Source organism: Alligator mississippiensis, chromosome 7 (assembly GCF_030867095.1).
Source record: "Alligator mississippiensis isolate rAllMis1 chromosome 7, rAllMis1, whole genome shotgun sequence".
NCBI lineage: Eukaryota > Metazoa > Chordata > Crocodylia > Alligatoridae > Alligator > Alligator mississippiensis.
The window spans coordinates 13,146,326-13,287,291 of NC_081830.1; the positions used below are offsets into that span (position 1 = coordinate 13,146,326).

The 140,966-nt window shown below is 47.9% G+C and overlaps 4 protein-coding genes and 3 long non-coding RNA genes across 11 annotated transcripts in view; 5 read left to right on the forward strand and 2 right to left on the reverse strand.

Annotated features, from left to right (window-relative positions):
• Positions 1–16,488: 16,488 nt before the first annotated feature.
• TGFA (transforming growth factor alpha) lies at positions 16,489–44,245 on the forward strand. Its single transcript, XM_006276192.4, has 6 exons — positions 16,489–16,583; positions 23,721–23,774; positions 33,880–33,997; positions 35,649–35,798; positions 37,957–38,066; positions 39,686–44,245. Exons 1-6 carry the CDS (start codon positions 16,544–16,546, stop codon positions 39,691–39,693), a joined length of 480 nt encoding a protein of 159 aa, XP_006276254.1. The 5' UTR covers positions 16,489–16,543; the 3' UTR covers positions 39,694–44,245.
• A 2,443-nt stretch (positions 44,246–46,688) lies between these two features.
• LOC106740297 (uncharacterized) lies at positions 46,689–89,710 on the forward strand. Of its 3 annotated transcripts, XR_009463337.1 has the most exons (5): positions 46,691–52,872; positions 63,438–63,506; positions 64,933–66,302; positions 87,442–87,885; positions 88,685–89,710. It is a non-coding gene; the product is annotated as an uncharacterized LOC106740297 (long non-coding RNA). The 3 variants fall into 3 exon arrangements; XR_001373772.3 differs by lacking the exons at positions 87,442–87,885; positions 88,685–89,710 and adding an exon at positions 67,521–67,859 and having other exon boundaries at positions 46,689–52,872; XR_009463338.1 differs by lacking the exon at positions 63,438–63,506 and having other exon boundaries at positions 46,692–52,872.
• Positions 89,711–99,999: 10,289 nt separating this feature from the next.
• On the forward strand, positions 100,000–103,389 carry FAM136A (family with sequence similarity 136 member A). Its single transcript, XM_006262573.4, has 3 exons — positions 100,000–100,129; positions 100,433–100,573; positions 101,734–103,389. Exons 1-3 carry the CDS (start codon positions 100,043–100,045, stop codon positions 101,920–101,922), a joined length of 417 nt encoding a protein of 138 aa, XP_006262635.3. The 5' UTR covers positions 100,000–100,042; the 3' UTR covers positions 101,923–103,389.
• A 3,681-nt stretch (positions 103,390–107,070) lies between these two features.
• Positions 107,071–116,308, forward strand: SNRPG (small nuclear ribonucleoprotein polypeptide G). Of its 3 annotated transcripts, none has more exons than XM_014609809.3 (5): positions 107,071–107,148; positions 107,926–108,014; positions 109,465–109,487; positions 110,115–110,239; positions 116,148–116,308. In XM_014609809.3, exons 2-5 carry the CDS (start codon positions 107,983–107,985, stop codon positions 116,196–116,198), a joined length of 231 nt encoding a protein of 76 aa, XP_014465295.1. In that variant the 5' UTR covers positions 107,071–107,148; positions 107,926–107,982; the 3' UTR covers positions 116,199–116,308. The 3 variants fall into 3 exon arrangements, with proteins under 3 accessions (XP_014465295.1, XP_014465292.1, XP_014465293.1); XM_014609806.3 differs by lacking the exon at positions 107,071–107,148 and adding an exon at positions 107,155–107,243; XM_014609807.2 differs by lacking the exon at positions 107,071–107,148 and adding an exon at positions 107,155–107,243 and having other exon boundaries at positions 107,929–108,014.
• Positions 111,387–113,972, reverse strand: LOC132251363 (uncharacterized). Its single transcript, XR_009463339.1, has 2 exons — positions 113,818–113,972; positions 111,387–113,542 (listed from the first exon to the last, which is right to left on the reverse strand). It is a non-coding gene; the product is annotated as an uncharacterized LOC132251363 (long non-coding RNA).
• A 4,365-nt stretch (positions 116,309–120,673) lies between the features above and the next one.
• On the reverse strand, positions 120,674–128,826 carry PCYOX1 (prenylcysteine oxidase 1). The gene is made up of 6 exons (XM_006268735.4): positions 128,709–128,826; positions 128,145–128,351; positions 127,702–127,876; positions 127,099–127,310; positions 126,538–126,690; positions 120,674–126,243 (listed from the first exon to the last, which is right to left on the reverse strand). The coding sequence occupies exons 1-6, from the start codon at positions 128,806–128,808 to the stop codon at positions 125,585–125,587; spliced, it is 1,506 nt and encodes a 501-aa protein (XP_006268797.2). The 5' UTR covers positions 128,809–128,826; the 3' UTR covers positions 120,674–125,584.
• A 6,196-nt stretch (positions 128,827–135,022) lies between these two features.
• The window catches only part of LOC132251660 (uncharacterized), a 7,944-nt gene continuing 2,000 nt past the window's right edge, over positions 135,023–140,966 (forward strand). The window contains exons 1-2 of the long non-coding RNA XR_009463636.1: positions 135,023–135,262; positions 138,226–138,329. This is a non-coding gene — a long non-coding RNA (uncharacterized LOC132251660). The remainder of the gene's footprint in view (positions 135,263–138,225; positions 138,330–140,966) is intronic.

Sequence of the window (140,966 nt, forward strand, 5' to 3'; positions counted from 1 at the left end):
GAGAGCTGCTCCTGCTCAGTGGGGGAGAGTAACCAATCAATAGCCTTTGTTGTGAGCACCCTGCCCTCTTGATTAAGCCTAAGAGAACCCAAAGTCCTGCAAGTTCACTAACTTACAGCTAGCTGCTACTTCAGTCTCTTGGTCCCCACGTACAGTTGGGGAAACTGAGGCACAAGAGAACTGGACTCCCCTGACCAAAAAAACTGTGTGGCAGAGATGGAAAAGCATTCCCTTTCTCTAACCACTTGACTCTGCTGCTGCCTGGATGTCAAAGAAATATAGTATCTAGATGAGCAGTACAGGCAAAAGGCTGAACATGAGAGCCCTCTGGCTGCTGATGCATCTTTTTTACTAGCTCTACTACCTTTCCCTGCCATACGCAGAATCCCTAGCCAAGTGGAGTAATGAATGCTGCATTGCTGGCCAGAATGATTAGTTGTTCCTGGAGTCAGGCACTTGCAAGCAGGGGCGATGTGTAGGGGGTGCACGCAGGTGCACGTGAACCCCCTGAGCATGGCAGTGTACCCCCTACAAAAGGGCACCGCTGGCTATGGGCGATAGGTGTTTGCCACCCCGTCGCCGGCAGTGCCAGCGGCATCTGCAGGCAGTCCTCAATCCCTGCCGGCTGCCACCGACACTGCTGGCAGTGGCTGCAGGTGGTCACCAACCCTTGGTTGGTGCTTGCCATCCACCTCCCCCCCCCGCCACCACCGCCAGTGCCCACGGCATCTGTGGGAGCTCCCCGCTCACCGCCGCTGAGCTCCCGCTGCCACTGCCGTGCTCCTGCCACCGCCGTGTCCCCACAGCTGCCGGGGCACTAGTCATTCATACTGGCAAGACTTTACAGTATATCGGAACCTCCTACTCCTCCGTGACTCTCTGGCCCAAATCTTATCAGTTCTGTTGTGGTAATTACTAAGTTGTGGATCATCGAAGTGGCATGACCCCGTGAATCTGTTATCTACCATGAACATCTGGCCAAGTAGCAGTATCAGGTGATTAACGCTATCCTATATTGTCCACCAAGATACTATGTCATAGCTGCCATACAAATGTGAAAGAACTGGGATTTATTTTGGGAAGGCTAAGAAACAGATCTCCATCAGGAATGTCCACAATAGCTCATGAAAGACACAACATAAAGGAAGTAAATAAAAAATTCCAGTAGCATTGAACTATTCCCCAAACTATATAGTAAAATCCTGTTAGATTCTTAACAGTTCTTGGTGCCTAGATGTTGCAGTTGAAATTCCAGAGCTAGCTATCTGGAGGGCTTAAGAGGAATCAAACATCCAAAGCCCCTAGGGATGTATTTGATAGCTGTGTTGGTTTGAGACAAAAAGAAATGCAAAACTCTACAACTCTTGGTTCAGAGATGATTCCTTTTATTAGACCAACCAAGAAATCACAAAAAAAGATCTTTCTTTGCAAGCTTTCAGGCACGTGCACCTTTCTTCAGGCCGAGGGAAAATTAAAGATGGTAAAAGTCCCCATAGGTAGAAAATAAAAAGCTCCTAGGTGCATTTGAAAATCTCCGCCCACTCCAGTTAGTTTAGTAAATAGGACAGGCAGACCCCTATGTCAGCACAGGATCCTTGGCTGGGTTATATATAGTGCTTTTATATATCCTGCCCACTTTTTAGTCTCTCAAGAAAAAGAACTTCCATCACCTCCTAGGATGCTTCTCGGTTGCAGTTCCTCTGATCCACAATGTGCATCACTCCATATGGAATCACCCACTTCACTCTCAGAGTAAACATGGATAGATGGACATCCATGGACATAAGCGCTGATAGATATGCAACCCCCCTCCCTCCCCCACTCCAGGAGTGGGGAAGGGATCGAGCCTGGCTGAAGGAGCCTGGGGAACCTGCCTGCAGCAGAAGAGCTGCCCCTCTCTCCCAGCCCCAAGCTCCAGCTTCTGCAGGAACAGAAGGGGGAGAGGGGAGAGGGAGTCAGCAAGGCCCAAGCTGAGTGATGGGGTAGGGGGGCTCCAATCCACCTGCCCCCACCGCCACCATCTCCACATCACGCTGGGCAAACCGTAGCCAGGAGCTTGCTTCCTCTCCCCTGTCCCCCCTCCCCTTCCTGCAGACAGCCATCAAACCACAAATTAACCCTAGGGAACACAAATTCCCCAAGATGGTCCAAAGTGGACCACCTTCATCTGATCCCTCATTTGATGAGTGCTAATTTGTTGCACGATCAGCTACTTTTAAAGCACTCTGCATCTATGCATATGTTTCACAGCATGGCTGTAGAGTGCTTTCAGGGGGGCGATCTTGTGACAAATGTAACTTCTGTCTATGCCCTGCCTTGGCCTCTCCTGCTCCAGTGGAGCATGGCTTTTCTGTGCTCCAGATAAGCAGAAGCTCAGCCAGCTCCCGATAATTTTTGCTGACAAAGATTATGTTGATTTTCAGAGAAGCCTGTGGAAATTAGACATCCAACTTGCATGGCATATCAATGGAAGTATGGCTTGCCAAGTGCCTTGTGCCTCAGTGAGCAAGATGGCCCAGCACGCCCTTGCTGTATCTAATTTTTACGAGTAATGAAATCTGTTACTTTTGGGAAGAAAGGGAAGCATATACCTGGAGCTTTACACAGGCTTCCCTTGTTTTGCCTAAAATATTGAACCATCCCATAGGTCTTGTTAAACAAGGTAATGCAGCAGGTACCTAAAAATATGAGCCACTGTAAAAACAGATCCATCATTCCCTCCCACCATCTCTTTGTGCAGTTACTGATATAGCTCCAATCCCAATAGTACCCACATTTTGTTTCTAGACATAACTGGTCCCTGTGGACCCAGAAGCATATCAGCACATGTTTAAGCTCCAGATAGTTCCATTGAAATTGGACTCTTGCCTAAAGGTAAGCATGTGCTTTAGTGGTCTGCTGGATCAGGCCTCTGAACATGTGGCCCCATGTCTTTCTTTTTGCCTTTCACACATGTATTGATTAGTCTGAACTAAGCGGAATATCTTCGGGTTCGAATCCTAGTATTTATTTGCCTCCGTCATAACCAGGACAAACATGGAACAAAAGACTACCTCTGCCTCCAAAATTCAAGTCAATCTTAGGCCCCTTTTGACTTTCTCTGGTTTAATTTCTGCAAGCACCCTCTTCTGAACGCTGATTCAGGAAAGCTGTTAGACACACACTTAACTTTGTGCGTGCATAAAAATGGGGACACGAACTGCTGCCGCAGCATGCACTTGGCAGCTATGAACACCTGTGCTCTGCATCTGAAAGCATTAGAAGATAACAGAAGTGGGAGCCTGTTTAAGACCCAAGATTTTCCCTTCCAAAGGAAGAGGTGGGTCAATCCCTGGAGGTTGCCTCTTGCAATGCCAGCAGCATTAGGATGTGTTCGGAACTTTGCAATTGAGCGTGCAGATAGACTTTCCGCTCGGCTCCAGCAAGCTCCCGTCTAGCTGGCAGCGTGCTGAATAGTTTACATAGCTATTCAAAGGCTCTTCTTGTTCTGTTCTCTGGCTCCTAGAGACCCGTGAAGAAGGGCCCCTTTTAGAACTGTACATTTCCTAGACAGAAATTGTCATTTTTCAAACACAGCTTCCCTTCTCTTGGCCCAGCACCTTTCACCTCCCAACGTATTGACGTCAGGCCTCTTTTGTGATGCTCTCTGCAGAGTTTTGTGCTCTGTTTTTTTTTCAGTGGTTTTAAAAGATGGCCTCCAACAAGGCAGCGAGCTGAGGCTGATGTCTATTGTCTGCCTATGGGCACTGTGCGTTCAAAAAGGAGAATGGTAAATTTTCACCTTCATCTGAGCAGAGCCATCAACTTGAGACAATTGTCTCCTTTATCCAAGGGCCACAGTAGGTGCAGTAAGATTGGAGACGCTGCCTCCTGTTGTTTGCCACCCCTTATTCAACTATCCTCTTCATATGGGTTAGTGCAATATCAGAGCTTCATATGGGCATGTCCATGCCCCAGTACTGTTCTACCCCAGGGAGATTCTCTTTTAACAATGGTAGTAACCTTTTTGGACTATGAACCGGAGCATCTGAATTCCATCCCAGCTTAACATGAAGTCCCCCGGAATCCACAGTGCGCAGGATAGCAATAGCCGTGAAGTCTACATTCAAGTATTTTACCTTAGTGAGGGAATGAGAGAAATGCAGCATTTCCTTTTCATTTGCATCTAAAAATACCTGCACTTTCACCTTCAAAGTCCTTTACAGATATCAGCTGTTAATCAGGTGAGGTGTACCCAGCACACCTGTTTGGAAGTGATAGTTTTACATATGAAACGGAGGCCTAGGGTCACAAAAAGTGTCAAGTCTAAAAGTCCTGGCTCCCAGGCACATCTTCAGGGCAATAAAAAATAAGCAGCATGAACAAGCAGAGACTACTGTTTTAATCATATATGTCATCCAGCTTTCTATTATCAGTATACCTGCCTGTCAATAATTACTTGTGCAAATTTTAGCAGTAGTGCTAGAGTTGTAAGCATCAGTCCCCTTCCCAAATTACAGCTGAATTAATACCATTCCCCCACCCAAATTCCCACTCTTACATGAAGTGAAGGTAACATTCTTCTTCACTTCCTGTCCTGAACTGCTGCCTAACATTTCAGCACAGTGTAAAATTGCCTGGCCCAGCCCAGAATGACAATGTTTCAGGGGTGACTTCAAACACTCAGGTGCCTGTGGGCACGTGTGTACCCACATGTATTTTCCTATCTGTCCATCTGTTGCAAAGAGCTTGCATTTGGTCTCTGTTCTACATTGCATGTACACACACACACACACACACACACACACACACACACACACAGATTTTAACAGTTACTCTTAATTTTGTCAAAACAGTTCTTTTTGAGCTGAAACTTTCCATGCTTGGGCACAGCCCAAGAGTGAATTTTGTTTTGAAACATGAAGTAAAATCAGTGCAGTGTTGTCATGTTATGTGAGCATACAAACAAAATGTAGTTTTTCCTGGTCGTTCCAACTGCAATGTTTGCTCTTGCATGTTATTCCCGACTCCTCTTGCTATGGCTCCAGCCTCTGACATCAAGCAGGTCAGACTATGATGTGCGTCTGCAAAACCCGCTGTGCTAGGAAAGTCTCACCATTGACTTGGTACGTATAATTGGGCAGGCTCCAGCTCCAAATAGGCTTCTCATTGATCTCAAGATGGCGTGCTCCCATCCATGACAAACAAAAGCCATTGCTGATCTCTTCTACTCCACAGTGCCACAATGTCTCTGTATCTGCTTCAGAAACTGAGGCATTCAGTAGAGCCTCAGTAGAAACAGCAAAATCGAAACGAAACAGATATGGTCAAAACAGCCTCGAAAAGGAATGAGGCAAGTTGAAATGTTTCGCTGTTTTGATGTTTCGCCCATAGGCTATAATGGGGAAGGTCAAAACAGACTATAAATTTGTCATTTCTGGACAGATTTGCAGAAATGGTAGCCCCTTCTGAGGGCATAAAGTGTGCCACATTTCAAAAGATAGGTGCAGGGGGTTCGGCGAAACTGGACCCCAAAATCTTGAGACCCAAACTTGTGTCATGTGTATGTGTTAAGCCACAGCAGGGTCAAAACTAAAGGAATGCTAGCCCCTGGTGAGGCCACAAAGTCTGCCACATTTGAAGGAGATAGGTGCAGGGGGTTCAGAGAAACTGCAGCCCAAATTCCTGAAAGCAAAACTCATGTCACGTGTACGTGTTAAGCCACAGCATCGTCAAAACTGCAGGTATCTTAGCTGCTGCTGAGGCCACGAAGCTTGCCAAGTTTCAAGGAGATAAGTACAGGGGTTTGGGGGAAACTGCACCTCAAGCTGCGGACAAGCAAAACTCGTGACATGGGTGACACTGTGTGTGTTAAGGCGTAGCAGGGTGAAAGCTGCAGGGATGGTGGCCACCGCTGCAGCCACAAAGCCTGCCAGCTGTCAAGGAGATCAGTGCAGGGGTTCTGGGTTCTGGGGCACTGCACCTCTGGCTGTTGACAGGCAAAACTCATGTCATGGGTGCTTGTGCAACTGTGTCTGTCTTGGGGCATGGGGGAGGGGAAACTACTGCAGGCCTGGCTGCTAGGTCCTGCTGCAGCCACTGAGCCTGGCAGCTGTCGAGGAGATAGGTGCAGGGGGGCTCGGGGGCCCTGCACCTCTGGCTGCTGACAGACAAAACTTGTGACATGGGTGCTTGTGCAACTGACTGTGTCTGTCTTGGGGCAGTTGATTGTCTGTATTGATTATTTCCTCTCCTTAGTCCTGGTTTTGTAGGTGTTAATACATGCTCGTTAAGTCATTATGTAGTAGCTAGGTACTGTATATTGAGCTGGTCCCTGAGTGAATCATGATTAATTGGTAACTGGTAACACAGTAGCTTAGCAGCCAGGCCTGCAGTAGTGTCCCCCCCTCCCAGGACAGACAGTTGCACAAGCACCCATGTCACAAGTTTTGCTTGTCTGCAGCTTGAGGTGCAGTTCCCCCCAAACCCATGCACTTATCTCCTTGAAACGTGGCAGGCTTTGTGGCCCTAGCAGGGTCTACTACCCCTGCAGTTTTCAGCCCGCTGCGCCTTAACACACACAGTGTCATCTGTATCACAAGTTTTGCCTGTCAGCAGCTTGAGATGCAGTTTCCCCCAAACCCCTGCACCTATCACCTTGAAATTTGGCAGGCTTTGTGGTATTACCAGGGGACTACCAATCCTGCAGTTTCAACCCCACTGTGGCTTAATACATACACGTGACATGAGCTTTGCTTTCAAGAATTTGGGGTGCAGTTTCCCCCAAACCCCTGTACCAATCTTCTTGAAACTTGGCAGGCTTTGTGGCCTCAGCAGGGGATAGTAATCCTGCAGTTTTGACCCTGCTGTGGCTTAACACATACATGTGACATGTTTTGCTCTCAAGATTTTGGGGTGCAGAGTCTCTGAACCCCTTGCACCTATCTTCTTGAAACTTGGCACACATCATGCCCTCAGAAGGGGCTACCATGTCTGCAAGTTTCATCCAAATTGAGCCAGAAATGACAAAGTTATAGCCTGTTTCATTCTTCCCCGTTATATCCTATGGGCGAAACATCAAAACAGAGTTGAAATGGCAAAATGTTTTGACAGAACGAAACAGAACAGCTGTTTCGACTTGAAACAAAAGTCAAAACAAAACAGTGTTCTTGCAAAATGTCAAAATGCTGGTCAAAACGAAACACTTCCATTTCACACAGCCCTAGTATTCAGGCCTGATTCACAGCGACATCATTCCAGCAATGGTCTTGTACCAGAGTATCAGTGTGGGGAATCAAGCTTTTGCTCCTAGTTTTTTTCCTGGACACCAGTGATAGGCAGTTCAGCCTTTTGGCTTCCTGTTGGAGTCTTGAGTCCTGTTCCTAGGTTTTTGGGGTAACTTTTTCCTCATGAGACTGGCTTCCCACATGCAGTTTGGCAGTAGCAAGTGCCAGGTTTGCTTCCCAGGGTTCCTGCAAACAAACTGGAGTGCAGTTGGCTTCATTCCTCACCTAGAAACCTGGGCAAGTTGAATTGCAACCTCTCATAGTATGTTCACAGCAAGGAAGTCTTCCTTCTTGCAAGCAGTGAGTCCCAGGGCAAACCACAAGAGGAGTTTGGTAACCAGGAAGGGAAAACACAGTTGAAATAAGAATTATTTTAGGAGAACCTGAGGGATAAATTAGGGCAGATGACTGCCAAAGTCTGGTGGCAGTAGCAAAGAGTCCATCGTGTTCCCACTGTAGTGTGGGTTTCCTTGGTTCATCATACCACAAGTCACTGTTCAGTGACTTGGTTTAGTGAGGTCCAAGTTGCAAGGCAAGCAGGTCTTTCACTCTGTAGGGGGTGCAGATTCTGGGGCTCACTACTGCTTTGGGGCTGGATAAAGAGGCCGTTCCTGGGCTTCTGCTCTGTGCTCAGCACCTTATCACTCCTTGCAGTTACACAAAATACTGCCAGGCCACAGCTCTGACTTGGGCTGTAAAAGCTATCACAAAGTGTGGAGTGAGAAAAGCCCATGGTATGATGTAAAGCTTGATCCTGCCCAGGGCTGAGCACCCTCCAGTCTCAAGTCAAGTCCAGGGGAGATGAGGGCACTCATTCCCCTGTAGCATCAGGTCCAAAGAAATAATGACACAATCACTGGGAAAAGAGGAGGAAGGGACATGTTTTCTCCTTACCTGAAAAGTTACTGCCTGTTTGAGCCAGGACGGAGAGGGCCAGTGGGGCTTCAAGCAAAGCCACGCTACTGTCAGTTATATCCTCCTTGACCAGCTTCGGCTCCCTCAGTCCCTGTCAGCTAGATTCAGATTTATGTGAGTTATGAGTGGGTAAAAATCTCCCAGTTTCTAGAGCTCTGCCTACATTTTTGCTATGCCAGAGAACAAACATGAGCACCCAGACCCAGCTCAGGCCTGCAATAAAGAGCAAGTTTGACCTGAACCCTCAGTGATTTGCTTCTTCTTGAAAAATCAGGTGCAGGGAACTCAGAGCATACTGAGAAGATTCCTTCTGGGGTCTTCCTCCCTCCCCCTCATCCAGCTAGACCTGTTGCACCCGTCTTGAGCTGGGACTCTTTCCCACACAGGAAATCATGCGCAGGTACAGCTGGAAGAATGAATGCCTAGCATGCCGAGGCCTCTTAGTCACCCCAGGTAGCCTCCCACCTCCAGGCTTGTCTCGGCACCTTATGATGTTTGTAATCATTTACCCTGCTCTGCAGAAGGTGGCTCTGGTGACTCATTTCTATGGGAGCAGGGTCAGCTAGAGCCTAGGAGAGTTTACCCCTGGGTGAAGCTGCGGCAGCTGGTGAGAAGCTGTGTTTTCTTTCCCACGTTCCTCAGCAGCATGTGGCGCACTTCCTTCCCTTGTGTCAACTCTGGTCATGTTTTCTTTGTATGCTTGAATGCAGCTGTGAGGGTGGGAGAGCTGTTCCACTGCTGCCTTCCGTCATACATACGTGGGGCATGAGGCTGCCACAGCCCCATTGACTTCCCTTTGAGGTTTCTTAGCACCATGCACGATGGGGCCATACAGGAACTGATCAAGCACCCTCACTATCCTTTAGCTGACTCAACTTTCTAAGAACTGGGTAGGCAGCATTAGCTGGAAGCAGAGGAAGGAGGCTGCCAGGCAGGCACAAAGCAAATGATAGAGAAACAAGCAGAACAAGGACAACTGAACAAAGCTCCAGTTTGTCCATGCATTGTGACCTGCAGCAGTTCCTTTCCTGAGTGCTTGGACTCACAGGCCCGGAGACTGAGCGCCTCTGTTCTGCCTCAGTACACCTCCGGGACTCATTTTCTTCTCTAGTCAGGTCCCTGGCTGGGTAGAATGAGTGGTGTGAGGGTCCTTGGTATAAAGGCGCCAGTCACAGTATAGGAACACAGTGCTCTGTGCTCCCCAGGCACGGGGCTCCTGCAGCATGATTCCACAACCTCACCAAAGGCCCATTTAGGCTGCGACCTCTGCAGCGTTGATCAGAACACCACCTGCTAGTGTGGCTTCTGCGGCAGCAGCATAAAACCTCACTTCATTTAGATTTGAGCTGGGGAACCTACAAATGGAAGTGTTTATTTTTGGGGTCTTGAGCAAGCCTCTGCACTGGGGAGAATAACACCCAGGGAGAACAGGCGCTCATCTGTTAAATACTGATTCTGAAGTGGCAGAGGTGATTTTTTTTTTGGTCTTCTGTGCATGGTATTGGCAAAGTCGATATTGGAATATTGCACCTGCATTTCTGAAAAAAAAGATGGTAAAAAAACTGAAAGGGGGGGCGGGGAATCAGAGCTACAGAAAAGACTCAGGGGTTGGAGAAAATGCCTTCCAGTGAGAAAGTTAAAAATGCAATAAGCCAAAAAGAAGATGAAGAGATGACTTTACTACCATGTACCTCCATGGGGAGAAGATACTTAGGGGTCTGTAAGCAAGTGGTGAAAGGCATGACAAGAAGAAAAGGTTATTATTTTGAGCTGAAAAAATTCAAGTGAGAAATAAAGCAGGCATTTTTAATGGTGAGAGAATTAGCAACTGTTGCAAGCTAGCCAGGTTGCTGGTGGGTTCTCCCTCTCTTGACGTTCAAGACAGGGTGTCTTTCTGACAGACACGTCAGAAATCAAACATGAATTATTTGACTCTATAAGGGTAGCTGAGTAAAAGTCCATGGTTTGTGCTATACAGATGGACAGACTATAGATGGTTTTAAAATCTGAATTGAGAATATGGGAGCTCCACTATGGAGACAGGTAAATTAAATGGATGTTCATTCAAAGCGGTTTGCAAAGGAATGGGAGAGCTCTTCTAGATGTTCCTATCCCAAATGCTCATCTGGCAGATATATGTTCAGAGAGTTGTTCTGTATTTTAATATCATAACCCTTGCTAATTTTATGACAATTACATAACTAAAACCCTTCCCAGCCTTTTGAGTCCCAAGAAAGACCATTAAATGGATGGGCCTGTGGGTTGAATACATGGACCCATAAATGGACAATGCAGCAACATAGCCAGTGCCCTGACCTTTGGCATAATATTTTGCTTAACTTAAAAAAATACATGAATAAAACCAAAACAAACAAGAGAACAACTCAGAATGCCATTGGTTGTTCTAGACTGATTGATTTTTATTCAAGGTGAAAGCCAAAAACATCTAGCCAGCTACAGTTTGTTTCTGTGCAAGAAGTAGAGGTGGGGGCAGAGTGAAAAACTTGGTCTTTTTGCTTTTCCTCATTTTCTCGTTTGTAATCCAAAATAAACACATGGCCTGAGTCTTTTATGTTGGACACAAACACACAGACCCCTTGTTAAGTGCTGCTTCAGGACAGGATATAGGTGGACTTTTTATTTTTTTATTTTTGTACTGCTACACCAGAATATTTTAAACACATTTGAAAAGAATCTCTGTCAGGAAAATGGGGCAGCAGATCATTTTTGGTGATGGACTCTGAAGGCTGAGGTTTGTCTTGGTGCAGAGAGCCAGCACAAAGCCAACATACCACTTAAAATACAGGAGCTTAAGTGGAATTTAAGTAGTTCTTATGTCTTGGCCTAGACCTCGCAGCCCACCAGCCTGAGCGAACACTGAACGTAGTTACTTAATATTTAGTTTGTGTCCTCTCACTCTTCCCGCCATTACAGACTATGTTTTTACCTCTTTGCAACTGAGGGCCAAGGAGATATAGCCTTCTCCTCGCTGGCAAAATAATTGCTAGAAGCACTTAAGCTCTTTTATGGAATCAGCCAGCTAAGCAAAAGCAACCACCAGTTCAAACATAGCCATACTTCACCACCCAAAACAGAGATGCATGCAAGTCACGTGGGCAGAGAAGTGCTTTGTTGGCTCTCGTTTTCTGAAGGCATTTATGTGAGAGAAGCAGGAGAAGACACCAGAGAAGCAACAGCAGGAAAGTTAAAGGTGGAGTTAGAAGGAACATGGCCTTGAACAAAGCTGAAAGCACAAGCTCTTGGGACAAGCACCTCACAGATGTACTTACTTTAACCCTAGCTGTGAGAGGGAGAAGTGCTCATGTCCCTTTCACAGTACATCACATCTAAAGTTGGAGGGACTAAAGGGAGTGTCCAATATTGCATAGAAGAGCAGTGGCATAGGAGGGAGCTGACCTTGAGTGTCCTTTGTCCTAGGCTGCTGCCTTAGGTCAGTCTTACTTTCACTGGATGATTCTTCCACACTTAACACTGTTTCCCATCTTTCCTGTTCTTATATAAACCTAGTATTTCATGGACCTGCCCCAACATTCAAAAAACAAGTCAGGACTTAAAAAGATAATTTGGGGCTTAAAAATGAGATTTTTTTTTAAATGACACAAACTGTTGCTCTGCCTGAACCTTTACTTTGCACTCGTTACCTGTTTCCAAGCTTTTCTCTGCATCTACAAAGACAAGAAACATACTTTTCTTTCATGAAGCTCTAAGTGTGCTGTTATCACTTGACTCCAGTAGCTGTGGTGAAAGCAAACCACTCAAGGAACTCAAAAGGGTTGGCTACACCCAGCCAGGAAGGAATGACCAGGAGAGTAGTTCAGCTTTGTCAGCTCCGACAGACAGCAAAGCTTTGAGCTAAGTAGGACTTGCCCATATCTTTTCAGTTACCTTTTAAAAAATAGCTACTTTACTTAGGAAAAGCAGCACAAATTACTAACAAAGATGTAACTATTTGGGGAGAAAGCTGAACTTGCTTCTAGCATTTCAGTTTTGACTTGCCAAGCCCTGGAAGAAACACTTAAATAATTGTGTGTGATTTCATAACAGTAGGAAATAGTTGAAATCCCAAATAAATGGAAGAATGGAAAGTCCAACTCAGGTAGTCAGCTACACAGCCACCGAAGTCTTGGTCGCTGGGAACTCAGGCTGGTAGGCAGCTAGCAGAAGGTCGTGCAAGGGTCCTGCATACAATAAACCAGGCAGTTCATCTCCATTCCTTGCAGGAATGTCTTCTTGTCATAAACATCACCTCTGGAATTGGCAGGCACAGTCAGAAACCAAGGACTTGCATGTACGCTGTGGAAATCAAGCTGCTCTTTGGAGAAGGAAGCAATAAATAGAGGGTTTCAAGGTTGTCATGTTGGCATTTTTTGTTACGTTGGCATTTTTTACCAGCCCCAGCTATATTGTGGGGAAGCATTTGGCACTAAACTAGGAATCAGGAGGCTTGGTCAGTGTTTGCTACTCTACCACTGCCCTGCTGTGTGACCTTGGCTTAGGCCCTTCACCTATGCATACCTCCGTTTCCTCATCTGTGAAATAGGGATATCTATAGCTGGTTCCAGTCTTTGTTATAAGGCTCAACCTCCTCCTCTGGCTTCGTAGCGAGATGCCTCAGCCACTCACTCCTCTTTGCTCCCTCATACTGACAAAAGCCAGGCACTTTGTTTTATTTGCCCAAAAATGCCATTTTGAGGGGGCTGAAACTTTCATAAATTTGCATTGAAAAGTAAATCTGGCAAAGTCAAAACATTTTTTAACGAATCATTTTGATTTTTCATTGCAAAACATTTTCAGTTTGAAAACTGCCAGCAATTGATTAAAAAAAGGGTTTAAGAAAGATCCCAAACCAAATGTTTGAACTGCAACAAAATTTTCCCCAATTTTTCTGTTCAGGCAGTGAACTGAGCAGCCAGTTATTCTGCACTATTTCAGTGCCCATCTCCAATGCTCCTAAGGCACTTTAAAAAGTGGGTACAGTGTGCTGTGTGAGAACGAAGGATTATTGTGATTTACAGAGAGAAAAAATGCAGCTGGCTTTACAAAATTCCCTACCCTATCACAACGCCATTCCAGCTCCCATTCCCTCCTCTGAGAGTGAGTCTTTCCTTACCGAGATCTCTCTTTGCTCTCCCACCAAACCATGCTGCTAATCTTGCCTGATTCACTTGCTATTGCCATAATTTTGTGGAGATGGCATCTGTCTCTGTGCATGAATCAGACCAGTAGTGGGAGGCTTATTGCAATGGAGAAAACTTTTATTTACAAATAAATATCATGGTAAGCAGCATGTGGGAGGGAGGAATGGAAATCAAGGGGGAAGTAACAATTGTGAACACAGAGTGGGTGAATGATGTTACCAGGACAGTCTCTGTTTTTGGATTGATGTTTTCAGCCAGCTTCTAGGGAACAGATGTTAGAAACAATGCAGCAGAGATGCTGTTTCTCATAGCAAAGCCAGGGAATTGTCTCCCACCTGTGCCTGCCATGTGCTTATCAAAGCAGCCCCCAGAATGTGACAGCAGAACTTTTAGTGCTGCTGAACCACGGCTTCTGGGTATCCCCAGTATCATCCCTAAGGGTCACATGGTACCTAACCTATCAAGGCTGCAGCAGGATTTCAGAACAGGAAGAAACAAGGAAGGGAAACACCCAGAAAAGGGGTGAGGGGCAAAAAACCCAGTCTCTTATCATTGGAAATAGTATTGCTAAATTCAAGCACCCCCAAATTGCGAGACTGGCTTAAATAATTTAAAAATCAGATATAAATTTTAATTTGCCTTCTGCTTCCTGGGATTCCAGGGTCTCCACGCTTTTTGTCATAGTCGTAGTTTTCCAAATGCTGACATTCTCTTGCAATTGCTTCATTCCAGGAGCTGAGGCTAGTACAGTGAGACCCTAACAAAACTTTTGGGAGGTCAGGGAGCCATGGAAGGGACATTTGTCACTGCAGTACATGAGATGCCAGATTCACAGTGTGGGACAGGCCTCTTTGGGGCTCCTGTCTCCCAGATAAAGATATAACAAGACTGAATGGCTGGATGCTGAAGCTAGATGCAATCTGACTAGAGTAAGGCAAAGATTTTAAGGCTGAGTGTAATGTACCTTCATAACTGTTTACCAAGGGCTGTAGGGGACTCTCCATCACTGGCAATTTTTTAATGAAGCCTGGATTATTTTTTCCCCTAAGAGATCTGCAAACAGGGGAGTCAAATGCAGCCTATATTCTGCAGGAGGGCAAACTGGATGATGATGACAACAGTTTCTTGTAGCCTTCTGTTCTATACATCACGTCTCTGCCAGCTTGCCCCACCTCACAGGAATGTAGCTGCTTTCCGCCCTACCCGGAGCTTCCAGGTGGCTTTCCCAGCTGGGCCCAGCTGCAGCCCATTGCATTGGGGGTGACAAAGGCATGGATCACCAAGGTAGGACCTGCATGGGAGAGGAAGGGGCGTAGTCTCTCAGCCAGCTGGAAATGAAAGAATGCTCTTGTGGTTGATGATGCAATCTGGGAGCTTGGGATCTGCAATGAGATAGATATGCAAAGGGAAGGGCAGTGCCCCAGCTTCATCTTGACTTCTGCCCCTCCATAAAACTACAGCCCAGATGGGTAAGCAAGTGTTCTCTGTGCTTATTGTTGTTTTCAAAACAGAACTTCATGTTGGAGGGCTCCGGCCTCCAGCTTTCTGGAAACCTGATCTGGACTTACAGGGCAGTGGATATCTTGTATTCAACAGACTCCACATCCAAAGCTACCCTTCACAATAGATGCATCTCCTTGTTCCAGACCTTGCAAGTCTCACTTTGACACATGGAGATACCTTAGCACGACACACTGAAAACTTAGCCTCATCCTTGTATTTGCATGAGTGGTGCCTAAAAACTCTCCCCAGGATCAAGGCAGCATTGTGGGAGCGGATGCACACACACAAAATTAGAGGCAGGCTCTGACCCAAAGACCGTAGGGTCTATACAGAGAAGTCAGGCAGCGGATGGGAGAGAGGATGGATTATTATTAGATGTGGAGCTGACGCACTGTGCAATGAAGGGCCAAAGGCTCACACAGGACTTTGCATCCTGATCCAGTGCTGCCACCATGTGATTCTGTTCACTCACTGGACGGCTTAGATCTTCATCCTTCCAAAATGAACTCTATCCAGGCAGTTGGAAGGGGACAGGGCTTAGGGGGAAGATCTCTCATCAGCTGACGCCCCATCTGTCCCCGAGGGTCTTTAAAGTCTGTGTGCCTGTTTCCCCTCCACTCCCATCTTATGCCAATGTGTTGTGCAGTGGCTGCTTGCCCGGAGAGGCTGAGTTTCATTGGCTCCTGGTGCAAATGGCTGATAAACAGGTTAGGACCATTTGGAGCCAGAGGCATTGCAGGAATCGGAGACGCTCTTAGGAGATCACTTACATCCAAACCGGTCATTTCTGAAACTATCATTCAATTGGCAATGAGCCCCCACCACAGCAAATGCATTACAACTATTTGGGGACCAGATTGCTCATGCCCGGATATGCCTGCTTGTGTTCTGTCCTTTGCAAGATATTTTGAGGAGGACGTATTGATTCTCTGACTCTGTGTTTCTGTGCTAATAAGCCAATCAATAGGAGAGGGGAGCCCTCTATTTTCACAGAGCCTGTGCTGTCTGCACCCATCCAAGCAGGTCAGACCTGTTATAGAGCTACAGGACTTGCCACTCACCAGGCCACACCAGGCTCAGGCTTTGGATACCTCACCCCAGTGGGGGCTGACTTTTTTGGCGGGTGTACCACAAATGAGCCCTCCCCCGCCCTGAATGCCACATGGACCCCTTCCCCTGACTGTTGCTCTGCTTTCTGCTCCCTGCCCAATCTGCTGCTCTGCTTCCCGCTCCCTCCCTGCCTGATTTGCTGCTCCGCTCCCAGTCCCTTGCCTGCTATGTTGCTCTGGTCTCTGCCCCCCCCTGCCTGATGTGCTGCTCTGCTTCCTGCTCCTTGCCCATGTTCCCCACTCCCATCTGCTGCTCTGCTCCCTGTCCTGTGCCTGATCTGCTGATCCATTCTCTGCTCCCGGCTTGATGTGCTGACCTGCTTTCTGCTCCCTGCCCCATCTGCTGCTCTGCTTCCCATCCCATGCCTGATCTGCACCCCAACCTGTGCACACCCTCTGCTTTGTGTCTGAGCTGCTGCTCCGCCCTCTGCTCCCCAACTTGTGCTCGATGCCCGGGGAGCCGGCTCGGGCAGGTCCCGGCAGCGGTAAGGTGAATCCTCCCCCATTTCCGCCGGCAGAGGCAGCGCAGCCCGCTGGAGCCCAGCCCAGCCCAGTCGGTGCCGGCGCGGCGCAGCGAGCGGACGCCGGCAGCATGGTCAGCGCGGCCGGGGAGCTGGCGCTCATCGCGCTGGGTACGTGCCGCTGCCCCTCGCCCCTGCTCCTGCTCCTGCTCCTGCTCGGGGAGCCGGGCACTGCTTTGGCCCGAGCTGGGAGGGAGCTGCCCTGGTCCAGGGGAGCACGGGGACCCGGTCCTGCCCAGCCCCTGCCCCTTGTCCTCTCTGCTGCACTGGGCCAGTGTCAGAGCTGCCTGAGGCTGTGCCCTGCCAGCAGGTGAAGCCGGGAGGCAGGCGGGCTGTGACTTGCTCTGTGTGGCCCCCAGCCCTCGGGGACCAGCCAGCCTCGGATGTCTGGGCGCCTGTGAGGTGCTGAAGCCCACCTCCCTGGAAGCAGAGCGTGGCATCCCTGAAGAGCGCCAGCCTCCCGTGCTTCCCAGGATCTCTTCGTTCTTAGAAAACCTACTTTGACCGAGTGCTGAAATAACTCTGGCTCCGGCAGCTGGAGAAGCGCTGCCTCACTGAGGCTGTAGCATCCTCTCCTGCTCTGAACAGCGCTGCCAAGATCTCTGCGCTTCCACCACTGCTTGGGAAGTTGGGCTGTACAGACCCCAAGACCTGCTCTGTTCCTCCGTCCTCCTGCAGCCATTGCAGACCTGTGCAGCTGTCCCCGCGGGGATGTTAGCATGAAGGCAGCTCTCTGTGCCCTTCTCCGTTGCCATATCTAGTTATGCCAGTGTTTTCTGTCTGTTGTCCCCAGGGCTGGCAAGCCCTGAACATATGGGCTTTGCCCTGAGCATTTGGCTGTGCATGCTTTGGCTTTGTGAGTTAGTTGAGAGTTAAAAGGGAGCTCCGTGTCCCACCTTGTCTCCGGTAAACTGTTCTAACAAGTGGTGGGCAGGGTGCTGATTTACAGAGGTATCAGGCAGAAGGAGCCAGGGCAGCTTGTTTCTGGACCCGGATGCCTGGGTAAGGGGGAGCAGTGAACTTGAAGCATGCTTGCTTAACGTTTTTGGTGAGATTTTGCTTTCTACTGAAACATCCCGTGTTGACTCTGTGGGCTCACTGGGTCTGCCAAACCTCAGGAACCAAGAAAGGGGTTGATTTGTTTCTTTGCAGATGAGGATGGTTGGCATCTCCATTTAATACCAGCGTGGGCTGCAGGTGCCCAGCACTTTTGAAAGCGTATGGCTGTCTGTCTTCACAAAAATATTTCCTTGGCCTTTCCATGCTCATAGATGCTTTGTGTAATGATAGAAGTTCCTAACTAGCTCCTAGGTAGTGTGTGGTAACCTTTCAGCTAGCAGAGCACTTAATAATTGCATTTTTAATGATGGGAGAGGAAGGAGTTGTGGTGGCTCTGCTGCTTTCTAGCAATGAAAACCTGGCGGGTCTGAGTTTTCTAGCAAGGGACACTCTAGCTTTTATTCCCCTTTAAGGAGAGGGAACTCATCTGTTTGAAGCAGATGAATCTGAGCCCAGAGAAGCAGAGAGTAAGATGCTGAAACGTGTGTGCCCCTGAATTGTACATGCCCCAGAGCAGGGTAACTTCTATCTTGATTAAATAAATAGGCAAACAGTCACAGCAAAAAGACTGAGGGGCACTGGTAGAATTTGTCTGCTACCTACTTTTCTCCTCATTGCAAATCAGACACTCTCTGCCTGCTAAATTTAATTAAGGCTTAATTCTGTGGGGTCGGTCCTGAGCTCCCTCAGCTCTCGCTGGCTTCAATAGGAAATTTTCGAGTGTTTTGAGTATCTTGCAGAGCCAAGTCCTGTGTCAGCTAGGAAAAGATGCACTGTTTCCAAAGGTAACCTGACCTGTTTGTTTATCGGACTATTATATGCAAAGTATTTGAATTCTTTGTGGAACTTCAGCCAGGCAGAACGTAATTCTTTGCATTACAGTCTGGCTATGCTGCTGGCTCAAACCCTCCTGCTCTTGTGGAAAGTTACGTTGGTTACTTTTGAAACCATTGTAACATGAGTTTTCATGCCTTTGAAATCGCAAATGTCCGTGCATGCGTAACTGGTCTTGCGCACAGGTCCGCTGCAATCTTTAGAGGAACTTATTTTTTCCTTACTGGAAGATGTTGATGTGTTGAAACAGGTCTGGTTTTGTGAACAGTTTTTTTGGTTTCTGACCCACTTCCTGACACAGGTTACTTGAAAGGGGATTAGCAGAAGGGGGTATACAATTGATGAACTATCCTATTTCAGCCCAAACGTCCAAATTGTCTGGATGTTTAATGACCGAGTTGTGCTGCAATTACAGGTTTTGATTGATCCCAATGAACACTTTTTCTCCAAGCTTGTTGGTTTTGGAAAGTTTTTTTGAGATGGATGTTTTTGACCTGTTTCTTGGTGGAGGGGAAAAAAGAAACCCTATCAGAATCTCAGCTTCTTTCTCTTCATGTCGGCATTTAGAATTGCAGCCCCCAATCCCTAGAATTTAATTCTTTTCTATAAGCAAAGCAGCCTCCAAGATGCTATGGTCAGTTATTTGAACAGTATTACCCAGGACTGCTGGGTTGATTTGTATTGCTGCTTTGCATCTTATGTTGTGTTTCAGTCGTCGTGTATACATATGTCAGTGTAATTCAAAACACATAAGGGCTTGTTTTTTCCTTTTAACTAAGGATCTGAGCTTTTCTGCACTAGTCTTGCCATATACAAAGAATGAGAGCGGGTGTACACACAATCATTTTCATGCACCAAATCTCCCTCTCTCCAACTGAGTTGCTCTACCGATTGCCTCTCCTAACTTTGCCTGAGTCTGCTGTATTCCTTCCTTGCATGTTCTTTGTGACGCCCTGTCATGTAATACTTATGGCAGGGAACAACTTGCTCTCTCAATAGTTATGCTATTTAATAATAAAGTGAGCGACTAAAATTATGTCATTTGCACACTGCCTGAACATCTGTAACTGGTTTCATTCCTAAGTGTGCTGGTTATGACTGCAAACCCCAAAGCTGAATTACTGAACAATATGTCTTCAATTGTGCAGGGCCTTTCTTTATGTTAATCTGTTAATCAATAGCTCCTTGCCTTTCAGTCCAGCTGACACTTGGCTTCCATCCGTTTGTAGGTTACTTGCTTCTTGTTCCAGGGAATAGTTTTTCATGAAGTGTTTAAGAAAAAAGACCCTGGAGTACAGAACAGCCACTGGGTGGCTTAATTAGCCAGAGTATGTTGTTTGATTATAATTAAAAGAGCAGGATGTTAATATTGTCCTTTACAGGGGAAATGAGTGAGGCTGTAATGTACTGAAATTGCACTGTTTGGAGACAGTAGCTCCATCTTGAGATCTGGTCTAGAACCTGTTTGGAGTGAGTTGAAAGACTTCTGCTGAACTAGGGTGTGAATCAGACTCAAAGGGTGCAATTCGCTCCTGAGCAGAATGTGGACGCAAGGTCAGTTAGCACCGAGGTTCAGAGAGACAGACTGATGAAATGCAAAGCCATGTTGCAACATTGCACTCTTGTTTAAAAAAATAACAGAGTATTGATCATGGTTTAATAGCAAAGGGTCAGTGAAACATAGGGAAAGAACACGTGGAGGTTTTTTCCTGTTGCTTGAGGCCCGTGGATGGGAGAGATGAAGTTGTTACTAATTTTTATTAGATGTAAGCCTCAAAGGTGTCTGCAGCCCTTAGCAGATTCTTTCCATACAGCACCACCAAAATACAGTCACTTTTGGGGCGGAACATGGCAGTTGTCTATCAGTGCTGTTCCATTTTGGAAAGAAAGCAAAGGACCCACAAAAAATCCTTCCGCGTGCAGGACAGTCAATAGCAAGTTTCCCAGAGGAAAAGCACAGGGCTCCAGAATGTATTGTGGCAGTTACTTAGTTAATTGCTTATTGATATAGGGCTGGTTCAGTTGTCAGTACTACTTGGTTTATTCACGGTCTCTCTCTTTCTGCTTGCCCTGTGATGAGTGTCCTCTCCTTGGGAGCCCACAGAAGGAGGAGGGTGTGTGATTCTTTAGTCAGAATCTCATGTACAGACTCATCCGTACTCAGTACAGGGAGAACCAGGTTGAAACTCCCTGCACATCATACCAATTGAGTTAAGTGATCTTCGGTTCCTTCTGGCCTGAGCTCCATGGAGTTTTGGATGACCGGTGCCAGCCAAGTCTTCATAATTGCGCAGGGTTCCCCCTTCCCTAAGAAGTAAACTCTTAAGAAGCTGGTCTGTTCTAGTTCAGTGGTGGGTTGTGATGCATATTCTCATGGACTCAGTATATGGCAGGGGATGGTCTCCTGTAGCCAGTAGCCATATGTGCCATCCCCTCCCTGCAGGTTATCAGTGAAGAATGTTACCTTTAGAGGCAGAAAAACCCAGCCCAATCCTTCTCATTATTGCAGTTGCTTCCTCGTCTCCAGGAGCAGACACATGGCTCTTCAGTGTGGATTCTGGGTTCAGTCTCAATGGGATAAGGATTTGCCGTGTACCCTCATGATGAAACCTTCCCAGGCCTTTGCCCATGGAAAGATGCAGATTTTAAAAGGAGCTGAGGGGAGTTAGGTGCCTGGATTCCATTCAACTGAATAGTTGGCTGAGCTTCTCTGACAATCATAGCCCTAGAGCTTCCTCTTCCAGCTTTGCTAGGTGTACCCACCAGGTAACACTCTCTTGAGCCCTGCATAGGCAATAGTGCCGATGCCATGGCAGCTTGCATTCCAGCTACCTCATTACACATGCCCCATGTTAAACCCCCACCAGGGCCAGGTGCTGAGTTGTTGCATTGATCAGACAACATTTGGGCTTAGGTAACCTAAAACCATATTTATTTAGCTGCCAGTCTTGGCTACTGTGAATCGGTGACCTCCAGCAGGGCGAGGGAACCTGGGAGGCATGCAGATGACAAACCATTTGGCTGCTGAGAGAAGGAAAACATAACTGGTGGGAAGACGATTCAGGTAGTCTCTTCAGTAAAACCAGGAGAATGAGCTTGTGGTTCAAGGCGGAGGATTCCCTGGCAGAGCTGCCCTTTGAAATCCTCACAGTTTTGTTCACATGCTCTATTTGCTATTTCCTCTTTCAGTTCCACATGGGTGATTTCTCACCATGGTACTGCCACAAAAGGGAGGGCACTAGGACAAGATCCAGGAAAGCACAGGCATAGTAGTAGTAAGTGCAGGCTTTGATCTCATTGACTTCAATGGTGCTTCAAGCAAGGGTTTATGTGGTGTCCTGAATTGGACTAAGACTGAGTTTGTATCGCCCCCATCTTTTCCCCCTCCACGTAGACCAGTTGCTGATCATAAGATAAGAGATAAGGTACTGGACTAGTTGGATCTTCATTCTGACCTGACTTGGCAATTCCTATCTCTCTATAATCACAGGGGACTAAAAACCCACAGAATAGTCTAATTAAAGAGCTGTCAAGAGTACTGTGTTCCAAGAAATGGCTGGAAGTTAGCTCAATATAAAGCATTTCCAGATGTGTGCATCATATTCAGCAGCCTGACAAATACCGCAAAGAGAAACCTCTGTGTGAACCAGGGTGGGATGGCAAATGGAGTAAGTTCAGACTCCTGATATAGCTAATGATTTTTGCCTGTCTATATTTGGTTACAGGAGCTGAGGCAGGGGCTCTTTTGGGAAAAAGAAACTATAGGCCAGCTTGTTTCATCTTGGGCAGGGCAATCAGAGAAGGGGCAACTGGAGGCATGTGGAAAGCATTCCTTTCTTAAGCCTGGATCTGCTGTTGGCATATTTATGTGTTGCAGCTTGGCTGCAAGAATATCTGGTGGTGATTTCTGGAGGTGTCAAGCTGTACGCAAGTAGTCAGGCTGTACGCAAGTAATACTCTAAGTTGAGCGAGTTGCACTAAGAGCAAATTTGGCTCACCCTGGGCATTTCCCAAAGCCAATGCCAGGAACCTAGTTTGTCCTGTGTGCTGTGACCAAGTAGGGATCAACTTATGGGAAAATAACAGCACTCCAAAACCCATATTCTTATACACAAGTGTCAAATCTGAGTGTGCAGCTACTTTGCACCTGTACTTGTTCTCAGCACCTCAGCTTCTGCTCTGGAGAATGCAGCTCAGTAAATCAAAATGATCATGAAGAGAGGCCCAGCTGAGTCCATGTGCCTCATCCGTGACTTGGTTATAAACCTTTAACTTGGGCAAGAGGCTCTGATTAACTTCTGGCTGTGATCTTGGTGGCTTGGACCCCAGATGAACAGCACTTTTTGCTCCAAATTTTGGGGTGGTTTGATCTGAAACTCACTCTTTCTGCAGTTCCAGAAAGCTTTCCAAATGCACTCTGCAGTTTTACTCTTGCTAGTCTGTCTTCTCCTGACTTAAAGCATGGGGAAAAAATTACCTTCAGAAAATACATATAGCTCATATAGGGCTCTTTTGCTTTAACTTTGTACAAAAACTAATTAGACTCTTTCTCTCTGGTTGGATGTGTATTACAGCAGAGACTTGTGAATAGACAGGGCTTACATTGTTACCACCACTTTGCATTTTTTGGTGCACAGCATTTTGTTCATCACAACCTTACATTCTCCACATCTTGTTCGTTCTTATGAACATCCATGAGTTACAAGTGGAAACAATGAGGAATTTGGTTAGATAAGTGGGCTTTCCAGTAAAGAAGGGCTATTTAATTTCAGACGGGGAATTTTCGGATAAGAAAGCTTAAGGTGCACAGAGTTCTGCGTTTGTGGATAACTAGTGATTGGAGCATGGGATGGGTTGGGAACTAGGATCCCTGGGTTCTCTTCGTCAGTTTTGAAACTTAATTGGCTGTTCCACTATGGTGGCTCCTAGTTGAAATGTCTTTGTTTTCTCTTCGCAAGCACTAGGCTAACTGGATATGGTACCTGGTAAGGCTGCTAAGGCTTTATGCTGATATAAAATGCTTTGAGATCCAGCACACTGAAAGTAACATCGCCACCCCTATTGTAGGCTCTGTTGCCCTGACAGACGGTTATGTTTCAGCTGATAGACCCCATATGTGTTACACTATATTTTTCTAAAGACACAGACTGCATGAACAGTCTTCCTCTACAGTTTATGAATGTATCCCAAAAGCTGCTGACTCCTTTTAAGCCTGAGGGGTCTCTTGCTTCTAGCAATGATTTCAGTTGAAAATGGAAAGGTCTTTTTGTGTGTGTGTGATTATTTGGGTGATTTAAATCTGCTCTTTGCTTATTGCTATTGCTTGTCTGACTCTTTTTTTTAATTTTCCCAAAGGTTTTTTATTACCTGTGTGTCATGCCTTGGAGAACACGACATCTGCCTTGAATGGTAAGTTTACTGACTTTGTGTACTGACATTAGACCTCACACACAACCCAAGTGGCTGTCTTCTGCATCTGTGGCCCAGTGCCAGCAGTTCTGAATGAAGTCTTCTTGGTTGGTTGTTGATTCAGAGCTGATTTAAAGGAAGTGAATGAAGAAGAAATTACTTCCCCTTCTCTTTCTATAGTATTGAATTTAAAGCCACTGGGAGAAAAATAATGGGCAGTTTGCATTAGATGGCCTGTTTCTTACCCAGCCCAAGAAGGGCTTAACTTGCAGCTGGGTTAACTTGCATAAAGCAGACAGAAGTAGGATATTCTTGCACCCTGGCTTATAAGCACACCCTACGTTGTACCTTCTGCATGTACACAACTCCTAGTCTTGAAGATCAAGACAGTGTTAGCTGTGGCCACCATCAAACCATACTATTGCTGGCCCTTCAGATCTGGTCACCCACCTGTCATAGGCCTCATACTGCTAATAGAGACTTTCTGTAGCTCAACCATTAGTAGCCTGTGGCTCAGTCCTGTATTGGATTTGTTGACCTACAATGCAAAGCACTTGGGAGCTGGTATCTTAGATCAGCAGAGGCTTTTGCTGTTCCATGGGCACGTGTCATCGTGGCTCTGGGGGGGTCTGGCCTGTAAAGCCCTTATCTGTGTCTGAATTTCTTCAGCGTTCCAGTGGAACGCTTGATGCAGTCTTGCAGTTAGATCTCAGGCTACGATTGCACAGCACGCGGGGATAGCAGATACATGACTAGAATGCCATGCACGAGGCATAGTCATACAGAACGGCAGTTGATGGAAGGTTGATAGTTTTGCAAGATCTACCTTATCACGCAAATACGCGCAGCATGGGTCAGCCAGAGACCAGGCCCTGCGTGAGATACTGTTGCTCAAGAGCAGACTTTCTAAATTCCCAGCTACTTCTCCATTCCTTTGTCTGTTTGGGATTCTTTCCCCTGAGAGGCATGGGAGCTAAAATTAGAAGACGGACCTGCCCTGTGAAAGCACACGTGTTACCTGCTCCCCATCTCCTGTGCCCAAGACACTAAGGCTTTCTTCTGTTCTGGCTTGCACTATTTCCTTGCTGGTGTGACTCCAGTTCTTTTTAATTTATACTGGCCTGGCCAGGTTCAACATGGCTGAAGTCATCTTTGCTTTCTTTCTTCTAGTGAAGTTGGAAAGAAGCATTTGAGGCTGGTGGGTTAAAGAAGTGCCTGCCTTCTTTCCACTGAGGCTGAATCACCCACTAGAAGAATTAATCAATGCACTTTGACCTTTATAGTAATGGCCAGTCAAGCTCCCCCAAAACGACCCTGTGTTTGCCAGATTCTAAGTATGAATGAAAAAAAGCTCCAGCCATTTCTCTGGTGTGCGTTTAAGTTGTGGCCAGATGTGGGGAGCAGAAGGAAGGAAAGAATTTAGCATTTACACAGGTTCATTGAGTCTACAACCATTTATGTTTACAGTATTTGCCTGTTGTCATACCCTAGTGACTCTGTATCCACTGAAGTTAAAGGCGGACTTTCCATTCAGCAATATTTTTGCCGAAGCCATTTTATGTTGCATGTGTGTGTGCAGGTCCCAGTGCAATGGGATGCTGCTTGGGGTATGTAGAAACAGGGTAAATAACTTGATATAGGTATTATAGGATTGAATTGCTATTCATAATCCCGGACTCAAGTCTGTCCTGTTGGGACCTTCTGCATTTCTTATTTCCTGCTCGTTTGGGGCTTTTCAAGGTTCTCATGTTGTGAGATGGATTGCTTTTCTGTTTCAGAGAGACCTTCCAGCTCTTGTGGGGTCTTTGTATTCTAATCAATGGGGAGTCTTAAGTGAGGTGCCAGTGCCTCTTTTTTTTCTTTTCTTTTCTTTTTTTTTTGGGAGGGGTGAGTGGGGAGGAGGGAAGGGAGCTCTGTTCAATGTATTGGTTAGCCTGAATTCCATAAAGGGATAGGAGAAGCTGTGAAACTGTGTGGGGTACATAATGGCCCAGAGATAAAAGCACAGATGGAGCTTGTCAGCAGTACTGTCCATGCTTAGATGTATCTGTCTAGTACTGCCCCAGGCCCGGTCCTTTCTAACAAAGTGTTTCATAGCTATTGGATGCTCAGCATTGGCACAGTTACAGTGCTATATGAGGCAAGTGGCCTTCCCATTAGCTTGTACCCTTGATCAGTTGATTTTCATGCATAATAAAGGCATGTGGAGTTGAGAGAAATGGCTTCAAAAGAGACCTTCCATGTTCAGAAGCACTTCTGTGATTAGCAGCTGACTCCAAAAATCACTAACAAGGCATGTGGAACAGGTGGAAGACTGTAGGACCATCTGCTTTACCTGCCTGCTACCATTGCCTTTTCTTATTAAAACAGTTAGGATCTTAACAAGCCTATCTGATCTTTTTTTTTTTTTTGCAGCTGACCTAATATGAGCCAACTGAACAGCCCAACCGGTTGATGAGACACGTAGTCATTTGCTAGTCAAATTCTCTTTTGTTTGTACTGACACAGTTCTGACACAGGGGAAAGTTGTTTGGTTTTAAATCAACATTTCCTCTTGAATGAAGGAAGTGTTTTTAGAAAGTTCGCTTCTGTTGAGTCTGTAAAAGGTTCAAGGATTTTTTTTCCCCCTTCCCAAAATTGCCAGTGCTTGCACGTCTTGGACAGTGATTGGACCTTCACTGTAATCCTGACCTCCTGATACTACTGCCACCAAAGAACAAAGGCGAGTAGCAACAGGGAGCTAATCTCCTGCTGGAACCTACTGGTAGCCAATACTTGTGGCTCAGCAGTGAGGATGCTGGCCGCTTCTTGAAGGGCCGATGGGAGTTATCTGTGTAATTACTGTTTTCCCCCACACCACAACCATTACCACAGGCACCCTTGACAGTGGTAGGTTATTGCTCCTGAATGTTATCTTTTAGGCAAGGATGTTTATTTGCATTTCAACAGATCAGTATACGTTGGATAAATCATTTCATTCATAAAACTGGCACAATAGGCATGGGATGCAAAACACTCCATCCTTCCTTCTGCTTTCCCCTGCTTCTGTTTTTAAAGTTCCTGTTTCACAGGGCCTGGAGTGGGTTTTATGAATGGAATGAATTGAAAGGAATAGAGGTTTTAAGGCTGCAGGCATGTTGGCGCTTTCTGTTTCTGCTGTCCTCTTTGGCTAAAGAAATGCAGCTTCCAGGGAGAGCACATGTGTCAGGGGCTTGTCTTGTATAATGATCCATTGCCCCAAATGATGGTACTTTAATGAGCCGGATGTCTTGTTTTTTCATGGTTACTTGTGTTCAAAGCAAAATAACTCTGGAGGGTTTGTGAAGGGCCAGTTGCTACATACCTGATTATTTGCTCAGCACCACGTTGAAAGACATTTGTGTCTCTTGGAAGTTGTATTTGTAAATACCGCTGCTGGCAGTGGAATAAAACCTCCTTTCTAGGTAGAGGAGATTGATGTCCCAGTGCAATAAAACCTGTGTGTAAAAGGAAAGCCTGTGCTTTCTGAGCAGAGAGGAGAACTCACTCTGAGTTAATGTAGCCTTGTAGTCAGACTTCTTTGCTTGGGGACAGACATGAGCAGTGTGAAAACTGAACCTCGTTAAGAAAAACAGTTTAAATTTAGAAAGAAGCATGAAACAAACCTCCTGACTTGTAGCCTCTCAAGTGCCCTGTGGTTTTGATCTCTGCAACTTGGGTCCTTTCTTTATGCATGTTAATCAAGAAGATCACTTTATTAAGGGGGAATAACCCTGCAGAGGTTTACATGGTAGAGAGTGAGGTGTTTCCTCTTAATCCTTGAGCGGTGAGATTCAAAGTATGTGTGAGGTGAGGGGAGAGGAGGGAATGGGTATAACTCTGGACTGGGGCTCTTGGTGATTCCTGTCCCTGCCACTGACTTGCTCTGTGATCCTGGGTACGTCACATAACCTCCGTGTTGCCGCAGTTACCATCTGGGGAAATGGTTTTTCTCTCCATGCCTTTGATCTTCCAGAGCTCTTCTGCATGTCCTGTAGGGTGCTTTGAAGCCTGTAGGCTGCTGTAATGCAAATGGGAGCTTTATTTCTTTGGCTTTCTGCACACAGTATTCACAAGAGCTCAAGTCTTGTTGAAAGTCAGGCCATAAGCACTTGGCAGCCAGGCCTCACTGGAAATCTGACCCAAATAGTATGCGAGGTATCAATAAGAGGTAAAACTTGCCAGACTTAATGCTTTATAGTAGTATTAGGGTGATATTGTTGCTGTGATTGTTTAGGAAAAATGCAAGAGGCAAGGGTCTTTGCAGGTAATAGCCTCTGTTGAACCACCTCTATAGTTAAGAGGGATATAGACAAACTTTCAAGTACCGAGTGTCCTTCCTCAGGTCTCTGAGAAAAAATCCGATGCCGTTTGAGTTGAATAGCAGATGGAACAAAAGCCTGTGCAATGCTCCTGATGTAAATAAAAACAGGGTATAAGAGACAATGATGTTAGGTGGCACCCTCCCAATTTGGGTCCTGTTTCTTGTAAAGGATTGTGAGACTTGGAAATCTGAGTCAGAGGCTTTCTAGGTAGTCCAGGCCCATTGATGTCAGCCCGCGCAGCTGCTTTTTGAGTGTGAGGAGTGTGTTGAACTCTAGGTGAAATCTGAAGTGCAAATTGACATATGGGTCACAATGTTTGTACATGCCTCTTATGAAACATCCCCCACCCCCCACCACCCACTCCATCTCCCTGGGTGATGTACGTGGATATACTTCAACTGAAGCCCTTAGGCCAGGGCCAATTTAGCAAGTTGAGGGTCCAGTCAAAGACAGTTTGAGATAATCGCTGTTTTACCAAAGACCTGAGGGATCGAAATGGCACCATTTCTTTGCCAGAATCTGTTGCACCTTAGAGAGAGAAACCAGAATAGCAAGGTTCCTTTTCTTGTAGGAAAAGCACTGTGCTCTTCTAAAGCGTCTTCCAGCAGCAGACTTGAAAGAGCTTTACACACATGAGCAGGTCAGTCCTCTCAACCACCCATCCTGAACCCTGTGAGTTTGTTAGACGCTCATTGTCAGGTAGGGAACTGAAGCACAGAGCTGACGTGGGATGAATCAGTGGCAGAGCCTCAACAAACCTGTCTGCTGGGAAAACCAGGCTGTGCGCCATGCAGATGCCTTGGGATGATAGAGGTGGAGAAATGGGGTTGTGTTCAGTGGCTGATTAAGATCTTGGAACAACAGTTTTCTCTCCACGCATGGCCCCTTGGAGTGCAGAAGACAGTGTGCTTCTTGTTTGCAGTGCCTTTGCAGTATGGAGCTGGTGACCTGTTTGTGGAACTTCCTAATAGGGAGAAAGCTGTGAAAAGGTCTTGAAGTTGCAGACAGGTAAATATCACTGCTGTAAGATGCATGGCAGCTGATAATGAGGACCACGGAAAAAACCCCACAGAGGGGAAAGGCTGCCATTCCCTGGTCGGGAAGTTGCTGGTTTGGAAGGGGAGGAAGAGTGTTCAGAGGTGGAGAATTTCCCTGGGTGTTTCCCTTGAAAATGGATGACTTGTTCTAAGGATGCTTGCCTTTGTCTGATCTGGTAAGGAGGATAGTGGGCTTTTATCAGCAGAGAGAAGGGAGCAATAAAAAGTCCTTTCTTTGGGCATGTGTTGAATTGGAGACAGTGGCAGGATACCCAAAAAGAAACATGGGAGCTGGGAATGAGAAGGGCCGCTCTGGGATCTGCCTATAAAGAGATGTGGGTATTGTGTGACAAGTTGACTCCTGGTTTTCACTGAACAAGCCCTAAAGTCTCACCACATCCATACAGCTTTCCAAAGCAGCTGACACAATGCCAGGTTTGGACAAAGCTCACAGTGTTTCATGGAGTGAAGCGGGCAAGAGGAAAAATGTGGGAGATATGTAAGGAGTAATCCCCAGAGGGTGAAATAAAGGCCAAAGGAAGATGGAGCCTTTCCATTAGCAATGTCTGTTCTGCATTGGCTTATGGACATGAGGTAGATACTCTGACAAGTTTCTGCCCCTCTAATTTATCCCTAATTGCTGCAGCAAGCACTTGGATGCTGGAAAGAGCTGAACAGCAGTGTAAAATGCCCAAATAAATGGCTCTGAAACCAAATTCTGACAGTAATAGAAACTTCATGCAATGAAGTCTTAACCCAACTGACATGTTTGTATGAGAATTGTGTGTTTGGGCAGCAAAACAGAAAATATTAGTTGCTTTGCAGATGCATCTGGCCCGTGTCCCAACTAGCTGCCTTTCTAGTCCAGAATTTTTTCAGGACACTAAGGAAATGAATAACCCAAATCCAATAGAAAGTCCGTGTGATCTGAGCAGCTGCGTTTCAGGTAGACACTCGGGTCAGGACTTCTGAAATAGTGGTTAAGGTTTCTTGGGCATGCCCCAAAAATCCCTTTGTGGCTTAAAAGGAAAAAATGTGGAGAACCAGAGTAAATGTAGTTGAGTGAGGTTCAGGTCTCATGCAACCAACCAAGAAGTTAAACATCCAAGCCACCAAGCCAGTTCTGGTTACTGCCAAGAGGGAAGGGGCTGAAATTTGATGATGGTAAAACAAAGGTGCTGAGTGGAGAACTGAGCCAATACAGTAGGGAGAGTAACGCAGGACCAAGCCTGGCTTGTTTAAAAGCGGTACACACAGTCTAAAACCATGGTCAGCAGCTGCTCTGCCTGTAAGCAGTGGGTGAGATGTGGCTCCAAGCACTTGCTGCTGGTGAAATCTAACTGGGAGGGAGTTCAGTCAGAGTGAGAGCACTGGGAATTTAGCACCTGGTTTTGAGTTTGCAAGTGCACGGGGATGGTTTCTGGGTCCCAAGAAAGGTTTTACCTACGTTCGTTCAGCACCAGTGCAACCAGTGCTACAAGACACAGCTGAGATAACTGTTTGGGGGCAAAGAAGGTGACAGCTAGCAAAGGTCTCAAGTAAAAAGTGTCTTTTGCTTTGTCTCCTACTTGAGGTCTCTGTAAACATCCTCTTGCAACTTTGCAAGACCTCGACAACATGTGCTTACTATAAAATAGGCACAGAGCTAATACGTTGAGTACATGTCCATGAAACGTGGATCTCTGTAGAAAAACATGTAATAGGCACTAAAAGGAAAGTGATATTACAGCCTTTTATGCCAGTCTGGTTCCTTGAGATAACTGATAGGAAACATTCCTCACACATAGAGGGTGTGTCTACATATGCACATTTAATGCACATTCGCCTGATTTAAAGTGCATTAAGGGTGCATGTCTATACGTACACACTTTAAATGTGCCTTAAAAGTTGCAATTTAAGGCTGTCGGAGCCTAAATTTAATACTTGCATAAAGCAGGTATCAAATTTATGCACAAATAGCTAAGTCACATTAGTGAACAAGTAGATGTGTTAATACACATTAATGCAGTGTGTGTCGATTGACTTGGGACTAACTCTGAGTCAGTCCATACATTTCATTGTGTATTAGCGCAGGCGCATGTAGTTGTGTGCCTAAATCACCTTGTAGGCTAATGCGCATTAATTTTAGGTGTACATAAAAGCACGTGTAGACACACCCAGATTGTCCCCACCCAGACTTAAAAACAGAGAAGAAATAATGTGGCTTGTTTTTTGGTTTATCTTTTAATTGGCAAAGATCAGCTCTTAGTGTTTTGGTTCTTGACAACAGTACACCTAATGGTATCTGACACTTTACTGTCTTGTCCAAATGTTCCCAGGCAGTTCTCTCAGCTTCTAGGAGTAACTTGGATGCTTTCCTTACTGCCCCAGCTTCATGGAGGGCTCTCCTACCATAGCCAGCATCCTGGCTGAAGCAGGCTCCAGTCAGAAGCCCATTCATGTTGCTCCTCCATGGATTTTTCCTTCTTGCAGTGCTCAATATGCTGAAGAACTGATAGAGACCAGGCCACTGCCAGCTTCACCCTCACCCTTTATTTGCTAATGCACCTTCCCTCTTGCGTTCTTCTGCTTGCCACTAAGGTGATGGCAGTGGTGATGCTTTTCTAAAATCCCTTGCCAATAATGAATCTTATTCCTAACCTGCATCTAATGCCTTTTTAAAAAGGCCCATTTGGGTCTGGCTGACCTTTTGTCTCAACCACAATTCAAGCTAAATATGCAGCTTGAGCTAAACACAAAGGTCAAATCTAGGCCTGAAGGCCTCTGGGTCCCAACAACCGAGTGTTCACTTAGTTCTGACTCCAAAACTAGGAAGCAGAGGTAGCTTCCTAGGTAGAGGTTGCAATTGACTCAAGCTTCATACAAGTCTTCCTGTCACTGTTCCCCAAAGAAAGTGTGTCCCATACTTTATTTTTCCATGCCTGCTTATACTGTGGGGAGGTGGGGGCAAAGAAATAGGCAGGGGTATCAGTCCCCAGGAGAACAGGTTGGGTTTTAGCTAGACAGTGGGGCTATGTATTGCCTAAAAGCTGGGCTGAGGTGAGTAGTTCTGCCTCTTGGCTCACATATCCCCAGGGCAGGAATTCCTAGGTAAAAAAAAATCAATGGTGTGAGATACACAGGAGAAGGTTGTAATAATCCCTTTTACCTTCAGGAAGGTACAAAAATCTTATAACCCGCTTAATGAGAGAACCCAGACTAGAAATCTGATCAGATCCTCCTACACAGCCATAACACTGGCTTCTGCACTGAATGATCATACCAGGTCTTTGTCATCTTTTCCTGCAAAAATAATTTTAACAAAGCCCTCTGTCTTGCTGTTCCCACTGATGAAAGCTCAAACCTTTTCAAAGATTATCTGTCTTGTTTTAATTCTCCCCAGGGACCCAGGCACATCCAAGAGATGTGGAACTAATTAACACCCTGCCCAGGCTGCCATAAATTCATGGAAACAGGAATTCGAGGGGGCTTTGAAACGATGGAGGTCGGATGTGCTTTATGCGAGGTCTAATCCAAAAGCAGGATATTTATTTTCTGTGTCAGCTGCAAATGATAATTTAAAACAGCACAGGACGTAATGGGAAACAGGGTAGGAATTAAACAGGGAGGCTTCATGCTCTCTGATGGCTTCTCTCCTGCTGCTTTGATCAGTCTTTACTGCCAGGATTGTGCTTTGCAGCACTTCATTCTCTTCAGCACTGAGCCCGACCCTTCCTTGAGGGCAACAGGTAGACCGAACATCTCATCGGACACCTGCTCTTATTGGTGGGACCTCGGTGTTGACTCCTTCTGGGAAGGCAGAAGGGATGATGCTGTGGGCCTGCCGGGGAAATCCTTAGAAGGGAGCTTTCCCCATAGGAGCCCTTTCCTGCTCTATTTCTCCCAGACTAAGAGTGTTAAGCATTAAGCTGTTTAGCAAATTCTTCAAGCGCCGCGTGAGTGGGCTCAAAGGTGACCTGTTGCAGACCCTTTTAAGTGAATATGCTGCTGTCTTATGTATTTTGTGGGCTTGAAAGGAAGACTTCAGACCTGGTTCAGTGGATAATCTCCTTTTTCTTTGTTGTGTCCTGTAGTGTCTCCTGTCGTGTTTCCCCACCTCTCTGTTCTGACAGATGAGAGGTTGAATTAAGGCTGGGTGGAAGCAGTTGTAACATCTTCTTGAGTTTTGTTTCAACCTGCTTTCCCCAAAACTCAAGCTAGCTGGTTGCCTTCCCCAGTACTTAACTCGCTCTAGGAATTAATCTGTAATGATTAAGGCTCGAAGGAATGTACCAACATGAGAGGAGCCCTGTAGAACTGATGGGGAGGAAGGTGGTGGTTACATAAGCTGCATAAAGGTGCCCGATTTTCTACTAAAATGAATGGGTGTCTGATACCTGACAAAAGCAATAGGTTTGACAGGAATTGCTCTAAACCTCTCTGGGGCCTCATAGAAGAGGTTGCCTCCACCACAGAGTTTTTGGCCTGTTCTGTAGACCTCTGTTCATAAGTTCTGCAGAATGATTAAAAAAAATAAAGAAAGAAAAAGCCGTGTGAAGAGCCTGCATCATCTCAAACTCTTTTCTCAGTGTTCTGCCTGGGTCAATAAAACTGCCTTTGTGGCCTGGGCTATTTAAACTTTTGCATCATGCAAAGCCTTAAATCAGAAGATGAACCCAGACTGGGCAAACACATGGAGCTGGAAACAGGTCTCAATATGATTTCTTTCCTCTGTTCCCTGTCTAGGTCCTCCAGTGGCGGCAGCAGTCAGATCCCATTTTAATGAGTGCCCCGATTCCCACAGTCAGTTCTGCTTCCATGGGACCTGCAGATTTTTGGTGCAAGAGGATAAGCCAGCATGCATGTAAGTATTGTGTCCGTTCCTCCCCCCCGACCCCGGTAAAGTAATTTGTGGGAGTGTCTACGCATCGCTGTACAGTGACGACATTGCTGTGGCACCATGCTTTAGTACTTCCCTTTGCACAATATTAGTGATTGCTGCACCATGCTGGTGGCACACGCTTAGATTTCCCAACTATGTCACCGTAGTGGTGCGCTATATCCAGGGAGCGCGCTGCTACAGTAACGTAGCCGGTGATCACGTGTAGGTTGCTACATGGCGCATCACTACATCACCATAGGGCAACATGTAGACATGCCCTGCGTGTCTGCAGATGAGAAGCCATCTTTTCAGGCAGCTGTATAGACTAATGACAGGAAAGCTGATACAAGTGCATGTTGCCTATGGCATTTACTTTGGGACAGAAAATTACAAACTGGAACCACATGGCTTGTGACATCATCCCTGGAATAGTTTTTCACAGCTAAAGAAATGACATGGGCTGCAATCTTCAGAGGCCAGTGTGAATTTAGAGCCTAATCATATTACGCTCCATTTAAAATCTCACCAGCATGGGTGGAAGAACAAGTAAAACACTGGGGTCATTGAAACCTAAAATGGGGATAACAGAGCTGGCCATCCAAACCTGGGTAGTGCACCCAATAAGGTCCCTCCTGTCTTGAATGTTTTGCAGTTCAGTTTTAGATGCAGAATAGAAAATGGATGTGAAATGGCTGAAAACAGGCAGTGCCCTTTGCCTGTTTGTTCTAGGAGAGCTGCTGGCAATAAAGGAATTGGAGCATTTGCCTAGGGAGAGGGACTTAAGCCTGGACTTCCCCTGTTAGGGTTACTGGGGGCAGCCCTGATGAAAGACCTTGAGTAGAACAGTCATGTACTGCTGGTTGCTAGTGGCTGTCCAGGAAGAGGAATTCCAAAAGCAAGGGAGCATTTAGGAAGCCATTAGAAAGCAGTAACTGAGAGCAGCTACTGAGACCGCACAGAGCCATCCCTGCCTCCCTGATGCAGTAGAAGAGGTACCCCTCTGCATCAAGTAGGGGTTATTCATTGCAAAAGATCCAGGCTTACCCTTCTATCTGATCAGTGCACAGACTTGGGACCAAATAGAGGGGAACATGAGACTTTTTATCTTAACCACAGCTACTGCTTTGGAGGCCCTGAGTTCTGCTTCCTTCCCTTGAGCAAGCATAAGCTCCGGCTATTCATACACAAAAGTCAAAATGTTCCAGCATGGGTGCATGAAGTTGAGGCTCAAAAGTCCTTGTTTATGATTATGTATATCACCAGCTTGATGTTTAGTAGCAATGAACTCCCCAAAAGTCCCATTGGCTTAAACAAAGAGGGTTTGCATATGCTCAGTATCTTGAAAAATCAAGCCAAGATTGATGGATTTTGCTGGCTTAACAGTTCTGCCTAGAAATTTAACAAGTCACTAGGCAAGTGTCTGCTCATTGCCTTGCCTTGTAGCTCCTGGTCAGGTAGATGTCACTCTGATTTCTGTGGGGGTGCTAGCCAAGAATGGGCTATAGTATTGGGCTTCAAGTGGGAATCTGACGTACTGTTAGTCTGTCTGTCCAAGGGATTTGGATTAGAGTAGGATTTGCCCCTACGCACATACAATTATTTTTTAGCGTTGAATTTGCTTGCTTCTCCACAGCTGCCATTCTGGGTATGTCGGGACGCGCTGCGAACATGCAGACCTCCTTGCCGTGGTAGCTGCCAACCAGAAGAAACAAACCATAACTGCCTTGGTGGTGGTGTCAGTGGTAGCATCAGTCGTACTTATTGTGGTGTGTGTGCTAATACAGTAAGTACACATGGCGTGCTTTCAGGGTCTTTAATTGTCTTGGCAGTGCTGAAGAATCCATGCAGATCTGGTTAGACCCCAAATCCCTGTCCAACTGGGCATTGGTTCTGCATGAACATGGACTCAAATTTGGACTCCCTTTCAAGCGTTGCTTTATGTTGTTCCCAATTTACGTTTGTGGGGGTTCATACTCATAGGTATCCAAGGTGAATCTTACTTGGGTAAAAGTTTGATTGCATGCCTTTCTTTTTGATACCTTACACATTACTGTGGCTTGTCCAGTTGAAATGGATAAACTTGAAAGCTAATGTTAAAGACTAAGTGTTACAAGCTTGTTCCCAAAATATGGGCAACATTAAGAGTTGATTTGGGGAAGATCAGTAGAAGGAAGAGAGCATAGTTTGTCATTTGAATACTACGGGAAGAAAAGGAGCTGTAGGTAACACACACTTTGATTCCTCACTGAATTCAGCCAGGGGCACACATTTTACGGCAGGAGCTGATTGGATTCAAGATGTAACTTTGCTGGGTGTATTCAGTGGGAGTGAATGGAGTTTGTGTTTAGATCTGCACATCACAGGGCTTGGGGCTCCATTCTTTTCCCAGTTGCAGTTGATGTAGTCACTAAGCAGAGTTCTCTTTTGCATTCCTTCAAGTGTTAATGTACCAGTGACCTCAACTGGTGTAGGGAGAATGCAGGTCTCTGCCCCCTGATTGGTAGAAAGCTTTGCCTTTTGTGAAGGTAATAAGGAATTGTATTTGTCTTACTGCATGTAACTGGAGCGCCAGAGAACAATTATCCTTGTGTACTCTGTTAGTGTCCTCCTGCCCTGAGGAATTAAGACCCATGTTATAATATGAGTATTTTTATTAAGCTAAAATTAGTGTCTTCACTTTGTAATTTAGAGAAACAGGTAAGTGCTACTGTGGGTGATTTCTTAAACTGAATGGTTTGCATTGTGAGGGACATCTCTTCACAGCCTTTTCTGCGTGTCTTTGCTCACCGTTCAGTTAGCTCTTGATCTCCTTATGAATGAGGAGTTTAAATGGACAAACCAGTTAGGATAGCTGCAATAAACTGCATGTTTGTCTTGCCCTAATTGTCAGTGTTCTTGTGGGTAATATATACCTGTAAATGGATCTTTCAACAACAAACCAATCCATGCAATTAAGCCACTGAGTACTCTTTGTTCCAAATACACTGCAGGTCTCTCGCCACCACTTTTCTGTGTGGCATAGACCAGAATTATTAATCTGCTCCTCAAATGTGATTGCTTCTCCCTGGTGCTAAATGCTGCACCCATAGATAGCAGGAGTCAACCCCTGGCCTAATGAGATTGGGAATGAAATAGAGAAGGCAGGCAAAGAGAAGAGGGTAGGAGGGGGATTATCTTTAGCCCTGTTTTACAGAGGAGTATCAGAGGCCCAGGGGGGTTGACTCAGGGAAATGTATAACTTTGCACTGAAACCTGGTGCATGGTTGGGTTCTTCCCTGAATGTGCAGAGGGGAAAACTGAGAGAGAACAAGAAATTTATCAAAAATCACACCAAGTAATTTCTGTCAGAGATGGGGATTAGAGCCCAAGTCCCAGGCAAGTGCCTTAAGCGCAAGACTGTCCTTCGGCTCTGAATTGCTTGCTGAAAGATCTCAAGGCATCTTCCATTAAGAGCAGGGCTTTGAGTGTCCAACGTTCAGCTCAGACTTCAGCTTGGGTAATTACTAGATCCAAATTTATCTCTGTGCTTCAGTGCAGCCCCGCCAGGGATGAGCCAGCATCATTCTGTCTGCCTGAATTTCCCCATTGCCACAAAAGCCTTCCGTCCCTGTCCTGAGACAATGCTATACTAATGGATGCTGGCCAAGCCTAGAGTGGGAATAGAATTACAGTGATAAGTGGCTTCTTTTGTGATGCTTCCAGTAGGAGCCATACAAAGTCGAGCACTGCCCAATTTGTAAGGAAATAAAGGCACATTTTGCTCTGTTACATGGGTGCACATGCAGTCAGTGGAGCTTGACCACAGGATTTGGCTCAGAACGCTGGTCTCTGCCCATTATTGCTAAACACTGAGATGGGTCCATGGTTGTCTCCTCCTGTGTCTGTGTCCAGGCTCTTGTTTGCATCCTAATGTCACTGCTCTCCCCTCCATGTCATTTCAGCTGCTGTCGGGTAAGGAAGCATTGCGAGTGGTGCCGAGCTTTTGTCTGCAGACACGAGAAGCCTGGTGGGCTCCTGAAGGGGGGAGCTTCTTGCTGTCATTCAGAGACAGGTAAGGAGGAACCAGCGTTACATCAGGGGTTTCCTTCCACGAGCTCCACCCCAGAGACTGCAGTTCTCATGTGTCAGAGCAGAGTCCCAGCAGGTGAGAGGCAGAGGATCACTTGTCTGTTATTTACTGACCTATATATTACTGGAAAGGTACGATGTCTGAGAACTGGATCCCCAGTAGCTGTAAAATCACTGCCTCTGAATTTGAACAGGGGCCAAAGGATGTTGCTTAAAAAGAAAGTACAAGCATCCCTCCGTGATAGAGGTCCTCACAGTCTGAGATGCTGGGACTTGAGTCCAGAGGTCTAGGAAGCCAAAGCCAGGACAGAGGGGCTTGAGGCTCACCAGCAGATGCTGTACCAGACTCCTGTCCTCTGTGAACAAGGCCCAGAGTGGGATCTGCCACCTATGCTCATGCCATAGGCCATGAGAGGAAGAGCTTGAAAGTTTCATGGCAATCAGTCACCCTCTGCAGCTCTTTGGAAATGTCCCTCTATACATTGTCTTTCTAGAGACAGCCCAAGTAATCTGTAAGGTGCTTTTTTTGGATAGGGAGTGACTTAAGCACACCATAAAGTGACTTTATAAACCATATCCTTGACTCATTCTGGTTTCCACATCTGCATATAAACAAGTCCTGTTTGTCGCCCTAAAGGCCCACTGACTGCAAGGTATATCCTGTGACTTTAGACTAAATTAACCCTTTGAGGAGCTCTGTAAAAGCTGCTTCCACCTGGAAGATTCAGTGCCTCATGAATTGCCTGTGAATGTGGCATTTTTGTACCTAATTGTGATAGCTTTTGAGGTCACATATGACATATTGTCTGGACAGAGGCTGGAACTCTTCCCAATCTCTTCCTGTTTGTCTTTAATTTTGTCTTGCTTCCTAATTTATTTATTTTGAAGTTGGCCTGTATTCTTCATTCATTGAGAAGGACTATGAGTTATGCAGAGAGCTTTTATTCCTTATTGCCAAAGGGTGTCTGGCTTATAGGTGAGTGAGTATATTTACAAAGGCAGCTTACAGGTCTGTCTTGCCTTTAATTTATAGAGTCCTCTTACGAGCCAACTGTGGCAGTCTTAATAGCTGTGAAGTGCAGATGAGGCACTACATCACTCAGAGTCGTTTACTGTATTATCGTAGCATCTGGCAGTCTTAATCATGAATCAGGATTTCATTTGTGCCAGGTGCTGCACAAACACAGGACAAGACCATACAAGAGAACACTTTGTAAACCCATAAAGAGGGGAGGGAGCTCTTATAGCTACATTCAGTGCTGTGACAGGCATTCACAAATTAACTTTTCCGACTAAGCAAGCAGGGAAAACTAGCTTCCTAAACTCCCCTGCCCTAAATTATCAGATGTGACTGAGTTGGTGGCCTTGCAGGGACCTCATTTTCACCTCCACCCCTCCAGAGAGTATTGAGTAACCTTCTGTGAAAATTAGATTGGTCTCAAAATGTCACAGGGTAACTGCTGGAATGGGGTCCCCAATGTGTGTTTGCAGTGTTACTCACTTGGTTGTCTTCTGCTAGACTAAAGCTCAATTATAGGCTCTGCTAATTCCACTGAAGTAATTTAGAATTCCCTTGTGTGTTTATTTCTTGTCTCTCTGCAGTGGTCTGAAGGGGACTAGGATTTTACCGACACATTAATTGCCATGGCCAGATGGAATTGCTGTAGCATAAGAAGGCCTATGCTATTCCGGAGAACTTTTTTTTTCCCCATGGAAGTCAGTGCTTTGAGAGGGATTAGCATTGAGCATTTTCTACCTTCCCTTGAACCTTCATATGCATCCTGTATTATATGCTGAGCTTTCAGAACCTTGCAAAACCAAGGCCACCATCTGTTTGGGGCTATGCAATGTGGAGTCGTGAAGTTAATTAGAAGACCACATTTTAACCATGGACTCTTAAAGACTTTTACAAGAGTTCAAAGACTTGGACATGGGAGCAGCACATGGGTCAGCTTCATGTTTACGTAGATATGACAATTGTGTGTTGGGGTGGGGTTTGGCACCAGTGATGGAACAGGAGTGTGTGCAGTTCAGGTTGGGTTGTTTTCTTGTTTTTTGTCCCCCTTTTTTTTTTTTTTCCTTCACTCAACGCCCTGTTGGTATCTGTCCTGCTCTGAGACTCTGTGGAATGGATCTGAAGGCTGGGTGTCTGGTTCATGCATTTGTTACAGCTTGAATGTGCTAGGAGTGGTGGCATGTTGGTCTTTCCAGAGAAGAAGCGGTCATTTCAAAGGAACAGGCTGACTTCAGTTCCCTTTGCTGCTGCCACCACCTGCCAACAAAGTCTGTGGACGATGTGGGACAAAGTGGACAAGCCAGGAGCACCTAGTCTCGTTCTGACCATCAGTTCCTTTTGATAGTGAAGGAACCTGCTGGAAGGGGGGAAATGGCATTCAGTCAAGCATGAAAGAAAGGCTTCCAGGCTTGACTTCCATTTGCATTTCAGATCCAACAGCAGAAAGTTTTGCAGGTCTTTGGGGAAGAGTGGGTTGGGTTTTTTAATGTCCTGGAAAGTTGAAACATGGGGGACACACATAATGGCTGAAGTCGGGATGTTGGGAAACTATGCATTTACAGCTTGGTCCAAAGCAAACTGAAGTTTTTCCATCCATTTGAATGGGCTTCAGATCGGGACCTTTAGACACAGGCCTGTTGCATTTTTTTCATTGCTGTCTGTTCAGACTCTTAAACACCATGAAGTTTGGAGCCTGTCCCTGCAATTTCTTCTATTGTGGGAATAGACTTAATTCATACTAGTACATATGAGGAGTCTATAGCAGAACTCCAGTGGGTAAAATGAACCCCAGGTGGCTCTGCCCTGAGATCACAGTTGGGCCAGGTAGTGGGAATATTGCATGGAGCAGGGAATCTGCTTATTAAAAAGTTTGCAAGATCACGCCTGTCATCAATATGTCTGAATCTGCAAGTGCAGTGAGCTGCAGCGTGGCCACAAAAAACTGACCATCAGGTGGGCAAAATAGTCTTATTTGGCACAAAGTTTACTTCACAAATCTGCATAGCAAGATGCAAGACTCAGGACAGATTCACTCTTCCTGGTGGAAACTGGGCCTGTCTTTATCACAGACAGCCCTGGTAACACCTGCTCTGAATTGGGCTCCAGATTAGCAAGTAGTTTAGGAGCAGAATTATGCTCATTGTCTAGAAGCAAAACGTTAGGGGAAGAAATCTTGCAAGCGTTAGTCTAGTCAGCCCCTGGTAGGGAAAAACAGGTGCAATTTGTGTTCTCTCTCTCCTTCTCACCTCTCTCTCTCTCAAAACCCGATGAAAACCAGCATTTTCTGTTTTCAACCCCCACAAAAAGCCAAGGGTCTTTGGAGGCTGTTTTCCTACAATGAAAGCTACCTGGTGATTGGCACCAACGCAAATGTTGAAGGTGATTAGAGAATGGTGATCATATCTATATTGCTGTCTTAACGGAGGCAGATCAGCTTGTTTGAACTGGGCCGCTCGTTCCTAGTAAGCCTGATGGATTCTTCCACTGGCCCTGGTTCTGGAACCTAGGAATAATTTCAATTGATTTATGTGTCATGCAAGCTTTACCTTTGGATGTTGAGCTCCTGAGGAACTTGATACCCGTGGGTTTCTCTCATGATTCCTCCTCTTCTTCCGCTCCCCTCGCCTCCCCTTAAGCATGCAGAACTCTCCAGGGGAGTGGGGGCTCTGCTCCCTTTTCGTGTTTCACAGACTTTTTTTTTTCCAACTTAGTCTCATGGAAGTTGCACATTTAGGTACTGGATCCTGCCAGGTGCTGGATACCTTGTGTTCCCACAGACTTGTGAGAGGTTCTGGGCACCTGCAACATCAGGCCCTTATTGCCTCTTCTGTTTTTTATTTCGAGAACAAGACTAAATAATGAATCATTTCCCCTAGTTGAATTATTTAAGCCTCTTCATGCCATGATGCACACACCCATCAGGGCTGTGTTCCGCTTTATTTCACAAGCCTCCTTCACTCATCAGACCTGTCCCTGTGAATGTGAGAGGCCCTGAGTTCTCTTCCCTGCGCCGCTGTTCCTATCACATGATGAGGTGAAGTCCTTTCTCAGGCAGATGCATTGGCCTCTATGTTGGGAGCACCCCAGGAAGCTCGCAGAAAGCCTGACTGGATCTGTGCATTTTGCATGAGGTTCTGACATGCTTGATGTCTTCCTCCATATAAGAGTTTCCATGCTGGCTGCCATTCGGCTGTACCAGCTCAGATTGTGAGCATGTTATCATGGCTCACAAGATGGACCACAGCATGGGCATGTATTTTGGGGAGTTCAGGGTCTTAGACCTTGACCTTTCAATATGTCTCTTAAACTTCCCAACTGCCTCTTGTTCTGACCTGCTAACAGGAGCATCTGTGTATCCACTGGCCTTAAAAACAGAGGCCTGAGTCTCCTCCAGTGCAAATGAACATACTTCTGTTGAAGTCAGCTGAGTTGCATCAGTTCACATTGGCTGAGGATCTGATTCAGCACTGCTTCCCACCCACCTCTCCTGGCTGTTCATTTAAAGAGAAATTAATATATATAAGGACAGAAAGGAGAGTTTGTAAGCTATTTCTCTGATAGTCTCCTTGCCATTGTCTGATCTTCCAGGATCTCCAGGCTTTCATGCTGATACCTAAATAATGTGACTTGGTCGGATCCCACTTCATTAAGATGGCATGCAGAGAGGGGAGGTTTTAGAGGGCTTCTTTTTTATTTCACTGTTTGCAAAGAACCTATTAGAAATACAGCTCTTATGGCAGCGTATGTTTGGCTGACATTTTAAAACTGAGATCAGAATTGCCCCTTTCCTTCCCCATAATGGCTTTTCCATCTACACCTGGGTCAGGAGTGCAAGAAAAAATTCCTCCTTGATGCCAAGTTGCAGCTTAAATCTACTGAAACATTTCCAGGATGAAAGGTGTTAACATCACACTCACACCTGAAGCTCTCACAGCTGGTGCATGTGGAATGTGAGGAGGAGGGGTTGATACACTGTGGACTTTTGATAGCAGGAATATCAAGGTGGTGCCAAGTTATGCTCTTCGTGAAGCCAATGGCTCTTTCTTTCAGTTGACTCCATTGATGCCAAGAATTGGACAGATGCTTCTCAAGGCAATTTTTTGGGACTGAGAGAACCTTAAGCTCTGTAGCAAAAGGCTGTGATGGCACTAATGGCTCCTTACTCTGTGAATGTGAGCATTTCTGCAGACACAGAGAGGAAAGGCTAGCTCCATTGTTTTACCATTAATGTCCATGGGGCCAGGATTTCACTCTGAGAATGTAGGGACAGAATGAAGAGGTGATGCTCTGTTGGCTTTGTATGAATCAAAAGTAATTCCATTGGGGAAGCATTTAGAAACAGTCGGAGCCATCCAGATGTACAACAGTGTAACTGAACGCAGCATTAAGCTGCATTATAATCAATCCATCCTAAGAAGCAATGGTGCTGGAATCAGAGCTCCACTGTATTGATTGAATGCAGTTGTCAGTGGTAGGAGTTTTTCACAGGCGTGAAAAAATGCTGAGCCCTCAGCTTTGTAGATCTTGGGGAGCTAGGTGTCTTGCCAGTATTTGTGCTTCTGAAAATCACCCCAGTTTCTTCTGGATGAAGCAGATTCTTGTGCCAGTAGTTGGGCTATTTCAGCTCCAGGCCCTTCATTGCCTGGAGAAGCCTACTTGCATTTTTCCCCAATGGTTAGATATTTTTACCTCCCAAAATAGTCCTCCACCCAAGTCCGTTTTCAGCTAAGTAGCCTAGAATGCTTCAGAAACTTGAAAGACAATAGGACAAGTACTCATTGCATGGACCACACTAATTTTCTGGGGCAGATAATAACTTTTTATTAATAAATAAAATGAACTTTAATTCTAGGAAGCCTTCTTCAGCTGGTGCTCTAGCCTCCAGTGAATTGTTAACTTTTTTTTCCTTCCATACTTTTTGACTTTATTATAACCAACCTGGAGCTTTTTTTTTTTTAGTCATGGTTATTCTAATGTCTTCTGTATATGTTGCACTGAAAAAGTTAATATTTAATGTTTTAATTTATTTTGTGTGGTTAAATTAATTTTGATTTCTGTAATATGTTACTGTGATTGGCTGTTCTTTATTTCCCTAATACCTGAATTATAGTTATTTAAGTAAGTGATAAAGTACACGTTTTTCAGAATTTTTTGGGTCATGTTTTGATTATTTGAGATTTTCTTTCAAAAAGAAGGAAAACATCTCAGCAGCATGAGGTTCATATGAAAGCATGACTATTCCTAGGGCGCAGGAAATGGGTTTCTAGTCAGTACTGCAAGAATATGAACAGAAAAGGTTGTATGGCAAGAACACAGAGATGCCAGGGTAACAAGCCCTTCTCAGGGTAGGGCTATGCCCCACAATATATTTCTTTGTGCTTCTGTTTGTTCCTGTCCACCATAGCCTCTGAGGCTGGCCTTTAATTCAAGGGCCCAATCTGGCAGTCACTGTCAGATGATGTTCTTGACTCTTAAAAGTGTGTACAAGCATACTGACCAATGGGTTAAATAGGTATAGGACCTTTATGAGGCCTCTCTGTCTTTTGCCTGCCTCAGGTAGGACTTAAGCTTACAAGCAGTGTGGTAGACTCTCCCTCACTGGGAGGCAATTTTGGATGCCTTTTGAAATCACATGTCCTAATTCAACTGCGAGTTAGTAATGCTGGAGTCAGGACTGGGATTCTCTGTCCTCGGTTACACAGGAGGTGAAACTGGCTGATCATAACAGTCCTTGTAATCTCCGAACTTCTGCAACAGGTTTTGCAGATTGGTGAACCCCATGTTACAGATCATGACCAGTTCTGGCACCAGGGACTTCATTTCAGTTGAAAAGAAGGTAGATTCAGCTGATGTGGACTTCACTTAAGAATTCCTGTTTCCAGCTTCCCTTGAAATAGAGCTGGGCCAATGTAAAGAATTCACAATCTACTGTATGCACTGCAGATGCTTGAAAGGGTGTAGACCATGCCTCTAGCCCTCAAAGCATAGATGAGCAGCCGGCACCCAAAACCAATGACTTTCAGATAGTACTGGCCTAAAACCTTAACCCTTGAAAGGTGCCTACTTCTTTAAAGCAACAGTGGATGTGTCTACATGTGCATTAATGCACCATGGTTCCTAACCTGTAAGTTTAGTACCACTCAAGGTGCACGCCTTTTTAGTGATGCTAATGTACAGTAGACTAATTTTACTGCACATTAGCACGGCTTTTGTTGTGACACCCTAATGTGAAGTAGAATTAGTCTACTGTGCATTTAGCTTCTCATGTAGACATGCCCAGTGAATCCTAAGGCTATTTTAGTTTTTTTGTGGTTTTATTCTGGTACTTCCTTTGCAAAGTGGTTATCATTTTGGGGAGTGGGGGAGATGGAGGCTCCCCTTTGCCATGGTTTGGGCTTATATGTATATGTCTGGATTATATTCACATGGGATTTTTATACGGTAAGTTTTTCTGGGTTTTTTAACTAAGAAATAATCTTTTGAATTTTGGGGGTTTAAAGAAGTTTTCTCTCTACTAAAAAAAAAAAAAAAAAATCCAACAAACCCAAAAGGTTGGTGTGGCAACAGCTCCAGGAACTTGCCTTTTTTGGACACAGGTTTATTGTCTACAGGAAAAGCTAGCTGCTAACAATTGACCAACACTGCCATTCAGTTTAAACAAGCTCAGCATTTCAGTCCTGGATTTAGGTGAAGGTTTGTGGCTGGGATTCCTTCAACCCCATTCATGAATGCTGGTATAAATGATCCTTCGGAAGTGTTTGCCAAGCTCTAGTCAAACAGTCAGGACTATTCTTTGCACTTCCTGCCATCGGCGTATGAGCAGAAAATGTTGACGCATGCAGCCGTGAGATATGATAAGGTAATCAGACTGACATTGGGACAGCAGGGTGATGTGAAATGGCTTTTGTCAGTGGGTTACAAATAAAAAGCGAGGCTTAATTCCACCCTTGGCTGCACACCTGCTAATTGAAGTTAGTGTTCTGAGTGTCACGGAGCGTAGGATTCCAGGCTTGAAGTAAAGGCTGTGCCTAATGGCTGGGTAAACTCCACCTCCTTTATGACACACTGTTTTGTGTAGGGTAGTGGGGTGTCGACTCCAAAATATTCACAAGCTGATGAATATGCTTTTTTTTTTCAGTGGATTTTCCCCCACACCATTGAATTGCCTTGTACCTGATCCAAAACCTTGACACCAAACACCTCCCACTACTGGCAAAATAATTCAAGACCCGATTCCAAACTTCTTGGCGGCTTGACCTGCTGACAAGTTTAAATTCTTAAATGTGAATAGTCCGTCTTACCCCAATGTGACTTCAGTCTCAGGAGTCCCTGTTGTTAATTATATTGTTGAATTAGAAGTTGGGGAAGGCTCTGCTTCGCTTGCTGATCATGGATCTTTTCACCTCTGGATGAGTGCTGTGTGAACAGTGGCCTTGTCAGTTCTCTGGCAAGTTTTTGGAATAGCCATAAATGTTGCTTGTGTGTGTGTGTGTGTGTGTGTGTGTGTGTGTGTGTGTGTGTGTTGGGGGGAGGGGGGGGAGGGGTGGCTTTTGATGAACCAAAAAGTTATTTTAAAAAATAATTTTGGAAGTTAAAGGTTGAACTTTCTCTCTCTTTCTTAAAATTCAAATTCCAGTGGAGGAGTATAATTAAAATAGAAAAAACTGGCCATGCATTGTCAGTGTCAGAACAACACTTTTCAAACTGAAGAAAAAATCAAACTTGGTTTCAAAACTCTCAGACTAAATTGTTTTTCCTTCTTTTTCTTTTTATTCACCACATGTTTTGGTGTGGTTGAATATACCTCCCTTTTAACTGAAAAAGTCTCAGTTGCCTGGATCTATCCAGCAACAATCCAAAATTTTGGTGGAAATAGATCTTTCATGTGGGGTCTTGTGTGGAAGGGGTTAAGGGTTTCACTCCAGTACTTAATAGGTTTGTCTTTCTCATAAAGAAGAGATGAAATAGTTAAGCCAAGACAAGGTTGCAAGCAGGTTAGAGCTGTATGTAAATAATAATTAGCCTTTGGGTCCAAGACATTCATCCCTTCTGGCCCAGGCCAAGTACGGGAATCTCACTGCAAGAGATACTCGTGTTGTTGCTTCCCACGCTGTGACCCTGAACACAGAACAGACTTCAGACCTTGGCACTTTTCAGATGCACCGAATAAAAAAAAAAAGCTGTGAATCGAAGGTGCTTTGTTCCTGGTCCATGCTTTTTTTGCTTTGAATTCTTTCCCACGTTTTCTAGCAGAGCCAGTTTTATAAGTAAGTTAATCACAAACCAGCCCAGCAACATTATGACGATGCCTTTCCTTTGCAGATGTCGGGTAGGTCCGGACCAGGCAGCTTGCTGCTGTTCTTGCTGGCATGAGAATCAGCTGGTGAAATAATAGCCTGGGATGTTGTTTATATTATGATAGAGTCTAGGAGCCAGTCACGCACTTGACGACCTGCTGCTGTTGTGCAAGGTGCTGTATAAACACAGAGAAAAATCATGCCTGTTCACCAACATCTAAATAATGCATCTACTGACTCCTAGCTGCCATGGGAGGTGCAGGCTGGGAACTGAGGGCAGACTACGAGTGCTGTGATTCAGTTTGGTGGTCACAAAAGACTTCCCAAGATCCTTCGTTCCACGTCCAAAAACAATTGCATTCACTGGATGCAGCTACTTGTGTATTAAGGCACTTTTCCTGATGTGCATTTAATTTGGTACCTCCCATGTGAGGTACTAAATAAATACGCATTAGGCTGCCTTAATGTGCAGTAATGAATGTGCGTGGTTTTTAAGTGGCATGTAATGTGCAGTAGCCTATTTTTACTGCACGTCAGCATAATAGCATGGTGTTTTACACGATGCTTTGATGTCTAGTAAAATAGGCTACTGCGCATTAAAGCGCACATGTAGACATGCTCACTATGAGCCCCTCTCATGCCTACCTAGCTGTTTCAGACCATTGCCATGGTATCGGAGTTCTTGAACTCAGTATCTGTTGGGCCAAGTATAGGAAGTAAATCGAGTATCTGCTGTTGACCGAGTTCAAGTTATTCCAGATTTGCCAGGTGTGACTGAGGTCAGAAACTCATCTCACAGTGTTTTGATCATGAAATGTGATGCAATTTACCTCTCATTGCCTGATACTCATCTAGCCCAGTTCCCTACTGACTTAGCTATACAGCTATCCGCAGACTATTGCACAGCTTTTGTGAAATACCTGTGATGGGTCTTATTCCAGTGGCTCATAGGCAAGTCCTCATACCAAAACAGTGGCAGTCATTAACATCCTTAGGTGCTGTGTTGTCATAAACAAGGAGGAAAATCTGAGGGATGGAGATTGAACTGTCATTTTTTTTCCGTCTGAGGTGGCGCCCCTGGGGATACTGGCTGTGAACGTGAGGTCTGCCCTTTAAGCCCCTCACTTTGCCTACTTTGTATAAATGAACTCTCCTAAAAAGTGACCTTAGGAAGATAGAAGCTTGTCTCAAATCATTTTGACTCCGAGTTCCTTTCAGGCCCCCTTGGTAACGTGTATAGGAAATGGCATTTGAGAAATAAGGAGTGATTCGCTGATCTCAAAGCCAAACAGGCTCATTAGTCTCTGATACGAGCTTTTGCAGAACATGAGTGTAAGCACCTCACCCAGTGACTCCGAGCTATTGCCTATAACTTTGTTTTGATTAACCAGGTCTTTTTCATACAGATACCTAGAGTCACTCACCCTCCCGTGTCTTCTGTATTCCAGTTTCTCTCTCCTTATACTCTTTCTGAACATCCTTTCACAGTATCTGGTGAAGTGAGCTTCAGCTCACAAAAGCTTGTGCTAATAATAGATGGAACTACTTTGGTTAGCCTTATAAGGTGTAAATTGACCCTGCTTTTTATTTGACTTCAGACTAGCAGGGCCAACAATGGTTCTATATAGATACCTAGTCCACAGTAGAAGAGGGCAAGCAATAGGGAGCCCACCTTTGTGAAGGCAGGCTGCCAAAGCTGAGACCAAGTGGAACTGGCATAACTTCATGCCTCATGGAGCTGGCTACATTTTGAATGCCAGGCTTTGGCATTCAGAGCAGGGCTCTTGCTATTAGATTGTCAAGTCACACTTGGCATAGCACTAAGGGGTGATGCAGGGAAGGGTTTGTCTTGCTTTGCTGTCTCTAGGCAGGGAGAATCTGCTGCTGACTCTGGGCACCTCCTGGACTGTGTCTTTGAAGAATCTTCTGTTATTTAAAGGCTGCCATATAGTCAGGGTTTTTGTCCAAGGGTAGTGGCACTGGTGTTGTCTGCAGGGCTCTACAAGCTACCAGTCATGGTGTGACTTGCCCAGGGAGAAATTACAGCTGTAGAAGAAGCTTTTTGCACTTCACCCAGGGGCTTATGCTGGAATGGCCTAATGTAAGACATCACAGGCTTCTCAGAGCTGGGGTAATCCTTGATTTCACTCTTTGAATCTAATCTGCAGCTATGCCTCCCTGTCTGTCTTGCACTGAGCTTTGCAGCATGCGCCAAGCTATGCGGCTTGCTCCCTTGGACTGAGAGCAGAGAAACAGGAGGAACGTGTGGGCTAGAAATCTCCATTGCTTAAACCCAGTCAGTGAAAGGCTGAACAGGGGAGTCCTGGCCAGCCAGGAGGGGAGGCTCCTGTGCAGCTGGGTTTTTCAGCCAGTGCTACAATGAAAAGAGATGAGAGAAAGTAGCTACATTTCTCACAACAGCCTCTTTTCTCAGGTGATAAAATCTTCCCTTGGTCCTGGGGGAATTGTGCTCAGTTTGGTAAGTGAAGAGACAGTCTTTTCTAACAAGGTAGAGTGTCCTCTACCCCGTGGGAGTGACTTTTTGTCTAAAACAAATCGGTAAGGAGCTGTCCCTCTGCCAGCTACAGGAGAGGCCCCTAACATTAGAAATGGCAAACTGTATCATTGTCATTCCTACCCTGTCATCTCACAAGGCAGAGATGCATGGTTGTTGTTGGTCAGTGGCCCTTTCTCAAAAAGAATGAGATTGGACCTGCACTCCTTGGGCCTTGATTCAGCAAAGAATGCAAGTACCTTCTTACCCTCAAGCATGGGCAAATTTGTTTCACTTTGCTGGGGGTCCTCATAGCCACTTGGCTAAGAATTGTGTGTCCAGAGCACCAAGGCAGCTATGACTGAATGAAACGTCTACCCAGCTCTGAATATCCTGCCATTCATGATTCAGGGTGAGTTGTCATTAAGCATCCTATGCCCTTGCTACATCCCCCTTGACTTAAGGCCCCAATTAAGTTCACCATCATTAACATACAACCTGAGTTCTGGGCCTCATGGCTGTAACCATTTCCCTCTCATCATCACAGAGCTGAGCTCATTCATGGCCATGACATAAAGCTGTGTGATCAGAAGCAAATTCCCCTCCCCACTAAAGGCTGCCCTACTTTCTCTTTCTGGATTTTATCAGCCAATAACTTGCCTCCAGTCTGAACCACCAGTGAATGGAGCTGGTGGGCAATGCACTGGGCTCCAATTGAACACCAGACAGCTCATTAGCATTGATTGGATGTGAAGGGCCATTGAAGCAGAATCGCACACATCCCCCACTACCCTGGCCCAGAGCTTTGTTTCTGGTGGAGGTCTGATGCCTGACAATGACAAGAGCCTTGGTTTTTAAATGAGCAGAGGAGCATAAAAGGGTGGAGTTCTCTTTCCCTGTTGACTCTCAAAGCTGTATCAGGGCTAGGGAGGAGGATTGTTCCTGTGGCTTTTCCTTCCATAGAAAAAAGGATGGAAAATTCTTCCCAGAAACATCAGGTGCAGTTATTGCCAAGTGGAAAAGAGGTGGCAATGTTCGTGCTTGAGGTCTCATGGGTGGCAGGGTGGCAAAAACCTTGTCAGGTGGTCACTTCAGTCAGGGAAGCAGCAGGGAGGTAGGTGGGTTTGGGTTAGTTGAGGGTGGGAAGCGAGGTGTGTGTACGAGGCCTCAGTCTCTGTTCCTCAGCTGCAGTCACAAAGCCAACACACTGGATGATCCAAAGTCTGACCTCTGGATGTGAGCCCCTCTGGGTGAGTAGTAGGCTTTACTGAATTTGGAAGGCAGGGGAATGCTCTTATTTTTGCCTAGTCGACAAAAGGTACACTGAGGCTACATGATTTGCCCAAAGCCACATGGGACATCTGTGGCAGAGACAGGGACAGACCCTGGTATCCCTAACCCTGACACAGAATTGTGTTGGCATTCCCATCAAATTTTTGCTGTGTCAGATGCCTGCCTCTGTGTCACGCAGGCCAGAGTCTCAAGCCTGTTTCTCACATGGCTTCTCTGCCCCACTGAAGCCCTGAACAAGAAAAAAGTTAATGAGAGGAGGGAAGAATGGTTAGTGCTGTTGTTTCCCAGTGCTGAGGCCACCAGGGGCGGGGGAGCTAGCTGGGCCATGCCAATGACCCCAGCTCGTTTATCTTAGAGCTGGCACCAACACCGCATACCTCTCCATTAATAAATGCTGTCACAAAGGGCTACGCTATCTGGTTGTTAAGCAAACCTGGCACTTGCCTGCTACTGAAATTCCTTGCCTTTGCCCTGCAGGGCTGCCTCCCTTCACTGTACATCTGAGCCCCGCAGCCAGGAGGGGTAAGTTATTCAAAGGGATGTTTGCTATGTGGGTTCCTGGAGCCGGGCCAGGACACTGAAGTTTCTAGGCCTCATCCTGCAGCTGTGGGAAGCTGGGCAGAGGATAGTCGAGGCTTCCTCCCCTTCTCCTCCAGTGGCCTTGAGGCTTTGGGTCCTAAGCAGTCTCCTCTCTGTGAACGGCTGTATTGTGGTCACTCCAGCCCGTGGAGGGGAGCTGATCAGCATAAAGTCTTTGAGGGTCTGTCATAGCCCCTTGCTCAGCAAAACAGCACAAGCCAGGGCACAGCGTCCCCACTAGGACAACCTGTGTTCAGCCAAGCTGCCCCTGCAGGCACAGGGACTGGGGAGATCTGTAGGAGACCCGAGGGAAGGGATTTTTCAGTTCTGAAGCTCCAAACCCACTCAAGTCTTTTCCGCTGCTCTGATTCTGCCTGCCTTGCCTGGCTTGGGGGTTGTGGGGAGGTTTTGTACCTGACCAGGGGGAGGATGTTTCCCTTGCAGGTATCAGATCCCATGGTCTCTCAGGATGAAGAAGCAGAAAGCTCCCCCTTCGTTGAGTTCAGGAGTATGTGCTTAAGGCAGCAGTGGGGCACCACTGTCATGCTCAGAGCCCTCACAGTGGGTTTATACTACAGCATTGCTCTTGGCACCCCCTTCGCCATGCAGATCTGCCCTTTGACTTCAATCTCCTCCGGCAAAGCCAAGCCCAGAAAACCAGCTTGAGCCTCATTGCTCAGAGCTGCTGAGCCACTATTTCAGGTGGCTGCTCTCACTCTGGAGAGGGCTTTCTCCCTCTGCTGTGGCAGAGGCAGGCACACAGATCCTTGAACCCAGCCGAAGCCACATGTTTTGTAAATTGCTGTCACAGTCCCGTGGGAGCTGCATGCTGGGTAATCCCTTCAGCCTCATTCACGAGCTGAAACTGGCATCTGGCCATTGGCAAGGATGCCTGAAACTGTGGCTGGGCAATCCAAAGGGCATTATCTGCTAGCACAGCAGCTGGAACTGGGCAGAGAGCAGGATCCCCCTGTGCTGGGAGACAGAGACGGTCATGCCTGGCTTCCAGCTGTCAGCCAGGTCAGCTCAGCCAGGGAGACACAAACCCTGCCCTGTAATGAATCCCCTTGAAAGATGAACCCAGATGAGTTTCTAAAGTATCCTGCTGCAGGTAAATGCTTAGGGAAGTGTGTTGCTGTTTGCCTAGAGAGAGGGGGGTGGAAAACCCTGATCACAACATGATGGAAGTATAGCAAAACCCCCCATTTTTCTTTTGCTTTTAAAATGCATTCCCTCCCCTTCCCCAACCATTTCTGACTTTTTCTTTCCCTCTCTATTCCCTATAGATAAGTATAAGTGAGCTAAGACATAGGATAAGCTTCAGCATTTTATTTTGGTAGCAAGTTGTATTTATTTTGTTTTTTCTTCTTCTTTATATTGTATAATTATTATGTTTATATTGATTTTTACTGTTCTATATTACTGTTTTACTAGTACTATATGATTTAGGCCTACATATGTAAGTTAGCATAAGTCATGTCAAGTTTCCATTTTGTTTGTCAAGTCTCCATCCTGTTCCCAGGCCTGGTTGTGTAACCTATGACTCTCACCTACCCTTCCTATGTAACTTGGTTCCTGAATGAAAGGGGATGAATGAGGGTGCTTGAGAGACAATGGCAGTAGGTCTAAAAATAGCTCCCTCTGAATGACCAAACCATCAACACCAATACCTGGACAAACGACCCAGCCCTTGGAACCACCCTCAGCATTCAAGAAACAAAAGATGAGGCAACCCACCATTGTGCCAAGGCTGCACTTGCTCAGTAAGAACACCTGGAGCCCCCTGGAACAGGACTGACCTTGCCTGGACAGGCCCTCCCCATAAGAGATTAGAGGTAGTCTGCCCCGTAAAAGGGGGAGTGAAGACTGACTCCTTGGGACGCCCTCTCTATCTGGACCAGCACTATGCCACACCACCTATCCACCCAGAGGCCCTGCCGGTGACCCTCCTCTGGACAACATCTACTGGACAAGGACCCCTTTCCAGCCTGGATAGGTAGCTATCACCCCCCACCCCCTCTTCAACCAAGGACTTGGACTCTGCTTCTCTTCCCTACCTGGACTCCAGCCCTTCCACTGAGTCTCTTTCTCCTGCTGCCAGTGTGAGTGCTTGTGTGTGTGTGTGGGAACCAATAACTTCATGGGGCTGTGTAGTGTGTCTGTTTAATAAAACTGTTATTTGGACCCCTAAGTTGGGTTTTGCTTTACTATGGTTTGACCCTGATTCAATCTCTGCTCCTCGCCCCTCTAACTTCTGTCTCATTTCTCCCTCTCCTGCTTCTGACTCACTGCCACCTCCAACAACTGTCCTGAGCTCCTCTCTGCTTCCAAGTCCCATTTCTTTGCCACTGTCTAATCCCAGTTCTGGCAACTTTCACTCCTTACACTTGAACTCTCTCTCTTACCTTAACTTTCCCCCAAGTATCCCAGGTACCCCAAGCGCGTGCGCACACACACACATACACACAAAGTACCATCCAAGTTAGGAACTTACTTATGTGTGGGTGTGTGTGTATATACGCGCGCACACACGTCATTGTGTGCATGATATACAAATTAGTGATCTGGGTCTAACTTTTGTATAGTGTACGTGCTTGAATTGGTGATAGGTATGCATGTGCCTAGGCTGGTTTGGATGTGTATGTGCCTGAGCTGGTAGTGTGTGTGTATGCACCTAATTGATTTGTGTGTTTGTATATGTGCAATTGTGTCACACCTTCCTGTCTAACAGTGCAATATTGAGATCCTGAGAGTTAGCCTGACCCCACAGGGCAGCAGAAGTGCTGGTGGTGGTGGCAGCATTGGTCAAGGGCAGGGCATGGGCCAGGGTCTGAGCTGAAATGTGTGGTCAACCTTTTTCTGAACGAAGTCATTACTTGCAGCATTTCCTGGGTGGTGTTCTTAATTCTCCAGACACTGTGAATTTCCTCTGATCATGCACTTTGCATCTGGAGAAGCAGCAAAGGTTAAGAAAGTGCATAAATTATCGCGGAGTGGAGCTCTTCTGAAGAAATACTGTAACAAAGGGATGACTTTGGCATGACAGTCTCCTTCTGCTTTCTTAGAAGTGCCTGACTCTGGTTTCACATGGGGCTCATCTTTTCAGTTTGCAGCCTGTGTTGCAGGTACTTCTGGGAGTTCCTCAGCGAGCGATGGGCACAAAAAAAAGTCCTCCCTGCAGCCTAACAGGGCAAAACACAGATTATCTCAGAATCCCCGTCAGAGCTGTACACTTCCCCTTAAGCAAACATTGTTCTGTATACTTCATTGCCATAAACCCGAGATGTGCTGTAGATATATCAAAGGCCATAAAGCTGCCAAAAGAGCTCTGAGGAATGCCAGCTTTGTTAATAATAGCCAGGAAAATGAATATAAATAGGACATTTTGTCTCTGTTATAGGGGGGGAACAATAATGGACATAGGAAGAATGGCCGTACTTCAGAACAACAGAGCCTGGGAAATGTGTTAGGTATTGCCACAAGCTGGCAGGCCAGTGCTGAAGGGACTTCAAAGGCTCGACTTTGAGCACAGCTAGTCAGAAAGGGGCTGTTGACTGGGTCTGGCAGGACAGAAACATGATAACCATCCTGGCTCTGGGCCTCAGTGCTTGTCTCTGGGCCTGTCCCTAGATCACCCAGCACTTTACAAAGGTGAGGAGATATTTTAATGCGAGGGAAACCCAGGCATTGGAGTTAAATGACTTCCCCAGGGTCACCCACAGTAGCCGAGTTCTGGTTCTGTCCCCTGTGTAGCAAGCTTTGACCTATTTTTTTCCCCAAAATCGCCTGCCACCTGCACTTCTGGGTTTGCTGGAGCATGTTGCTCATTATAAACGAGCTGCAGCAAAGCATTCCTTTCTGCGTACCTCCCGCCATGAAATTATAAGGGGATGGGCCAAATCTCACTCATGTGAACAGGCTCAGTGTCATAGATTCATAGATGTTAGGGTTGGAAGGGACCTCAATAGATCATCGAGTCCGACCCCCTGTATAAGCAGGAAAGAGTGCTGGGTCTAGATGACCTCAGCTAGATACTCATCTAACCTCCTCTTGAAGACCCCCAGGGTAGGGGAGAGCACCACCTCCCTTGGGAGCCCGTTCCAGACCTTGGCCACTCGAACTGTGAAGAAGTTCTTCCTAATGTCCAATCTAAATTTGCTCTCTGCTAGCTTGTGGCCATTGTTTCTTGTAACCCCCGGGGGCGCCTTGGTGAATAAATACTCATCAATTCCCTTCTGTGCCCCCGTGATGAACTTAAAGGCAGCCACAAGGTCGCCTCTCAACCTTCTCTTGCGGAGGCTGAAAAGGTCCAGTTTCTCTAGTCTCTCCTCGTAGGGCTTGGTTCTCTCCTCGTAGGGCTTGGTGTCCTTCAGTTCCAAGGGTCTTAACATAAGCACAAGGCAGGAATTGAGCCCTAACTGGCTCCTGGGAGGCAGGGACCATTCCTCTGCGTTTGTGCACTACTAACACCCGGGTATCTTGGTGAGTGACAGGACACCCTGGGTAGAAACCTGTTGCCATGTACATCCTCCATAGCTGCAGCACAGAAAGGGTTAACAAAGGGTCTTGCCAGCACCCCCAGCTGTCCCCAAGTGACTGGTTAGAATCAGCTGATAGAAAATGCTGCAGAAGACCATCTCCTTTTGATAGCTGTTGTGTATCAGTGGCCTGAAAAGGTCTATGGGAAGAGCAAGGTTAGGAGAAGGGAGGTCAAGCAGGAAAGGTAAGCAGCATCCAAAGGGACTGGGGAGGCATGGAAAGGAGCAGTCCTTTCTACATAAGGTCCCTGGGCTGGGATGCAAAGGGGAGGGAGGGCTTCCCTCATCTACTCCCTGTGGAAAAGGAAGCAATGGCTCAGGCCGAGACAGGCCCAAGTCTGGGCATGTAGCCTCAGAGCTCTATGTCCATGGAGGGTTTGGAACCCTAATTCACACAGCGGAAGAGGCTGCTGGCTATGGGGGTAGGGATCAGTGGCAATAATGGTACTCCCTGATGTAGCAGACCTGTATCTGTCAGGGAGTGAGGCTTCCTGAGCAGGGTGCTGGAGTTGTCCCCCAGATCCTATAGTGACAGTTTAGCAGGGACAATGGGAGCATGTTTTCCCTGGGTGTTCCCTTCCCAGGCCTGGCTGTGTACCAGCCCCTCATGCTGCTACTGATCCTGAAAAGCAGCCTGCAAACCGCTGGGGTTGGGGATTTTTGGCTGCTTGTGTTCTTCTCAATGGTCTGGCCTTGTTCTGTGGAAACTAGACTGCCCTGAATGCAGGAACTGCCAGAAATATCTCTTCAGAGTGGAGGACTAGTTGTACAGAGAGATCAGTGTATGGCTGAGGCGCCACCTTCCACTAAGGTGAACAGCTCAAGGAAGGAAAACTGCATACCTAGCTTCATAAGAGCCATTGAGAGTCTCCGTGCATGGGGCAATCAATCCTTATCTCTGACTGAGACACTTACACCTCTGTAACAACCCCTTGCTACAGCATGCTTGTTCAATGGGAACATGTATATAAAAGAATGTGCCTCATTTTCCAATAAAACTGGCCCAAAATAGATTCCCCACCAGCTCCTTTCTTTTACAGGTTTAAGTGTGTGCGCGCCGGGTCTGACCCCGGGTCGCTTTCGTCGCTCTGCACGCGGGCTGTGGCCAGCAGCCCGGGCAGGCCGGGTCGGAGAGGGCGGGCGCCGAGCTAGAATTAGGCACAGACACGTAACGGTTGATTTTAAGATTGTTTTACTTACACCGAGATGGTCGTGGTGTAGGCTGAGAACTTGCTTGAGTTGCGGTTACAACAGAAAACACGAACACACGTGGAGGTTGCAAGGTTCCACGCAGACAGAACATGAACAATTACGTGGAGCTTGCTAGGCTCCACGCAGACAAACTCCGGATGTCCAGGACAAGCGCGCATTAAACTCGTTGTTACGTCTTATAGTAGGCTCCGTTCGAAGACGGGAAGAGGTGGGCGGTGGATCAGGCCGCCAAACCCCTCTGAGCGACACACAGGGTTTCTATTACCCTGCTGCGCACACCCAGAGTCCCCACGAGATGGATGCGGAGTCCTTTTCGGCTTGGGCGGAAACTGCTCAAGCCTCTTATACGGCTAGCAGGCCAATCGCTAGCTGCCACGTGTGAATAATTTAGAACTAGCCAATTGCGGGGCACGAATTTGCATATGACGAGCGGGAAATCTTTGCACCGTGCATTTCTGTGCTTCAAAGGAAATGCACCCTGCAAAGATCGCTGCAAAGTGGCGGGAACACTCCCTTGCACGCGGGTTCTCTGCGCAGCAGAACTCCTCCGTGCAATGAAGTTGCAAACCCACGGGGATAATTCTTAGTGCCGAAGCGCGCACAAAAAAATCAGACCTTTGGGTCATGACAAAGTGTACAAGGATTTGTGCTCAAGTTCTCTGCAGGCAGCAAGGCTGGGTTTGTTGGATTGGGTGCTGGTATGGGGCAGGCCTGAGGTGGGCTCAGTCCCAGCATTGCCAGAGACATACCTGGTCGTGGAGGGCAAGTGGTTTTATCTACCTACATTTAAAGGTTTCCTATCTGGAAAACAGGACTTTTGATCCTTTCTCCCACCCTGTCTGCTTTGGTTTCTTTGAATGGTCAGATGCTTTGCTGTGTGGCTGTACACTATCTTGGACAATGGGGTGACTTTTCCTGAGCTATTTCACCCATGCCTGTCTCAGGGAAATGCTGGAATTACAGAGATTAATACAGTGAGGTTTTTCCTAATCTTATTCCACAAGCATCTTCCTCAGGCTGACAATTCAAGCCTCCTCCCTGCATCGAGAGAAATGACTTAATAGAGGAGGATGCTGAGGCGCTGGCTGTCTGCTTAATACCCTCGTGTTTCCAAGGTGATTACAGCTTTCTGACCTCCGTAATTAAATCAGAATTTGAGTGTCAATTTAGGGGAGGAATTAGAGTAAATGAACTCAAATCCCCAGTGAATGGTGCTGCTGCTGGTAGGTTTCAGGCTGCATCCTGCAGGTAATTAGTAATATCGTGGCTCCTGAGAGGGCTGTCCCGCCACGGTGTCATCACAGAGGTAACAGAAAGGAACAGGCTGTCCTGTAGAACAGGACACAAACCCCTTCTAGATATGAAATCCTGAGGTGCTGTGAAAGTTGTGGGTCCTATCCTATCCCTTTGGGGGGCCAGAGCTGGATGGTTTTCTATTTGCGCACATTCTATCCATGGGGATGAAGCAATAGGTCATCTTGTCAGGTGTCTTTTGTGGCACTCTCCAGAGAAAATCATCAGCTTCATGGGTCCAGTTAGGCTATTCTGTGCCATTCATGGGCTTGGAAGACTTGTTTTTCTGACTACAGCAACAAGTGATCAGTGTAGACTCCGTATTATAAAAGTCCAGTGATGTGTTGCCTTGCAAATGTGCTGCGGGAGATGTTAACGCACTTGTGGGGTGACCCCTAGCCTTCTCCTCTCTGCCTGTGTGTTTGTGCATGGACCAACAGCAGGGCTGGGAGTGTCACCCCATCTAACCTGAGAAATTAGTATTTCCACTACAGACAGGATCTCTGTGAGAAGGCAGCTTTTCATGCCCAAGAGACAGCCAGCTCAGATTGCATCTGGCCTAGAGCCACTCGTTCAGCCATTAGCCCTCACCCAAGCCAGACAGTGCTGAGGGCCCTGGGAAGTGCTAGAGAGCTGAACTTTTACAAGGGGCAACTATACACAGTGGAGCAGCAAGAATCAGGGAAATAGGATCAGACAGTGAAATACAAAACCTGATTCACCAGTGCCAGCAAAACCCTACCCTGCAATTGGCTTCATGCTAGCTGGTCTCCATTGATTGTTGGTGGACCAGCCCTGGTACAGTGCAGCAATGAATGAGACTCTTAACACTGTGGGGTTTCATATCACATGAACTGTCCCAGGTTAGGAAACACCTCTGTGCAAACAAATGCTCTTCTTTATCAGATGGTTTGGCAGGTCGCTCACCCCACCTCACAGTCCTGATTCTACCAAGAGGGGTGCGTGTGCTTCACTCCGCACACTGAGATAAGGCCCGCAGTTCCTGTAACAGCAGCCGGAAACAAAGGCAGCAGAGGTAACATTTCAAGATGGTGTTGGTGGGGCCTGGGCCCGATTCATTCCTGTCTCTAGTATCAGTGGTGTCATAAAAGGTCCTTGCTTGGCATTCAGGGCTGAAGGTGAGGAGGTACCATGCTGCCACTTTCTAGAGGAGCTATAAAACAGACCCCCACATCACTTGGGCTCTTTAATACAGCCATAGGAGGGGAAGGCATTAGCACTGTAGACTGGCCTCTCTGACAGTGGAGAGCAACAATCCCTCTGCTCTCCAGTTGATCATAGGTGTGGTTTTCACTTCCATCCCTGAAATGTTCCCTCTAATATTCTGGTGCCTCTAATATTTGGAGCTCTGCTCCAAATGTCCCTAGGCTTCAGGTGTCCCCTGGATGTAGTAGAGGGTTAGGGCAAGCTCTTTCCTACTTGTAAAAGTCCTGTTGCTCTTAGTTACACCACTGCAAATTCAGACAGATGTAGTTGTGCCCCTTTGGGATCTCAGTGGTGCAGCTGGAACAGAGCTAAGGCCCCAGCTGTCTCAGACACCTGATTTCCACCTGCAGTTATTTTTCCTGTGTGTGTCTGAAATCTGTGCAAACAGTTCCCAGGACAGAGAGTATCATTTTACCTTTGATTTCCATCCCCCTTTTCAGTAGTTTCCACCTAGATCCCAGAGCCAAACGGCCAGGGTCCCGTTAACGACTTGGAAACACATCTTCATTCTGTTGCTGCCACATTAACACACACAATCAATGCATCTCCCATCTCCTCCAGCCCCCTGAGTGAAAGGCAAGTAATCTTCACACAATTGGCTGCATTGTTGTCCCGTCCCCCCTCCTCCACCACCATTCATGTGCTGTATATTTAATCCAACAGGATAAAGCGCTGTGGAGATGGTGATTTGCCAACTAATAGAGTTTCAAGACTCCGCCTGCTTCTTGTTCACAGCCCTTCTAGGACAGACGGGAATAGTGGGTGTGCGAGTGGTATGCTGTCTTAAAAGTAGGTTATGATCTCAATCTAGCTGAGCAAATCCGTTCTGTTGCTCTGTTATCTTCCAGCCTGACAGCAGAGTAAGGCTGTTGCAGACAAGCTGATGTTCCTTGATAGCTTGGAGAACTAATGAGTTCTAGTTAGCAGGGGCAGGAAGTGGAATACAGGGATAATCTCTACTCCTCTATACAAGGATCTGTAGGATGGGCCATGGAGAGACATGGCAAGTGCAATATTAAGAGAACAAAAAATGGAGACAGAGGCTTGTGTACAAACTGGATGGTTTGTGGTCTTTCCCAAGTGTCTGTTCTGTATGCCTGAAAGCATTAGGAGCCCTTCCACGGGGCTGTAACCATTGCTCATGGGAGAAAAGCAACATTACTGGCAACATTCCCCTGCAGGGACACCAAGCCAGCTGCAGGCTGGTGCCTGCCTTGTGAAGGGTTAACTTGAATTGTCAGTGTGATGAAATCATCAGCAAAACTAACTGCACTTTATCATCCATTAGCACACATGACAAATAGTACCAAGGAGGTGATACTGCCCCTCTATGCGGCGCTGGTCAGACCACAGACGGAGTACTGCATCCAGTTTTGGGCACCATACTTTAAGAAGGATGTGGATAACCTCAAGAGGATCCAGAGGAGGGCCACTCATATGGTTAAGGGTTTGCAGGCCAAGCCCTATGAGGAGAGGCTAAGGGACCTGGATCTGTTCAGCCTCCACAAGAGAAGGCTGAGAGGGGATCTTGTGGCCTCCTACAAATTCATTAAGGGGGGTGCAGCAAGGAACCGGAGATGCTCTGTTCACCAGGGCACCTCTTGGGGTAACAAGGAACAATGGTCACAAACTGACAGAGCAGATTTAGGCTGGACATCAGGAAGAACTTCTTCACAGTAAAGGTGACCAGAATCTGGAATGGGCTTCCAAGGGAGGTGGTGCTCTCCCCTACCTTGACGGTCTTTAAGAGAAGGCTGGATAGGCATCTGGCTGGGGCCCCAGCACTCTTTCCTGCTCAGGGCAGGGGGTCGGACTCAATGATCTGTTGAGGTCCCTTCTGACCCTAGCATCTATGAACTTCTCCTGAACCGCTCCAGGGACTGAGGTCCAGCTGTGTATCCAAGACCCTGCAAGCAACAAGGATTAGCCTATCTCCTGGGAGGTAACTTGATGAAGAAGAAGAGGGAATAACCCACATTAATTGCATAGACACATGCACAGTCTGTGGGGCCAGAAATAGACTCTTTGGTCAGCATAGGCAGAAGAGCTCAGAAATCCAGCCCACACTTAGCATGAATCTTTGCCATATCTTATCAAAGATAATGTCCCCAGTGCATATTCATGGGATAGAGGAGAAATGTATGCAAAGCTGTAAGATGGTCTAACAGGATTAACTCTGGCCTGCTGAAATGAGGCAGATCTGTCGTGACTGGGATTTTCTGCACAAAAGGGCCAGTTCTGGCCTATTCACTTCTTCATACAAAAATGTTGCAGGGGGAGGTGGGAGGGGGATTTTTGCCACCAACAATTCCAAAAGGAGAGATTGTCCCACTTCTCCTGTTCCCCTGCTGTATGACAGAGAGGATAATTATTTGGTCTTGGCCCTCCTTTTTTTGACGAGTGCTGTGAACATATTGGGTGTGGTTGGCTGTTTGCATGGGCACAAAGTGAGTGTGAAGAAGGGAGGGCCTTGGTTTTAGACACTGCGCTGGGGCTTGGGGTCTGGGCTGGGTTTCCCTTTGAGGACAGATTTCTGTGTGACCTCAGGCCAGTCTTGCTTGGTGCGACTAGACTCTCCTGTGTTAAGTACTACTAGTGTAAACTGCTAGCAGGTCAGAATGAATTATGCCAGCATGTATAGGTATAAATTACCCTGTAGGAGGCAAAGCAAGGGAGAGTCAGGATCCTGGAGCATGCTAGAGGTGATGGTGGTCATTGGCATTATCCCTCTGTGTTTAGGAAGGATGGGGAGCTGGGAGAACAGCATGCAGTCCATTTGCTTTGATGGCAGTGGGAACTGCATTGGCAATCCCTTACCCTTCCCACCTCTCCCTGTTTTTGTTTTTGTTTCATTGGGTAGCATGTGATGGGGAATGATGACAAACTTAAATGTAAATCTCTGCCATTGGCCTGCGGTGGGTAGGTGTCTTGGAATCCCCAATGTGCGTGTAGACACAGAGTTGATTCAGCCCTTTTGGAATGAATTGACAATAATTTAGGACTTTCCGGCTGCTACCAGGTAACCTCCTCTTGTCCCTATGCCACCTACACTGTCACATGGCCCCTGTGTTGTTTTCACGGCTGCCTTGCTGACCTTTTCAGCATGCTGGATGCTGATCCGTTGAAGCCATTCCTGCCCTCTCTTCCCACAGCCAGCAACAGGGAGATAGGCATAATGGTCCAGCAAAACAAAGCATTTTGCTTTGTTGGAGTGGCTGGCATGGTGCAGATCAAGCTGCAGTGAGTCATGGAACATGCCCACCACAGCAGTTCTGGCTCCCTGTTTGGGCTGAAGAACTTGTGAAAGCCCCAAGACATTCCAGCTTGGTGAAGATGGCAAGTGTCAGCAGGGGTTGGGGATAAAATTAGTGTCTTTATTAATCTTTTTACAATGTACTGTTTCTAGTGATGGTGGCAAGCAGACCTGTTATCTCCAGTTCTCCAGGGCCATGGGCAGAGCAGCCTTGTGAAGCAGGTACTTTGTCAGACCATGTGGTTCTCTCCCATGAATATCCATGCTTTGTGCTTATTATCCACTTCTCTCTCAAGCAGTTGCACAGGTTCAGCTAACATGGACATTAGCCAAGAGAATAGTAATTAACTGGCTCAGGAACAGCAGGGTAAGCAGCTGTGAAGATGTGTTTTTTCTCTCTCACTTTGGTTCCAATCAGATTTGTCTGTGATTACATATGACAATAGTCTTCAAATACCTGAAGGGTGATTTACAGAAAGGATGGAGATGGACTTTTCTCTGGGGCCATATAAGGCAGGACTAGGAGCAATGGCCTCGGGCTGCAGCAGAGAAAATTGAGGTTGAAGATTAGGAGGAGCTTTATGAGGACTGGCATTGGAACAGACTATCTAGAAAAGTTGTGGAATCTCCACCCCTGGAAATTTTCAAGAGCAGGATGGACAGGCACTTGGCTGGGGTCATCTAGCCAGGGAGCAGGGAGCTGGATGAGATGACCTTGTGAAGTCCCTTTCAGCTCTACTTTCCTATGATCCTAGGTTGCTTATGAGGAGGTTTAACTCAAGCAAAGCTCCTCTCAAGCTACAATGAGAATGCCTAGGATTTCAGGAGGCCTGATGCAGCCTGCACTGAAGCCCAATGCTGTCAGGAGTTCATTGCTCTCTGTTTCTGGGCAAGGTAGCTTAGAGCCAGTTCTAACACTTATGCATGTGCTGCCATGATAACTCCTAACTATAGTGGAGACAGCTTATATGCCCTTGTGGCTCACTCTCTCTCCTCCCGTTTCATATGTGAGTGGCATTGGAGAAGGGAGGGCAGTGACTGCTTCTGCAGCAGCTGCAAGGGAGAGGCTGGCTTTAGGAATTGATAGCAAACCGCTCAGTATGAACTTGAGGTCATCTGTGTAACATCAGCCTAGCTCAATAGGGTCTAAAGAGGCATGGCAAGAACCTGGTATAGTTTCACTGAACCTGCCTCGCATCAGTGAATTATCAAACAAGCTATCATCAGTGGTAACTTGTTTATCTGTCAAGCAAGTCTTTTTCAAAGCAACTGAATACAAGGAGGGTGAGGCTTGATTCACCTTGTCACTTAGTCCATGACATTAGCTCTGTAGAGATAGAATGGTCAAAGTGAAAGAAGAATCCAGCCCAGGTGGTGGACTACACAGTGCAGGAGATCTGGACACACGCAGCGGGTGTTTGAGTAATTGCTTTCCTTGGCCTGTTTATTGCAATGTGGTGGAAAAAATACCCAGGTACCTGGCAAATGGAGCCGACTGCTGGCTTCCTGATGTTTGGCATGTTTGATCTCTGTTTATACATGTTTGCAGGGATACTTTGCTTTAAAAAAAGAAAAAGCACGCACTTCTGTTTGAGGAACAAACATCCAGCCCTGAGGATCATAAATTGTCTTTTTCCATCATTCACAGGGAAGTCTTTGACTGGCTCCCTTCTGCTGTGGAGGTGGCCAAGCCCAGAGACCCAAGCAACCAGGAGCTGAGATGCAGGGAAGTATTGCGTTCTGGGAAAAGATCTGCTTCTCTTTCAAAAGGGTTCTTTAGACCTAACCAATCCCTAACACCGGCCACAGAGAAAACAGTCTCTGAATGTCTTGGTGGAGCAGTGTTTTGAGGGTTGTAGGCTCAGGTGTTCTCTGGTGGACATGAACAGAGCTCTGGCTCTGCTGCCTTGATTACAACCACGAATGGTTGGAACCTCTGTGCCTGTAGCATCAAGGCAACTGTAAGCAATCGACAGAGTTAATGGCATGCGGTGTCTCACTAGGTGGGCATGGACATGAAGGTGGGCATGGACATGAAACCTCAGAAGCTGCCATATGGGGGTGCTTGATGATGGATTGTGAAGCATTTCCCTGAGGCTGCTGGAGAGTGACCAGTAGTCATTCTCGCTGGTTCCTAGTAGACATCACCTCACCTCTGTTTCAAAAGGACCATGATAGCTGGCAGCTTCAAAGGGAAGCCAAGGAGCAAATGAGCCAGAAGACTGAAAGCATTCCCCCAGAGACACAAGTGTAAGCTGGTGTCCTACAGACTGTCCTTTGTCCTAGCCATGGAGAGCAAAGACTCTGGGGAAACTTTGAGGTCTTTAAATCCCTTATTGAGGGGATCTGGGACAGAAAGTAAAAGCCACCTTGCCCCCTGGGGACGGGGAATAGGGCAGTGAGAAGTTTCCACAGAAGGCCTGATGACTGGTAAGACAGAGGCAGCATTAACTCCCTACTTTGAGTGCTTAACCCAGAGATCACAGAGATGTCAAGGGATCTGTCCTCCTGACTGACCTTCTCTATATTAGTTAGTCACTGGTATCTGAGAGAGGAGCCTCAGGGTGAAAGAGCCTGAGGATGCTCCGGGTTGCTGCTGCCACTGCCTGGTGCTTTCAAGGAGAAAATGGAGAGTGGGTTCATTCTGAATGAGTCATGCATGGGTTTTGCTCGTGGCAACTGTGTGTGAATGAGGTGTATGCCACAGGGCTGGTTAGGACAGGTGAGAGCATTTGGCTGGATGAGGAGCTGGCATGTGAAGAATGTGCCTGGTACAGAAAGGAAAGCAAGCAAAGGAGGCTTTGAATGGGGAAAGATCGTGCAGGGGGAGTAGCTGCAGTTCCTGGGATATTAGCTCACTTAGATTTGAGATTCTGTCTTCTTTCACTTTCAGCAAAAACACTGCTAAGACCCATCTGCCTCCCCCTGAAATGGATTTAAGTTCATTAGAGCAGCAGACTGGACAGTAGAGGTGGCTGCGTTTTGTTCCTGACATTGACACTTGCCATGTGACCTCAGGTAAAACACCTTGCAAGGATGATACCCCCTATTTCATACCTGGAAAAACAGCACCATGAAGTTTAAGTAACTTGCCCAAAGCTGGAGTCTGAGATGGAAAAAATCATTCCAGACCTTCCCTTTTGTTTTGTACAACTCTCCTCTGGAATAAACATCACCTGAGATGCAGTGTAATAAATAACAAGGGTTTTTTATTTTAACTTAATTAGAGGATGATTAGGGTAATGTGTTATCAAGAGGCTAATTATTAGCCTGAGTGAAGTCAGTAACTTAGATTGTTCTTGTATATCCTGACTCCTTGTAGTCATGGGATCAAGAAAAGACTCTTAACACCAGTCTGGTGAAGCAGATCTAACTTTCAAGCAGCTGGTTTCGCAGCTTGAATTATAAATGAACAAGACTAATCAACTGAACATTCCTCCCAAATGGGGAACTGTTTTGAGAACGGAAAAGGCTCCCACCGCAGCAGATCTTATCAGAAGAAATTCCCAGGCCTGTGTAACCTAGCAGTTCAAACTAGAGGATCCTAAAGCCCTTATGGCCTTAATCTGTGAATCCGTGCAAGTCAGTAACAAATGGAGTTAACTAAACCTCAGGGTAAATGGTTAAAAACACTGCACAAAGGCATGATCACTCCCCTGCTCCCACTTTTTCAGCACCCTTATCCTTTCCCTTTTATCCTGACATAGGTTTTTCTGTGGGAATAAGACACAAACACAACACAAACACTGTGTTTGATTCACTTTTGCTGTGTACTGTGCGGACTCAATTATGATGTAAACCACTGTCTGTTGAAATCTGGGTTTTCCATAGAGTCCCAAGTCAAATAGGGATGGTTAGATCATCTGTATTTACCTTTGCAAAGACCTATGGGATGGAATTTATATTAAGATGACTATAAAAAACTGCATTGCAGTATCAGTATGTTTGTGTGTGTGTGTGTACAGGCATTTGGATCAGGGACCTGCAGTTTATACCATAACACATGCTGAGGCACGATGTTTTGCTTATTTGTAAGACATGAGGGTGTTTTTTTTGGGATTATAGCTACCACAATCACTGTTATTATTGAGTTAGAGGAGATTTCCTCCTCCATATTCCTGTGTCACAATTTAGTGTTAGAGTGAGATCTGTCCTCTGGGCAGCTGGACCTTACGCACTAGCCTGACTCATCAAATATGCTAAGCTTTCTTGAATGCAGTGTTCTTTGTCCTTCAGCTTGGACAATCCTCCCGGAGTTTCCCCAGGCCACCTGATTATATTTGAAGTGGTTGGACATTTTTATGGAGAAAGGAAGAGCTCTGAGACATTTGGAGAAACCACAGGCTTTGGTCACTTGTGTTGTACTGGGAAGAAAGTAGAAGAAAAATATTAAATGAATGGAGCCCTCTGTTTTTTTCATATTGCACTGGACTAGTTCTTCTCTTTGCACGTGAACCCTCCACTTGCATGGATAGAAATCCTCTTCATTCCACTTCTAGGGAGAGAAACAGGATGGAAAATACATTTGTGAGGAGAACTGAGGACTCCGGCTTTATAAAATAATGGAAAGAGGTGTATGCGTGTGTTGTTTCTCCTCTATTTGGATGAACTCAAAACTGCTCAACTGTGTCATGGGCCGTATGCTGCTCTGATATAAGGGAGGCTCTCCATTGGTTTCAAGTTAATGAATAGAGCCTTGTGGTTTTTGGAGCAGGGAAAGTTGGGAGGCGTCCCTGGCCTGCCGCTCTGTGTGGTCACGGTGTGTAACAGTGATAGACACACGGGCCTGATGGCTATAGATGGGTCCCTGTGCTCTGATGCATGCAGTTTGTTGCTAAGATGACCTCCTTAATAGTACTTCTGAAGGCACCAATGTCTTAAACCTGATTCTGAGTCAATCAATGAGGGATAGTGCTTTTCTACTTCAGTGGGCTGTGATGGTAAAATAGATTTGTTGCCATGAGATATCCAGATAGGTGCTGATGACCGGCATCATTACACAAGCTAGGAGCAACTTTTTAAGCAGCAGATTTATACAACAAGGAACTCTGTTCAGACCTGAGCAGCAGCCTTGTGTCCAGAGAAATGCACATTCTGCTGGCAGCAAGGCTAGTGTAATCAACCACGTGCTGATGTAAGAGCTGTTTCCACTCATTTCCCTTTCTAAGTGAATTAACCTTTCCAACCAAGGGATCATTTGCAGTAACTGAGCTTTTGGCACATAAAATGAGTAGCTTCCACCACTCCAGAGAAGACCTCTGTGGTTTATAAAAGCCCTGTGCCTGTAAATCTGTGCTCTATTTGTCAGCTATTTATCTTAAGTGTGAAAATTTGACCCCTTGATGAAGCAGGTATACTCTGACCTCTCCCTCCAGCTCTGACCACTGGTGTCCTCTGAGACATTACATGTGGCTTGTGTTTGAGCTAGATGTTCTAAAGGGCTTTGGGACATGTTTTTGGATGCTTAGTATTAGGAACCCTTTATTGATCTAACACCAGATTGACAGATCTGATGCCAGTGGTGGACAGTGAGACCTTCTGGAAATTCTTGCTAAGCAAGTTGGGAATTAAAGCCTATGGTGCAATGCAAGGCCCAAATATTGCATTGGAAAGGAGGTGACTTGTAACCAGGAGACTTCAACACAATGAGTTTCACTGCAGCAGAGGCTAAAAGCGAGAAGGGAGAGAGGTGATGTATCAGGAGCATGGCAGCAGGAGTCAGTCAGATGGTCTCTCTCAAAAACAGAGGGCAAAAGCTGGTGTGGCTTCCCCTAGGCCCCTTTTGCTGTATTTGCTATTGGGTTCTCTCTGGCCTTATCACAGAGAAAGTCAGCTTCTAACTAGGTTGAATTGAGCACCTTGCACCCTTTATTCTCCTTGGGGGAAGGCATCCCCCCTCCCTGCCCAATGGTAACAGATATACATCTGGAGCAGTTCAAAAGCTGGACTTTCCTCCAGTCCTGATGTGGATTCGGCTCTTACTGAGCAGTTCAGTGAGGCCAGTCAGTCAGACCCTGCTCTGTTAGAGTGAAGCTGGTAGGTCTGTGCCCTGACCCTGGGCCCAGGCTCTTGATATACTGCAAGCTGTAGAGTATATCTCAGTTGCTCTATCTCCAATCCTTTTCCTTGACAAGCCTGCGAGTGTTCCTTCCAGCACAAAGAGCCGGTGTGTGGGGCTACATGTTTGCTCCGTAAACCACACTCTCACAAAAGAGTGAGCCAGGAGGAAGCAGCAAAGGGCAATGACCGAGAGCAGTTGCTCATGGGGAAGGGAGGGAGAAGAGGAAACAACTATGGACCTTCTTTTTACTGCCTGCCTGTTAGGAACTTGAAGGCAGCCCTCCGTAATCCTTCTTGGCCAGCGGCCAATGTTCTCAGTCACTGAGGAGAGACTTAAAAGAAGCATTTATTTTTAGGTGCCAGATCAGTTCTGGAAACTTGGCAAAGCTGCTCAGATCTTGGCATGGGCCCCCAGAAGCTCAGTCAGAGCAAAGAGCACGAGTGACATAGATATAGATCTCTCTCTCTCTCTCTATAGATGTATAGATTTTTTGTTGTTGTTCCATTGCTCCAAGGGCTGTGAAGGAGCTCAGATTAATACCTGCCAATGGGAGGAGGGAACTCTGCCAAATGATTCAACCAGGAAGGTTGAGGGTCAGGCTATTCCCAACCTTCCCCCCTGGTCCACCCCACTTCTCTGGAGCAAATCCCTTGACTTCAGCTTCCGACCTGTGAAACGAGAACTATTTTCCTGGCACCAATGAAAGGGATGATTGTTACCATTAATGATTATAGAGAAGCCACCATTGACATTCCACTGCCAGCAAGTATCCCTAGTGGGGTCAAGGTAAGATTCTTGCTGAAGGAAATGAGGGAAATGCTGACTTCTCCAGGAAGCGGCTGGCATGTGGCATCCCAGCTACACGTGGCAGGCAGAGATGAGGTGTACCTTGACTATATTTGTTGCAAAAGTTGTATTTTGCAGGCAAAGATGAACATGAGCCGGCAGTGTGACGAAGCCATCAGAAAAGCCAATGGCACTTTATCGTGCATCAGCAGATGCATGACAAATAGGTCCAGGGAGGTGATACTTCCCCTCTATAGGGCGCTGGTCAGACCGCAGTTGGAGTACTGCGTGCAATTCTGGGCGCCACACTTCAAGAAGGATGCGGATAACCTGGAGAGGGTACAGAGAAGGGCAACTCGTATGGTCAAGGGCCTGCAGACCAAGCCGTACGAGGAGAGACTAGAGAAACTGGACCTTTTCAGCCTGCGCAAGAGAAGGTTGAGAGGCGACCTTGTGGCTGCCTATAAGTTCATCACGGGGGCACAGAAGGGAATAGGTGAGGATTTATTCACCAAGGCGCCCCCGGGGGTTACAAGAAACAATGGCCACAAGCTAGCAGAGAGCAGATTCAGACTGGACATTAGGAAGAACTTCTTCACAGTTCGAGTGGCCAAGGTCTGGAACGGGCTCCCAAGGGAGGTGGTGCTCTCCCCTACCCTGGGGGTCTTCAAGAGGAGGTTAGACGAGTATCTAGCTGGGGTCATCTAGACCCAGCACTCTTTCCTGCTTATGCAGGGGGTCGGACTTGATGATCTATTGAGGTCCCTTCCGACCCTAACATCTATGAATCTATGAATCTATGAATTCTTTCTGCTCTCTGCACATCACAATGCCAAGAGCTCTCTGTGGGCTGGACACTACCATAAACACACAGCTGCTGAGGTGCATCTGAGATGTGTGTTTCTGGAGCTGATCAATCCTGCACTGCGTTTCTTAGAAATTGTAAGAGTGGCTCCCAGAGGAGGCTGAAGTGAAATCCAGGGTCCTTACTTCTGGTTTACATATTGCTTTAGGTTAGGGGTATCTCTGTTCAAGGTAGTGCCGTGAGCACCTGTTAGAGAGGGAAGGCTGATGTTAGGTGTTCTCTCCTATCCCGTTGACTTCACCTTGCTTGATCCATGAAGGGCAACTCTGCCAGCAAAGCCAGTTTTACAAAGCTTGGCTTGATTGAGGGGTCTGTGATGGCATGTGGAGCCTGTGAAGTGCCCATGAGAGTGTATTAGCTACCCAAGTGGGCTAGGAAGTTGGAGTTTATTAGTCACTACAAGACTGGGTGGTGCCTGCTGGGCCCAGGCTGGAGAAAAGGGTAGGTGGTGGGGAAAGGTGCTCTTAGGTGTAGCCGAGAGGGGGCAGGTGGCTTTCACATGGCTGATCTGTGATGCGGATGAGGAATCCACAGGCTGTGCCACATACCAGCACTACCTGCTGCAGCTTGGGAGTGGGGATAGGAGTGCAAATGTGGAGCAGAGCACCAGGGAACAGCCTTCCTACCCTCTCAACACTCCTTCATCTCTTTCCAAATCATGTGTGCTCACAATCACTGAGTTTCCTGGCTGCTGTGATGGATTCCCTTCCCATGAGACACCCTCTGGCTCTTTCAGCCTTGGGCAATCAACCCTGAAAAGCCATATTAGCTGGCCTTTTTTCAATTTGTTTCCTTTTTCTCACTTCCCTGTTGTCGAGGCCCTGAATGTACTTGGATTTGAGGGGGATAATTGGAAAGATATGACTCAGATCAATCTTGTTCTCCCTTTGCTTCCTGATAACAAGTACTCTGAGCTACTTGGGCTTCACCCATGCCAGTCCCTGACCCTGCAACGTCCTCCCCTCCAGACAGATGGTTACTTAGCACAGCTCACCTGTTCTGCAGCTCTATAGCATGCAAAAAAGGTTGCTAGATCTAAGATCCAGATTCAGCATGTTTGGTTCTTCCTGGGTTTTTTTGATTGTCACTGGCTGTATCCACACAAGACACTTAATGTGCAGCAGCCTAATAACACCATGCAGTAATGTGCTGGGCAAAAACACTGCTAATACTCTTCTGCACAGTAGTATTAGGCTACTGTGCAGTAAGTGTCACAAAAAAAGCTGTGTGCTGGCGCTACTGCACAGTAACTGTAGTTATTGTGCATTTAGTTAATACTTCATTAAGCAAGTACTAAATTAAATGTGCAGTAACTACTGCACTTTAATGAACATGTAGACACATCCACTGACTTGTATCCTAAGTGTCCAGTGTTGTGAAATCATAATTGCAGCAAAAACCCTGTTTCCTTAGCATGGCCAATGGAATACGTGAAGAAATCTTTCCTTTGCAGGTTGTTTGGGGTGTTTCTTGTTACGGTGGTCATTGTTGTGCCCTCGGATTAGACAAGAACTGTTGTCCATGGATTCAAATCCATTAACTCATTCATATTAATCACCTAAACATGGACTAAGGGAACTTATGGCACCTGATTCACCCCTGTCTTGTCCTGACATTTATGGAACGTAAGAATAGCAACATTGCCAGTGGGACCTGAAGGACTGGTTCATCAAGATTGTTATCTAGGCTGGCTTTCCACAGCTGGTATTTCCTCAGGTGAGACATGCTGCAACTGGCTGCTTGTGCCATGTTGGACAATGGGTGGCCAATAATTGCAAATCCCACAGATGTATGAGGCTGCTTTGCTCCTATTCCATCACAAGACTCATCCTAACATTATATGGCCACTTGCTGTTCCTAGGAAGGTGAAAAATGCCTGCTGCAGAGCCAGAATGGGCATGAGGCTAGGCATGCAGAAGTAATCCCAGCTCTGCCCCATGCCTTCTATGCCACCAGGGGTGAGTCCCTTGGTTTCTCTGTGCTTTGGTTTCCCCCTCCAGACAAGAGTGATGCTTTGTTCTTCCTGAAGTGCTTTGGGGCACAGGCAGTCCAGTGTCTTGCAAGAGCAAAGGTCTTATGTGTTTAGCTCAGGTTATTCTGTGCTGAAGAATGTTCCTGCCCTCTGCTCTCTTGCTTGGAAACCTGATGTAGACAGCTTTGTCTTATTCCTGAAGCCGGCTGTTCAGAGATCTTTGAGTTCTCAACATATCCAGTAACTCTGACCTAGGTGAGGGTTGGGGTGGGGGACACAGGCCAACATCTATGTGGCTTCCTGGAATCTTAAACAAACGCTATCCATAATCCAGACGTTTAGCATCAGAGCATTGTAAACAGCACAGAGGCAGACAGATTCTGCAATAGGCGGACCTTTTATTACACACAATTAGATATGCAGAAGGTGGGTCAGATTCTGATATCCCTTCTCAGTGATTACTCAAGTGTTTACTCAGGGTCTGGTTTGGATCACTTCACTCAATCCGAGTAGTGCTTTGCTCCACACTGACCGCTATAGTCAATAAAGCTGCTCCTATGGTGCTAGAATCTGACTCATTCCTTACTCAGGTGATACTCTCCTGGCAGGACCTGAGACCTGGGACTGAGTCAGGAATTCAGGCTTTGGCCCTTTCAGTCCCCTGACACTCCTTAATTGCTGTACACAACATCCTGCTGATAGAAGTTATGGGTTAGATACTGCCAGGTGGATTCAACCCAGTACCATTCCAGGGATATGAGTACAACTGATGATCTAATGGGTGTATGTTCTTGTTTTGGAAAACTTCCACTGATTTGTTTTGGGAATTTCCCAGAAATTTTGATTTCTACCATGTTTGTTGCATGCATCTTACTTGCAACCTACATTCCAGAGGCAGTTGTCTGAATTACATCTCAGCTCCATTATTTTAGAGGCTATGCATCAATGCGGTGAAAGATGGTCCAAGTCTCAGATGGGTTTGCAGTCTTGATGGGGCCATGAGCTGAGTGATGTGAATAAGCAGAGATTAGACCAGATGGATTAATGGTACACGGGGCATGTTTTATATGGGCTCCACATGTGCACAATGGTTATCGTCAGTAGCAGATGCCTCTGCCCCTGGTCTAAGAGTGTAACCTGTCTCCTTCTCATAAGAAGGGGGGTTTGACCTTGACTTAGAAATTTCCCTTCCCTGTGTGTTTCACTGTTTGGCTTCTACCCTGCCCCTGAGAAGTAACTATATTTGATTTTCAACAGCATAGCAGATATTTGTAAGGTGCAGTGGGGCTTTTTTATACTCGGCACTCATAACTGGAAGCAGACTTCCCAAAGAGGTTGGCACTCAGTTTAAGTACTTGGGAGGAGATCAGGAAGAGAAACAGCATTAGAGCGGGGCATGGGGTTGTTCTGAACTGAAAGCAAATTCAGTTCATTTTGTTTACATGAACAGAGCTGATCCCTTGTGCCAAGAGAAAAGAGGATGCCTAGATCTGTGGGGTGGAGCTGTGCTGCAAAAACCTTATCCTGGCTCTTTAACAAGCTGCAATACTTCAGGAAGGGCTGAAGAACTTGGGTAGGCTTTGCACTCCCACTTGGCCAAAGGGGGGTGGGGGAAGATATTTTTTGGTATGTCACACATTCTCCAGATTTTTCTCCGTTCTCTCCAGCTGCAGCTTCCCTCTGTGCCCAGCTCTGCTACCCCAAACTCTGTGCTAGCTGGCATGGACTGCCAGCCCCTGACCTCCTTACATTGTGTTGCAAAGCCCCTTGGTTATCAGACAGCCTCCTATGCTGCTTAGTTTCTCCCTAGAGCTGTTTAGATCTTGCACTGTGTGCAGAAAAGGGAGATTTCAAAGATGCAGTGGATCCAAGCTAATGAGAATTTAAATTAGCCATTGATTACAATGATGGGGCTGAATTTACTCTCCTGAATCAGCCAACAGGTTAAAGGCCCTGGATCTTAATAGGCTCAGGATAGGGAAGGGTGCTGTCCTGAAACAGAGAAGCTGTAGTGCCTCAAGCACTCCAGGCAGAAGCTTAAGGTGGCTTCCATAACCCTTCTTCTGGGGGCAGTAGCCACAGAATTGCAGAGCTGTTGTTTGTAATTGTAAATACTTGTTATCTCAGCATACAGTACATCATGTAGGTGTAATAATTCTTGCTTCCCCTGCCCAGATCTGCTGAACCTCAACAGCTGAGGCATTAATTGTCCTGTGCACTGACAACTGAGGGATTCCATGCCAGGGATCTGTCCGTACTTTGAGTTCTGCTCTCCTTTCTACTGATGCAACTCAGGTGGCTTCAAAGAAATTACAGCAGATTGATGTCAGCAGGACTGAGGTCAGGACAGGGCTCGTGGGTTGTAAAACAGCCACCCATACCTCATTATAGCTCTGCAAACGGTCACTCTGTGGAATTTATTGTGGCATGCAGTCACTGAATTGAATCCCATGAGATTTTTATCAGGCTGAATAATAATCTGGGCACAGGGCAGATGCAGTTTGTCACCAACCTTCCAGCAGTGAATGAGTTAACCCAGAACACACCAGGCTCACATACAGTGCCAAAGAGTTTTGTGGTCAGGGTCCCATTTCAGTGATGCTGATGTGATGGAAGAGTGTGAAGCTCACTGTGATTACTCCAGCCTGAAGTCAGCGTCACAGAGCCGAGCGGAGCCAAAGCCATCTCTTTTTAGAGGGGGTGGTAGGCCACTCATATCTAGCAAAGCACATGGGAGGAGATCAGAAAGAGAAACAGCATTAGAGCCAGGGCATGGGGTTGTTCTTCATTATGGCAAATTCATGCAATACAACGAGAATTCAGGCATAGGTTTGGGCAGACCCTGGTTGTTCTGGGATGACCAAGACCTTTTGACATCAGACGTGTCCCAACGTCTGTGTCGTTGTCCCCCCCGCTCCTCCCCCTGCTAATATGCATGTTGGGGGTGAGATTCACCAGTAGTCTTATGGTTCTTGGTTGGGATTGCCCCATCAGCTGAATGTTGCATCCTCTTCTACCCCTGCTCCAAGACTAGGAATGAGAAAAGCAGAGGTGTGCGCCTGATAGCTCTGAGAAAACAAGGCATTCTTTCTGTATGGCCCAGAGCCCATCTAGCATGGCCTGTGGTGAGAGGCACCTCCAGTAAAAGAGCATTGGGAGCCAGGACGCTGTCTTGACTTGTGTGCATGAACGGTTTAGATGGGCTGAGTGGCCATGTGTGTGAGCGGGCTGTGTGCAAAGAATTTTCAGCAGCTGATGAGCATAGGCAGCCCGAGCCCCACAGCCCTGCCCCAGCTATGCCTGGCATCTGGGAGTCAGCATTCTGCTGGCTTTATTGACATTTGGAAGCCTGCCTCCCACTTGATGGCAGCTTCATGTCCCAGGGCTCGCTTGCTTCTAGGGAATATTCATGCAGTTGTCTGCTGGTGAAGTCATCCTTTGCACAGAGGCTAGGAATGTGGCCCCATAATTGAGGAGGATGAACTCATGAGAAAGGCACACATTGAGAAACCAATCCCCGCTTGTGCTGCACGCGACTGCCGCTGACTCCTGAGAAAGCTCCAGCCACACACTTAACCCCCTCTGCTACTTGTACAAGCTGATGATGATGACCCAGTGCAAGCCACAGGGGGATGCATGGATGTAAGCAAGACTAGATTCACATCTGAACCATTACCATTCACAAGGGCCATATCCAGCACTTGTTGTGAGCAGTGCCATTGAAATAAGGTTAGATGAGCATCCAGTGGATGCAACAAAGATCAGAATTGGGTGCAGCGGCAGCAGCATGCACCTGAGTGCCCACTTGTACTGTTATTACTTGTATTCATGCAAAACATTCCTGTTCTCACTGTGCAGCATTGCACATACTCTAACTGGTAAGGTAGAGGATGCACACAACAATACAGTAGCATTACATGCAGTCTGCAATGGTGACGTCAAGGATGCAAATGGAGACCAGATCTCCTGTCAGCTCCAGTCCCTGGCACTTGGAGAGACTGGCATGTCATACCCAAGGCACTGTGGTGGGTGCTCTTAGGAGAAGAGCTGAGGAGCTTGGCTCTGGGCTCTTGGGTAGGAATAACCAACCTAGATAATGCTGGGCTCTCCCCATGCTTCTTCCAGAACCATACCACCTTCTCCATCTACCCAAAGTTTCACAGGCCACATATTTCCTTTTGTTCTCACCACATCCTTCAAATGGTCCAGACGTGACAGCTGGCTGCCCTGCTCCCTGTACCACCTACCACTGCCACCCAGCCTGACCTTGGCAAGGCTACCTGGGCTGGAAGGCAGAGGGAGGAGGTGCTTGCTGTTTGCCTGGTGGCTGAAAGGCTCCTTTTATTAGTAGGGCTGGCTGAGAGGGAACAGGTCAGAAAAGCAAAAATGCAATTAAACACAGGGCCCAAGGGTCAGGATTCACCCCCAGTGCCAAGGCCAGACAATTCAGCATAACACCCATGTATTGCTACTTGGGACCAGATCCTGCCAACACTGACTTCAGCTGAGCTGTGCTGCTTTACACCAGCTGAGGGTTTGCCTAGGCACTGTGCTGACTCATTGCACAAGGATTAATTTCACACCCCTTGACCCATCCCCATCCCCATCCTTGGCCCTCTGTCTGTCTGTCCTCATGCACCTTGACTCTGTCTTTTCACACAACTCCTGTGTCTCAGTGATAATGCAAGCATCCTGCATCATCTCTGCTCTGCATCATTTCTTACACCATAGTTTGCACAGCATAACCTCAGCCTGTGCACACTGCAAAATGTCTCATTTGCTCACAGCTCTCAGTGCATCACTGCCCTTCCTTAAAGCCAGGAAAGTCCCGAACTGACCTAGTCTCAGGCAAGCATTCTTGGGGGGGCAGTGGTGGGTCACCTCTCCATCTGTCCACCTCCATTCAGAGCCGAGAGCAGACAACAGAAAGTAGCCTCCTCATTCAGCCGAGTCCCAGGGTTATTTAACCCTGAGGGCATTGAAGTGCACTGGCTGCCATGGAACAGTTCCAGCCTCTCGCTATGTAAGACCAGGGAGAGAATGGAGCTGAGGCACGAGGCATCTGCAGACAGAGTAGATTTGTGGGATGCTCGTGGGGCGACCTCACCGCACTAAATTTAGGCTTCACGCCATTCGAAGACTAGTAGCTACTGTCTACATAATCCGAAGGAGCTGTCTGTGTGTAACCAGAACTCAGTCATTAAAGAACCACTCCTGCCCTAGGATAAACATATAGCAACACTTTCCCCTCCGTCAGGGGCTCGTCCTTGATTTCTGCAGCCAACATCACTCTCACATTCTCTTAATAGCTTTCCTGCTGCCTGTCTATGCCAGATCTGGCTGGCATCTATTTAGAGTGCTATGTGAAGCATCTCCCTCTGTGGTTTTGCGTTGTGCTACACTTTGGCCGTGGTGATGATTTAATGAGCAATAGGGCCACTCAGAAATAGCTTGTACTGACCTGCCCCCAACTAACAAGGTGGCCCAGCGCAGGAGTTATTTTGGTGCCAGGTCTCATCTTTATTCCTCCCTCTTCCTTTTGTTTTCGCTCCTCTTGCACGTCGTCCCTGTCAGCTAGCTTTGCTTCTGTGGGGGTGGGTCAAGTTGTTGTTGATGATGTTGGGTTTGACGTGGGGTTATTTTTATCGTCCTTGCAATCTTAGGGTGAAATTCAATCATTTGCACAAGTCTGGCATGGGAGCTAGGGATCATGCAAAGCTGTAAACTAGGATCTGGGTTGTGGGCCAAAACAGTTCTCACTTAACCCACTATCAGCTCAAAGGAACTCATGTTTTGCGGTAGCACCTGGGGCCCATTTGGGTTTGGGTCTGCTCAGACTCCTTGGAAGAGACCGGTCCCATTCAGAAGAGCTTAGCAAAACCAACGAAGGAAGGATTATTAGCTGTGTTTGAGAGGTAAAAGAGAGGTGAAAGGCCCTGATGTTCAGCACTGCTTAGCATTGGAAATAGTCTAAACCAGTGGGGTTTTGACCTTTTGGATCCCACAGTCTCCCTCCCCCTGCCTTCCCACCCCAACTCAATTAAATCCATGAGAGAATACCTTGGAGGGTCTGTGTCTGTTCCCATGGATGTGTGTGAAAAATCCCAGCCTAGAACGAAGGGGAATGGGAGGGAGAAAAATTACTTTTCTAAAAGGGACTGAGGTACCAGGTATCTTCCACTGGTCTGAGAGGTGAGTGGGACAGGGGGACAGAGCCCCTCACAGTATCAGTCCTTCTAATTAAAATGCTCTTGCCAGCCACAGTGCATCCCAGTTGCCTCCTGGCAGGTGCTGGGAACCTCCCAGACATTCCCACTGCAACAGGAGGATTTAATGCTGTGCTAGCCTAATCAGGGTGTTTCATGCCACCCCCATGAAGCCAACTGGAGGCAGTTTGGATGTACTGTAGGGCTGTTTTTTTGGCCTAAGGCTTGGAAACAGCAGGGCCTCTCTTTTCTGGGATGTCACCATGCTCCATTACTATGGCGACGCTTGATTAGGCCCGACTAAGTGAATGCTGCCTTGTCACCTCAATGCTGTGGGAAAGGCTTTAATTGAGCGGTTTCGTTGAGGGGGATTTTGGTGCCAAAATCTTAGGCAGGCATTATGTGAGGCCAAAGAAACCAGTTGGCTTGAGACTGCCCCTGGGGATCTGCAATCTGTTGGGATGTGTGTTAAGTGAACTCATGCTGCCAGTGGTCCCTCAGGCTTCACATTCTTCATTGAATTGCAGAAGGGCACCTGAGTAAATAAGGTTGAGCCACAGCACCTACAGGCCAGCTCCATCATATGGGCACAACTGGGGTTGGTGGACTGTTGCAGAGAAGGACAATTTGCAAGGTTGCAGGTTCAACCCACACAAACGATCCACCCCAAAGTAATCAAGGGGCAAGAACGAGCTAGCTCTTGGAGCCAGAGGCATTGAGAGGCTTTTGGAGCTTTTAAATTGAGTTAGGACAGGACAGCTTTAACACTATGAAAAAGGTTGCAGGAAAGAGGATGGGGATAAATTATTTTCTATGCTTGTTGCCGAGCGGCCAGAAAAAAGTGGGCTTATACTGCAGGAAGGGGAAGGTGGGGTACACATTGATAAGAACGTTCTAACTCTGAGGGTGGTTCAGCAAGGGAAAAGATTACCTAAAAGGCTGTACAGTCCCCATCACTGGAAGTCTTAAAATGCAGGCTCGACAAGCACTCGTCCAGGGTGGTTCACACAGGGATGATCCTGCATTGAGCAAGGAGTAAGGCTAGCTGATCTCCTGAGGTCCTGTCCAGCCCTATTTTTTTTATAATTCTATTTCCATGAGCAGTAAATACCCCTGTCAACTATGCTAATACACTTGCACTCCTACATGGTGCTCTCCTGCAGAGTCACAGCACCCAGTTACTGGCAGTTCAAAAAGCACCATGCAGAGCTAGTTTAACCAGTCTGAAGAAACCAGCACCTATGTTCCGCCAACTGGGCTCCCAGCACAGACATCCTCTCTCCAAGTGTGTTCATAGTCTTTAGCATTTGAGGCTTCAGTCTTGCTTCAGCAAGCGTTGCAATATATGCGGCGCCTGGCACCTCAATCTCATGGGCATCCTGGACTTTTATAAATGTCTGGTCCATTGTCTTGCATAGTATTTGACTCTCTTGTTCTAGTGACTGAACGTGTTCTCTTTCAGCTTGCACCCAAGATTGTAACCACTCTCTCTTTGCACTCATAACTGCCTCTTCAGCTGTGCTGACTTCTAAAAGAGTTTTCAGGGACTGTACCTGTTCCCCAAGTTGGTCCTTTTCCACCTCCACTCTTTGCACCTGGGTTCACAACCTGTCACACTCTTCAGTTCTGGCTTTTACCTCATTTTCAAGGGACTGCTTCTGGTCCTGCAACGCATGGTAACTTGCCATATATTATTTCACTTTCTCCATTTCTTTTAAACCATCTTTCCTGCCTCCTCTGCCTGGGTATGGCTTTCAATCAGCTTGTCTCGCAGCTCTTCTGCAAGGTGTTCTGCTTGCATGCATCTCTGTTGCCAACTCTCCAATTCCTGGTGTAACTCTTATATCTGGTCCTCTTGGCTGTGCAGTTCTTTTTGGAGGGCTCCTGTAAGGCCCTTTGACACTTCCACTTTCCGTAGCACATCCTTCTGTTCCTCTGTCTGGGCTGTGCAGGCTTCAGGAGACCCTGTCATCCATGCTGTCATCTCCTTCTGCATCTTCTCTTCCCACTCCCGGCTCTTCTGAGCCTCATTCGCGATGAGCTGTTCAAGTGCTCAAGTTGTCTCAGCCTCCACAGCTATTAAGTGCCTGACTTCTTTGGACCCTCCTTCTTTCTTGCTGGCTTGTACCCACAGCTGTAAAGCAGCCACCTTTGCCTTGGTTTGCTCCTTCTGGGACTTCACCACGTCTAACTCTCACTCTAACTGGGCTGCTTTTTCCTCTACTTTATCCACCCACAATAGCTAGGTGAAGTTTTCTTGTTTCAGCCCCTCCACAGTCTTTGCCAAGATTAGCTCCAGGCCTTGCTTCTTTTCTGGCCAAGACCTAAAATCTTCTCTTTTAAAGTCTCCTACAATGGTATTTTTCCCCACAGCTCTTCCTCCAGAGCTGTGGTGCTGCTGTCATATGATAAACCCCTCTAGGTCTATATTCTGGCCCAAAGGGTCGTTTCCCTAATTAGGGACGCTGGGTTCCTCCCTGTATACGACTGTGATGCCCCTAGGGCTCTGTGACTGTGTCAATCCTGCCCTATGGGCATCCTTTTTCTCGCCTGCCAAGTCTTGCTGGTAACTGTAACAAATAGGAAGGCTGCCCTCGAGTTTGTTTGGACATAGTTTTGATGGACCCCACTGAACCGTGTGGGTTCCTAGACCCCTTTTCTGGGTCCTGCTCTCAGTGGATACCTCACGGGACACCCTCAGCCTTATGAGCTAGATGCATGGCTCCAAAACCACCCCTTTACCACGTCCCATGCCTCGCAGGTGGTATTTAAACATTTTCCCTCTGAGACCTTAGTTTAGCTTGGCCTCTTATCATCGCTGGGCTCGCCGTAGCCCCTTTGTCTCTGCGCCCCAAATGAGGTCTCCTTCTCCCCGATAGCCTTAGCCCAGTCCAGTGGTTTAAATAACAACAGAACACACAAGCCCCTGGGCAATACTGTAATGAAAACAGTGCAGGGTGCACCCTGTCCCTTTAAAAGAGGCAAACTTCTCCCCAAGACTTAAGTACTTTGTAGCTCAGGGTGGGAGCTCTATTAGTCCTGTAAGCAGCATATCAGGCAGCAGCAGCATTTCTGGGCGGTTCTTTTCTGCAGGCTCCTTCCCCTGGCTACTTCCAGAGAACTAACTCCTGCTGGCCTCAGCCCTGGGGTTTATATGTGCCCCAGGCCCTGCTGCCTTCTGGTCAGCTGACCCGGTGCAGGCTAATTCCCTCATTAGCCTGCTGCCATAGTAACCTGCATCTGCCTGGCTGCTAGGACCCTCTCTCTAGGAAGTTCCTGCCCTTAAAGGAGCAGGCACCTTAGTGCCCTGCGACAACTCCCCTCTCTAACTGAAGGGCATGTTAGCAGGGCAGGTGCACTGTGGGGCGAAACTGCCTACTGCATGCAGTTTCCTCCTTCCTCTATAGAGTAAAGCCGAGACATGGCTTAAGACTTAACTATATACAAATTTATCAATATATATATTCCATTTTTAACTCTTCTTATAAGACATGGGAACTACGTGCAATATAGATACAACTTATGCAAATACTCTGGATGTAGGTGAGGGGATCTGGAAAGCAAAGGTCTCCAGTGAACATCATGTAATCTTCTACTCTAATGAAGTATAAATCTATAAAGCATGAGGTGCAGGATTCACAAAATATAAGACACAGGGCAATGGAAGGACAAACTTAGATTCTCAAGAAAACAAAAAGAATAGTTCGGGTTACCCTGGAGCAATAGTGGGACCCCAAAGATAAGAAGAGGGGAAAAAGTGATTCTCAGTGCTCTTTAGGCCTTCTGCAATCCAGCTTGAATAGCCCATGGAGAGAGCCTCCAATAAACCCAGAGAGCCCTGCTCCTTCGGGGCTTCTCCTCCAGCAGCCAGTCCCAAATGATGGGGGTGGGGAGATCCCTCCTCTCCTGTGGAAATCCCCTTCCCCTGTAGCTTGCAGCTCTCCCAAGATCCGGTGAGGCCAACCTTGCCCTCCCTGGGTGAGGCACCTCCTTCCTCAGCTGATTTGAGCCCTGTGCACAGTTCCATGCACCGGTGGCCCTGCTTTGCACCAGGGATTGGAGTCCCAAGCTACCTTGTATGGTGCCAGGGTCTCCGTCTGCTCCCGGAAGCTCTGTACACCGCCTGTGTACCGTGTTGCTGGCCTCGCACGGGGTACTAGAGACCCAAGCAGCTCCAGAATCCCAGCCCGCTCCCAGACCTTCTGTGCACTGACTTGTGCACCACATGCCTGGCCTCTTGCCAGGGCTTGTAGACCCGAGCTGCCTCGTGCAGCTCCAAGGGTCTTGGTCCTTCTGGGACCCTCTGTGCACTGACCTGTGCACCGCTCGCTGTGCCCCCTCGCAGTGGGGCTGGGGGATGCAGCCGCTTCACCACTCCCTACCTAATGAGGAGGCTTTGGGCTCTTCCGGGACAACAGCTTTGCCTTGCTGGCCAGCTCTGCCAGCTCTCCTTCGCCCTCTTCTCCATCCCTCAATGCAGCTGCCCGTGTGCTGGGCATGCTACCTTTTTATTCCCTTTGGGGGCTCCACCTCCGGATTGAAAATGGACCAGTTGGAGAGAGGGGGGTGTTGGTCCCCTTTCAGGGGACACTTGGTGAACTAAGCAATCCATTTACTGCACAACTCAACCATCAAGAGCAGAAAAGCAGTTGGGTTGGGTTGGAGCCCAAACAGATTTGTTGTACATGTATTTATGTTGCCAAACAGTGTGAAAATCCAAAAGATTTATTCTACCCAATCATGCCAGGGGGTTGCAAGTGGCTCCACACGAATTAGGTGACCCTAGGCTTGATTTCATCCTCTACCCCAAGTTGTTGGGTCTCCACAGTTCTGAATGGTGGAATTGTTCAGCATCCCTGCAAGTCAAATTCCAGGTAGATGCCTTTTGAACTTGGAGTTGCTTATTATGAGTCTGATCTTACAAAACATTCAGAATCAGAATTCAGGAACTGAAAAAACAACCCTACTGAAACAAATGGGACCAGTCCAACGGGAAGCCTAGCCAAGAAGCACATATACTACATGGCCATTTCTCTACTAGTCTGTAAGACACTTTTGCAGAGATTTTGCGTGGATGTCTACTGTGAGGCAGGATTTTGAGCTGAAGGGTTTTGGTTGAAGGAGGAAGTCAGCGTGGTTACATGCCACTTAGCACTGGTTTTGGTTAGGCAGCAGCTTATTATTAATATGGGAGAACACCGCATGCTTGCCAGGGGTAATCATATGTATTTATTTAAGCTGGTGCCCAGCAGCATTTTTTTTTTTTGGTTTCTGATGGAATAAATGTTAATAAATACTAGTTTGCTAAGAAGCTGTATTATTGTTACTGCTCCAGTTTTGTAACCAAGGAAAATTACCAGTTGTTACCTCTTTGGGTTTGGAGGTAGAGCTGAGCAAAACATCTCAAAACCCAATTACTACATATATGTACTTAATTTTTTTTAATCACCCTTTCCCCCTGTTTGGATGCATCTCTTTGTGCCTGGAACTTACAGGGAGACAGCAGAGGATCTGTTCTCCACTTCAGTGCCATTTATAATTTATTTTGGGCACTTAAGTAGAGGACCTAAATGGTGGATTTGGATTATTTTATGCAAAGACTGCTTCCCTCTCCATGATTACTTTTGCAAATAAGTTTGCTGGCAGAAATATCCCAAGGAAACAGAACATTTTAAATTAATCTTAGAGGATTTAGATTAGATTATAATACCAGGAAGGTCTGACTGTGTTCATTCAGCCTGACCTCCCATTAAACTTCTATGGGACCTCCCTGAGCTGATGCCCAACATAGAAATGCAAATCAGAAAATGGGGTAGAGAGGGTCCCAAGAGACTACCCTGTCCCACGACAGCTAACCAGCCTGTTCTGAATATTCAGTATCAAGGACTTGCAGTGAAATTCTGAGAATGGGCCACATATTAACAAACATTTCCTTGAAGGTACTCAGCGTTGACTTCAGTGGAGGGGGCTGACTTTGCATCCACTGAGCAGTGAAGCCAACTAGGTCATATGCCAACTTGGAAAGTTGGTGCATACCTCTAAACAGCCCCAGAGGAGGTTTTCTAGTGGGTTTTAGTTTATTTTTTCCATGCTGATTCCCTCACAGGCTGGAAGGAAGTCTGATACCCTGGGAAATCACAGGCACTGTAAGTTCTCAGCCAGAGAACTAGATTCTCCACCTTGTGCAAATTGCCCAAAGTTACAGGCATTTGCATCCACTGAGGAACTGGCCCATGTACTTCCCTGATGCTGCACACAGTGCCAGTTTTCTGTTGGCCGGGTGACATCCCTGACACACGCTTGACAGCCAGAATTCCTCTGACTAATGCCTAGCCAGGGTCTCATGAAACCAACACCACAGCAGGCAGGGAGGGAAACAGGAGTAGTGCCCTCAGCTGGCCCAGTCCATTGAGCAGGATCTCACAGCGATGACATATGTCATTGGTTATTCCTGGGCGTGCAGAATGCTGCTGTGCTTGCCCTACGGGGGTCTCTGCTATTCCCGTCTGCTGTGTAAGTGCATGGCTAGAATAACAATGGGCTTTTCAACACTGGCATGCCAATTATGCGACATGCCCTCAGGTTGCAGAGGCGCTGTGCTTGGGCAGCAGGTCATTTGGCCTGTGTTTCCACAGGGCAGTGTTTACATAGCACAATTTTGCCCTCATGGATCTGTTATTGATTTTGCACTGTCAAATTGGGCCAGGAACTGCACAAACTCATAACAGATAAGTAGCTCTTGCCCCATGGAGCTTGTAGTCAAAGCAAAACATGTTACACACCTAATAGTACAATAGAGCTGTGGTGGGCTGGGCATGCTCACTGCACCACAGCTCCATTCACTAACTAAGCCAGAAGAGAAATCCAATTAGCAAAGCTCATCTGCAACATCTCAGGTAATGAATAAGAAGTGCAGCAAGCATCCTCCAACTCAAACAGACACGTACTAGTGGAACGTTATGTGGGTTTCATTAGAGTAGATGCATACATTGCATTACTCCTGCTGGAAGGGAAGAAACCCAGTACAGGGACAGGAACAAAAAAAATGCTTCTTTTTTTAAAAATTTCAAGTCTCAGGCCAAATCAGCCAAATCAATTCCAAATTCTATCGACTGAGCAGAGCTCAGTTGTTCAACTCTGTTTCCTACCTCCCTTCCAGCCTGGGGCTTTATGCTCCCAAATTCATGGCAGGTATCCTATAGGTCTGAAACAGACATTGCATAAACCAGTTTGACCCAAATCAGTTAAGTCTCATACTACATTCAACCAGGTTTATCTTAAACCAGTTTCAGCCATTTTTGAAACTGGTTTATGTGCACTGAACTTATGTTCTGTTACAGGTTTAAACCAGTTTCTGAGCATTTAAACCAGCTGATGTGTAATGTCTGTCCCTAGCCTTGGAGTTCAGATGCCCCCTAGCTCGCTTGCCCCTAACTAAAAGGCTGAAGGAGAGAGCTAGAGGGAAAGCCCAAGAGCAATTCTCCATCACCATAAACTGTGTAGTCAAGATTGGAGGCATTGTAGCCTCTCACAGGGGTCAGCCTGCCTGTCCACTTTGATCATGATTTCTGCAAAGAGCTGCCGGTGATAAGCAAAAGAGCTTCACAAATCACCGGTCTTTCTCCAGGACCCTAGGAGCAGAGTGAGTGAAAAGTCAGCCTTGTACCCCTCAGCGTTCACCCAGCGTTTCTGAAGCCTGCCTAGCCTAGGAGGAGTTGTACAGCTGTCTTCGTGTCTCATTCTCCCTCACTGATCAGACCCACACATGCACAGTTACACCCTTAAGGGTACAACACTTGGAGATGAAGTTCTCCCAATCAACCTGGAAACAGCAAAGTGGATTACTATCTTTGTGAAGATGACCTGAGGAAGTGCACTTGATGCTAGAAAGCTTGTCCCAACAGCTTTCTGAAACATATAGCTGGCGCAATAATAGATAATCACTAAAAATCCTTGCCTCTAGTCTTTGTGAAGTATTTTTACATAACCACCCTGCATTCAATCATGATTTGTCCACTTTCTTGGGATAGATTTATATGTAGTGCCGCCTGCTGGGGAAGACAGGGATGGGCCAACATCAAGTAGAGGGAGTCATTTCGATCTTGTAACTCCTGTATACAGAGGTAACAAGTAATCATAATACACAGACCTGGAGCATTTCTGAAACATGGGGAGTTCTAGATATTTCCAGTTTGCTTTGCTATGTTTAGCAATCAGGTGAATTGGCATAACTCCGTGACTTCATTACTCTCTCTCCTTGTCTCTAGGTTCTCATAAATTTACCCATCATAGGGTTGTGCTCTGAATACCTTTGTCATATTTAATCACAGAGGTGATTAAATATCATATGGATATAATAATGATGCTGAATTTCAGCCGTTTTTGGATTTTAAACTTCACTGCAGAACTACAAGGAAGTTTTTTTACCTCCCTGCCTCCCATCTGACATCTTCAGGGAAGGAATTCTACCTGATCACTTCATCAAAGAGCTACTCAACACAGCTCACAAAGACACTCTCGTGGACCCAGAGGGACAGACTTCCATCTTCAGCTCTCTCCGTGCAAAAATGAAGTTTATTTCCTACCTATGGGGACTTTTTACCATCTTGTACCATCTACACTTTTCCCAGAGCCTGACGAAGGGACTTTGATCCCAAAAGCTTGCAGAAAAGGACAGTTTTCTTGCCATTTTCCAGTTGGTCTAATAAAAGGTATCATTTTGGAACCAAGAGTTCTAGTTTTTTGTATGTTTGTGATATTTCAACACTTGATCCCTCCTGCTTGTGGGGAAAAACTAGGCATACATGCTGGGGGGCATATTTTGTGCCCAGGGGCCAGCAGCATTGGCGGGGGTGACCGGCATGGCCCTGTATACTATATGTTTGGTGTGATAATTCTGTAGAGGGGTGATCAGATGTGCTATTCAGATGAACTCCTTTAAAAAGCCAGTTCTGTGGTTGGGACCTTTTTATGCCTTCATGCAACCTAGAGGGCATTTTGATGGATAGGGTTCCTTATGCTGTAAATAGGTGTTAATTATGTTCCCAACAGCACAGCTTTGCAAGAAGGAGCTGGACTTTGACACAGTTTAAGACTCTGAAGCATGCATGTGCTTATCAAATCCAACACGCCCAGGCTCCTGATGTACCTGTGAGGCCCCTGGAGTTCATCCTCCAGGCCTGCGATTTCAGGCCACCATTCCCCTGAGGAAAAGGCAGCAAAGGCACTGCCCCCAAGGGCTCCATTCACATACAGCTCACTGCGGAGATGTCCCTGATATTATGTGCTATTCCTTAACAGCTTCCTTATCAAAGCTCTTTGTAAACTAATTAGGTCTTGGTACCTTTTGTCGGGGCACATTAACCCCTAGTTGTCCCGATGTTATGAACGCAGCACAATTAGGCGCACAAAGTAATTATGCACAACTCAGAGGAGCCAGGTTATGACCTGATCTGGCTTCACAGTGCCTGGCTTTAGTTACTAATCAGTGTTTCCTTTCCAATATTACAGGAGTGTAGGTTGTTAAGACCCTATTCTTAAAAAGATCTTCCCAGAGCCACCCATCCTAGCCTTCAAACAAGCACCGAGCCTCGCTAACCTCATCACCAGAAGCAAAATTCCTCAAGCCCAGAACACACCAAAAAGATCCAGACCGTGCCAGGACAAGAAATGCAAAACCTGCCAACACATCTCCACCACCCCCACTATTACTACACCCCACAACAGAGCCATCGGCATCCCTGGATCTTACAGCTGCACCTCCAGGAATGTAGTATACCTCATCCAATGGACCAAACGCCCTGATGGAAGATATGTAAGAGAGACCAGACAACAACTGCGCACCTGAATGAACGCACACCGGAAATCTATCAAAGACAGAAACACCCAATTACCGGTGGGGGCACATTTCTCACAAGAAAACCACTCTCTCTCCAATCTCTCAGTCTTGATCCTCAAAGGAAACCTATGCAACACTTCCCAGAGACGCGCCTATGAACTCCACTTCATCAACCTCCTGGATACTAAAAATCATGGACTAAATATAGACATTGGATTTATGACACGTTATAACCTGCCTGACATCTGACTCCCCAGGCATCTCTTCACTTTCATCCCCCTTCTCTCCCCCCTCCCCGCTGTCTCACCCATTGACTCCTCAGTCTACATTTTCCCTGACTACCTGTCTTGTATGCAGCCCAGCCCAGCCCCTGGCTTCTTTACTTGTCATTTCATCCAGGAAGAGCACACACCAACTGCTGAAACTTCCTTAGCCTGACGAAGGGTTTTTGAACCCAAAAGCTTGCTTAATAATTGTTTTCCAACTATTTGGGTTAGTCTAATAAAAGATACTAGATTCACCCAAGGAACCTTGTCTCCTTTCCAATATGTAATTGGAATGGTGGTTAGCTTTTGGATAAAGGGCCTGCTTTTTTCCATAGCCTGTGGATCCATGACTCTAAGCTGACTGAGAAGTTACCCCATAAAATGCATTTGAAAGCAAAGAGTAAGGATTTAAATAAATCCGTCTACCCATCAGCCAGAGGACCATAGTAGACTTACATGTTCCAGGGCATTGTCTCTGTTAACTGTCACTGGAGGAATTCTCTTAGCCAAGTGCCAGGAATATTGCTTCCTATAATCAGAGCTGAAGATGAAACAATGCCTTAATGGAAAAAAACATAGAAGAAAAATCTTCCAAACATGATGGCTGGCAGTATTTGACCTTTGTGAAATCCATGAAAGAAAATTTGGGAGACAACATGCATATGGTCATTGGAGGGGAATTCCCAATGAGTATTCAGGAAATGTTGGGGGATTTAATTTCTGTTCATGAAGCTCAAGAAATGGGACTCTGAGTTATGTTCTAGTTTAGGTGGCTGCTTCTGTACATCAGAGTCCTGTTGTGGGAATTCACTGGGTCATCTGCAGTGGTGGCTATAAGAAAGGCACTGATCATACTCTCCGGCCATTAATTCCATGTATAGCTCCAGGAAAAATGTCCACCCTAATTTAAACCTGTCAGCTGAGAGCCACCCAAGTCACTGCCAAGTGTTCCCACAGATGAGAATATTGCCTAGTGATGGAGGAGGCCTGGTGTGTCTCCTGGGGTCTCCCACCCAATCCACAGCCCTGATCCTGCTGTGTGATGTAGGCAGGAGGTCTCACACAGAAGCCTCCCAATGACAAGTCCTGCTTTGCTCTGTCAGGGGGAGTTTAGGCTTGGAATTTTACTGGGAGTGGGGTTAGATTTTGCAGTAGTACCCTGGCTTTCTGCCCAGTGTCTGTCTGAGTGTTTATAATACTCCCGTCACTGAGTTGTGCTAGGCTGAGGAGCGGGGGCCTGCAAAGTTCTGTCTTATGCAAGCGTATGCACATTTGCATGCACACACACACACACACACACACATACATGGGTGAAACGCACACTTAAATAAAGCTCTGTCTAGCTCTAGGCTTCCCCTGGCTGCTTTCTTGGCTAGACAAGGGCAAGTAGCCATTAGCAAACAGTGGAGCAGAAATAAAACCTCACACCCATTGTGTCAGGGAAGATACTTTGAAGAATGTCTGGACCACCCTGAAGCTGTGGAGGAGATGAGCCAAGGGAGGTGTGCAATCTCTTGACCCTGGGATGAGCCTGACCAGCTGGTAAGGGCCGTGGGAAAAGACAGAGAGTGAGCATGGGTGTGAGCACCACACAGCGAAAGTCTGAGAGACCCAGGGATGGGCTGATGCACCTTGAGCCAGCTCACTCCTATGGCTTTCAGGGAGTACTTGTTACCCAGGGGTCTCAGCCACCACATGCTCAAAAGCTAGGGGAGAAATTTCTCCCTGGGACTTCTTGTCTTCACCAGTACTGCTATCATTTTTTAGGGTAATCCCAGTTAGCCAGACAGCCCTGTCAACTGACAGAGGATCATGTCCTGTAGTAGCTCTGAGGGCCAGGAGCCTGATGACCCTGGTGTGGCTGACTCCAGCTAAGCTGCTTTAGCTTCAACTGAGTACAGCCCCTGCCCCTGCTGTACTTCAGTCTGGCGTGTGGTTCACAAACCAGGCTGTGGTTTCTGGCCTTGCCAGGCTGTGTCCCAGCTTCTCTGCACCTTCAGGAGTCCCCCCGCCCCTGCCCACTCCAGGCCTATAAAGGTGGTTTACTCCATTATTACGGGGCTGTGTCTGCGAAGTACTTCAAGGGCATAGAAGGCAATGTCAGCGCTCACACCTTTATTTCAGTTTACCGCCAAGTCAGCCGCAGGTATTAAGTGACTAGATCCAGGCTGAGCAGCATATCAGTGTCAGCCCTCTGCCGAGAACCCAGGCATCCTGATTCCCACTCACATTTTCTAGCCCAGTGATTCTCAACCAGGGTGCCATGGCACACTGGGGTGCCTTGAGGTCCTTTCAAGGGTGTTGCAGGGTACCACACAGCATTAGCACTGTTAGGTGTGCAAATACGATTCACAAGATAAACCCAACGATTTCAAACAGGAAGTGTCAAACCATTCTCCCCTGTTGCAATTATTCTGAGTTCTTTGAAACAGCAGAATAGCTCTATTATTTTTCTGTAGTCAAAAAACACATGAAAGTGAAGGGCTGACAGTTTCTGAGGGGTGCCTTGAGTCTACTGAGAAGTGTCTTGAGTCTATGAAAGGGTGGCTTGAGTCTGAAAAGGTTGAAAACCACTGCTTTAGCCAGTCAGTCACACCCCATTCCCAGCTCTGCATCACGGCTCCCAGCTGTAACCATCCCTTCCTTGATGGAGAGCAGGTCCTAGAACTATTTTTCTGCCATGAGAGGACAGAGGTCAGAGTCTACTGCACAAGGCCTGGGGGGCGGAGGGAGTTGGGCAAGAGAATCTCAGAGACCTGGGATATCAGCCCAGCCACAGCCCAGCAAAATGCCTTCCTCCTTGCTTAGCCCTTCATGCTGCCCTCTGGGACTGTGAGGGTATTTTATGTTTATTCTTCAAGGTAATTTTACTGCTGAAGCTAAAAACCATTACCCTCAGCTTCTGGGCCATGGCCAGCAAAGGTTGCAGACAGGGGTATCATTGTGAGGAGCCTTTCACTGGAAATGCTGAAATGCTTCTCTACTTGCTACAGGCCTCAGGGCCAAGCAGGAAGAGTTCAGCACACAGGGGTGAACATGTCTCCCCTCCTTGCTCTTTCTCTCTAACAGCTCTGCTTGCCTCCCTCCACTCTGATGCTGACAGCATTGTGAGTAGTTTTAAACCACTGACTGTGGCCCGAGCAGTGTTTAATGCCCAGCGACTCTGTCCATACTGAACAACCAGGAGAGATGGGGCTGAGGAGATTGCTGCTTTTACCCAGGCTTTCTGCAAACATTACACATGCAGAACATTGCAGAACAGTGCAGTCCACAGGGCAAGGGGAACAGGTGCCCCTCGCACTGGGGGGATGGGTTGAGGGGGCAATGATGCCATTCCCCTCACAACCCAAGGTCGGGACAAGGGCTTGGAAGGAGCTTGTTTGTTCTCACTAAGCTAATGTTCTTGCTGTGCCTGCATAGGCTGATGATTTTTTCCTGACATTTCATCCCAAGATCCTAGATCCTCAAGAGCAAACCAGAGAATCCACAACATGCTGGGGCAGTTTGATGCAGTGCTGCAGTGGACTGACTTGTACACTGCTGCCTTCTTGTGGTTGGAATCAGAACTACTAAATTAGCTGCTAAATCATCATAGGACCTATACTGCAAGCACCTTGGCAAGACTGTCTAGCAGAGACAAAAATTATCTGATTTCTTTCCTAGCTCACACCAGGAAGATCCAAATAGCCACATGGTGTAGCCCAGCAACAGCTAGTGGCCATGAAGATGAAACAGTGTTATAGCCTTTACAAGTTTTCTTTGTATACATCAAACTTTGGCTTCAGACCAGATCCCAACCATTTGCTGGGTTTCCCCTGATCTCTGCTAGTGTCTTATGAATATCAGGTAATGCAAGAAGATAGATCAGAGCTGGTCATGGTGCCCTGATGCCATTGCTATTATGACGGCTAAAGGTTTCAACAGCAGTGAAATGAGATACTCATTTCCTTTTAAATGTGATGCAAACCTCATTTCTTTCCTATAGCACTAACTCAAAGGGCTGGCAGAAATGTGACATCCACAAGTACTGGCTATATTTGGAAATCCCTGAATAAGAAAGTCACAAGAGGGAAGGCAAAGCATAGGGTTCTATAAATTAGAAATAGGAAAGGCAATTCCGGGTTGACAGATTGGCCTGGATTCAGAGCCAGAACTTTTCTTGGATATAGGATGTAGCCATGTTGGTCTACAAGCAAAAATAACCAGAAATCTTGGGGAGGTGATATCTTTTATTAAACCAACTAGATAGATGCAAAAAAAAAAAAAAATAAATAAAAAAATTGCAAGCTTTTGGGCACACGTGCCCAAACTCAGGCATAGGAGAGTGCAACAATTGTAAAATTTCTTCCAGGTGGAAATGAAAATTCATATTTCACAGGACAGCTGAAAGGTGTAACATCCAGGAGATCTTACAACACCTTTCAGCTCTCCTATGAAATATGAATTTTTATTTCCACCTGGGAGAAAAGTTACAATCTTTGCACTGTCCTATGCCTGAAGAAGGGTGTGTGTACCTTAAAGCAAATACTTTTTTTTTGAACTGTCTAGTTGGTCTAATAAAAGATGTCATCTCCCCAAGAGTTCTGAGAACTTTTCTTGGGATTCTTTATACATAAATATAGGATTAAAAAGTGTTAGTAATGAAGAGATTTGTTCTGTCCTAAATTATCACGATTGCTTTCAGCTGCAAACCCAGTTCTAAGCTCTGCTCATCAAAATAATACACATGCTGATTCACAAGGAAAATACTTTCAGTCTTATGGAGGTTATCATAAAGGTTAATGTCCCAGCAATTAACTATACAAGCTCACCTACTGCAACCCATATACATACAGATAAACATCAGTGCAAGCTTCCAGCCAAGGAGTCTTCTGAAAGCTAGGGAAAATCAGTGACATGCTTACCTGAGGAGAATCCCTTATGGGACCTCATTGGGACTGAAACTGCCTCCAGGTACTTCTGAAGGTACTTTATGGTATTCACTACAGTGAGGACTTATTTATTTTCCAGCCATTAAAGCCTAGTGCCAATGGACCACTGCAAATCTTTAGTGTAGACAAGGGAAGCTGAATTGTGTACCAGAGGAAGGTAACATCTGAGCATCATTTCCTAGAACTGGAGCATGCTTCCTAAGAAGATCTTGAATTTCTGTGCGGGGCAGAGAGTATTTGCTAAGGGAAAAATCCTATTGGACAAAGCTTATTTTTAAGGCTTCAAATGACATGGGATTATTCATGAAGAAGGACATTTCACTTAGTGAAAATTATCCACAAAGCTTGTTAGCTGGTTAGCTGGAAATTATTCCATTTGTTTAACTGTTACCCCTGCTTAACCTCTCACACTGTTGATATGATCCATCATGACACTTAGCAACGTATGGGTGTTTCCAATGGATCACCAAAACCACACACAAGGATTGGAATTCTACGCATGAGAACGGCCTGACCAGTCTTGTTGAGGTGGGAGGAGAATGTCACAGTGTCTCCTGCATTTACAAAACACTTGATGCCCTGGAAGTGTCATTCAAAGGTTAGATGGTTGGGTTTTTCCCCAGGAGGAAACCAGACAGAATCCAGCTGTAGAAATGCAAGACTCTTCCTGAGAAATGCATGAGGAATTCATAGCATGTAGAGTCAGTGGAATCCAAGAATTCTTAATTTCCCATAAAACATTAATGGAAGCTTCTAGTGTTGCTGAGATCAAGGTGCTCACATACAAGATGTAGTAGCTCCAGCTGAGTGCAAGGGCTGTGTCTTGGTAGTCATGTGCTGAAGAAGTCTAGACAAGGTGGCATCATTCCTATGTCAGTTTTAGATCAGGAGAGAGTGGGCATTCACACATTGCTTTCCCCTAGAAAACCAAAATTAAAGAAAAAAACCCTGCTTTTATTTTTTTAATATGAAAATGGTAATATTTTCAGGTTTGCAGGTTTGACCAAAAATGTCTGGATTTTGATTTCCAAAAACAAACAAACAAAATGATTGTTGGCCTGGCATTTCGTTCCCTGGGTCTGCCAGCTATTAACCAGCTGAAGGATTGATTGTCACATGATTCAGGAGGTGATCAAGGACAGTGGTTTTCAACCTGTGCTCTGTGAACCTCTGCTGATTATAACCAATCAAAAGTATGTGAATATCCACACTTACAATTAAAAGGGGTCCACTCCACACCTCCATTTGAAATTTCCAAAGGGGTCTGCACATCCATGCAAACCTTTTTAGGGGTTTGCAAATGAAAAAGGTTGAAAACCACCAATCTAGGAAGACCTATCTTGCCTTGTTCTGTCACTAACTATCTGCATGACCATGTGCAAGTGAAAGTAGATAAGTGCCCATGATAGACAGAGAATGGAAATGACATGGAATTGAGCCCACCCAAACTGACTTGATGTAACTGAGCCTACAGCTTCCAGACAAGGTTTCATAGCACCATAAAAGAGAGCATGTGTTATACAGATCAGGAGACTTGGAGGGAGGGCTCTTGAGGACTGCTTGTTGGTTCTGCCACTTGTTCACTTCATGTCCTTGGGCAAAGCAGTTAACCTCTCTTTGCCTCAGTTTATGCATTGGTAAAACACAACCAATAGTTAATGCATATCTCCTAGAGATATTTTGAAGACTTTCTGGTTAATGCTTGTAAGCCAGATCCTTAGATGCAAATGTCTGGGGAGTGCACAGGCCTGTGACAGGAGAATGGAGAGTGAAAAGCAGCCTGCCATTTGGGTAAATCAGTTAACAAGAAGGCTCTAATGAACCCTCATGAACCTACAGCAGAATTAGAGCCTAACATCCTTCTAGCCCAGATAAAAGACCAGCACCACAAGCAAGGCAGAGCTTTCTGGAAAATGTAAAAATAAGAGCTACTATAATGAAGGATTCACTTTCAAAGGCCCATGGCATCATCTGATTCTCTTTCTAGATTCAGAATGGGGAAGGAACCTCCTGCTAGTCTCCGCCTTTGCAATTCAGTACAATGAAGCTCTGTCACATAGAGCTCCTCTGATTCCATTATTTCCTTGCCTGTCACCACAAAGCGAGACCACCACCTCATAGTCACTTTCCAGTCATTGCATAATATGAATGGTGCCGCCCACACTTATGTGCCTGACTGGAATCAAGAAGCGTTTGGCCTTTCCATTAAGATGAGACACATTTCACATTCCTTACCTAGCGGCAGGTCCTAAGCGCTGCAGTTCTGGCAGCCTAAATTAATTCAGTTTTGCCCCAGTGTCTTTCCCAGTGTCACATGGATCCATGTTCACAGCAGTTCTTTTTCCATGCTTATCAGGGAGGAGCCTCTGCCTGCTTATATCCATGAGAAGCAGATCAGTGTTGGAGCTTCAGGCTTGTTGACTGTGAAGAAAGTGAGGTGTTTAGAGACACAGAGGGCATATCTACACATGCATGTTTACTGCATAGTAACTGAAATTACTGCTCAGTACAGGCACACATAGGCAACTGGTAGGGGGGGCACAGGGGGCACGCGCCCCCCCCAACAGGGCTGTCTGCCGATGCTGACCCTGCCAGCGGCTTCTGCCGGTGCCCACCAATCCCGTACCTGCCACTGCTGCTGTCTTCTGCGGGTGCCCCACCAGACTCAGGAGGCACCAGTTGCCCATTCAGGCACATCTACACATGCATGCCCATACTGAGCACTAAATATGGTGACTTACACCAACTTGAGTGTAAATTTGATACCTGCGTCATGCAGGTATCAAATTTACTCCTGATTAGTTACTGTGCAGTAAAGCACATGTAGAAGCCTTACTGCCCAGTAACACTGTGTGTATGGACTGACTTTAGTCCCAAATCAGTCTACACACAGCTTTAATGCGCTTTAATGCCTGCATGTGTAGACACCGGCCTATTCCTGCTTACTGCACAGTAATTTACTGCATAGTAAATTTAAGCTGGCATAAAAGTACATGTAGACAAGCCAGAGAGTGCATTGTTAGGACATCTCCAGGCTGAGATTCAGAGCACCCACAGCTCTATTTGAAGCCAGGGAAGCTAGAGGGGCTCTGAACCTCTGAAAACTAGGAAAAGGGAGGCCAGGACTCAGCCATTTTAAGAATATATTGCATGCATCCAAAGGCTTTTCCTCGGTCCCGAGCATGACAGCTGTTAACCCTGGACCTAGACATGGCAGTCCTGGCAGTGCATTCCAGATTCAGCCAGAGAGGGCCAAAGGTTCACTGGGTTTTAGTGGAAGGGTAGATTGTGTTGGCTTTAGAAGAGGCATATATGACACAGCCCATGCTTTACAGTGATGCAACAGTGAGAACAAGCTAGCAGCAGGATTCCAGCCATATGGCAAAGGGAAAATCTAGCCAGTATGGGATACAATCAATACAATGGGGCTGGTGTGAGAGCTCATGCCACCTTACATAGAGCAAAGATGGCTTTTTTAAGACAGCTGACTGAAAAGGACCATGTGTGATTGACAAAATACAGGTCTTCAAGGTCTTTAAGGCATTAATACAAGTCCTGGGCCTGGCTAAGGCTTTTCCTGCACATTTCACACCTGGTTCTTGACAGTCTGGTCCATCTGCCTTTGAACTGGAGAGTGAGACATTATCACATGCTGAAGCCACCCACTTCAAATGCCCGGTGCTGATCACATTTATCAAGCAGCTGGAACCGAAGACACCGACACTATGTAAGCCCATTGCAATGTGAAGTTCTATTCTTCTTTGCCTCGGCATGACCCGAGATCCTGGCAACGAGAGCAGCAACTCATCCTCAGAGCATTCCTCTGGGAAGATGTCTATTGGAAAATATTTCTCTGACCTGTTGGCTGATGACGCTCATTTCTGCATCCTATTGTGATGCACAAGCCATTTCCTAATGAGAAAAAAAAAAAAGGAAGCCAGGACTGGGAACAGGTAGATTTGTTTCTGGCTTTCTTGTGAAAAAGAACAAGAAGTTAGGCATGAAGTGTATCTTCTGAGAGACTGTCACAACACAGACGCATGTGCATGGCAGTTTGGTCTTTGTGGCCTGTTCAGTTTTGTGACTCTCCAATGAGACTGCTCATTAGGACCTTGTGTGATGGGGTTCTTGTGCCATGCATGCTTGTGTCATTCCCTAGTGAGTGTGCATGACACTCACTAGTGGGTAACATTTGTACAGTGAAGGTGATGCTTTATCTCCTGATGGCTCATTGCCTCCTATTCAGGGCTGGGTGTTGTTATTATGATTTTTTCTGCTCCCGCAGGACCCACCAGCAGCCTGTGTGAAGAAAAAGCTGCTGAGGATGAAAAGCCTTTCATGCTGCCCCCTGAACCCATGCCCTCAAACTATTCCTAGAAAGAGGGAGCTTCCTTCTTGCCCAAGGAGCTGACGGGAGTTATGTCATGTTGCAAGAAAAGATAGGGAGTTCTTTCCCTAAATATCCCCCACTTCCCGCTATGCACGCTTCTGCTGATGAAATGGGGCAAGCTGCATCTTTCTTATTCAATCTCATTTGAGTTCAGGGGATTTTTTCTCCAGGAAATATTCTTTTGCTCTGCAGAAAGTCTGACCATGCACTGAAAATAACTTGATTCTATTTTCCCACTCCCCACAGGATACTTTGTCTGGTTTATTTCCTTTGTGATTCCTGTTAATAATGACCGTAGTGTAACCCCTGCCTGAGGCAGCGTAGCCCTCTCTCTCCCCCTGGTGACTGCACCAAGTAGAGGTTTATGGTTCCTTTGCAAAGAGAACCAACTCTCCCAGCTTGTGGTAAACCAGTCTGGGCACATACCAGAGGACTGATTTCGTGAGAAGGGCAAAGTTGGGCTTAAACCCAGGGAAAAGGAAGCCTCAGGACTTGTGTCTTCTTTCCTCTCCGAACATGGGGAGCCAAGGGACACCCCTTAGTTGTAATCCCAGCTCTAGCATCCACAGTGTTTGTGGCCTGAAATGGATCACTTAACATCTGTGCCTCAGTTTCTTTGGCTGCAAAGGGAGAAAGCCAACACGGGGAGGGACACTCACTCATCTCTGTGCAGCATGCCTGTAAAACACAACCAATAGTTAATGCACACTGACTTGCGGGGGGGGGGGGAGGTCCTTGTCCAGACACTTGTCCCTGTCCAGACACTGATGGGGGGGGGGGGGGTGGTGATATTGCCAGTCCTTGTACAGATGCTCTGCCACATTCGCTCTGGGCTTACAGGTTTTCCCTAAGGCTCCTAGTGGGAAAAGCAACTACATAGATCAGGGGTTTTCAACCTTTTGGGGTCAGCGTACCCACGGCAGCCGGTCGAGAAGGCAGGAGTCCCCCAGCGGCCTGTCAATGAGCCTGGGAGGGTCGGGGGTGACCTCCCAGCGGCAGTTCAGTGAGCGTGCCAGCAGCACAGTGGTGGTGGAAGTGCCAGTGGTGACACCCGCCGCTGAGTACCCCCTGAGGCCATCCCAAGTACCCCCAGGGGCACGCGTACCCCTGGTTGAAAACCCCTGACATAAAGAACAGAAGTAAAGTGCTATTACACCATCCCCAACCCCTGAGCCAGAGAGGCCTGGCCAGGGGTCCCACAGGTAGCATGCTGCCCTCTGAGTGCCACCGGTTTATTGCTTGGCAGGTGGCCCTGGGGGGAGACACCAGGGTTTGGGGGCCATGTCGTGCTCGGTGCTGTACAAACACTGCCACCCAGATGCAGTACCCGGGCCGGGCACCGGGGGCCGCTGTGGCCGCGTCCAGGCCCCTCGGAAGTGAGCCTGGAAGCGGATGCGCGCGCCGGTTCCTGTTCTCTCGACCCACGCGGCTGTTGCAGGCAGCATGGCTGAAGCCCAGCAGAGCCGGGTGCAGGAGGCTGTGGATGGCATGGTGCAGCGGCTGGAGAGGGAGAGCATCCGCAAGATGCAGGTACTGCTTTTGCATTGCACTATGTTGCCCCTGGAAGTGGGGCAGCCCTAGCGGTGCATGCTCGGGGGGGGCAGGGGGGAGCAGTGGGCAATGGGGGGTACGCTCTGCTCCACTGTGCCCTGCAGCGCCTGCACTGCACGTCCCCTGTGCCTGGGGCAGGCGGTGGGGAGGTCAGTGTGGTGTTCAAGGTCATTGCTTCTGGGACCCATTGCCCTGGCAGGGTGGGGGGAGCATTTTGGGTGCACAGATCCCTTGGGAGAGCCCAGCAGTAGGTGTGACCCCTGCCGTGTGTGTCACCTGCAGGGGAACATGTTCCGATGCAGCGCCAGCTGCTGTGACAACGACAAGGTCGGCATGCAGCAGGTACACCAGTGCATTGAGCGCTGCCACGCACCCTTTGCCCGGGCCCAGTCCATCGTCACCAGCGAGCTGGAGAGGTTTCAGGTGAGGGCAAAGTACCCCAGGACCCCGGAGCTGGTCCCAAGGGGTCTTGCAGGGGAGGTGGGGTGGGGTGGGGAAAAGTACAGCCCTCCAGGAAAACTGTGCTCTTGGTACTTCTGCTGAGGGAAGGCACGAGCAATCCAGACACAAAAGGGGCTGGGTAATGTAGAGCACTTAGTGTAAATGGAGTGCCAGGGGGAAGATAAGTGTGGGGGCTGTGGCTTGGAGAACTGCTGTTCTCTGTCTGCTCAGACCCAGCCTGTCTCAGCAAGGCTCAGGGTCTCTGTCAGGCTGTGTTCAGTGCTGGAGGAATAGGCTGGCAGTGAGTCCTCTGTGCACCCTTGAGGCAGGTGTGGCTTGGGCAGGGTGCAGGCTTTTCTCTGTCTTGGCTTCTTCTAAGGCCCCTTTGCTGTCATCCCTGAGTGTTCCACGCCCTCCCGAATGGTATTTATTCTCCAAACACATGTGTGAGGACACAAAGCACCGCCAGCCTCATGGGATGTGTAGGAAACTAAAACTGCAGGTTCCAGGGCTTGGCCAAGGTCATGTTAAACATCTGTTGCCAAGTGTGGACTTGTATCCAAGTCCTGGACTACTGCTGAGACCACCACACATTTCTTCCCCTCTCAAACAACTTGATTCCCCCCACAGCCTCCTTCCTGCTCCAGTGCTTTGGCAGGGCTTTGTATGCTAATAGGATCACTCCAGAGGCATTCAGGGGCTGGGGGAGCCAGCAGTGCTGTGCTTTTATTTTTTGTTGAGAGGTAGACACTTGCTGGAAATCGGGTTGGCACCTGCCATGTGTTTCATGTAGAGCATTCTGCAGCCACTGCACCACCTTCAGGTTGCTGCTGGTCTAGGCTTGGTTCACACTGGTGACCTCGAGGTGAAAGGGACATTAGCAGATGGGCATCATTCAGGGGTGGTCTCTAGGGAGGATGCCAGTGTGAATCCGGGGGCTCTGATGCAGGGTGTTCTCCGCTGCCCCAGCACGTCGTACATGTGGCTGAAGCAGAATGAACTGTCCAGCCATCAGCAGGCCTCATCTGTCCTCTTCCACAGTGCCCTGAAGAACCACATACCCCTCAGAGTTGGTAGGATCATGGCTCAGCTGGTCCAGCCCCCAAGCCCCGCTCTTGCCTTTGCTCTCTAACCCCTTGCAGGATCGCCTGACACGCTGCACCATGCACTGCAGTGACAAAGCCAAAGACATGCTGGACTCGGGCAGCAAGGAGCAGCAAGTGAAGCAGCATCTGGAGGCCTGTGTGACGAAGTGCGTGGATGACCATATGCAGCTCATCCCCGGCATGACCAAGAAGATGAAGGAGAGCTTGGCTGCCCTCGAGCAGTAGAAACACCACCCAGGGCAGGGTTAGGGGGAGGTATTCAGATATTCAGAGAGTCATATAGACGGAATTTTGTGTGGAAAATGGAGGGGAGATTGTTTTTGTGTTGACTGTAAGCCATTGCAGTGGCTCACGCCCAGGCAGCTGGTCCGGATGAAATGGCTGGTGCTGATCTGAGCAGTGTCTCGAGTAGCGGAGAGATACCTATGACTTTGCCCCAGTCCTCAAAGAGTTGGCAGGTGGTGTAAGTGCTGCCCATAAGAGCACTGTTCTCTACTGACCTGGCCCCTTTCCTCCCTGACATTGTATATAGGGCTGCTGGAAGGTGCTGGAGGGACAACCCTGGAGCCAGAAGGGGCTTAACCTGTAGAACAGCAGTGGTAGCTTCCCCCATGTTGCCTAGTCAGTCTGGACAGGAGAAACAGAAGTGGAAGCATGGGTCCTCAGCTCAAAGTGGTAGCCACTGCCTGGATTTGAATTGGCCCCTTGGAGCCCTGAGATCTGATATCCCTGCCTCCTCCCTTCCTCTGGGGTACTGTGATAAATATCTGCTTTGGAGACAGGTCCTCTCTCCAGGTCTGGCCCAGGCAGCTTGCCACACTCTGCTTCTCTGGTTATTTAAGAGAGCAAATGACTGTGATAGTGTGTGCAAAAATCTCCCAGGTGTTCTCTGGAGAACTGAATCCCTTGCAGGAAACAGGGGCCCTTTGAAAAGGACTGACCATTGCCACTTGCTGCTCCTCTTCTCCATGGGTTGACAAGTTCAGTGGAATTGCTTATGATTTACATTGAGGTAGAGACTGGGAGGTCTGGGCTGGAAACTCCATAACCACAGGGTTAATTCAGGCACACTGTTCCATGCAATGTGGCCTAAGCACCAGTGCCTTTGCTTCTGCAGCACTGTGTTGTCTGGTCTTCCTGCCAGAAAGCATCTGATTAAATCCATAGAGGCCCTGGCTGCATTACTCAAGGATAAAACGGAAGTGTTGCCAGGAGATTCAGGGCATTCACAGCAGTGGAAGCCATTTACATGCTGCCGGTCAGGCTCAACACAGAATCCTGATCCCCCAGAGCAAGAAGGGCAAGGACTACCACAGAGGAGCTGGGTCTGATTCCCTGGACCAGGTTGGTGGCCTTTGGAGGCTTACAGCAGCATTAGCGGCTGCCTCTGATGCAGGGCTATGTGGGTAATTCTGAATTTGGGGATCTTACCAAAGAAGGAAAGCCAGGTGCAAAGAGATGATCACCAGCAGACAGAAAGATGAAGATGACAAAACAGGAGCATCTATTGACTGGATGCGTACTTGTGAGCATCTGGTCAGGGGAGATGCTGTTCTATTGACTTATTTTGTCCCATCCTGTGACTACCTGTGCTGAACACGACTGTCGTCTTGTCCTTTTCAAAACTGACTTGTTTTCTAAAATATGATTAAAAATAAATTTTGAGGAAACTCTGCTATTGAAAAAAGATGATCACTGCCGTGCTGTGAGATGGACTTGATTTTTGTCTTCTTTTATTAGAGAGGGAGAGGCTTTTTGTGGGCACTGTCTTTGATATGACTAATGGGCATGGTTGGGATAGTCTTTATGCCACATTCAAAAGATTATCTCAGGCTGTCTGTCCCAGCTATGCTGTTGGTCCAATAAAGCAGTGGTTCCCAACCTTTTTAAACTGTGGACCGGAAGTGACCACGGACCAGCATACTGCAGTCTGGAAGTGACTGGCATACGGTGGACCGGTAGCCCACCCTTTTTTACACTAAGTATAAAAAAGGGTTGGCTGCTGGTCTGCAGTATGCTTGTCACTTCTGGACTTTCGGTCCAGCAGCCAACCTTCATGCGGACTGGCAGCCAACCCTTTGTGGCCCAGTACTAGGCCAGGGCCTGGGGCTTGGGAACCTCTGCAATAAAGGACATCACCTACAAAAATCCTTGTTGTGTTTCCTGGGCTCCAACACGACCATTTTATTTTGTTGGCTTCCTGGTATTACTTCTTCATTCTGTATTAGAGCCCACGGGCTTCACAGGGAACACTCAAAACAACTCTTACATTCTGCTTTGGAACCAAAGAGCAACATAACTGTTATTGGTATCAGTCCTCATGTTTGTTATGAATCACAGAAAATTCAGGTTGGGAGGGACCTCAGGAGATCATCTAGTCCGTCCCCCTGCTCAAAGCAGGACCATCCCCGACTAGGTCATCCGAGCCAAGGCTTTGTCTGCCAGGGTCTTAAAAACCTCTGAGGATGGAGATTCTTACCACCTGTCTGAGTAGCCTGTTCTAGTGCTTTTACTACCCTCCCAGTGAAAATGTTTTTACTCGTATCCAACCTAAACTTCCCTGTTGCAACTTGAGACCATTGCTTCTTGTTCTGTCATCTGCCACCACTGAGAAGAGTTTATCTTGGGGGTGGGCAATTATTTGGGTCTGAGGGCCACTTAGGGAGTTTTGGTGAGCTGTTGTAGGTTGGGTAAGCACCCCGCACCCCACCTCCCTCCACACCACAGCACATCAAACCTCTCCAAGTGGATCTGCTCCACACTCAGCTGGGTGGCTGGGATGGTGCTGCAGGTGAGCAGGGAGCGGCATTCAGGAGCAGGATGGGCAGGCAGGGCTGGGATCTTGTGATGACAGTGCAGGGTTGGGGTCTGGGACAGCTGCAATCTGCTGCACACACTTCCCTGTGACAGGTGCCAGTTCTGTGGGCAGGGGAGTATGGAGAGTGCATTGCAGCTCTGCCCCAGGCCCTATACTATCACCACCCTGTGATCCTGGTCCCACCCACCCATCCAGTTCCCAGACACTGCTTCCCACCTGCCTGCAGCCCCATCCCATCTGCATGGCCACATGCCCTGCCTGAGTGGTGGCCGGCTACTGCGCTGCCCCAGCTTTTGTGTGCACCCAGGGGCGATGGGACTGGCTGCATGTTCCAAGGCCTAGCCCAGTGGTTCACAACCGTTTTTGTATCAAGACTCATTTGTAAACATCAGTGGTTAGTCCTGATCCAATGCCTCCTAGACCCAGTGTGGGGCAAGGGACCCCAAGCAGGCTGGAACTCTGCCAGCCTGAGAGGGAAAAGCCAGTTTTCCATGTATTTTCCCCACCCCGGTCTAGTCAGGGAACTTCTGGAGGGATTGGACTATAAATCAGCAGGTCCTGATGATCTCCACCCCAGAGTGCTGAGGGAATTGGCAGAGGTCATTGCAGGACTCTGGCACAGCTTTACAAGCACTCGTGGTGCTCTGGTGTGGTGCCAGAGGACTGGAAAAGGGCCAATGTGGTTCCCATTTTCAAAAATGGGAGGAAGGAGAACCCAGGGAACTATAGGCCAGTTAGTCTTACTTCGGTCCTGGGTAAGCTTTTTGGGAGAATTATCCTGGCACATGTCTGCGAGGGGCCAGCAGAGGAGATTATGCTTAGGAGCAACCAACATGGGTTTATTGGAGGCAGGTGCTGTCAGACCAACCTGGTGGCCTTCTATGACCAAGTCACAAAATCCTTAGACGCAGGTGTCACGGTGGACATAGTCTTTCTGGACTTTAGGAGGGCCTTCAACACCGCCTCTCACCCCATTGTCATTAAAAAACTAGGAGACTGTGGCATCTATACCTACAGAGTCAGATGGGTCACTAATTGGCTGGAGGGTCGCACCCAGAGAGTGGTGGTGGACGGGTCTTATTTGATCTGGAGGGATGTGGGCAGTGGGGTTCCCCAGGGCTCAGTCCTCGGGCCCGCACCATTCAACATCTTCATCAGCGACTTGGACGCGGGTGTAAAAAGCACCCTGTTCAAATTTGCAGACGACACTAAGATGTTGGGAGAAGTGGGCACGCTAGAAGGGAGGAATAGGCTGCAATCGGACCTAGACAGGTTGCAGGGGTGGGCGGATGAGAACAGGATGGGTTTCAACACTGACAAGTGCAAGGTGCTGCACCTGGGGAGGAAGAACCAGCAGCATACCTACAGGCTGGGGAACTCCCTTCTCATCAGTGCAGAGGCAGAAAAGGATCTTGGAGTCATTATTGATGCTAAAATGAACATGGGCTGACAGTGTGGGGACGCAGTCAGGGAGGCCAACCGCACCTTGTCATGCATCCACAGATGAACCTTAAGCAGGTCCAGGGAGGCGATCCTCCCACTCTGTGCGGCACTGGTCAGGCTGCAGCTGGAGTACTGCATCCAGTTCTGGGCGCCGCACTTCAGAAGGGATGTGGCCAATATGGAGAGGGTCCAGAGGAAGGCCACCTGCATGGTCAGGGGGCAGCAGGGCAGGCTCTACGAGGAGAGGCTACGGGACCTGAACCTGTTCAGCCTCCACAAGAGAAGGCTGAGGGGGGACCTGGTGGCTGTTTACAAACTAGTCAGAGGAGACCAGCAGGCACTGGGGGAGTCCCTGTTCCCCCGAGCACTCCCAGGAGTGACTAGAAATAACGGTCACAAGCTGGCAGAGGGTAGATTCAGACTAGATATCAGGAGGCGCTACTTCACTGTCAGGGTGGCTAGGACCTGGAACCAACTTCCAAGAGAAGTGGTGCTGGCTCCTACTCTGGGGGTCTTTAAGAGAACACCCTGCCAGGGTCGTTTGCCCCCAGTGCTCTTTCCTGCCACGGCAGGGGGTCGGACTTGATGATCTGCTCAGGTCCCTTCCGACCCGACCAACGATGAAACCACGCCCCGTCAGGATGTGCATTCAGCAGCATTGCAGCTACCTCGTGCTTTGAGTTTTGAATGTTCTCACGGCCTCTACTCAAGGGATTATAGGGGGGTTGTGGCCCACCCTGACAGGCCTGATTGGTACTTATTGGCTCCACTAGAGTTCCCACCCAACGTCGCGATCGGCCGCTGGCGCGGGTGTCATGCGCGAGGCAGATTTACTTCGTGATAAGAAGCAAAGTTCTTTGAGGCATTTAATCAAAACACCTCTTTTCTCACAAAATCCATTGCATCAGACTAGCAATTCTCAGCCGGGGCGCTGAGCCACCCTCTGGTGCCACCAGATCCTGTGAAGGGTGCCACAAACAAATAAGTCATGGCCAGGCTTGTCCCTGCCTGAACGACCCTACACCCCCGCTTCTCTGTGTTAGGAGCTGAACACTGTAATATCTATATTGGCCGCGGGTCAGCCGGGGGGGCGGGGCGGGGCGGGGCGGGGCCGGCGGCGGAGGGGTGTGGTTTGCATCCCCGCCCCGTCCTCCCAGGCTGCAGCGCGGCGCGGCGCCATTGGCGGTGAGGTGCGTTCCCCTTCGCCCTTTCGGCGCGAAATCCCGGCTCTCCTCACGCGGCGCTGGCGGGACCCGAGCTCAGGCACCAGCTGCAGCCTCCGGCGGTACGTGGGCGCGGATGCGGCTGCGGGCGCCGCCGCTTCCCCGCGGGCCGGGGCCGCACTGGCAATGGCAGCGTATGCTGTTCCCGGCGGGGGCCGGCACGTGGGGTTTCAGCGTTGTCCCAAGTAACGCCTCGATGTAGCCATGGGCCTTCTCTGGACATGGCGGAGCAGCCGAGATGCCTTGCTTTTCAGCTTGCCTTTAGGGGAAAGTCACAGCTCGGTTTTCAGTTCCTGTCTTACAAAGCTTTCACCTTACACTGCGCGACTTCCTGACTTATCAGAAGTGTGTGTGTGTGTGTGTGTGTGGCAGGGGTAGCATCTATGGGTGAACACCTTGATAGCTGGCTGACTTGCACACTTAAATGGTGTTTCTCAGGCTATTAATGAGATATTCCCCAAGTCAGGTTTAGCTACTGGGCCTGTCATATTTTTTCACTCCATCTCGAACAAGAAAGCTGTGGTTATTTTGCAGGAACGCACACCGTTCCTGTGGCTAACGACAAGCTACGGTTCACAGTGGACAAATGCAGTTTTCTTATGCGCTTATACATTTTTGCTGTTTCTCTTTTGTAGTTTTCACTCGATCCTGTCTGATTGCTGTTTCGAAATGCAGCGTAAAGTGCTTTATATTAGTATATAGTTTACAATGTAAATGTTTTTTTATGTTTTTTTTTTCCTTCAGTAGAGCAACCATTTCTGAGTGTGAGGCAGTTGTGGTGGCACCGAGGGAGCAGGCACCATGAGCAAAGCGCACCCGCCTGAGCTCAAGAAGTGAGTGGAGGATGGGAGCGGGGTGGAAGAGAACTCCGTATTCTTGCATCCCCCTGCATCCTGGCATGCACCTTGTTCTGGCCTGCGGCTCCTGCCCACCAAGGCTTCCCCACCCCACATGGTCCCCCAGCCCTGCTGAGCATGTGGTTCCCCTCCCATGTGGCTCTATGTACTGGGGTCCTGCTCTCCCTCCACCCCTCACCTTTCCTTTGCTAGGGGAAGCCAGGCCCCCAGTAGCTGTTGGGATAACAGCAGGGCAGCTGGGGCTTCAAGCCTCCTGGGTTCATGGTGTGGAGGGAGGGGGTAACTGGTGGCAGGGGCATGTCTGGGAGGGAGGGGGTGTCTGGTGGAATATGTTGTCTGGGGAGTGGGGTACACCAAGGGGAGGCAAAATGGCTGATTCAGCCAGCAGCTGGACTCCCATTTCCCAGCAGCTGCTGCCTGCATGGCTGGGGCCAGTCTCCATGGAGACCTCAGCTATGGTTGTGCTGTGAAATCTCCAGGCTGGGGTTGCCGTGGAGACCAGGCCCGGGCTAGTGTCAGAGCAGGGCAGGGGGCTGTTCCAGAGCCCCTGGGATTGTGCGGCAAGGGCAGCTTGCTCTGGAGCCAGGGCAGAGCCACGATCTGTAGCCTGCATACTCTGGGCAGGGGTGTGCAGGCTAGGGATCGTGGCTCTGCGCTGTCTCCAGAGCAAGCTACCACTATGGGAAGATCCCAGTGGCTGTGGGACAGCTCCCTGCCCTGCTTTGCCAGGAGCCCTGCCAGTGTGGCTGTGGCTGGTCTCCATGGAGACCGTCCCCAACCGTGCTGGGAAATGGAGTTCGCTGCTGACTGGATCTGGCCTGCGGGCCAGACTTTGCCCATCCCTGACCTAGACTGTGCAGGGAACAGGGGTCGGTTGCCTGCCCTGGGTCAGTGCCCCAAACTAGGAATGGCCTCTTGGCAGTGTGAAGAAATTGTGGCCCCTCTGGAGGGTTACAAGCCAGGGCAAAGGGGATGGAGTGAGCTCATGGGTGTCTCCTGGTCTAGCGCAGAGGGTATTGGGCTCTTCCCATGTCTTGGGCTCAGAGATGTCCCTTGTGGGGAGGGGTGAATTGGGGCAACTGCCCCGGACCCCACGCTTTGGGGGGCCCTGTGTCAACGGCTCTGTCCACATGCTGAGGGTGCAACCACTCCACACACCACCGGCTTTACGCTCCGGCCACTCGCCACCCACCCGCATACACAGGCCCTGCCCAGGCTCTGCCTGGGCTGGGTACAGAGGGCAGAAGCAGTGGCCAGTGGAGGCTCCAGAGTGAGCAGCCAAGGGACCAGCTGGGCTGTGTTGGTGCAGCCCCTGCTCGCTCCTCTGCAGCTCATGTTGGTGACACCCCTGATCTAGAGTAATTTTTTTCAGTCCAGATCTGTGAATAACGGCTGACGGCTTCTTCTCTGTTTTTTTTCATTGCAGGTTCATGGACAAAAAACTGTCATGTGAGTTATTTCTATCACTTCTGAGGTCCTGCTTTTTAGACATCTGTGTAGCAATGCTTTGCATGTTGGTTCCAGTCAGCAGCCTTCCCTGGGTGCTGTCTTCCCATGGGAGTTGCAGGGGAATGTACTGTGCTGTGAGAGAGAGCTAACAGAAGTGAGGGTCTTTGAGGATGTGGTCCTATTGCTGTATTGCTCATTGCTGTAAAAGACACAGGCAAATACAGAATAAAAAGACAGTCTCTCTCCATAGTGTTCCTAATCTAAGTGGAGGAATGAAAGGCAGTGGTGCCATAAATCTGGTCAGCATGAAAAAGGGGTGACTTGATTCCTGCATTTTGAAGAGTATCATGATTGAATTAGCAGTTCAGAGTTTGCTAATGTTGGCTGCCTTTCTGAAAATGATGCTGCATTTCAGTACATGAAGTTGTAGGGTGGCAAAATGCTTCCTGTTATTGGTGATTCTTTACTTCTACAGTGTAGTGAAGCTTTTTAATTTTTTTTCAAGCTACAATGACTTCAGCGGTATTTTGTGCTTCATTTGCAAAGCTAACATTTCCATCCAAAAAGCCATGCAACTGTCTGCCACTGTGTGTTGTGTCTTGTGTTTTAACATGCTATTTATTTTAGTGAAGTTAAATGGTGGCCGACACGTCCAGGGGATATTGCGGGGGTTCGATCCCTTCATGAACCTCGTTATAGATGAATGTGTGGAGATGGCACAAGGTGGACAGCAGAACAACATTGGGATGGTGGTAAGTGGAGAGCTCTAAACCCATGGGGTGGCATGGATTGAAACCCTTTAGAGAGGGATTTCTTTCCATAGACCTTGTGGTGTCTTGAGATTCACCTGAACCAGCTGAATTGTAAGCAGTTAGACACTTCCCACTATGGATGGGGCTCTTGGTGTTCATTTTCTAGAAGAGCTAACTTTCAGCTTTGTTTCTCTAGAAATATCCACCTCCCAGCATTTCTCAGCTGAAATGACTTTCTCATGTTGTTAAATACCACTGATCTGTATCTGTTTTCTTAAGTTCTGCTAAACCTTGTGGATGGTTGCAAATTCCTCATCTTTTCAAATGTCTTATTTCTGGGTAATACAAGGAAACAGTATCATCGTGTTAGAAGCCTTGGAACGAGTCTAGATTAACCTGTGAAGAATCCTGCCTAGCACTTAGCCACTGCTGGAGCGTGGAAATAGCTCGCAAGATGAGTGGGCAGGTGACCACACCGAGTTGGATATGCTTTAGAAGTGTGAAAGTTATATAAAAATGTGTGTTTAAGTTGTGTGGGGTTTTTGGGGAGAGTGGCTGTAGTATGTGGCATCCTTTGGTCTGCGAGAGATGGTGGAAATTGCAGCCTGTCACAGGTGGTTTGCAATGTCTCGTGACTGAATAGTCCAATCCAAGATTTGCATAATCTGTGGCAATGGTTGCAAATGTATCTGTCATGGTTGGGTAGTTCGGGATCTGCTTGGCCAGTTGGATCCATCACGGGATTGGCCCATGCAGGGAGCGGCTGACATGGCTTATCTCTCACACTTCTGGAATCGAAAATAGTTTTCCCGCTGCTGCCGCCGCCGCAACCAGGGCCGCCTGTGGAGCTGCCTCAGCCACAGGCTGCTGCGTGTGGCGGGGATGTGCTGGGCAGAGTTAGGGGCCGACTGATGACATGGACCCAGCTCCGCTGCCTGCAACGAGCCCCTGGGATGTGCTGCACCCCAGCCTCTCCCGGGCAGTGCCCAAGCCTGGCCCTAGGGATCTCTGTCCCCAGAGATCACAGCCTCTTCCCTGCACCCTGTGAGTGTGGTGCCCGCCCACCCTGTACCTATCCTGCAGGGAGCAGGGGCCTGCCCAGCACCTGGGTCTCTCTCATTCTTTCACTCATCACAAACAATAGGACTCTGGTTATTTTGCAGTGTCTTTGAAGAATGGACAGAATTGCTATGGCTAACTACAAGCTACAATTTACAGTGGACAAAAGTTGTAGTTTCCTTATCTACTTTTATACACTTTTGCTCTTTTACATTTGTAGTTTTCAGTTGATGTTGTGTGATTGTTGTTTACAAATGCAGTTTAAAGTGCATCTTTCCGCAGGCCTAGTGGTGTCTTGGTGAGATTCACCTGAACCAGCTAAATTGTAGTGATTAGACACTTCCCTCTATGGTGAGTGCTGCTGCTGCTGCTGTTCATTTTCTAGAAGAGCTAACTTTCAGCCAAGTTTCTGCAGAAATACCCACCTCCAAGTATTTCTTAGCTGAAATGTCTTCCTTGTGTTGTTAAATACCACTGATCTATATCGGTTTTCTTAAGCTGTAGTAAACCTTGGTGGTGATTGCAGATTCCTCATCTTCTTACATGTCTTTTTAAGTTGGTAGCATTGTAACCAGTTTCTGTAGTCAGACTGTACTGAACTGGGTTAAAATGACATGAAGAATGTGCATATCCTATGAATCTTACAGAGTGATAGCTAGCTATCTTGAACAGAGAATTAGAACAAAGAATTAGAGGTTAAACTATTTGTGCAGAGATGTGCTACTTGGGATGGAAGGGAATGTTTCTAGTGTTGTATAGGGCTTGATAAGACGCAGATGTTTACAATTCCAAAGCAAAAATGGTTTCTTTTATCTTCTAGTTTCTCTTCTAGTATGTATCTAAGTCAGGGGTGGGCAAAATATGGCCCACGAGGCTATTCTATCCGGCCCGCTGGGCCCCTAAAAAAATTTGGAAAATTAATATTTCTGTGCCCTTGGTTTCTGTCAAAAATGACAGGAACCAAGGGCAGTAGGACTCGGGAGAAGCCCAGCGGGCTCCAACAACAGTGGGGCACCTGGCCCTGCTCCCCAGCCAGAAACTCCAGCCCGGGTGTCTGGTCTGGTCTGGGCTGGGAGCACGTGGCTGCCCCCTGCGCGGGAAGCTCAGGTAAGTGGGTGGACCCTGGGAAAGGAAAGGGGGTGTGTTGGGGGGGGAAGCGGCCCCTCCCAACCCATGTCTGGTGCCCTGTGCTGCAGCTGGTTGCAGCCCGCATGGGGCTGCTTGTGCCTGCTCTGGACAGCCCCATGTGGGCTGTGAGTGCCTGCAGCGTGGGGCACCAGGCCTGGGACAGGGGAGGGCTGCCCCCCCAGCTTTTCCCCAGGCTACTTCCCTGCGCAGAGAAAAGCAGCCCCTCGCCTGCCCCATGGCTAGCGCTCGCAGCCCACGCGGGGCTGTCCAGAGCAGGCACAGGCAGCCCCAGGCAGGCTGCGAGTGGCTGCAGCAGGGAGCACTGGCCATGGGGCGGGGAGGGGCTGCTTCCCCCCGACCCCTCCACACACACACTCAGCACCACTTTGTAACCTGGAATGGTCCCGCTCTGGACCTCCGGGTCGACGTGGCACTGTGGAGGGCTGCACGGGCTCCTGCTGCCCCACCCTGGGGTTGCTGGGCTCCGACCCCGGGGCCCCGCAGACCTGCCGGTACCCTTGGAGCTGCCCCAGGCCTGCCCAACCTCCAGGGAGGTCACCAGGGTGAAGCCAGAATGGTGGCTGGGCTCCTGGAACTCTTGCCCGGCCTGTCCCGCCGGATCGGGCCCCTGCCTCAGCGCTCGGTTGACATGGCAGTGGGGCGCGCAACTTGGGGTTGCCCTCCGGCTGCAGCACGGTTCTGCCCCGGAGGTTTCTCTCGCCGCCCTTCTGGAACCAAAGATGGGTGTTTAGGGTCCTGAAAAACGCGACCCTGAACGTCTCCGCGGACGTTTCCTGGCAGTTTTGTAGATGTGCCATCCGGCCCCGGCACCGGGGGCAACCACCGAAAGTGTCCACCGTCCTGGATCGAAGGGTTGGGCAACGCGGTTTGGCATGACCCCATTCGGACTTCTGGGGTGGAGGTCGGGTACCAGGTCAACCCGGGCCAGGACCCTGGCTGGCTGGCTGGGCAGCGGGCCAGCTGGACTCTCCGGCAGGAGAAGCCCGCCACTCCCGCAGAGGCCCCTCGGCAGAACCTGCTACTCTTCTCAAATACAGATTTCTCTCTGTTTGTAAATGCCTGCCAGGCATTTCTGGGCTTGTGTAGAAGAGAGTCCTGCATATGAAAGAAATACCTGCTGTAAACTACAAGAACTAACAGCATAATCTTAAAAGGCAAGTCTCCATTCACTGCATGAGGATTATAAATAGACCCCCAAAATAGAGAATGCAATAATTCTTATTGAGCAGCTTTTACACCATTGAGGTTTTATTTCCTTTGTAAATTCCCAGCAATGTGGCTGGCACTTGGAACTATGAGTACTGCCCCAGCAGGGTAGTAAATTAAAGGGAGGGAAGAGAATCTTGCGCTCCCTGAGAGAAGTCACTTACCAAGTTCCTTGACAAAGGTTTTCATGTACTTGTTAGCAGGATGGATGACGGATTCTTCTGCTTCATAGTCTTTGCCTCCTACACTGATAGTAGCCAAACGTTCCTTCGACTGCTTCTTTCACGAACAGGTCGATCTGTACATCTCCACCAAACTCCTGGGGTAAAAAAATAAACTACGCTGGTGCCACTGATGCCACCACCAATAATAGCTGAAACCAAATTTCAGAAAGAAGTCCTGTTCTCATTTAGGTCATTGCCACAAGCTCTGGATTCAGACAGCCCTCATTATTTTGGTGTCCTGTTTGTCCTAGGTTGTGGTGGAGCTTCCCCAGGGTTGCCAGTAAACGGAGTTTTTTACAACAGCATTTGTTCTGAAATGTTAATACATGTGGTAAATAATGAGAGAAAAGAATGGGTCTTTACTTTTTGCAACCCCCAAGCTGTCTCTTGAGGATATGACATATGTATGGGAGGTGTGTCAAGAAGAGGGTCCCCAAGCCAAAATCCCCAGGAGCACTAGTGGCAGCATAGCCAGAGCTCAAACGCTCCGGCTGCCGTTGCTGTGTACCTCCCCCAGGGCAGAAGGAGGTGTGGGCAGGAGCTGCCAGTGGTGTCCGTGCAGCTTTTACTGGAGCAGTGTGGGGCAAACCTGCAGCCCTAGTGCTCCCCCTAGAGACGAAGTGTTCACAAAGCACCCACACAGGCTGGGTTTGACCAGCGGGAGTTACGGGTCATGCCCACACGCTGCAGGGACTGCCTGGTACTGGAGCCCAAGCTCTGCACGCAAGGTTCTGGGCCTATCTCAGCCCGAGGATACTGCATGGGGCAGCGCTGCTTGCACGGCACAGCCGTGTGTTGCACCGCCCTGGCCAGGGATGTGCAGGCAGAGCCTGATCATGGGGTGATGAAATGGGCATGGGGGAGGTGCTGCCAGGCACCAGTGCACAGGCATGGAGCAGTGGGACTGGGAGCAGGGTCTAGGCGGGGCGCTCCTTTTCTGGCACTGACTGACCCCACCACCCCTGTGCTTGGATCTGACCCCAGGGCCTGCAGCTCCTGCTCCTCTATGGCCAGCGACCCAATGCAGCAGTAAGTGCCAGCTCTTTTCACTTGGAGAACTTTAAGTAGGGACAGATCTATGAGGCAGCCACCCTGCCGCATGTCTCTGATTGGCCAAGGTGCCCTGACAGTCGTCCTTCAGTGCCGACTGGGTAACAGGGCCGCCCTTTGCGTTGCTCCGCCCCTTGCCACTGATTGAAACGGCAGGTAGCTGTGTGGCTGATCAGTGGCTGAAGGAAGGGGTGGTCCCATGCTGGCATCTCCCCACCCTGCTCCCGCTGTGAGGCGGCTGCAGTGGCTTCTCCCTGCTGCTAGGGGCAGCGTTTATTTTTAGGTTGTGTAATGTCTGATTCCTTTGGAAATGATCAGTGGGGAATGAAGGCAAGCAGCAGCAAAATAGATTAAGATCAATTAAAACTGATTGAAATCCATTAATATCCAAGCAGGTATGCATACTGGGGCGATTCTTATATATGGGCGGGAGGTGGGGGCAGTGGTGGCAGGAAAACTATTTTTAATTCCAGAAGTGACATTGAGATAAGTCATGTCAGCTGCTCCCCACATGGGTGGATCCCATGCCCAGCCCTGCACTGGATCCAACCAGACTGCAGTCTGAGGCTTTTCTAAACCCAAGCACTGTTGCTCCAAGCCCAAACCAGGGTTGCCTGTGCAGCTGCCTTGGCCACAGGCTGCTGTGCGCAGCAGGGCATGTGCTGGGCGGAGTTGGGGGGTATTTAGGGGGCAGCTGATCAGCGTTCCTTCTAAGCTATGTGACGTGCGCGGCTATGCAGGCACACTCATGCCTTGCTGCCAGGTGTGCCTGCACAGCTGCGCACGCCATGCAGCTTAAAGGGAACACTGCAGCTGATAACACAGACCTGACTCCACTGCCTGCAACGAGCTCTTGGGATGTGCTGCGCCCTTCCCCTGGCAGCCCCTGCATCTGGCCTCAGGGAGAACAGCCTCTCCCTTGCACCCCAGGAGCTACAGTTCACAGTGAACAAACATAGTTTTCTTAATTACTTTTATACATTTTTGCTCTTTCTCTTTTGTAGTTTCAATTGATCTTGTGTGATTGCTGTTTACAACTGCAGTTTAAAGTATGTCTTTCCAACTTTCAGCTTTGTTTCTGCAGAAATATGTACCTCTGCGTGTTTCTCAGCTGAAATTACTTCTTGTGTTGTTAAATCCCACTGATCTGTTTTCTTAAGCTGTGCTAAACCTTGTTGATGGTTGCAGATTTCTCATCTTTTTACGTGTCTTATTTCTAGGTAATACGAGGAAACAGTATCATCATGTTGGAAGCCTTGGAACGAGTCTAAATGAATCGGTGAAGAGTCCTGCGTAGCACCTGATGACAAGCCTTTATTTCCAGCGGTCACATGTAAACTAGCTTTTTTTGGTTAAATAAATTTTGTAATGGTTGAAGTAATTTGAGTAAGTTGCATCTAACTTCTTAGTGCATTTTGGAGGCCGAAATGTTTTGTGTCTGTTCTAGAAGGTCTTGGCTCTTGAACACAGTGCAACGGAAAGACCTGTTGTTCTGACAGCACAGTATGTAAAATAATGGATCAGTTTGCTAATGAAGAACAGATGATCCTGTGTGGTACCCTTAAGGGTGAAGCACAACATCATCTTTTCTGGCTTGGTGGTAGCAGGCTTATGTTGCAGAAGCTGCATAATGGCTGAGTGACCCAGATAGCCACTGCCCTGCCGGAGTTGGGAAATGGACAGGGTAGAAGCTCAGAGGTGCCAAGGATTCTCTAGCAAGGTGAACCTTCTGGACCTGTGGTTCCAGTGCTGGGAGCTGGTGAGTTTGGGGTCCTCATTGCCACTGCTGGAGCCAGGAAATGGCTCAAAAGATGAGTGGGTAGGCAAGCGCACAGAGTTGGATAGAGTGTGAACTTCATTTTAAAATGTGTGTTAAATTTGTGTGGGGTTTTTCGGGAGTGGTTGTAGTGTACTGTGCGTTTCTTTGGAAAGACCAGTAGTCCTGAATACTTCTAGCGCTAATCTGAACAGTACATTATAGAGGTGCACCGATACATCTGTCCCATATCCTATCAGCACCAAGAAAAAGAAAATTGACACTATTGGCAGTTGGCTTTTTTTGGCTGATGTGGCTGATAATGTTGCCAATAAATGCCCTGTGCATGCGTGCAGCACAGCCCGGTAGGCACAGAGAGCAGTGTCTGGCTGGTAAGTCTGTTAACTTGTGGGTCAGACTGAGACCCTGCCATGAGTGAGGGAGTGGGGCGGTGCTGGGGTAGGGGCAGGCACTGCACAGTCACGTCAGAGCATGGGACAGCTCAGAGCAGGTTGGCTGGGGGATGCGGGGAGGGGGTGGTGGCTCCTGCCACTGCATGCACCCTAGGAGGGCATGGGGGGTGTGTGCCTTCGACTTGTGCGTGGGGCAGGGCAGGCTGCTGCTGGGGGCTGCATTGGGCTCTCCTGGGCAGGGGCTGGACCGGGCTGTGAATGCAGCAGTGGGAGCTGCCACCCCTCCCCTGCACCCCCAGAAGAGCCATGGCTCTGTTCCTTAACCCCAGCTGTGCAGTGCCTGTCCCAGCCCTACTCTCTCCCTCATCAAGGAGCATCGATCTGCACCCCCCCCCCCTTCCCTCACAACAGACTTAGCAGCCAGACCCTGCCCCCCTGCCCCATTTCACCAAAACGCCCTCTGGGGGTTTAGGTGGGAGGGGAGCAGTGTTGAGGAGCAGGACAGGCATGATGCACTCCTTGCCCACCCTGCCCTGTGGGGTGGCAGGGGTGTGTGTGAGAGCATGTGTGCTTGTTGCAGTGGAGGCTGCCTGGGAGCCAGCAGGAGGGAGGGGGAGGCCAGGCCAGGCAGGAGGGCTGGGCCAGCCTGTGGCTGTCCCTGCTCCACATGGGGCCGAGTCCAGCTGGGCAGCCAGTGCCGAGCTCCCGCCCACCCCCACTGGCCTAGGCAGCGTGCAGCTTGCTGCAGGGCTGTTCGCAGTGTGACTACAGTGGCTGGTACAGCTCTGCTTCCCTTGCCCCCAGCGGCTGCTCCTCCCACTCCTGCCCCTGCTGCTGCTCTGGGTGGGCCAGGGGCAAGCTTTAGCCAGGTGGCTGCAGCTGGAGGGAGGCAAGAGGAGCACAGCAGCACCTGGCTGGCTGTAACTGCACTGCAAGTAAAGTATTTGCATGGTTTCCTGGATATTTGCTTTCACAAAAGTAACCAGTCCCAAATTTAAATACTTAGTGCAGGGTTGGGCAATTATTTTGAGCGGAGGGCCGCTTACCAAGTTTTGGCAAGCTGTCGAGGGCTGCATTGGTAGCCCTGCCCCTTGACAGATGCCCCTGGTTGCCATCTTATGACTGGAAGTCCTGCCCCCTAACCCCTGACCTTTGCCACTAGAAGTCCCTCCCCTTGTCCCCAGAAGTACTGCTTTCAGCAAGAGGTTTTGCCGTCTCAGAACCAGAAAAACAGCAAATTATATTCTAAAAAGCAAACATCTACAGGATTCATTAACTTGGTTTCAAAAAATATTTTTGTCCTGATTTACATGCATTTGTATAGTGTACATAGAGGTGATTGCACAATAGCTTAAAATGAAATCTGACTCTTGTATATTGTGGGAGGTGGGTACAGGTTTGTGGGGAGCTGTGGGTGTGAAGTGAGAGAGCATGTGGCAGGGATTGGATTCTGAGATTTGAATCGGGGCCCCGATTCGATTTGGCTGAATCTCTGAATCACAGGCCCCATCCCCCGCCCACTCTCATAGCCCTGCCTGGCCCCAGGTCCTGGCTCTTTGAGAGGGAAAAATAAAAAGCCTCAACTCACCAGCTTCTGCCTGATGGGGGGGCAATTCCCACAGCCCAATGCCAAGTGGGGGGCTCTGCCACAAGCCCCACCCCCCCTGCTCTCCCAGCCCCCACGTGGCTGCCCTGCCTGGCCCAGCACCTGGCCGTTTAAAAAACCAAAAACCCTGGACTCACCGGCTCCTGTCCAGCAGGGGTGGGGTGATCCCTGCTGCCCTATGCTGCACTGGGGGGCTCTTCCATAAGCACTCCAAGGCCGCTGTAGCAGCTGGTGACACCAGGATTTTTGTTTTTGGTGGTTTTTTTTTTTTAAAGGGCTAGAAGCTGAGGCAGGTGGGGCAGCCATGGGGAGGGACTGGGAGAGCAGGCAGGGGTTGGGGGGGGGGGGGCGGCTTGTGGCAGAGCCCCCCCCCCCCCATGTGGCATGGGATAGCAGGGGCCAGAGGGAATTGCCCCCCTGCTTGGCAACAGCTGGTGAGTGGGGGCTTTTTTTAAAGGGCTAGGAGCTGGGGCTGGGCGGGGCAGCCATGGGGCTGGGAGAGCGGGCAGGGGTTGGGGGGCATTCAGGAGGGCTTGGGGAGCAAGAAGGGGATGGGGCCTGGTGGGGTGACCCCGTGGTCCCCTCCCGCCTCCTGCAGCCAGTGGGGACTGCCTGAATTGCCGAAGCTCTCTGAATCGATTTGGACCTTTTAATTGGTTCCCTGATTTGATTCGGATTCGGAGATTTGGCCACCGAATCTCCTCCGAATCAAATCAGCACCTGAAGCTTTGCACAGCCCTAACACATAGACTATCTCTGCTTGTGCGTGTGTGTGTACACACACACACACACACACACACACACACACACACACACACACACACACACACACACACACACACAGAGTCCCTGCCTGCTTGCATATATACTGTCCCTGCTTGCATGCACACATGCTGTCCCTCCCTGCATGTGCACACACATGTGCATGCTCACACGCACACACACACAGTCCCTGCCTGCCTGCACATACTGTCCCTGCTTGCACACACACTGTCCCTTCCTGCGCATGCACACACACGTGGCACGCTCACACAGTCCCTGCCCACTTGCATATACTGTCCCTGCTTGCACACGCACACTGTCCCTCCCTGCACGTGCACACATGCACACAGTCCCTCCCTACATGCGCACGTGTCTGCATGTGCGTGCGCGCACGCACACACACACACACACTGTCCCTGCTTGCGTACACACGCACACTATCCCTGCCCCCGTGCGCGCACTCTCAATCCCTGCCCGCATGCACACACAAACACACACAGTCCCTGCCTGTGCATGCATGCACACAAACACGCCCCCACACACACACACACCATCGCTGCCTGCACGTGTACACTGGCCCTGCCTGCGTGCATGCACGCACGCACGCACGCACACACACCATTACTGCCTGCACACACACAGTCCCTGCCCGCGTGTGCGCACACGCTATCCCTGCCCGCATGCGCACACACGCTGTCCTTGCCCGTGCATGTGCAAACATACTGTCGCTGCCCCCACGCGTGCATACACACACACAGGCCCTGACTGCACCTCCCCCACCCCCTCTGTATCAGTGGGGCCCCATGCTCCCAGTACAGCGATGCAGCTGGCAGCCACGTGGTGCTGGAGCAGGGCGGGGGCAAGAAGGGAGTGAAATGGCTGGGGGTCCACAGGGCTGGGTTGTTCAATCCTGCTGAGGCTCCCTCCGGGTTCTACTGGCTTTTGTCAGTTTTGACAGGCGGCCAGTGGCAGATAAATATTAATTTTCTAAATTTTTTAGGGGCTCTGTGGGCTGGATAGAATGGCTTGGCGGGCTGAATCCGGCTCGCACGCCGTATTTTACCTGCCCCTGACTTAGTGTAAAATGAATCCATAACGATGCCACTTGATCACAGGGCAACCTAAGGCACAGAATAATTTTTTTTTCAGTTCCATCCACCTCAGGTTTTTTCTGAAGCTATAGCTAGTATAAAAACAGTAAATCACATGGACCTTTTTACGTACCTTTAATTACTATTATACTGGTATTTACAGTTGCAAGTAAATTCAGTAATACAAATTCACAGTGACTTTTGATTAGTTGTGTATAGAGAGTTCAGCTTATTATGACTAAAATAACTGGATTTGGTGGGGATTGTTTTTTAAACAACCAGACCACTAAAACCATACTTGACACAAACCCTGAGAAACTTGTTGGGAAGCAAATCAGAATGCAGTTACTTATTTTACAGTGTTCAGTAAATGAAGTCTCTAAAGCTGTTCACAATTAAATACCAACAAGTAACTGGGCTCGTCTGCCTGTCGACCTACAGCAACGTAGCAATGCACTAGTCTGCCGTATGGCAGAATACAGCAACATAGCAATTACGCGGGTCTACACATGATCTCTAGCTATGTTGCTATAACAACACACTCCCCATTTTTAGTGTGCTGCTATTGCGACATAGCAAGAAAATGGAAGCGTGTGCTGCCTGTACAGTGCAGTATGGGCAGTTACTGTGCCACCTTTTTGTATTCCCAAAAGGAAGTACTAAAGCCGTACGGTGACGTGTAGATGTGCCCAGTACTAAGTAGCCCTCGTAGTAAAAGAATATTTCTAGCTGCTCTTTGATGGAGGCCACATCATTTTACCTGTGGAAACCAGTGTTAGTCTTCTACCCTGGATGTCAGTTTTGGTCTAAGTAGCAACAATAGTTTAGCTCATTATTTTTTCAGTGACTCACCTGAATCAGTTATTCATTATTCAAACCTATATATTCTTTGTTAATAGGGCGGTGCGGAATTTTGCCTGGCATTTTGTTTCGAAGCTGTTTTGAAGCGTTTCAAGCTCAAAACTGTGAAATCGAAATGAAACAATAGCTTTTGAAACAGCTTTGAAACAAGGAAACTCAAAACGTTTTGAAACTTTTTAAACGTTTTAAATTTCGAAGCCAGGCTTGCTGGCTTCTGCGCCAGTCCCAGCCGACAGCACCCGCTTCCTGTCATCTGGCAGGTAGAGTGGGGGCTCACCTGTACCCCTATGAGGGCTGCGGGGTCTGTGCTGGAGTCCTCCCCGGAGTGCGGGCCCCCAATCTGCCTGCCAGATGCTGTTGCCAGGGACCAGTGCCGGGAAGACTGGTGCTGCCGCTGATCCCAGGTGGCAGCACCCACTCCTCTCATCTGGCAGGCAGATCGGGGGCTCACTCACAACCCCAGAAGGGCTGCGGGGGCTGTGCCAGAGTCCTCCCAGGGCTGTGGGCCCCCAATCACCAGCTAGATGACAGACTGGTGCTGGGTGTAACGTGCACGCAGTGCCGGGAAAATTGCTGCTGCCGCTGGCCCCAGGCAGCAGTATGCAGCTCCTGTCATCCTGCGTGCTGACTGGGGACACGTAGCCCTGGGAGGACACCGGCACATCCCCCACAGCCCTCCCGGGCATGCTGGCAGGCCCCCGATCTGCGTGGCGGAAGGGGGTAGTGAGCGGCCAGATGCAAAGCTGGTGGTGGCAGCGGTGCAGTCGCCACAGCCACTCTGCCCGGCTCTGCGGGGCCTCCCAAAGCGTAGGGCCCAGGGCGGTCACCACCTCCACTGCGCCAGGGACGGCCTTGGCTGCCACTGGCCCCAGGCAATAGCACGTGGCTCCTGTCAGCTGGCAGGCAGTTTGGGGGCCTGCTGGCACCCCCGGGATGGCCGCAGGGGTTGTGCTCCTGATCTGTGCACAGGATGACAGGAGTTGCGTGCTGCTGCCTGGGGCCAATGACAGTAACGATCTTTCTGGTGCTGGGTGCGGGTTGCACCCAGCGCCGGTCTGTCACCTGGCAGGCAGATCGGGGGCCTGCAGTCCTGGGAGGGCTCCAGCACAGCCCCCGCAGCCCTCCTGGGGGTGCAGGAGAGCCCCTGAATTTGCCTGCTGGATGAGAGGAGCTGGGTGCTGCTGCCTGGGATCGGCGCTGGGAAGATCACTGCTGCTGCCTGTCCCAGGTGGCAGCACCTGGCTCCTGTCATCACCCCTGGGAGGGTTGTGGGGGCTGTGCTGGAGTCCTTCTGGGGGGGGGTGTTCCCCTAATCTGCGTGCGGGATGACAGGAGCCGCGTGCTACCACCTTGGGGCCAGCGGCAACATCGATTTTTCCTAATGCTGGGAGCGAACTGCGCCCAGTGCTGGTCTGTCATCTGGTAAGCGGATTGGGGGCCCACAGCCCTGGGAGGGCTCCAGCACAGCCTCTGCAGCCCTCCTGGGGGTGCGGGTGATCCCCAGATCTGTCTGCTGCATTTTATGTTTCCCCGTAATAACTGCTGCAGGGCACTAAGGTGCCTGCTTCTCTTAGAGCAGAGATAACCCAGGTGCAGATTGCCATGACAACCGGGTAATGAGGGTATTGGCTGCATCTGCACCTGGTCAGCTGGTAGGAGGAGGCAGGGCCCTAGGCCCATATAAACCCCAGGGCTGGGACCAGCAGACAAAGGGGAAGGAGCCTCCAGGATGGAAGGGCCCAGAAATGTGGTAGCTGGCAGATATGCTACCCTTAAAACAAGGGACACCAGGAGCCCATAAGGTATCCTTGCCTACTAGGCACCAAACCTCAGAGAGGGAGTTTTACTTTTTTAAAGGGGCAGAGCATGATGTGAGTTCAGTGTTACGTTACAGCCCAGGGACTCATGGTAGTTGGCTGTGGTTGGTGTGCTGTCTGATAACACTGGTGGTTTGGGTGAAGTTATTTGGGGGAGGAGGCCTCATTGGGGCCCACTGCAGCATGGGGACCCTGGCAGCAGAGAGGGCGCAGCACTGGGGGGGGGGAACAGACCCTGGCACCAGAGAGGGTGCAGAGATAGGGCTGCAGAAAGCCCGGTGAGGACAAGGGGCCGAATTAATATGAGGCCTAGGCAAGACAATGCCAGTATCATCTGTGAGGCTTGGGGCATGGTAAAGGGGTGGTTGGAGCCATGCATATGGCCCATAAGGCTGAGAGACTTGGGAACCATCCAGAGTGAAGCAGGACATCAAGGGTTTAGAAACAACAAGGTTAATAGGAGCTAGTCTGACCGTGTCCAAAACTAAGCTCAAGGGCAGCTTAGTTAATCATACCAACAAGACGTGGCGGGAGAGAATGAGGTTGCTTATAGGGCAAGACTGGCATGGTTGAGGACCTGGGGGTAACACAGCCACCCCTAGGTTATCGTAGCAGGGTGGGGTGCCTATGATCGAAACTGTTTTGCTGTTTTGACAAACGAAACTCGAAACAAAACGCTGTTCCACAGAATCATTGAAATGAAGTCGAATTGGAACGGTGCTGTTTCGCACAGCCCTATTTGTTAAGTCTAACTACCTCCACCTGCCTCACTTCAAAAATTAAAACGTTTTCCTTGTTGCTGTGTAAAACAGTCACCCAGAAAGAGACACTAAGGCCTTACCCTGAAAATACTTAACGTGCTGAACTTTACCTGTGACAATACTTCTGTGGAAGTAAATAGAACTAATTATGTAGGTAAATTTAGTTGTGTATTTAAGTGTCTGGACTGATTCTACACAAGCAGGTCCTCACTCAAGACACTATCCTAATTAGGAAGCATTTTACATAAAGACTGGACTCAAAACACTTGCTCAATGCTTGTCTGAAATTGGGACAAAAGTTTAGTACTTGCTTGAATTGCTGGTGAAGACAGAATGGAGAGGTTGGTTTCATCTTCATTTAAGCCTCATTCACCATCTGATTCTTCCTTTCTGCCATCCCCTCAGTTTCAGTGCTAGTTGTTACATGGAAGTTACTTGTTCCAAGTAATTGATCTGATTACTATATCAAGTTAGAGAAGGAAAAAAAATCTTATATAGTCACTTAAAGTGGTTAAAAGTAGAAATGCATTGATATATCAGTGACATATAGCATTGATTCGGCCAGTGTCGCCAATAATGTCACTGATAAATGCCATAGCCTAGGTGCCTTAGTTTTCACTGAAAAATATTGTAGCATGCATGGGGCCAGGACTAAGGGGGGGGGGCAGACTAAGGCCCATCACAGTGAGAGAGGGAGTGGGGCAAGGGCACAGACAGGCGCTGCCCAGCCAGGGCAGTGAATACAACCCTGGGAGCGGGACAGAGCTGTGGGTGGCTTTTCGGGGGTGAGGGGGAGCAGCTCCCTGCCACTGTGTGCACCCCACCCCAGGGGAGACATGTGCCCCTTCCAGATTAGTGCATGGGCTGAGGGCAGGCTGCCCACTGGGCTTGGGGCCAGAGGCTATGTCAGCCACTTCCCAGCAGGGGGTCTTAGCTCAGGGTGGGTAGTAGCAGTGCTGGGAGGGGTATCTAGGGGTAGACTACAGTCACCCCAAAATTCCCCATAGCCACCCCACTCAGCACTTTGTGCTTGCCCCCACCCTGAGTGCAGCCCCTGAGCCAGAAAGAGGCTGGCACAGCCCCTTTCCCAACCCCACAGTGGGCAACCCGCCTTTGCCCTGTGCACAAATCTGGAGGGGCACATGCCCCCATGACTCCCCCAGCGGTGCGCTGAGTGAAAGGGGAGCTGCCCAACTCCCCGCCCTCTGTGGATGAGCCGCCTGTGGCTGTCCCACTCCCAGGGTTGCATTCACTGCCCTGGCTGGGCAGCACCCCTGTCCCTGCCTCACTCCCTCCCCGACTGTGGGGGCCTCAATCTGCCTCCTTCATGCACATTCCTTCCCCCATGTTCCTCCCCACCACCCCCCACAGACTTAGCGGCAGGACTCTGTTCTCCACGCTGCCAGGTTGCTTTTCCGTAAATCGGCAATTGGCCAATACAGATTCAATGTGGCTGGTTAATAAGTGGCCATCTGCATCGGCCAAGAAAATCTTTAACAGTGCACCACTTGCTCAAAATAGCCATAAACTTTCTATGGACATGACAGCACATCTTAGATGCCTTGGTTTCGGGTTGCAGCTGGGAGGAACTCAAAGCTCGGTTTTCAGTTTCTCATGTAGGCCTTCTTGGTCAATCTTGTCCGTGTTCCCGTACCAGCGGTGATGAGCGAGAAGTGCCACGTTTTTGGCTGCTATGGCACTCATCTCCATTGCGCTGGCAGCACATTCTATTCCACTGAGGTAGTACATTTGATCATGGAGGATGAAAGGTGGGCATTTCTTGGGGGAACTGTAGTGCGGGTAGGCCAGCCACTGCTTTGCTTTCACTGAATCATAGGATGAGAAGAGCAAGTTGATCTGCTCCTCGGTGAGAGGTTCTTTAGAGAACACTTTCCAGACGGCCGATCCCAGAGATTGCTCCAACTTGTCCTGTTCATTTTGGACAGGAGATACCACCCCCATGCTGTTGATGAACAGCTTGGGATTGTCTGTTGTGAAAATGCCATCTATGTGGAAGCTGGAGGAGTCCTGGTATCCAAAGAAAGATGTGTTTATCTGCCCATGAATGAAAGTTGCTATGGTCTGATGGTAAGGCCTGGAGAACTCTGGAATGGGTGGGTTGAAGTTCCAAAACGTAATATTGGACATCTTATGATTCAGTGGTGTGGCAATGACAACTATATCATAATGGGCGATGGCTACCCCAGATGTGGAATTGTAGCAGATTTCATACTGCTGAGTTTTTCCTCCTAGAAAAATAGTTAAGAAAAAGGAAGACTTGGTAACAGAAGTTGTGATTGGCGGGGGTTGGGGGGTCCAAAACATTTTCAGACTGACTAGTGATTTTTTTTTTTTTTTTTGGTGGGTGACCAATGTGATGCATTAAAAGAGGGCTTGTTTACAGAAATGGCATGTTTCCCTTGTTAACAGTGACCTCAACAAACACCTAGATGTGTATAGCTTTGAGTGTTAAACTGCATATCAGTGTTTGAGCATGTCTAGCTTCACAGCTTGTTCCTCCAAAGAACTCAAGTAAGTCTCACCTGATGCCCTGGGCTGTGTTATCATCTCTACTGAGGTAACAGTGCTAGGGATAAGCTGTGCTTTGGAAGCAGAAAGAAGACCATCACAGACACGTTTGTTGCCTCCTGTGACTGACCAGAGGCCAGAGTCTGCGCCTGCCAGAGACACTGCGCCTGCCAAGGAAGCGAGAAAAAAAAATTATTTCAAATCCACACGCTACCATCCCACTGACATTCAGTGAAACAGGCAGGGGATTGGCTTATCAATCAGAGCTCAGTGAAGGACGTATGTACCTTGGGTCCTAACAGGAACACACAACTTGCTGGGACATAAAAGTAACAGGGTCATGCAACTGTGCAAGTTGCTGTTTTTGTCACAGTGAGGGGGCACTGCTGAACCTTGGGAGGGACTTGCCTTTTCACCAGGACTGAATGCTAAAAGGCTAGAGAACAAAGTAACTGAAGAACTGGAGCTGTGTCTAGATCAGCAAGCAGAAGTCACAGTGCCAGCCTTAGACGGGTGTATTCATGTGCCAGTAGGAATGGGGCCAGGTAAGCTTGAAGTGCAAATTACATGCTCACCGACAAAACCATTGATGTTCACAGTTTGCCCATAATTGACTCTCATGACTGGAGTTACCACCTCATTGATAAATGTCTGGGAGAAGCCAGTCTTCTGCAAAGCCCTGCCAATAGTCTCATTCAGGAGCTGCAGGAAGTAATCCCCTCCCAGGGCACTGACTAGCTTCTCTGTGCTGGTGAAGGCATAGTCATTATCCTGGTAGCGGTAGATCCTTTATTCAAAAGGAGAGAGGAATGTGAATCAGAAAATATGTTTATACAGGTAGCAGTGTTTCTGAGTGATATGAAACTGTTACATCATACAGGACAGAGACCACTAGGAGGAGAAAGGGTGACTTTTGTCTCTGACTATATGATTGCAGAAGGCATGGTAGATTTGTACTTTTCCAAGATGGTGACACTGGACCATATGTGTAGCTGATAGGAGAGAGGGCAGCAGAGAGGCTAGCTAGCCCCCAGTTTCCCCTAATTACCTGAACAGGTGTGGCTGCATTTTATTAGTGCTTTTTTCTGGTGTTCATCAATCAGCACAGCATCTGTCACATATAAGTCACTCAGGTAGTGGAATGAATTTAGTTTAGGCTTAATAGATAACACTGTTACCTCATGAACTTGTCCATGATATCTTCCACCCACATGTATATTCGCAGAGGGTTCAACCAGTACTGCCAAAGCAGCTTAAGAACAGTGATGATGTACCAGCCACTCTCCTCAAATACAAATCTGTCTCCACTATAAATGCCTGCCAGGTGGTTCTGGCCTTGTGTAGGAGAGAGTCCTGCATAGGGAAGAAATACCTGCTGTAAGCTAGCAAGATCTGATAGCAAAGCAAATCTCCATTCACTGCATGAGGATTATAAAAGGACCCCCCCCCAAAACAGAGAATGCAATAATTCTGATTAACCCATTTACCCCATTGATAGGAATTTAAAAAGGAAATAAAACCTCAACGTGGCCGGCACTTGAAACGATGAGTGCTGCCCCGGCAGGGTAGTAAATTAAAGAGGGGGAAGAGAATCTTGTGCTCCCTGGGAGCAGCCGCTTACCCAGTTCCTTGACAAAGGCTTTCATGTGCAGGTTAAGGGGGTGGATGACGGATCCCCCCGCTTCGTACTCTTTGCCTTCCACACGGATAGTAGCCAAACGGCCCCCGACCGCTTCTCTCTCAAACAGGTCGATCTGTACATCTCTGCCAAACTTCTGGCGTAAATAATAAGCTGCGCTGGTGCCACCAATACCAGCGCCAATCACAGCTGCAAGCACATTTCAGACAGAAGTCAGTTTCTCATTTAGGTCCTTGCCACCGGCTCTGGACTCAGGTGGCCATTTCCGTGCATGATCTGTCGGACGCTGCGGGGGGGCGGAGACAGCCGCCGGCTGCTCGTTTCGTGCGGGGCGCTGTGTCACGTCACGGCCCCCGAAAGCGTCACCACTCAGCACCGGCGGGTGGCGGCAAAGAAGAGGGAGAGGGGGCGTGGTTTCACCTCCGCACATGCGCAGTGCCGCTGCGCTCAAGCCCGTCACCCCAGCCTCTCCCGCGCGCACCGCTTGTCCCCCGCGCCGGCGGGCGGCACCGAGCCCACCCCCGCCCCGGGGCCCCCGCCCGGTACCGATCCTGTCGGGGGCGTTGCCCAGCGCCTGGCTCCAGACGCAGCCCAGGAGCAGGAGCAGGAAGGCGGCAGGCAGATACTGCGCGCTCCGCACGTCCATTGCGAGGCTGCGCAGAGCTGTGCGCGGGCGGAGCCAGCCTGGGGGTGGGCCGTCCTCCTGGTGCCCGCCGCCTCGGGGCGGGACAAAGCGTTATACTACATAGGCAGCCTGAAAAGCTTGCAATTTTGAGAGACTAGTGAGCAATTCCAGTATTGACGCCGCTGTTTTCCTTCAGGGAAATGCAAATAAAATAAATTTGTGTAATCCTGCAGTGAAATGCAAATAAAATAATTTTGTTTTAATGAAAACCACCTTTTTCCCCCACTGCCCACACCCTTCCAGGTCGAAACCGACCCATCCACCATGACTCTGGGTGCGACCCTCTAGCCAAGTCGCCACCCACCGGACTGTGTAGTCGTCCAAGTCACAGCCTCTTAACTTGTTCACCAGTATGGGGTGGGATACCGTATCGAAGGCCTTCCTGAAGTCTAAGTATATGACATCCACCCCTCCTCCTGTGTCCAGGCGTTTCGTAACCTGGTCATAAAAAGAGACTAGATTAGTCAGGCACGATCTGCCTGCTATGAACCTGTGCTGGTTTCTCCTCAGCATAATTTGTCCTGCCGGGCTCTTGCAAATGTGAGCCTTGATAATTTTTTCAAAGACTTTACCAAGGATGGAGGTGAGACTGACAGGTCTATAGTTGCCTGGGTCCTCCTTCCTCCCCTTCTTGAAAATGGGGACCACATTGGCCCTTTTCCAGTCCTCCAGGACTTGGCCTGTGTGCCACGAGTGTTCAAATATTCCCACCAGCGGCTGTGCAATGACGTCGGCCAGTGCCTTCAGCACCCTCGGATGGAGCCCATCCGGGCCTGCTGACTTAAATGTATCCAGTGCTTCCAAGTGACTCTGCACCATCTCAGGGTCTATGCATGGCAGTCTGGCGCCTTGCTGCTGCCTCTCTACAACCCCAGTGAGAGACTTGTCGTGCCCCTCACTTAGGAACACTGAGGCAAAGAACTCGTTGAGGAGTTCAGCCTTGTCCCCCCTGTCCATCACCAATTGTTTCTGCTCATTTAGTAGGGGTCCTATTCCTCCCTGGGCCTTCCTTTTACTCCCTATATATCTAAAAAACAATTTCTTGTTATCCTTTACTTGGGATGCCATCCTCAGCTCCATGGTAGCTTTGGCCTGTCTAACTGCCCCCCTACAAGCATGAGCAGAGGAGGTATACTCGTCTTTGGTGATCTCTCCCTGTTTCCACTTTTTATGTGCTCCCCTTTTGGCCCGTAGGCTGCCCTGGATTTCTCTGGTCAGCCAAGGAAGCCTCTTGGCCCCTTTCCCTCTTTTTCCTCGCATCGGGATTGTCTCCCTTTGTGCCCGAAGGATCATTTCCTTAAGGCACAGCCACCCTTCTTGGGCTCCCATCTCCTCAAAACTCCTACTCTGCAGTGTGCCCTTGACTAATCGCCTGAGTTCATTGAAATCAGCTTTCCTAAAGTCTAGCACTTTCACCCTACTAGTTACCTTACCCACTCGACGTCTTATGAAGAATTCTATTATTAGGTGATCACTGTCCCCAGATGGCTACCGATCTGTAGGTCCCCTACCATGTTATCCCCCGTTGCCAATACCAGATCCAGTAAGGCATTCCCCCTAGTGGGACCGTGTACCTCCTGTGTCAGGTGGAGATCCTGTACACAGGATAGAAACCTGCGTGAACGGTGGGACTTTGCTGTCTGCATCTCCCAGCAGATGTCCGGGTAGTTTAGGTCCCCCATGACTACCGCCTCCCTAGTTTTTATGGTCTCCAAGAGCTGCCTCAGGAGCCCCGAATCTAGTTCTTCCCCTTGGTGTGGGGGTCTGTAGCAGACCCCTACCACCAAATCCCTTTCTCCTTGCCCCCCATGTAACCTAACCCACAATCCTTCTACTTCCTCATCCGATTCCGTCTTGATGAGGGTCGATGTATATTGCTCATTGACATAGGGAGCCCTTTCTTCCCCATCCTGTCCTTTCTGTATAGCCTATAACCCTCAATATGTACTGTAATACAGAACGATTAAATAGGGTAATTTTACAGATAGTAACATGATTATATCAATCTGTGCTATGTGGATATTTGTTTAAAAAAAAAAAGTTTCATCTATCTGGATTTCCACTGCCTGACTTTGCCGGGCACTTTTACTTACCCGGCATCACTCGTTTGATATCACATTCAGTGTTCATTTTTTTCTTGTGAGCAAAGGATACGTTACAAAATAAAGGATCTTCTGTAACTTCTGCGTGGCTGCCTGTGTTCCGTCCTCCCATAATCCTTTTGACTTGGTGTGGCAGCAAGGATCGAACTGCCCACCTTGAAGAGGCTACAGAATTTGACAGGTATAGCAATGAGACAAAGGAGACTCAGAAAACAGTCTCCTTTGTTATAATTGTACACAGGAGTCACGTAAAGCTCCTCTTTCTTGAAGCAGTCTGGGGAGGCAACATCAGTGTTTCAGTGACAATTGTTCAACAATAGCAGCCTAACTCTTCTTAAAAGCTGAAACCAACCAACCACATTTAAATTCCCCAAGAAAAAGCATCTTATTACCATCAGCAGTAAAAACTGCTTTTAAAATGCTATGTGGCTCAAATGCAAAGTGACTTCAAGTGAACTGATTAGCTGTGCAAGATTGCAAGATGTGGAAATTGGCACTGTTTTCAGATCTGTGCTAGAATGGAAATTTCTTACAACTTGGTGGTTGGGGGCTGCCACTTTCCCATATGAATAAATGAATCTGTATACAAACAGGCACAACCCCATTTGTTGATATTCTCAAGCTAATATAATGCTCTGTAGCTATGAGAAATTTTACCACTAGACATCTCTAAAAGCACATGACACTGAAAGATGAGAATATACTTGCTAGTACTCTTCAACAAGCTGAGTAATTGGAACATAGCTAATGAGTTTTTCAGGCTCCCCTTTTACTCTTCAAAGCCCCGGCAGTACACATCAATATGTATCTGAACTGGCAGATAGTCAGAAATTAGGTAGTATGTTTTTAAGGTCCTTTTGTAGCTGAACTGTTCTGTGCTAGGTGAGGGTCTGCTTTCTTGGTGCATCTATGTTCTGTGTCCATCGCTGTAAATTTCACCTCAGGGCTGAAAACCCCTCCAGAACTTCATGAGCATCTGAAATCCTGATTTAAGCCAGCTAGCCCAGTAATTTAGTGAAATTATGTGTTTTTATGCTGGATCTTTGCACCTGAGTGACTTTTATTGGTAGAGTGATATCTATAATAACTAAGAGTGAATGATAATCTTCCTCGGTGACTCTCACATAATCCTAGTTAAGATCTTTATTTTGTTGTTGATACTCAATGGAGAGTGGCACGGTTCACCCCACAGTTATACTTGCTTGTGTACATATAGTTGTACCTTCTGAGTACAGATCACCATAGGCAGTGGAAGGCCAGGCTAATGGGGCTTAGCTCCCCACAAATGTGGCTCCACTGCTTTGGGGCCAGAGCTGTGCCCAGCGCCCCTGCCACATGCTCTGCCACAGCCCTGCAGGAGGGACAGGCAGGGTCCAGGTGGGTGCACCCTGCACAGCACCATGCCCTGCACCCCTGCCATATCCCTAGGCCCCCACCCGATCCTGTTGTTTTCCACTGCCTATGCAGATCATAGGTTATAGTTAGCAGATATGCCTTATATCTATGCCAGGAAAATAATTCCAAGAATGATTTGGAGGTTGTAAAAGCAAGTGAGTGAATAGGTGGGCACCCATAAATTTAGCAACCTTAATTATGCTCCCTTAGACATCCAAAGTGTGCTGAGAAACAGGAAGGAACTAGTTTCTGATTGTGCAATTAAATGCTTCCTTTTTAATTCATATGCGTCAAACTAAGGCTTTATGGCCAATTGTAAAGCTAGCTTAGCTTAACTGTCAACTTTTCTTATTTGCAATCTAACTTGCTCTCAGCATTTTTCTCTCCTAGTCTTTTCATTTTTTAAGTAGAAAGATAAAAGTAAATTCTGCTGCTGTAACCTTAGAACTATAACTGTAGAACACATGACCTTAACCTAAATATATAACCTTAGAACAAATTTTAACCTTCAGTTTTTAACTGAAGAAGATGAACTGTTAAGTTTCAGGATGGTTTTGTGATTGTTGCTGTGAATTTGTGTAGCTGATTGTTTTTGGTTTTTTTCCCCTGGCCATAGTTCTATGGTGGTGACACCGGAAAATGATACCTTGCTATTCATAATAAAAGAGGAATCCTTCCCCCGTGTGCATGACTAGGAGCATTATCCTATTTCTCTGGGCTGTGGTTTTGTCTCTGGATACAGCCACACAAAACAGCTGTCACTAAATGCACATCAGTGACAAGCTTAATTGAGACAGTATTAGGCTAGCAATAGTGTCTGTCCTTGCCAGTTCTGTCTTTTCTCCACCGCTCTGCTTAGTTTTTGGTCTGTTTTTAAACCATACTGGCAACTCCAAATGTTTTGTTTTAGTTTCTACAGGTCTTGGAAAGATGCGACAGAGAAAATTTTGGAAGGCTCTTCCTCTTTGTTTTTTTTTCTCTTTTGCTTTGTTGTTTGCTTAGAGAGGTTGTTTGGCTTCAATGTTGGAAAAGTCCATAGGAATGTCAGAAAAGTCCTGGTTTTGTAGGGTCAGAAGAATCTTACCTGGAGATCTGCTGACTACACAGGTCAGTAGGCAAAGGGAAACAGTTTTGCTTTAGGTTTGGAAATACGTAAGATTGGCATATCAATTTAGACGTAATCTTCCAGCCCCTGCCCCCACTCACTGGCAGTGACAGAGAAGGAGCAGGAGGCTGGAGACAGCAGGGGAATGTCTCCAGGGGCTGTATCCAGCCTCCTGAGGCTGGAGACAAGCAGGAGAAGAAGCAGGGAGATGGAGACAAGCAGGAGGCTGGAGACAAGCCCCTGGAGATAAGCTGGAGATTTCCCCTGCTCTTTCCAGCCTCCTCCTCATTCTCTGCTAATGCTGGTTAGTTGGGGGGGGGGGGGGGGGGCTAAGAGAGCAAGCTGGAAGCTGGGGAACTGCATGAAGGACGGCAGCGGGGAATGAATGGGAATGGAGGGAATTAACGGCCGGCAGGGGGAACAAGCCTCCTGCTCATTCTCCTATTCTCTCCAGCCTCTCCTGCTTGTTTTCCTCCTCCTTTCTAGCCTTCGGAGTCACTTTACATACTCTTTTGAGGCTGGAAATGGTTGGTCCTTTTTGATTTTAAATGGAACTTGTAAGCAGGTGAAACCTAATCAGTGAACAGACTCTGAGGCCTCTCAAAGGTTCATGTTATTCCAACTACTTGGTGCAGTTTAACAGCTGCCCATTTTCAGGTGACACTGCAGCTAAAACTACTTAATTGAAACTAGATGCAAAAACCCATTGCTGTGTAGTAAGGTAGCTCACAGAAGGAAAAGAGATCAAATGGATTAAGTATGAACAGACATCCTGAGAATTTAACACCATGGAGCTCAGGGGAGGAACAAGGAATTTCATTAGACATTTTCCAGGGATGTCTCACTGAATCAAAGAATGAAGTTGTGACAGTGATCCTGTCTCCACCTGCACATGTGTGCAGATATGTCTGCCCAGCCTCATAGCCAACCATGTCTAAAGCTGCTGACCAATCTGGGAGGAGCAGCTGGGACATCCAGGCCATTGATAGGAGATGCTTAGCCAACAAGACCAGCATTCTTGTTCTCACACCTAAAACAAAAGTGAGACTACTGAGGGACAAGGCTATTTTGTTGCTTCAGATGACTGTTGCTGTTTGTTGCTACCATATTCTCATTAGCCTTGGACTGTGGGGTTCATTTTTATGCAAGAAGCAAGAATTCTTGTGAGTGATATCTTGCATTGCTTGATTGTTAAGAAGCTAGCGCTGACTTAGAGACTAGGGACAGAACCACTCTAAATAATCAGAAACTTGTTTAAACCTGTAACAGAACAAAAGCGCAGTGCACATAAACCTGTTTCAAAATGGCTGAATCTGGTTTAAGATAAACCAGATGGTTGAATGTAGTATCAGATTTAACTGATTTGGGTCATACCAGTTTATGAAACTTCTGTCCCAGACCCCTTCCTGGTTCAAGCTATATCAGAGTCCCCCAGGATGATTAACAGCCCTGGGCTGGGCTGTCTTCTCCAGCAGAGAAGGGTTGGGGGAGAGGGGACGAGAGGGTCAGGGACTGACCACCCACCCCCAGGCTTTCCCTGGTTAAACCCCTCTTCTCCCAAGTACAGAGCTGCCCTGCCTTGCTAAACTTACTGAAAGTTACTGCTGGCTGCAACTGTGGACTACAAATCCCAGAAGCACCTGGAAGCAGGAAGAGGAAGTGGTGGAGAACCCTGCAGAGTCTTGCTGCTGTGATGCTGGACTGCAAATCCCAGAGACCTCTGGGGCCGCAGGAAGAGGAAGTGCCAGAGAGCAATGCTGTAGTGTCCCTGGGCTTCTGGGCTGAGCATATGGCTGCGTTTTCTGAATCAAAGGTAAATGTGTGTCTAGTTTGGCTGGGGTTGTATGGAGCCACACTGAGCTGCGCCAGCAGGGAGAAGGGGGAGCCGACCTGGAGTAACCGCAAATATGGCTGTGACTGCCCTCCCCTGCACCACCTGCCATAGAGAGGACCAACAGCACCACTTTCATGGCCCAGGCAGGCAACAACAGCATGGCACCAGCCAAGCTGGCCCTTACCTATCTAGTGCTCACTGCTTTTGGGTGCCCTGGTAACAAATTATATTTATTTACATTAATTCCTATGGGAAAATGGGTTTCGCAATTCTGTTCTTTTTAACACTCAGTTTTTCTGGAACCAATTAAGAGCACTAAGTGGGGATTGCCTGTAGAGTCCTGTGGTGTAGGAAACCCAACCTGGAGTTTGTGACTGAAGAAGTGTGTGGTGTATACAAGCAAAGGCATCTCGCTGAGACAGCAGAACAGAGAATAGAAGGGTCATGATTTATCCCAGAAGTTCAGTGCACATAAACCACTTTCAAAATGGCTAAAACCAGTTCAAGATAAACCTGGATGGATGTAGCATCAGACTTAACTGATTTAGATTAAATCAGTTGATTGAATTTCTGTCCCAAATCCCCTTCAGATTCAAGTCAATTCACAGGCCCCCTGCATCCCGGGATGCTTTGCATCTCCTCCACAACTCCCCTTTCCCTGCAGGGTGGACAGGCTATCCTTGGCCCAAGCTGTCTGCTTCAGCTGAGCAGGGAGGCAGGTGCTAACGCCCGCCTTGCTTCTGCTGTGGGCCACAGCAGGCATGTGGTTGCTTTTCTGGAATCAAAAGTAAATGTCTGTTCACTTGCTTATTGGTTCAATCTATGCAGCTTAGACTAACTAACCTGTGAAGATTGAATTGATTTAGTCTCAGGCTTTTTGGCAGTCTGTACTTAGCCAGAGAGTTGAACTTGTTTGAGATCTCCCTTTTTAATGAACAGTCAATCTTTTTGTCCCTGACAGGCGGTTGCATTTGCATACACCGGGTAGAGTATGGTTGGTATATAAAATTGCTGGCTAGACCTCTTCCTGGAGGACCCTTCCTTTTAGAGCTCCCATCTTCTCTTGCTGCCTCCACAGCGGACCAATTCTGTTTACCTTGAAGACTCTCTCCAAAAGTTCAAGCCTGGCCCCTGGCCCTTTGACCATTGGGTGTGGTTGGAGTGGGTAGGAGGGCACTTTGCTACTGGTCTTGCTAGGCAAGGGGTAGTCATTGCTTGTGTTTTATGTTGCTGCTGGAATGGTGAAATTGGAATAGGAAATTGCGGTAGTGGTGGTATAATATGTATATTTTTAAGCATTTGTCAAGGGCTCCTAGCATTTCAGATAGGTGCTTTATACTGTACTGTACACTTAAACAGGAACTAAAGGCTTTCTAGTCTTTGGGCCTTTGTACATGCCACATTTTTTGCCTTTCTTATGCAGCGACAGTGTGACTGTTTGCATGAGAGGGTTTTCTGGATGTTTGAAAAGCCTTTCTGGTGCATTAAAGTAAAAATCCTTGGATGTAGTTTAGTTTGGCTCGCTGGGAATTAAAGCATCACATCCATGGATTCACTGCGAGCAAACACAAAGGCACCCAAAGACATGTAATGAGCCACCTTATCCACCAGACGGCACTGTGACCTTTTTGTAGTTCACCCCTTCAAATTGTGTTCACTTTTGAATGTTTCTGCTTTTTTCTTGTTCTTGTGTAGTTTGCCATCTCTGTGCTCCCACAGCTACTTGGCAGGGCATGAGTGAGGGGCCCCAGGGCCGGAAGGGCAGCGCTTGACCACCCCGCTGTCCTGCAGCGCTGCTAGGAACTGGGGTTAATTTATTTGAAAACCAAGCGTGTGCAAAGAGTCAGGAAATTTGAGGCTTATTGAGTTTCCTTTATTTGCAATCTGATGATTTTGTCTTGCAATCTGATGATATTGTGTTTATCTAGTTGCTGTTTCTTAAGTTTTTACTAGGGTTTACCATATAAATTATTTGCAACTGACCTCGTGTCTTGGAAGGAATGTTCTAATATTTAAGTAACTATTAAATTAATCCCAGGTGTTCAAATGTTTAAGAAAATGGACAGGGTCCTTCTTTCTGCATTTTATCACTGAAATGTTGCAAATTCCCATTGTCAAGGGTTTTCTGTGTGCCAGCACAAAACTGCAACAGAATTTCACAGTTGCCCCAGCAGGACTTTGAAAACAACAGATTGGGCTGTGAGCCTGATGCATGTCCCCCTCCTTGAGCACGGAGCGCTGCTTTGAATTCTGAGGGGATTGCTATGATGAGCTGCCTTTTCTTTATTTTCTTTTTTTCTTTTTTTTTTTAAGACTTCTCTTCCCTCCATTTCTAATTTCTATCAAAATGACTTTAAGTGACTGAAATTCGGGACAGGCAGTGCCTTCAGCATGATATACTAGCCATTTATTTCTGGAAACTTAGGCTCCTTAAGGAGGCACATATAAAATGAATTTGGCAGTATCCAGTCCCCCCCTCCTCAGTTATGCAGGTCCATGTTACAGAAATGATACAGGTTTTGTTGCATGTGCGAGGAAAAGCCATAGCATGAGCAGAAAGCATTGCTGACCAGAACTGTAACAGTAGCAGAGATGCTGGTGTATATCAGGCTACTTTATGCAATGCTAACTCTAGGTCTGATTGTCCATTAGAATTCCTTTTCCAACTTCCCAGTATATCTTCTGCATCAATATTTTTAAACTGGGAGAAGCTTTGGAATCTGAAGGGATCCACATGCCCCCACCTGCTCCATAGAGCAGGTCAGCAGGATTTGGAGCCTTGAAGAAAGGGAAGTAAAGTGATCAAGAATTGTTTAAGGTCTGTGGCATCCTCAGAGCAACAAAAGAAGCAGTGTTACCCCTCTTCCCGTGACAGACTAAAATCCCCCAGATATTTTGCTGTCCCACTCACCAGATACTGACTTTGGTTTGTTTTGTTTCAGAGCAGGAGGAGGGAGCTTACCAGGAGGCCCAGGAAAGTCTTCCTTGTTAAAGTGATGCGAACCAGGAACCTATGGAAAAACATTGTGATATTATCTGCAAACTCGTAAGTCCAACATCTTCCTGTCAAGTATGTTAAACACGTTTGCTGCTGGTAAACTGAAAGTAGATCGTGGGCAATACTGGATAACACAAAGGCCATCTTCTTCCCATTATAAGACCCTTAACAGCCTGTCACTGATAACTTATCTTTGATAAGAAGAGTGAGCAATACTAAGAAAGTGTGCAGTTGAAACTTAGCAGAGGAATTAAGCTCAGAGTTGGGCCTGCTGCTTCTTTTCCAGACATTTTAAGATGTGGAGCAACAGGTGCTTCTTGGAAATGGTAGCTCTGCAAGTGTGTTGGTGTGTCAGTCATCAAGGTTTTGTCTCTGCCTCCCTGGCACACAAACAGTGGCTTTTAGTAAGAGGTAAAATTTCCAAGTGCTCCTGAGCGACTTAGAAGCACAAGTCCCAGTGATTTCTATCTGAATGGCACTTTCCAGACTCAACAGGGCTTGTGCTCCTAAGTCTCTTGGATGCATTTGAGCATTCTACCCTCTACTTCCAGTAGGTAGAGTCAAGAAGGCAGGATAGTCCTACCAGGTAGTAGTTTTGCATTTCACAGTGTATCTTTTAAATTGAAGTCAACTATTAAATACTTGTTTTGTGTTTGGTCTTCGAGAGACAGAGTTTTTTTTTTCTCAAGTGAGAGAGCAAGCTGTAGATTCCAGTTACATGGAGGACAGTTAATGGCTACCACTTTAATCCACATGTTTTATACATTTTCTAGGAGAAATTGGGGAGCTAGTTAGGTGAGGGATTTTGCCAATGTGTCTTGATTCTTATTTCAAGGAAGGGTTGGGGGAGGAGAAAAGCAGTGCCTAGTTAATTGAAAGTAATGAATGGCAAAGTTATAAAACTGTTACATACTTTGTTTATTGTTTCTAATATTACGTCTTTTAATTTGGCAAAGAAAAGAGGTTGCTTTTCAAGAAATCTTACAGGGTTTTCCAAATAGCCAGTCTATTGTTAGTAGCCAGTCTATTGTCATCTACCTTATTATAGAGCCATCCTGTCCTCTTCATCCATATGAGAAATTGCAGTGACCCACAGTGTTAAGTTACAGCAAGGGGTTAAACTGCAGCCCCCTGAGTGCCACCCCCCACCCCCCCCCCCCGGCTTGGTGGGACTCTGTACTGTGGCCTGCAGCTTAGAGGGCATGTAGCTCCTGACTACTCAGAATTTTGACAGCCCTGAGTTACAGCATTGGACCAACTGAACCTATGTGGGCAGAAGCTTGCTACATTTTCTTATTACTATTTCTCCTCCTTCATCACTATTGTGAAACTTGGGAATGTGTAAATGTGGGGGAAGACAAGATGTTTCAGGGAGAAAGAAAGAGGAAAACACTTCAGGGCAGCTTGAGTTATTAAAAAATGCAACTTTGCAGCTGCTAAACAGTTTAGGATATTAGAATAAATTATGAATAATGTAGATTAGAGGGCAAAATACGGAGGACAAATTAATTGTATGGGTATCCAATCTGTCACATGGCTGTCACCTCTAAAATGCATCACAAATGTATGTAATGAATTAGGATTGCCCACTAATATATCAAATATGTTGGCTCACTAGTAAAGCTCATAGTGAAGGTCAGAAAGAGATTCTCTGTGGAGTGTACTGTATAGATTTCTAAAGCAAATGATGGTATATTGATATAACATGTAGCCAGTCATGCTAGAGGCTAGAATCCACAGGTGGCTTAATGATGCACAGTAGGACTGTGCTGATTTGTTTCAGAGGAGATTTGGACAGATTCAGTGGCTGAATCTCCGAATCTGAATAAACTCAGGAGACCAATTAAAAGGTCTAAATTGATTAGAGGCTCTCTGAATTGATTCAGAAAAGATTGGGAGAGCTTCGGTGATTTGGGCATTCCCTGCCCCATGCTGGTAAGTAGTGGGTGGAGAAGGAGAGAGGGGACCATGGGGGACACCTTCCAGGCCCCATCCCCTGTCCACTCTCCCAGCCCCTCCATGGCTGCCCTGCCCGGCCCTGGCTCTTTAAAAAAAAAAAAAAAAAAAAAAAAGCCCCCACTCACTGGCTGCTGCCATGTGGGGGTTGATCCCCACTGCCCCATGCCACATGGGAAAAGTGCTATAGTATTTGGGTAACATGGATCTGCTTCCCATGGCTTCCCAGCCCCCTACTATGGCTGTCCCGCCTGCCCCAACTCCCGGCCCTTTGAAAAAAAAAGAAAAGAAAAGCCCTGCACTCACCAGTTGCTGCAGCAGCCTTGGGGCTTGTGGCAGAGCTCCCCATGCAGCGTGGGGAAGTGGTGGGGCAGTGGGGATCACCCCTCCCACCTGGCAGCAGCTGGTGAATGGGGGCTTTTTTAAAGATCCAGGAGTTGGGAGAGCAGGCAGGGCAGTCATTGAGAGTGGGCAGGGGATGGGGCCAGTTCAGAGATTCAGCCAATTAGGCAGTGGCTGAACTCTGAATCAGATTCAGCCGAATCAATTCAGGACACCGAATCGAATCACTGTCTCTCGAATCAGCCGAATCTGAATCTGAAGTGAATACTAGCCTCTTTGCACAGGCCTAATGCACATGTTTGGCAATGTTTAGTTTACTTTTCAGTTAAGGTAGCAGATCCATGTTACCCAAATACTATAGCACTTGCCACACAAGTGGTTCTTTTC

Excerpts from the sequence above, each read along its gene's own strand:
- SNRPG (XM_014609809.3), top strand. The coding sequence starts at position 107,983 with ATGAGCAAAGCGCACCCGCCTGAGCTCAAGAA. Across the intron at positions 108,015-109,464 it reads CACCCGCCTGAGCTCAAGAA|GTTCATGGACAAAAAACTGT; the intron begins GTGAGTGGAGGA and ends TTTTCATTGCAG. Across the intron at positions 109,488-110,114 it reads CATGGACAAAAAACTGTCAT|TGAAGTTAAATGGTGGCCGA; the intron begins GTGAGTTATTTC and ends TATTTATTTTAG.
- PCYOX1 (XM_006268735.4), bottom strand. The coding sequence starts at position 128,808 with ATGGACGTGCGGAGCGCGCAGTATCTGCCTGCCGCCTTCCTGCTCCTG. Across the intron at positions 127,311-127,701 it reads ATCATGGACAAGTTCATGAG|GATCTACCGCTACCAGGATA; the intron begins GTAACAGTGTTA and ends TTTTGAATAAAG. Across the intron at positions 126,244-126,537 it reads AACACAGCCCAGGGCATCAG|GAGGAAAAACTCAGCAGTAT; the intron begins GTGAGACTTACT and ends CTATTTTTCTAG.
- FAM136A (XM_006262573.4), top strand. The coding sequence starts at position 100,043 with ATGGCTGAAGCCCAGCAGAGCCGGGTGCAGGAGGCTGTGGATGGCATG. Across the intron at positions 100,130-100,432 it reads AGAGCATCCGCAAGATGCAG|GGGAACATGTTCCGATGCAG; the intron begins GTACTGCTTTTG and ends TGTCACCTGCAG. Across the intron at positions 100,574-101,733 it reads GCGAGCTGGAGAGGTTTCAG|GATCGCCTGACACGCTGCAC; the intron begins GTGAGGGCAAAG and ends AACCCCTTGCAG.
- TGFA (XM_006276192.4), top strand. The coding sequence starts at position 16,544 with ATGGTCAGCGCGGCCGGGGAGCTGGCGCTCATCGCGCTGG. Across the intron at positions 16,584-23,720 it reads GCTGGCGCTCATCGCGCTGG|GTTTTTTATTACCTGTGTGT; the intron begins GTACGTGCCGCT and ends ATTTTCCCAAAG. Across the intron at positions 35,799-37,956 it reads GTGGTGTGTGTGCTAATACA|CTGCTGTCGGGTAAGGAAGC; the intron begins GTAAGTACACAT and ends ATGTCATTTCAG.